Consider the following 144179-nt stretch of genomic DNA (forward strand, 5'->3'; position numbering starts at 1 on the left):
AAAATATACTTTGACACTTTTTGCAAAACCCTAACCGTAACCCAACTTATTGCATCCTAAAATGTGCAAATATTTTGCGCCGCGCACTACGTGCGCAGATGTTGCGAGCCTATGGGCTCGCCGCCTAGCGGCAGCAAGGCTGCCGTCTTTCATCGACAGCCGCAAGAATTTTTTGACACTTGTTACAAACCCCCAATACCAACCCTCTGTGAGTAAAGATCCTAAAAAAAAAAATTTTAATTTAAAAAAAAATTATACAAAAATTTTAAAAATTAAAAAAATATATTTTTTAAAAAATCAACAAAAATAAAAAAATATACTTTGACACTTTTTGCAAACCCCTAACCCTAACGCAAACCCCTGACCCTAACCCTAACGCAAACCCTAACACTTGTTACAAACCACAATACCAACCCTCTGTGAGTAAAGATACTAAAAAAAATGTTTAATTTAAAAAAAAATTATACAAAAATTATAAAAATAAAAAAAATATATATTTTTAAAAATCAACAAAAATAAAAAAATATACTTTGACACTTTTTGCAAACCCCTAACCCTAACCGTAACCCAACTTATTGCCTCCTAAAATGTGCAAATATTTTGCGGCGCGCACTACGTGCGCAGATGTTGCGAGCCTATGGGCTCACCGCCTAGCGGCAGCAAGGCGGCCCTCTTTCATCAACAGCCGCAAGAATTTTTGACACTTGTTACAAACCCCCAATGCCAACCCTCTGTGAGTAAAGATCCTAAAAAAAAAATTTTAATTAAAAAAAAAATTATACAAAAATATTAAAAATTTTAAAAATATATTTTTTTAAAAATCAACAAAAATAAAAAAATATATTTGACACTTTTTGCAAACCCCTAACCGTAACGCAAACCCATGACCCTAACCCTAACGCAAACCCTAACACTTGTTACAAACCCTAACACTTGTTACAAACCACAATACCAACCCTCTGTGAGTAAAGATCCTAAAAAAAAAATTTTAATTTTAAAAAAGTATACAAAAATTTCAAAAATTTAAAAAATATATTTTTTAAAAAATCAACAAAAATAAAAAAATATATTTGACACTTTTTGCAAACCCCTAACCCTAACGCAAACCCATGACCCTAACCCTTACGCAAACCCCAACCCTAACACTTGTTACAAACCCTAACACTTGTTACAAACCACAATACCAACCCTCTGTGAGTAAAGATCATAAAAAAAAATTTTAATTAAAAAAAAAATTATCCAAAAATTTTAAAAATTAAATAAATATATATTTTTAAAAATCAACAAAAATAAAAAAATATATTTGACACTTTTTGCAAACCCCTAACCCTAACGCAAACTCCTGACCCTAACCCTAACGCAAACCCTAACATTTGTTACAAACCCTAACACTTGTTACAAACCACAATACCAACCCTCTGTGAGTAAAGATCCCCCCAAAAAATTTTAATTTTAAAAAAAGTATACAAAAATTTTAAAAATTAAAAAAATATATTTTTTAAAAAATCAACAAAAATAAAAAAATATACTTTGACACTTTTTGCAAAACCCTAACCGTAACCCAACTTATTGCATCCTAAAATGTGCAAATATTTTGCGCCGCGCACTACGTGCGCAGATGTTGCGAGCCTATGGGCTCGCCGCCTAGCGGCAGCAAGGCTGCCGTCTTTCATCGACAGCCGCAAGAATTTTTTGACACTTGTTACAAACCCCCAATACCAACCCTCTGTGAGTAAAGATCCTAAAAAAAAAAATTTTAATTTAAAAAAAAATTATACAAAAATTTTAAAAATTAAAAAAATATATTTTTTAAAAAATCAACAAAAATAAAAAAATATACTTTGACACTTTTTGCAAACCCCTAACCCTAACGCAAACCCCTGACCCTAACCCTAACGCAAACCCTAACACTTGTTACAAACCACAATACCAACCCTCTGTGAGTAAAGATACTAAAAAAAATGTTTAATTTAAAAAAAAATTATACAAAAATTATAAAAATAAAAAAAATATATATTTTTAAAAATCAACAAAAATAAAAAAATATACTTTGACACTTTTTGCAAACCCCTAACCCTAACGCAAACCCATGACCCTAACCCTTACGCAAACCCCAACCCTAACACTTGTTACAAACCCTAACACTTGTTACAAACCACAATACCAACCCTCTGTGAGTAAAGATCCTAAAAAAAAATGTTTCATTTAAAAAAAAATATTACAAAAATTATAAAAATTAAAAAAATATATATTTTTAAAAATCAACAAAAATAAAAAAATATATTTGGCACTTTTTGCAAACCCCTGACCCTAACACAAACCCATGACCCTAACCCTTACGCAAATCCCAACCCTAACACTTGTTACAAACCACAATACCAACCCTCTGTGAGTAAAGATCCAAAAAAAATTTTTAAATTTAAAAACAAATTATACAAAAATTATAAAAATTAAAAAAATATATTTTTTTAAAAATCAACAAAAATAAAAATATACACTTTGACACTTTTTGCAAACCACTAACCCTAACGCAAACCCCTGACCCTAACCCTAACACAAACCCCAACCCTAACACTTGTTACAAACCCTAACACTTGTTACAAACCACAATACCAACCCTCTGTGAGTAAAGATCAAAAAAAAATTTTAAATTTAAAAAAAATTATACAAAAATTATAAAAATTAAAAAAATATATTTTTTTAAAAATCAACAAAAATGAAAATATACACTTTGACACTTTTTGCAAACCCCTAACCCTAACGCAAAACCATGACCCTAACCCTTACGCAAACCCCAACCCTAACACTTGTTACAAACCACAATACCAACCCTCTGTGAGTAAAGATCCTAAAAAAAAATCTTAAATTTTAAAAAAATTCTACAAAAATTTTAAAAATTAAAAAAATATATTTTTTAAAAAATCAACAAAAATATAAAGATATACTTTGACACTTTTTGCAAACCCCTAACCCTAACGCAAAGCCCTGACCCTAACCCTAACGCAAACCCCAACCCTAACACTTGTTACAAACCACAATACCAACCCGCTGTGAGTAAAGATACTAAAAAAAATGTTTAATTTAAAAAAAAATTATACAAAAATTACAAAAATTAAAAAAATATATATTTTTAAAAATCAACAAAAATAAAAAAATATACTTTGACACTTTTTCAAACCCCTAACCCTAACGCAAACCCATGACCCTAACCCTTACGCAAACCCCAACCCTAACACTTGTTACAAACCCTAAGACTTGTTACAAACAACAATACCAACCCTCTGTAAGTAAAGATCCTAAAAAAAAATGTTTAATTTAAAAAAAAATTATACAAAAATTATAAAAATTTAAAAAATATATATTTTTAAAAATCAACATAAATAAAAAAATATATTTGGCACTTTTTGCAAACCCCTAACCCTAACACAAACCCATGACCCTAACCCTTACGCAAATCCCAACCCTAACACTTGTTACAAACCCTAACACTTGCTACAAACCACAATACCAACCCTCTATGAGTAAAGTTCCAAAAAAAAAATTTTAATTTAAAAACAAATTATACATAAATTATAAAAATTTAAAAAATATATTTTTTTAAAAATCAACAAAAATAAAAATATACACTTTGACACTTTTTGCAAACCACTAACCCTAACGCAAACCCCTGGCCATAACCCTAACGCAAACCCCAACCCTAACACTTATTACAAACCACAATACCAACCCTCTGTGAGTAAAGATCCAAAAAAAATTTTTAAATTTAAAAACAAATTCTACAAAAATTATAAAAATTAAAAAAATATATATTTTTAAAAATCAACAAAAATAAAAATATACACTTTGACACTTTTTGCAAACCACTAACCCTAACGCAAACCCCTGACCCTAACCCTAACGCAAACCCCAACCCTAACACTTGTTACAAACCCTAACACTTGTTACAAACCACAATACCAACCCTCTGTGAGTAAAGATACTAAAAAAAATGTTTAATTTTAAAAAAAATTATACAAAAATTACAAAAATTAAAAAAATATATATTTTTAAAAATCAACAAAAATAAAAAAATATACTTTGACACTTTTTGCAAACCCCTAACCCTAACGCAAACCCCTGACCCTAACGCAAACCCTAACACTTGTTACAAACCCTAACACTTGTTACAAACCACAATACCAACCCTCTGTGAGTAAAGATCCTAAAAAAAATTTTAAATTTAAAAAAAGTTCTACAAAAATTTTAAAAATTAAAAAAATATATTTTTTTAAAAATCAACAAAAATATAAAAATATACTTTGACACTTTTTGCAAACCCCTAACCCTTACACAAACCCATGACCCTAACCCTTACGCAAACCCCAACCCTAACACTTGTTACAAACCCTAACACTTGTTACAAACCACAATACCAACCCTCTGTGAGTAAAGATACTAAAACAAATGTTTAATTTAAAAAAAAATTATACAAAAATTATAAAAATTTAAAAAAAATATATTTTTAAAAATCAACAAAAATAAAAAAATATACTTTGACACTTTTTGCAAACCGCTCACCCTAACGCAAACTCATGACCCTAACCCTTACGCAAACCCCAACCCTAACACTTGTTACAAACCCTAACACTTGTTACAAACCACAATACCAACCCTCTGTGAGTAAAGATCCTAAAAAAAAATGTTTAATTTAAAAAAAAACTATACAAAAATTATAAAAATTAAAAAAATATATATTTTTAAAAATCAACAAAAATAAAAAAATATATTTGGCACTTTTTGCAAACCCCTAACCCTAACACAAACCCATGACCCTAACCCTTACGCAAATCCCAACCCTAACACTTGTTACAAACCCTAACACTTGTTACAAACCACAATACCAACCCTCTGTGAGTAAAGATCCAAAAAAAAATTTTAAATTTAAAAACAAACTATACAAAAATTATAAAAATTAAAAATATATATATTTTTAAAAATCAACAAAAATAAAAAAATATATTTGGCACTTTTTGCAAACCCCTAACCCTAACACAAACCCATGACCCTAACCCTTACGTAAATCCCAACCCTAACACTTGTTACAAACCCTAACACTTGTTACAAACCACAATACCAACCCTCTGTGAGTAAAGATCCAAAAAAAAATTTTAAATTTAAAAACAAATTATACAAAAATTATAAAAATTAAAAAAAATTTTTTTTTAAAAATCAACAAAAATAAAAAAATATACTTTGACACTTTTTGCAAACACCTAACCCTAACCGTAACCCAACCTATTGCCTCCTAAAATGTGCAAATATTTTGCGGCGCGCACTGCGTGCGCAGATGTTGCGAGCCTATGGGCTCGCCGCCTAGCGGCAGCAATGCAGCCCTCTTTCATCAACAGCCGCAAGAATTTTTTGACACTTGTTACAAACCCCCAATACCAACCCTCTGTGAGTAAAGATCCTAAAAAAAAATCTTAAATTTAAAAAAAATTCTACAAAAATTTTAAAAATTAAAAAAATATATTTTTTTAAAAATCAACAAAAATAAAAATATACACTTTGACACTTTTTGCAAACCACTAACCCTAACGCAAACCCCTGACCCTAACCCTAACGCAAACCCCAACCCTAACACTTGTTACAAACCCTAACACTTGTTACAAACCACAATACCAACCCTCTGTGAGTAAAGATCCTAAAAAAAAATTTTAAATTTAAAAAAAAATGATACAAAAATTATAAAAATTTAAAAAATATATTTTTTAAAAAATCAGCGAAAATAAAAAAATATACTTTGACACTTTTTGCAAACCCCTAACCCTAACGCAAACCCCTGACATTAACCCTAACGCAAACCCTAACACTTGTTACAAACCCTAACACTTGTTACAAACCACAATACCAACCCTCTGTGAGTAAAGATCCTAAAAAAAAATTTTAAATTTAAAAACAATTCTACAAAAATTTTAAAAATTAAAAAAATATATTTTTTTAAAAATCAACAAAAATATAAAAATATACTTTGACACTTTTTGCAAACCCCTAACCCTTACACAAACCCATGACCCTAACCCTTACGCAAACCCCAACCCTAACACTTGTTACAAACCCTAACACTTGTTACAAACCACAATACCAACCCTCTGTGAGTAAAGATACGAAAACAAATGTTTAATTTAAAAAAAAATTATACAAAAATTATAAAAATTTAAAAAAAATATATTTTTAAAAATCAACAAAAATAAAAAAATATACTTTGATACTTTTTGCAAACCGCTCACCCTAACGCAAACCCATGACCCTAACCCTTACGCAAATCCCAACCCTAACACTTGTTACAAACCCTAACACTTGTTACAAACCACAATACCAACCCTCTGTGAGTAAAGATCCTAAAAAAAAATGTTTAATTTAAAAAAAAACTATACAAAAATTATAAAAATTTAAAAAATATATATTTTTAAAAATCAACAAAAATAAAAAAATATATTTGGCACTTTTTGCAAACCCCTAACCCTAACACAAACCCATGACCCTAACCCTTACGCAAATCCCAACCCTAACACTTGTTACAAACCCTAACACTTGTTACAAACCACAATACCAACCCTCTGTGAGTAAAGATCCAAAAAAAAATTTTAAATTTAAAAACAAATTATACAAAAATTATAAAAATTAAAAAAATATATTTTTTAAAAAATCAACAAAAATAAAAATATATACTTTGACACTTTTTGCAAACCCCTAACCCTTACACAAACCCATGACCCTAACCCTTACGCAAACCCCAACCCTAACACTTGTTACAAACCCTAACACTTGTTACAAACCACAATACCAACCCTCTGTGAGTAAAGATACTAAAAAAAATGTTTAATTTTAAAAAAAATTATACAAAAATTATAAAAATTAAAAAAATATATATTTTTAAAAATCAACAAAAATAAAAAAATATATTTGGCACTTTTTGCAAACCCCTAACCCTAACACAAACCCATGACCCTAACCCTTACGCAAATCCCAACCCTAACACTTGTTACAAACCCTAACACTTGTTACAAACCACAATACCAACCCTCTGTGAGTAAAGATCCAAAAAAAAATTTTAAATTTAAAAACAAACTATACAAAAATTATAAAAATTAAAAATATATATATTTTTAAAAATCAACAAAAATAAAAAAATATATTTGGCACTTTTTGCAAACCCCTAACCCTAACACAAACCCATGACCCTAACCCTTACGTAAATCCCAACCCTAACACTTGTTACAAACCCTAAGACTTGTTACAAACCACAATACCAACCCTCTGTAAGTAAAGATCCTAAAAAAAAATGTTTAATTTAAAAAAAAATTATACAAAAATTATAAAAATTTAAAAAATATATATTTTTAAAAATCAACAAAAATAAAAAAATATATTTGGCACTTTTTGCAAACCCCTAACCCTAACACAAACCCATGACCCTAACCCTTACGCAAATCCCAACCCTAACACTTGTTACAAACCCTAACACTTGCTACAAACCACAATACCAACCCTCTATGAGTAAAGTTCCAAAAAAAAAATTTTAATTTAAAAACAAATTATACATAAATTATAAAAATTTAAAAAATATATTTTTTAAAAAATCAACAAAAATAAAAATATACACTTTGACACTTTTTGCAAACCACTAACCCTAACGCAAACCCCTGGCCATAACCCTAACGCAAACCCCAACCCTAACACTTATTACAAACCACAATACCAACCCTCTGTGAGTAAAGATCCAAAAAAAATTTTTAAATTTAAAAACAAATTCTACAAAAATTATAAAAATTAAAAAAATATATATTTTTAAAAATCAACAAAAATAAAAATATACACTTTGACACTTTTTGCAAACCACTAACCCTAACGCAAACCCCTGACCCTAACCCTAACGCAAACCCCAACCCTAACACTTGTTACAAACCCTAACACTTGTTACAAACCACAATACCAACCCTCTGTGAGTAAAGATACTAAAAAAAATGTTTAATTTTAAAAAAAATTATACAAAAATTACAAAAATTAAAAAAATATATATTTTTAAAAATCAACAAAAATAAAAAAATATACTTTGACACTTTTTGCAAACCCCTAACCCTAACGCAAACCCATGACCCTAACCCTTACGCAAACCCCAACCCTAACACTTGTTACAAACCACAATACCAACCCTCTGTGAGTAAAGATCCTAAAAAAAAATGTTTAATTTAAAAAAAAATTATACAAAAATTATAAAAATTTAAAAAATATATATTTTTAAAAATCAACAAAAATAAATAAATATATTTGGCACTTTTTGCAAACCCCTAACCCTAACACAAACCCATGACCCTAACCCTTACGCAAATCCCAACCCTAACACTTGTTACAAACCCTAACACTTGCTACAAACCACAATACCAACCCTCTATGAGTAAAGTTCCAAAAAAAAAATTTAAATTTAAAAACAAATTATACATAAATTATAAAAATTAAAAAAATATATTTTTTTAAAAATCAACAAAAATAAAAATATACACTTTGACACTTTTTGCAAACCACTAACCCTAACGCAAACCCCTGGCCCTAACCCTAACGCAAACCACAACCCTAACACTTGTTACAAACCCTAACACTTGTTACAAACCACAATACCAACCCTCTGTGAGTAAAGATCCAAAAAAAAATTTTAATTTTAAAAAAAAATTATACAAAAATTATAAAAATTAAAAAAATATATTTTTTAAAAAATCAACAAAAATAAAAATATACACTTTGACACTTTTTGCAAACCACTAACCCTAACGCAAACCCCTGACACTAACCCTAACGCAAACCCCAACCCTAACACTTGTTACAACCCTAACACTTGTTACAAACCACAATACCAACCCTCTGTGAGTAAAGATCCTAAAAAAAAATTTAAATTAAAAAAAAAATTATACAAAAATTATAAAAATTTTTAAAATATATTTTTTAAAAAATCAACAAAAATAAAAAAATATACTTTGACACTTTTTGCAAACCCCTAACCCTAACGCAAACCCCTGACCCTAACGCAAACCCTAACACTTGTTACAAACCCTAACACTTGTTACAAACCACAATACCAACCCTCTGTGAGTAAAGATCCTAAAAAAAATTTTAAATTTAAAAAAAGTTCTACAAAAATTTTAAAAATTAAAAAAATATATTTTTTTAAAAATCAACAAAAATATAAAAATATACTTTGACACTTTTTGCAAACCCCTAACCCTTACACAAACCCATGACCCTAACCCTTACGCAAACCCCAACCCTAACACTTGTTACAAACCCTAACACTTGTTACAAACCACAATACCAACCCTCTGTGAGTAAAGATACTAAAACAAATGTTTAATTTAAAAAAAAATTATACAAAAATTATAAAAATTTAAAAAAAATATATTTTTAAAAATCAACAAAAATAAAAAAATATACTTTGACACTTTTTGCAAACCGCTCACCCTAACGCAAACTCATGACCCTAACCCTTACGCAAACCCCAACCCTAACACTTGTTACAAACCCTAACACTTGTTACAAACCACAATACCAACCCTCTGTGAGTAAAGATCCTAAAAAAAAATGTTTAATTTAAAAAAAAACTATACAAAAATTATAAAAATTAAAAAAATATATATTTTTAAAAATCAACAAAAATAAAAAAATATATTTGGCACTTTTTGCAAACCCCTAACCCTAACACAAACCCATGACCCTAACCCTTACGCAAATCCCAACCCTAACACTTGTTACAAACCCTAACACTTGTTACAAACCACAATACCAACCCTCTGTGAGTAAAGATCCAAAAAAAATTTTTAAATTTAAAAACAAATTATACAAAAATTATAAAAATTAAAAAAAAATATTTTTTTAAAAATCAACAAAAATAAAAAAATATACTTTGACACTTTTTGCAAACACCTAACCCTAACCGTAACCCAACCTATTGCCTCCTAAAATGTGCAAATATTTTGCGGCGCGCACTACGTGCGCAGATGTTGCGAGCCTATGGGCTCGCCGCCTAGCGGCAGCAATGCAGCCCTCTTTCATCAACAGCCGCAAGAATTTTTTGACACTTGTTACAAACCCCCAATACCAACCCTCTGTGAGTAAAGATCCTAAAAAAAAATCTTAAATTTAAAAAAAATTCTACAAAAATTTTAAAAATTAAAAAAATATATTTTTTTAAAAATCAACAAAAATAAAAATATACACTTTGACACTTTTTGCAAACCACTAACCCTAACGCAAACCCCTGACCCTAACCCTAACGCAAACCCCAACCCTAACACTTGTTACAAACCCTAACACTTGTTACAAACCACAATACCAACCCTCTGTGAGTAAAGATCCTAAAAAAAAATTTTAAATTTAAAAAAAAATGATACAAAAATTATAAAAATTTTAAAAATATATTTTTTAAAAAATCAGCGAAAATAAAAAAATATACTTTGACACTTTTTGCAAACCCCTAACCCTAACGCAAACCCCTGACATTAACCCTAACGCAAACCCTAACACTTGTTACAAACCCTAACACTTGTTACAAACCACAATACCAACCCTCTGTGAGTAAAGATCCTAAAAAAAAATTTTAAATTTAAAAAAAATTCTACAAAAATTTTAAAAATTAAAAAAATATATTTTTTTAAAAATCAACAAAAATATAAAAATATACTTTGACACTTTTTGCAAACCCCTAACCCTTACACAAACCCATGACCCTAACCCTTACGCAAACCCCAACCCTAACACTTGTTACAAACCCTAACACTTGTTACAAACCACAATACCAACCCTCTGTGAGTAAAGATACTAAAACAAATGTTTAATTTAAAAAAAAATTATACAAAAATTATAAAAATTTAAAAAATATATATTTTTAAAAATCAACAAAAATAAAAAAATATACTTTGATACTTTTTGCAAACCGCTCACCCTAACGCAAACCCATGACCCTAACCCTTACGCAAATCCCAACCCTAACACTTGTTACAAACCCTAACACTTGTTACAAACCACAATACCAACCCTCTGTGAGTAAAGATCCTAAAAAAAAATGTTTAATTTAAAAAAAAACTATACAAAAATTATAAAAATTAAAAAAATATATATTTTTAAAAATCAACAAAAATAAAAAAATATATTTGGCACTTTTTGCAAACCCCTAACCCTAACACAAACCCATGACCCTAACCCTTACGCAAATCCCAACCCTAACACTTGTTACAAACCCTAACACTTGTTACAAACCACAATACCAACCCTCTGTGAGTAAAGATCCAAAAAAAAATTTTAAATTTAAAAACAAACTATACAAAAATTATAAAAATTAAAAATATATATATTTTTAAAAATCAACAAAAATAAAAAAATATATTTGGCACTTTTTGCAAACCCCTAACCCTAACACAAACCCATGACCCTAACCCTTACGTAAATCCCAACCCTAACACTTGTTACAAACCCTAACACTTGTTACAAACCACAATACCAACCCTCTGTGAGTAAAGATCAAAAAAAAAATTTTAAATTTAAAAACAAATTATACAAAAATTATAAAAATTAAAAAAAAATATTTTTTTAAAAATCAACAAAAATAAAAAAATATACTTTGACACTTTTTGCAAACACCTAACCCTAACCGTAACCCAACCTATTGCCTCCTAAAATGTGCAAATATTTTGCGGCGCGCACTACGTGCGCAGATGTTGCGAGCCTATGGGCTCGCCGCCTAGCGGCAGCAATGCAGCCCTCTTTCATCAACAGCCGCAAGAATTTTTTGACACTTGTTACAAACCCCCAATACCAACCCTCTGTGAGTAAAGATCCTAAAAAAAAATCTTAAATTTAAAAAAAATTCTACAAAAATTTTAAAAATTAAAAAAATATATTTTTTTAAAAACCAACAAAAATAAAAATATACACGTTTTGCAAACCACTAACCCTAACGCAAACCCCTGACCCTAACCCTAACGCAAACCCCAACCCTAACACTTGTTACAAAGCCTAACACTTGTTACAAACCACAATACCAACCCTCTGCGAGTAAAGATCCTAATAAAAAAATTAAAATCTTAAAAGAATTTATACAAAAATATGAAAAATTAAAAAAATATTTTTTTTAATAAATCAACAAGCAAAAAAATATATACTTTGACACTTTTTGCAAACCCCTAACCCTAACGCAAACCCCTGACCCTAACCCTAACGCAAACCCTAACACTTGTTACAAACCCTAACACTTGTTACAAACCCCAATACCAACCCTCTGTGAGTAAAGATCCTAAAAAAAAATTTTTAATTTTAAAAAATGTATACAAAAATTTTAAAAATTAAAAAAATATATTTTTTAAAATATCAACAAAAATAAAAAAATATATTTGACACTTTTTGCAAACCCCTAACCCTTACACAAACCCATGACCCTAACCCTTACGCAAACCCCAACCCTAACACTTGTTACAAACCCTAACACTTGTTACAAACCACAATACCAACCCTCTGTGAGTAAAGATCCTAAAAAAAAATGTTTAATTTAAAAAAAAATTATACAAAAATTATAAAAATTAAAAATATATATATTTTTTAATATCAACAAAAATAAAAAAATATATTTGGCACTTTTGGCAAACCCCTAACCCTAACACAAACCCATGACCCTAACCCTTACGCAAATCCCAACCCTAACACTTGTTACAAACCCTAACACTTGTTACAAACCACAATACCAACCCTCTGTGAGTAAAGATCCAAAAAAAATTTTTAAATTTAAAAACAAATTATACAAAAATTATAAAAATTAAAAAAATATATTTTTTAAAAAATGAACAAAAATAAAAATATACACTTTGACACTTTTTGCAAACCCCTAACCCTAACGCAAACCCATGACCCTAACCCTTACGCAAACCCCAACCCTAACACTTGTTACAAACCCTAACACTTGTTACAAACCACAATACCAACCCTCTGTGAGTAAAGATACTAAAAAAAATGTTTAATTTAAAAAATAATTATACAAAAATTATAAAAATTTAAAAAATATATATTTTTAAAAATCAACAAAAATAAAAAAATATACTTTGACACTTTTTGCAAACCCCTAACCCTAACGCAAACCCATGACCCCAACCCTTACGCAAACCCCAACCCTAACACTTGTTACAAACCCTAACACTTGTTACGAACCACAATACCAACCCTCTGTGAGTAAAGATCCTAAAAAAAATGTTTAATTTAAAAAAAAATTATACAAAAATTATAAAAATTTAAAAAATATATATTTTTAAAAATCAACAAAAATAAAAAAATATATTTGGCACTTTTTGCAAACCCCTAACCCTAACACAAACCCATGACCCTAACCCTTACGCAAATCCCAACCCTAACACTTGTTACAAACCCTAACACTTGTTACAAACCACAATACCAACCCTCTGTGAGTAAAGATCCTAAAAAAAATGTTTAATTTAAAAAAAAATTATACAAAAATTATAAAAATTAAAAAAATATATATTTTTAAAAATCAACAAAAATAAAAAAATATATTTGGCACTTTTTGCAAACCCCTAACCCTAACACAAACCTATGACCCTAACCCTTACGCAAATCCCAACCCTAACACTTGTTACAAACCCTAACACTTGTTACAAACCACAATACCAACCCTCTATGAGTAAAGATCCAATAAAAAAATTTAAATTTATAAACAAATTATACAAAAATTATAAAAATTAAAAAAATATTTTTTTTTAAAAATCATCAAAAATAAAAATATACACTTTGACACTTTTTGCAAACCACTAACCCTAACGCAAACCCCTGACCCTAACCCTAACGCAAACCCCAACCCTAACACTTGTTACAAACCCTAACAATTGTTACAAACCACAATACCAACCCTCTGTGAGTAAAGATCCAAAAAAAAATTTTAAATTTAAAAAAAAATGATACAAAAATTATAAAAATTTAAAAAATATATTTTTTTAAAAATCAACAAAAATAAAAATATACACTTTGACACTTTTTGCAAACCACTAACCCTAACGCAAACACCTGACCCTAACCCTAACGCAAACCCCAACCCTAACACGTGTTACAAACCCTAACACTTGTTACAAACCACAATACCAACCCTCTGTGAGTAAAGATCCTAAAAAAATTTTTTAAATTTAAAAAAAAATTATACAAAAATTATAAAAATTTAAAAAATATATTTTTTAAAAAATCAACAAAAATAAAAAAATATACTTTGACACTTTTTGCAAACCCCTAACCCTAACACAAACCCATGACCCTAACCCTTACGCAAATCCCAACCCTAACACTTGTTACAAACCCTAACACTTGTTACAAACCACAATACCAACCGTCTGTGAGTAAAGATACTAAAAAAAATGTTTAATTTAAAAAAAAATTATACACAAATTATAAAAATTAAAAAAATATATATTTTTAAAAATCAACAAAAATAAAAAAATATACTTTGACACTTTTTGCAAACCCCTAACCCTAACGCAAACCCATGACCCTAACCCTTACGCAAACCCCAACCCTAACACTTGTTACAAACCCTAACACTTGTTACAAACCACAATACCAACCCTCTGTGAGTAAAAATCCTTAAAAAAATGTTTAATTTAAAAAAAGATTATACAAAAATTATAAAAATTTAAAAAATATATTTTTTAAAAAATCAACAAAAATAAAAAAATATACTTTGACACTTTTTGCAAACCCCTAACCCTAACACAAACCCATGACCCTAACCCTTACGCAAATCCCAACCCTAACACTTGTTACAAACCCTAACACTTGTTACAAACCACAATACCAACCCTCTGTGAGTAAAGATCCTAAAAAAAATGTTTAATTTAAAAAAAAATTATACAAAAATTATAAAAATTAAAAAAATATATATTTTTAAAAATCAACAAAAATAAAAAAATATATTTGGCACTTTTTGCAAACCCCTAACCCTAACACAAACCCATGACCCTAACCCTTACGCAAATCCCAACCCTAACACTTGTTACAAACCCTAACACTTGTTACAAACCACAATACCAACCCTCTATGAGTAAAGATCCAATAAAAAATTTTAAATTTAAAAACAAATTATACAAAAATTATAAAAATTAAAAAAATATTTTTTTTTAAAAATCATCAAAAATAAAAATATACACTTTGACACTTTTTGCAAACCACTAACCCTAACGCAAACCCCTAACCCTAACGCAAACCCCAACCCTAACACTTGTTACAAACCCTAACAATTGTTACAAACCACAATACCAACCCTCTGTGAGTAAAGATCCAAAAAAAAATTTTAAATTTAAAAAAAAATGATACAAAAATTATAAAAATTTAAAAAATATATTTTTTAAAAAATCAACAAAAATAAAAATATACACTTTGACACTTTTTGCAAACCACTAACCCTAACGCAAACAACTGACCCTAACCCTAACGCAAACCCCAACCCTAACACTTGTTACAAACCCTAACACTTGTTACAAACCACAATACCAACCCTCTGTGAGTAAAGATCCTAAAAAAAAAATTTTAATTTAAAAAAAATTATACAAAAATATTAAAAATTAAAAAAATATATTTTTTTAAAAATCAACAAAAATAAAAAAATATATTTGACACTTTTTGCAAACCCCTAACCCTAACCATAACCCAACTTATTGCCTCCTAAAATGTGCAAATATTTTGCAGCAAACACTACGTGCGCAGATGTTGCAAGCCTATCGGCTCACCGCCGAGCGGCAGCAAGGCGACCCTCTTTCATCAACTGCCGCAAGAACTTTTTGACACTTGTTACAAACCCCCAATACCAACCCTCTGTGAGTAAAGAACCTAAAAAAAAATGTAAATTAAAAAAAAATTATACAAAAATTTTTTAAAATTAAAAAAATGTTTTTTTAAAAAATCAACAAAAATAAAAAAATATATTTTGACACTTTTTGCAAACCCCTAACCCTAACGCAAACCCCTGACCCTAACCCTAACGCAAACCCCAACCCTAACACATGTTACAAACCCTAACACTTGTTACAAACCACAATACCAACCCTCTGTGAGTAAAGATCCTAAAAAAAAATTTTAAATTTAAAAAAAATTATACAAAAATTATAAAAATTTAAAAAATATATTTTTTTAAAAATCAACAAAAATAAAAAAATATACTTTGACACTTTTTGCTAACCCTAACGCAAACCCCTGATCCTAACCCTAACGCAAACCCTAACACTTGTTACAAACCCTAACACTTGTTACAAACCACAATACCAACCCTCTGTGAGTAAAGATCTTAAATTTTTTTTTTAATTTTACAAAAAGTATACAAAAATTTTAAAAATTAAAAAAATATATTTTTTAAAAAATCAACAAAAATTAAAAAATATATTTGACACTTTTTGCAAACCCCTAATCCTTACACAAACCCATGACCCTAACCCTTACGCAAACCCCAACCCTAACACTTGTTACAAACCCTAACACTTGTTACAAACCACAATACCAACCCTCTGTGAGTAAAGATCCTAAAAAAAAATCTTAAATTTAAAAAAAATTCGACAAAAATTTTAAAAATTAAAAAAATATATTTTTTTAAAAATCAACAAAAATATAAAAATATACTTTGACACTTTTTGCAAACCCCTCACCCTAACGCAAAGCCCTGACCCTAACCCTAATGCAAACCCCAACCCTAACACTTGTTACAAACCCTAACACTTGTTACAAACCACAATACCAACCCTCTGTGAGTAAAGATACTAAAAAAAATGTTTAATTTAAAAAAAAATTATACAAAAATTATAAAAATTTAAAAAATATATTTTTTTAAAAATCAACAAAAATAAAAAAATATACTTTGACACTTTTTGCAAACCCCTAACCCTAACGCAAACCCATGACCCCAACCCTTACGCAAACCCCAACCCTAACACTTGTTACAAACCCTAACACTTGTTACAAACCACAATACCAACCCTCTGTGAGTAAAGATCCTAAAAAAAATGTTTAATTTAAAAAAAAATTATACAAAAATTATAAAAATTAAAAAAATATATATTTTTAAAAATCAACAAAAATAAAAAAATATATTTGGCACTTTTTGCAAACCCCTAACCCTAACACAAACCCATGACCCTAAACCTTACGCAAATCCCAACCCTAACACTTGTTACAAACCCTAACACTTGTTACAAACCACAATACCAACCCTCTGTGAGTAAAGATCCAATAAAAAAATTTAAATTTAAAAACAAATTATACAAAAATTATAAAAATTAAAAAAATATTTTTTTTTAAAAATCATCAAAAATAAAAATATACACTTTGACACTTTTTGCAAACCACTAACCCTAACGCAAACCCCTGACCCTAACCCTAACGCAAACCCCAACCCTAACACTTGTTACAAACCCTAACAATTGTTACAAACCACAATACCAACCCTCTGTGAGTCAAGATCCAAAAAAAAATTTTAAATTTAAAAAAAAATGATACAAAAATTATAAAAATTAAAAAAATATATTTTTTAAAAAATCAACAAAAATAAAAATATACACTTTGACACTTTTTGCAAACCACTAACCCTAACGCAAACACCTGACCCTAACCCTAACGCAAACCCCAACCCTAACACTTGTTACAAACCCTAACACTTGTTACAAACCACAATACCAACCCTCTGTGAGTAAAGATCCTAAAAAAAAATTTTTAATTTAAAAAAAAATTATACAAAAATATTAAAAATTAAAAAAATATATTTTTTTAAAAATCAACAAAAATAAAAAAATATATTTGACACTTTTTGCAAACCCCTAACCCTAACCATAACCCAACTTATTGCCTCCTAAAATGTGCAAATATTTTGCAGCAAACACTACGTGCGCAGATGTTGCAAGCCTATCGGCTTGCCGCCGAGCGGCAGCAAGGCGACCCTCTTTCATCAACTGCCGCAAGAACTTTTTGACACTTGTTACAAACCCCCAATACCAACCCTCTGTGAGTAAGGATCCTAAAAAAAATGTTTAATTTAAAAAAAAATTATACAAAAATTATAAAAATTAAAAAAATATATATTTTTTAAAATCAACAAAAATAAAAAAATATACTTTGACACTTTTTGCAAACCCCTAACCCTAACGCAAACCCATGACCCTAACCCTTACACAAACCCCAACCCTAACACTTGTTACAAACCCTAACACTTGTTACAAACCACAATACCAACCCTTTGTGAGTGAGATCCTAAAAAAAGATGTTTAATTTTAAAAAAAATTATACAAAAATTATAAAAATTAAAAAAATATATATTTTTTAAAATCAACAAAAATAAAAAAATATATTTGGCACTTTTTGCAAACCCCTAACCCTAACACAAACCCATGAACCTAACCCTTACGCAAATCCCAACCCTAACACTTGTTACAAACCCTAACACTTGTTACAAACCACAATACCAACCCTCTATGAGTAAAGATCCAAAAAAAATTTTTAAATTTAAAAACAAATTATACAAAAATTATAAAAATTAAAAAAATATATTTTTAAAAAAATCAACAAAAATAAAAAATATACTTTGACACTTTTTGCAAACCCCTCACCCTAACCGTAACCCAACCTATTGCCTCCTAAAATGTGCAAATATTTTGCGGCGCGCACTACGTGCGCAGATGTTGCGAGCCTATGTGCTCGCCGCCTAGCGGCAGCAAGGCCGCCCTCTTTCATCAACAGCCGCAAGAATTTTTTGACACTTGTTACAAACCCTCAATACCAACCCTCTGTGAGTAAAGATCCTAAAAAAAAAAGTTTAATTTAAAAAAAAATGATGCAAAAATTATAAAAATTAAAAAAATATATATTTTTAAAAATCAACAAAAATAAAAAAATATACTTTGACACTTTTTGCAAACCCCTAACCCTAACGCAAACCCATGACCCTAACCCTTACGCAAACCCCAACCCTAACACTTGTTACAAACCCTAACACTTGTTACAAACCACAATACCAACCCTCTGTGAGTAAAGATCCTAAAAAAAAATGTTTAATTAAAAAAAAATTATACAAAAATTATAAAAATTAAAAAAATATATATTTTTAAAAATCAACAAAAATAAAAAAATATATTTGGCACTTTTTGCAAACCACTAACCCTAACACAAACACATGACCCGAACCCTTACGCAAATCCCAACCCTAACACTTGTTACAAACCCTAACACTTGTTACAAACCACAATACCAACCCTCTATGAGTAAAGATCCAATAAAAAATTTTAAATTTATAAACAAATTATACAAAAATTATAAAAATTAAAAAAATATTTTTTTTTAAAAATCATCAAAAATAAAAATATACACTTTGACACTTTTTGCAAACCACTAACCCTAACGCAAACCCCTGACCCTAACCCTAACGCAAACCCCAACCCTAACACTTGTTACAAACCCTAACACTTGTTACAAACCACAATACCAACCCTTTGTGAGTGAGATCCTAAAAAAAGATGTTTAATTTTAAAAAAAATTATACAAAAATTATAAAAATTAAAAAAATATATATTTTTTAAAATCAACAAAAATAAAAAAATATATTTGGCACTTTTTGCAAACCCCTAACCCTAACACAAACCCATGAACCTAACCCTTACGCAAATCCCAACCCTAACACTTGTTACAAACCCTAACACTTGTTACAAACCACAATACCAACCCTCTATGAGTAAAGATCCAAAAAAAATTTTTAAATTTAAAAACAAATTATACAAAAATTATAAAAATTAAAAAAATATATTTTTTAAAAAATCAACAAAAATAAAAAAATATATTTTGACGCTTTTTGCAAAACCCTAACGCAAACCCATGACCCTAACCCTTACACAAACCCCAAACCTAACACTTGTTACAAACCCTAACACTTGTTACAAACCACAATACCAACCCTCTGTGAGTAAGGATCCTAAAAAAAATGTTTAATTTAAAAAAAATTATACAAAAATTATAAAAGTTAAAAAAATATATATTTTTAAAAATCAACAAAAATAAAAAAATATACTTTGACACTTTTTGCAAACCCCTAACCCTAACGCAAACCCATGACCCTAACCCTTACGCAAACCCCAACCCTAACACTTGTTACAAACCCTAACACTTGTTACAAACCACAATACCAACCCTCTATGAGTAAAGATCCAATAAAAAATTTTAAATTTATAAACAAATTATACAAAAATTATAAAAATTAAAAAAATATTTTTTTTAAAAAATCATCAAAAATAAAAATATACACTTTGACACTTTTTGCAAACCACTAACCCTAACGCAAACCCCTGACCCTAACCCTAACGCAAACCCCAACCCTAACACTTGTTACAAACCCTAACAATTGTTACAAACCACAATACCAACCCTCTGTGAGTAAAGATCCAAAAAAAAATTTTAAATTAAAAAAAAAATGATACAAAAATTATAAAAATTAAAAAAATATATTTTTTTAAAAATCAACAAAAATAAAAATATACACTTTGACACTTTTTGCAAACCACTAACCCTAACGCAAACACCTGACCCTAACCCTAACGCAAACCCCAACCCTAACACTTGTTACAAACCCTAACACTTGTTACAAACCACAATACCAACCCTCTGTGAGTAAAGATCCGAAAAAAATTTTTTAAATTTAAAAACAAATTATACAAAAATTATAAAAATTAAAAAAATATATTTTTTAAAAAATCAACAAAAATAAAAAATATACTTTGACACTTTTTGCAAACCCCTAACCCTAACCGTAACCCAACCTATTGCCTCCTAAAATGTGCAAATATTTTGCGGCGCGCACTACGTGCGCAGATGTTGCGAGCCTATGGGCTCGCCGCCTAGCGGCAGCAAGGCCGCCCTCTTTCATCAACAGCCGCAAGAATTTTTTGACACTTGTTACAAACCCTCGATACCAACCCTCTGTGAGTAAAGATCCTAAAAAAAAAATTTTAATTTAAAAAGAAATTATACAAAAATATTAAAAATTAAAAAAATATATTTTTTAAAAAATCAACAAAAATAAAAAAATATATTTGACACTTTTTGCACACCCCTAACCCTTACACAAACCCATGACCCTAACCCTTACGCAAACCCCAACCCTAACACTTGTTACAAACCCTAACACTTGTTACAAACCACAATACCAACCCTCTGTGAGTAAAGATCCGAAAAAAAATGTTTAATTTAAAAAGAAATTAACAAATATTATAAAAATTAAAAAAATATATATTTTTAAAAATCAACAAAAATAAAAAAATATACTTTGACACTTTTTGCAAACCCCTAACCCTAACGCAAACCCATGACCCTAACCCTTACGCAAACCCCAACCTTAACACTTGTTACAAACCCTAACACTTGTTACAAACCACAATACCAACCCTCTGTGAGTAAAGATCCTAAAAAAAAATGTTTAATTTAAAAAAAAATTATACAAAAATTATAAAAATTAAAAAAATATATATTTTTAAAAATCAACAAAAATAAAAAAATATATTTGGCACTTTTTGCAAACCCCTAACACTAACACAAACCCATGACCCTAACCCTTTCGCAAATCCCAACCCTAACACTTGTTACAAACCCTAACACTTGTTACAAACCACAATACCAACCCTCTGTGAGTAAAGATCCAAAAAAAAATTTTAAATTTAAAAACAAATTATACAAAAATTATAAAAATTAAAAAAATATATTTTTTAAAAAATCAACAAAAATAAAAAAATATACTTTGACACTTTTTGCAAACCCCTAACCCTAACCGTAACCCAACCTATTGCCTCCTAAAATGTGCAAATATTTTGCGGCGCGCACTTCGTGCGCAGATGTTGCGAGCCTATGGGCTCGCCGCCTAGCGGCAGCAAGGCCGCCCTCTTTCATCAACAGCCGCAAGAATTTTTTGACACTTGTTACAAACCCCCAATACCAACCCTCTGTGAGTAAAGATCCTAAAAAAAAAATTTTAATTTAAAAAAAAATTATACAAAAATATTAAAAATTAAAAAAATATATTTTTTAAAAAATCAACAAAAATAAAAAAATATATTTGACATTTTTGCAAACCCCTAACCCTAACGCAAAGCCCTGACCCTAACCCTAACGCAAACCCCAACCCTAACACTTGTTACAAACCCTAACACTTGTTACATACCACAATACCAACCCTCTGTGAGTAAAGATCCTTAAAAAAATTTAAAATAAAAAAAAAATTGTACAAAAATGTTAAAAATTAAAAAAATATTTTTTTTAAAAAATCAACAAAAATAGAAAAATATACTTTGACACTTTTTGCAAACCCCTAACCCTAACCGTAACCCAACTTATTGCCTCCTAAAATGTGCAAATATTTTGCAGCAAACACTACGTGCGCAGATGTTGCAAGCCTATCGGCTCGCCGCCGAGCGGCAGCAAGGCGACCCTCTTTCATCAACTGCCGCAAGAACTTTTTGACACTTGTTACAAACCCCCAATACCAACCCTCTGTGAGTAAAGATCCTAAAAAAAAATTTTAAATTTAAAAAAAATTATACAAAAATTATAACAATTTAAAAAATATATTTTTTTAAAAATCAACAAAAATAAAAAAATATACTTTGACACTTTTTGCAAACCCCTAACCCTAACGCAAACCCCTGATCCTAACCCTAACGCAAACCCTAACACTTGTTACAAACCCTAACACTTGTTACAAACCACAATACCAACCCTCTGTGAGTAAAGATCCTAAAAAAAAAATTTTAATTTTAAAAAAAGTATACAAAAATTAAAAAAATTAAAAAAATATATTTTTTAAAAAATCAACAAAAATTAAAAAATATATTTGACACTTTTTGCAAACCCCTAATCCTTACACAAACCCATGACCCTAACCCTTACGCTAACCCCAACCCTAACACTTGTTACAAACCCTAACACTTGTTACAAACCACAATACCAACCCTCTGTGAGTAAAGATCCTAAAAAAAAATCTTAAATTTAAAAAAAATTCGACAAAAATTTTAAAAATTAAAAAAATATATTTTTTTAAAAATCAACAAAAATATAAAAATATACTTTGACACTTTTTGCAAACCCCTAACCCTAACGCAAAGCCCTGACCCTAACCCTAATGCAAACCCCAACCCTAACACTTGTTACAAACCCTAACACTTGTTACGAACCACAATACCAACCCTCTGTGAGTAAAGATACTAAAAAAAATGTTTAATTTAAAAAAAAATTATACAAAAATTATAAAAATTAAAAAAATATATATTTTTAAAAATCAACAAAAATAAAAAAATATATTTTGACACTTTTTGCAAAACCCTAACGCAAACCCATGACCCTAACCCTTACACAAACCCCAACCCTAACACTTGTTACAAACCCTAACACTTGTTACAAACCACAATACCAACCCTCTGTGAGTGAGATCCTAAAAAAAATGTTTAATTTAAAAAAAAATTATACAAAAATTATAAAAATTAAAAAAATATATTTTTTTAAAAATCAACAAAAATATAAAAATATACTTTGACACTTTTTGCAAACCCCTAACCCTAACGCAAAGCCCTGACCCTAACCCTAATGCAAACCCCAACCCTAACACTTGTTACAAACCCTAACACTTGTTACAAACCACAATACCAACCCTCTGTGAGTAAAGATCCTAAAAAAAAAATTTTAATTTTAAAAAAAGTATACAAAAATTTAAAAAATTAAAAAAATATATTTTTTAAAAAATCAACAAAAATTAAAAAATATATTTGACACTTTTTGCAAACCCCTAATCCTTACACAAACCCATGACCCTAACCCTTACGCTAACCCCAACCCTAACACTTGTTACAAACCCTAACACTTGTTACAAACCACAATACCAACCCTCTGTGAGTAAAGATCCTAAAAAAAATCTTAAATTTAAAAAAAATTCGACAAAAATTTTAAAAATTAAAAAAATATATTTTTTTAAAAATCAACAAAAATATAAAAATATACTTTGACACTTTTTGCAAACCCCTAACCCTAACGCAAAGCCCTGACCCTAACCCTAATGCAAACCCCAACCCTAACACTTGTTACAAACCCTAACACTTGTTACGAACCACAATACCAACCCTCTGTGAGTAAAGATACTAAAAAAAATGTTTAATTTAAAAAAAAATTATACAAAAATTATAAAAATTAAAAAAATATATATTTTTAAAAATCAACAAAAATAAAAAAATATATTTTGACACTTTTTGCAAAACCCTAACGCAAACCCATGACCCTAACCCTTACACAAACCCCAACCCTAACACTTGTTACAAACCCTAACACTTGTTACAAACCACAATACCAACCCTCTGTGAGTGAGATCCTAAAAAAAATGTTTAATTTAAAAAAAAATTATACAAAAATTATAAAAATTAAAAAAATATATATTTTTAAAAATCAACAAAAATAAAAAAATATATTTGGTACTTTTTGCAAACCCCTAACCCTAACACAAACCCATGAACCTAACCCTTAGGCAAATCCCAACCCTAACACTTGTTACAAACCCTAACACTTGTTACAAACCACAATACCAACCCTCTATGAGTAAAGATCCAAAAAAAAATTTTAAATTTAAAAACAAATTATACAAAAATTATAAAAATTAAAAAAATATATTTTTTAAAAAATCAACAAAAATAAAAATATACACTTTGACACTTTTTGCAAACCACTAACCCTAACGCAAACCCCTGACCCTAACCCTAACGCAAACCCCAACCCTAACACTTGTTACAAACCCTAACACTTGTTACAAACCACAATACCAACCCTCTGTGAGTAAAGATCCAAAATAAAATTTTAAATTTAAAAAGAAATTATACAATAATTATAAAAATTAAAAAAATATATTTTTTAAAAATCAACAAAAATAAAAAAATATATTTGGCACTTTTTGCAAACCCCTAACCCTAACACAAACCCATGACCCTAACCCTTACGCAAATCCCAACCCTAACACTTGTTACAAACCCTAACACTTGTTACAAACCACAATACCAACCCTCTGTGAGTAAAGATCCAAAAAAAAATTTTAAATTTAAAAACAAATTATACAAAAATTATAAAAATTTAAAAAATATATATTTTTAAAAATCAACAAAAATAAAAAAATATATTTGGCACTTTTTGCAAACCCCTAACCCTAACACAAACCCATGACACTAACCCTTACGCAAATCCCAACCCTAACACTTGTTACAAACCCTAACACTTGTTACAAACCACAATACCAACCCTCTGTGAGTAAAGATCCAAAAAAAAATTTTAAATTTAAAAACAAATTGTACAAAAATAATAAAATTTAAAAAAATATATTTTTTAAAAAATCATCAAAAATAAAAAAATATACTTTGACACTTTTTGCAAACCCCTAACCCTAACCGTAACCCAACCTATTGCCTCCTAAAATGTGCAAATATTTTGCGGCGCGCACTACGTGCGCAGATGTTGCGAGCCTATGGGCTCGCCGCCTAGCGGCAGCAAGGCCGCCCTCTTTCATCAACAGCCGCAAGAATTTTTTGACACTTGTTACAAACCCCCAATACCAACCCTCTGTGAGTAAAGATCCTAAAAAAAAATATTTTAATTTAAAAAAAAATTATACAAAAATATTAAAAATTAAGAAAATATATTTTTTAAAAAATCAACAAAAATAAAAAAATATATTTGACACTTTTTGCAAACCCCTAACCCTAACGCAAAGCCCTGACCCTAACCCTAACGCAAACCCCAACCCTAACACTTGTTACAAACCCTAACACTTGTTACATACCACAATACCAACCCTCTGTGAGTAAAGATCCTAAAAAAAATTTAAAATAAAAAAAAATTGTACAAAAATGTTAAAAATTAAAAAAATATTTTTTTTTAAAAATCAACAAAAATAAAAAAATATACTTTGACACTTTTTGCAAACCCCTAACCCTAACCGTAACCCAACTTATTGCCTCCTAAAATGTGCAAATATTTTGCAGCAAACACTACGTGCGCAGATGTTGCAAGCCTATCGGCTCGCCGCCGAGCGGCAGCAAGGCGACCCTCTTTCATCAACTGCCGCAAGAACTTTTTGACACTTGTTACAAACCCCCAATACCAACCCTCTGTGAGTAAAGAACCTAAAAAAAAAATGTAAATTAAAAAAAAAATTATACAAAAATTTTTTAAAATTAAAAAAATGTTTTTTTTAAAAATCAACAAAAATAAAAAAATATATTTGACACTTTTTGCAAACCCCTAACCCTTACACAAACCCATGACCCTAACCCTTACGCAAACCCCAACCCTAACACTTGTAACAAACCCTAACACTTGTTACAAACCACAATACCAACCCTCTGTGAGTAAAGATACTAAAAAAAATGTTCAATTTAAAAAAAAATTATACAAAAATTATAAAAATTAAAAAAATATATATTTTTAAAAATCAACAAAAATAAAAAAATATACTTTGACACTTTTTGCAAACCTCTAACCCTAACGCAATCCCATGACCCTAACCCTTGCGCAAACCCCAACCCTAACACTTGTTACAAACCCTAACACTTGTTACAAACCACAATACCAACCCTCTGTGAGTAAAGATCCTAAAAAAAAAATTTTAATTTTAAAAAAAGTATACAAAAATTTTAAAAATTAAAAAAATATATTTTTTAAAAAATGAACAAAAATAAAAAAATATATTTGACACTTTTTGCAAACCCCTAACCCTTACACAAACCCATGACCCTAACCCTTACGCAAACCCCAACCCTAACTCTTGTTACAAACCCTAACACTTGTTACAAACCACAATACCAACCCTCTGTGAGTAAAGATCCTAAAAAAAATGTTTAATTTAAAAAAAAATTATACAAAAATTATAAAAATTAAAAAAATATATATTTTTAAAAATCAACAAAAATAAAAAAATATACTTTGACACTTTTTGCAAACCCCTAACCCTAACACAAACCCATGACCCTAACCCTTACGCAAATCCCAACCCTAACACTTGTTACAAACCCTAACACTTGTTACAAACCACAATACCAACCCTCGGTGAGTAAAGATCCAAAAAAAAATTTTTAATTTAAAAACAAATTATACAAAAATTATAAAAATTAAAAAAATATATTTTTTAAAAAATCAACAAAAATGAAAAAATATACTTTGACACTTTTTGCAAACCCCTAACCCTAACCGTAACCCAACCTATTGCCTCCTAAAATGTGCAAATATTATGCGGCACGCACTACGTGCGCAGATGTTGCGAGCCTATGGGCTCGCCGCCTAGCGGCAGCCAGGCCGCCCTCTTTCATCAACAGCCGCAAGAATTTTTTGACACTTGTTACAAACCCCCAATACCAACCCTCTGTGAGTAAAGATCCTAAAAAAAAAATGTAAATTAAAAAAAAAATTATACAAAAATTTTTTAAAATTAAAAAAATGTTTTTTTAAAAAATCAACAAAAATAAAAAAATATATTTGACACTTTTTGCAAACCCCTAACCCTTACACAAACCCATGACCCTAACCCTTACGCAAACCCCAACCCTAACACTTGTAACAAACCCTAACACTTGTTACAAACCACAATACCAACCCTCTGTGAGTAAAGATACTAAAATAAATGTTCAATTTAAAAAAAAATTATACAAAAATTATAAAAATTAAAAAAATATATATTTTTAAAAATCAACAAAAATAAAAAAATATACTTTGACACTTTTTGCAAACCCCTAACACTAACGCAATCCCATGACCCTAATCCTTACGCAAACCCCAACCCTAACACTTGTTCCAACCCTAACACTTGTTACAAACCACAATACCAACCCTCTGTGAGTAAAGATCCTAAAAAAAAAATTTTAATTTTAAAAAAAGTATACAAAAATTTTAAAAATTAAAAAAATATATTTTTTTAAAAATGAACAAAAATAAAAAAATATACTTTGACACTTTTTGCAAACCCCTAACCCTAACACAAACCCATGACCCTAACCCTTACGCAAATCCCAACCCTAACACTTGTTACAAACCCTAACACTTGTTACAAACCACAATACCAACCCTCGGTGAGTAAAGATCCAAAAAAAATTTTTTAATTTAAAAACAAATTATACAAAAATTATAAAAATTAAAAAAATATATTTTTTAAAAAATCAACAAAAATGAAAAAATATACTTTGACACTTTTTGCAAACCCCTAACCCTAACCGTAACCCAACCTATTGCCTCCTAAAATGTGCAAATATTATGCGGCACGCACTACGTGCGCAGATGTTGCGAGCCTATGGGCTCGCCGCCTAGCGGCAGCCAGGCCGCCCTCTTTCATCAACAGCCGCAAGAATTTTTTGACACTTGTTACAAACCCCCAATACCAACCCTCTGTGAGTAAAGATCCTAAAAAAAAAATTTTAATTTAAAAAAAAATTATACAAAAATATTAAAAATTAAAAAAATATATTTTTTAAAAAATCAACAAAAATAAAAAAATATATTTGACACTTTTTGCAAACCCCTAACCCTAACGCAAAGCCCTGACCCTAACCCTAACGCAAACCCCAACCCTAACACTTGTTACAAACCCTAACACTTGTTACATACCACAATACCAACCCTCTGTGAGTAAAGATCCTTAAAAAAATTTAAAATAAAAAAAAAATTGTACAAAAATGTTAAAAATTAAAAAAATATTTTTTTTTAAAAATCAACAAAAATAGAAAAATATACTTTGACACTTTTTGCAAACCCCTAACCCTAACCGTAACCCAACTTATTGCCTCCTAAAATGTGCAAATATTTTGCAGCAAACACTACGTGCGCAGGTGTTGCAAGCCTATCGGCTCGCCGCCGAGCGGCAGCAAGGCGACCCTCTTTCATCAACTGCCGCAAGAACGTTTTGACACTTGTTACAAACCCCCAATACCAACCCTCTGTGAGTAAAGAACCTAAAAAAAAAATGTAAATTTAAAAAAAAATTATACAAAAAATTTTTAAAATTAAAAAAATGTTTATTTTAAAAATCAACAAAAATAAAAAAATATATTTTGACACTTTTTGCAAACCCCTAACCCTAACGCAAACCCCTGACCCTAACCCTAACGCAAACCCCAACCCTAACACATGTTACAAACCCTAACACTTGTTACAAACCACAATACCAACCCTCTGTGAGTAAGGATCCTAAAAAAAATGTTTAATTTAAAAAAAAATTATACAAAAATTATAAAAGTTAAAAAAATATATATTTTTTAAAATCAACAAAAATAAAAAAATATACTTTGACACTTTTTGCAAACCCCTAACCCTAACGCAAACCCATGACCCTAACCCTTACACAAACCCCAACCCTAACACTTGTTACAAACCCTAACACTTGTTACAAACAACAATACCAAGCCTCTGTGAGTGAGATCCTAAAAAAAAATGTTTAATTTAAAAAAAAATTATACAAAAATTATAAAAATTAAAAAAATATATATTTTTAAAAATCAACAAAAATAAAAAAATATATTTGGCACTTTTTGCAAACCCCTAACCCTAACACAAACCCATGAACCTAACCCTTACGCAAATCCCAACCCTAACACTTGTTACAAACCCTAACACTTGTTACAAACCACAATACCAACCCTCTATGAGTAAAGATCCAAAATAAAATTTTAAATTTAAAAAGAAATTATACAAAAATTATAAAAATTTAAAAAATATATTTTTTTAAAAATCAACAAAAATAAAAATATACACTTTGACACTTTTTGCAAACCACTAACTCTAACGCAAACCCCTGACCCTAACCCTAACGCAAACCCTAACACTTGTTACAAACCACAATACCAACCCTCTGTGAGTAAAGATCCAAAATAAAATTTTAAATTTAAAAAGAAATTATACAAAAATTATAAAAATTTAAAAAATATATTTTTTTAAAAATCAACAAAAATAAAAATATACACTTTGACACTTTTTGCAAACCACTAACTCTAACGCAAACCCCTGACCCTAACCCTAACGCAAACCCTAACACTTGTTACAAACCACAATACCAACCCTCTGTGAGTAAAGATCCTAAAAAAAAATCTTAAATTTAAAAAAAATTCTACAAAAATTTTAAAAATTAAAAAAATATATTTTTTTAAAAATCAACAAAAATATAAAAATATACTTTGACACTTTTTGCAAACCCCTAACCCTTACACAAACCCATGACCCTAACCCTTACGCAAACCCCAACCCTAACACTTGTTACAAACCCTAACACTTGTTACAAACCACAATACCAACCCTCTGTGAGTAAAGATCCTAAAAAAAAATCTTAAATTAAAAAAAAATTCGACAAAAATTTTAAAAATTAAAAAAATATATATTTTTAAAAATCAACAAAAATAAAAAAATATATTTGGCACTTTTTGCAAACCCCTAACCCTAACACAAACCCATGAACCTAACCCTTACGCAAATCCCAACCCTAACACTTGTTACAAACCCTAACACTTGTTACAAACCACAATACCAACCCTCTATGAGTAAAGATCCAAAAAAAAATTTTAAATTTAAAAAGAAATTATACAAAAATTATAAAAATTTAAAAAATATATTTTTTTAAAAATCAACAAAAATAAAAATATACACTTTGACACTTTTTGCAAACCACTAACTCTAACGCAAACCCCTGACCCTAACCCTAACGCAAACCCTAACACTTGTTACAAACCACAATACCAACCCTCTGTGAGTAAAGATCCTAAAAAAAAATCTTAAATTTAAAAAAAATTCTACAAAAATTTTAAAAATTAAAAAAATATATTTTTTTAAAAATCAACAAAAATATAAAAATATACTTTGACACTTTTTGCAAACCCCTAACCCTTACACAAACCCATGACCCTAACCCTTACGCAAACCCCAACCCTAACACTTGTTACAAACCCTAACACTTGTTACAAACCACAATACCAACCCTCTGTGAGTAAAGATCCTAAAAAAAAATCTTAAATTAAAAAAAAATTCGACAAAAATTTTAAAAATTAAAAAAATATATATTTTTAAAAATCAACAAAAATAAAAAAATATATTTGGCACTTTTTGCAAACCCCTAACCCTAACACAAACCCATGAACCTAACCCTTACGCAAATCCCAACCCTAACACTTGTTACAAACCCTAACACTTGTTACAAACCACAATACCAACCCTCTATGAGTAAAGATCCAAAAAAAATTTTTAAATTTAAAAACAAATTATACAAAAATTATAAAAATTAAAAAAATATATTTTTTTAAAAATCAACAAAAATAAAAATATACACTTTGACACTTTTTGCAAACCACTAACCCTAACGCAAACCCCTGACCGTAACCCTAACGCAAACCCCAACCCTAACACTTGTTACAAACCCTAACACTTGTTACAAACCACAATACCAACCCTCTGTGAGTAAAGATCCAAAATAAAATTTTAAATTTAAAAAGAAATTATACAAAAATTATAAAAATTTAAAAAATATATTTTTTAAAAAATCAACAAAAATAAAAATATACACTTTGACACTTTTTGCAAACCACTAACCCTAACGCAAACCCCTGACCCTAACCCTAACGCAAACCCTAACACTTGTTACAAACCACAATACCAACCCTCTGTGAGTAAAGATCCTAAAAAAAAATCTTAAATTTAAAAAAAATTCTACAAAAATTTTAAAAATTAAAAAAATATATTTTTTTAAAAATCAACAAAAATATAAAAATATACTTTGACACTTTTTGCAAACCCCTAATCCTTACACAAACCCATGACCCTAACCCTTACGCAAACCCCAACCCTAACACTTGTTACAAACCCTAACACTTGTTACAAACCACAATACCAACCCTCTGTGAGTAAAGATCCTAAAAAAAAATCTTAAATTTAAAAAAAATTCGACAAAAATTTTAAAAATTAAAAAAATCTTTTTTTTAAAAATCAACAAAAATATAAAAATATACTTTGACACTTTTTGCAAACCCCTAACCCTAACGCAAAGCCCTGACCCTAACCCTAATGCAAACCCCAACCCTAACACTTGTTACAAACCCTAACACTTGTTACAAACCAATATACCAACCCTCTGTGAGTAAAGATACTAAAAAAAATGTTTAATTTAAAAAAAAATTATACAAAAATTATAAAAATTAAAAAAATATATATTTTTAAAAATCAACAAAAATAAAAAAATATATTTTGACACTTTTTGCAAAACCCTAACGCAAACCCATGACCCTCACCCTTACACAAACCCCAACCCTAACACTTGTTACAAACCCTAACACTTGTTACAAACCACAATACCAACCCTCTGTGAGTAAGGATCCTAAAAAAAATGTTTAATTTAAAAAAAAATTATACAAAAATTATAAAAATTTAAAAAATATATATTTTTTAAAATCAACAAAAATAAAAAAATATACTTTGACACTTTTTGCAAACCCCTAACCCTAACGCAAACCCATGACCCTAACCCTTACACAAACCCCAACCCTAACACTTGTTACAAACCCTAACACTTGTTACAAACCACAATACCAACCCTCTGTGAGTGAGATCCTAAAAAAAAATGTTTAATTTTAAAAAAAATTATACAAAAATTATAAAAATTAAAAAAATATATATTTTTAAAAATCAACAAAAATAAAAAAATATATTTGGCACTTTTTGCAAACCCCTAACCCTAACACAAACCCATGACACTAACCCTTACGCAAATCCCAACCCTAACACTTGTTACAAACCCTAACACTTGTTACAAACCACAATACCAACCCTCTGTGAGTAAAGATCCAAAAAAAAATTTTAAATTTAAAAACAAATTATACAAAAATTATAAAAATTAAAAAAATATATTTTTTAAAAAATCAACAAAAATAAAAAAATATACTTTGACACATTTTGCAAACCCCTAACCCTAACCGTAACCCAACCTATTGCCTCCTAAAATGTGCAAATATTTTGCGGCGCGCACTACGTGCGCAGATGTTGCGAGCCTATGGGCTCGCCGCCTAGCGGCAGCAAGGCCACCCTCTTTCATCAACAGCCGCAAGAATTTTTTGACACTTGTTACAAACCCCCAATACCAACCCTCTGTGAGTAAAGATCCTAAAAAAAAATATTTTAATTTAAAAAAAAATTATACAAAAATATTAAAAGTTAAAAAAATATATTTTTTAAAAAATCAACAAAAATAAAAAAATATATTTGACACTTTTTGCAAACCCCTAACCCTAACGCAAAGCCCTGACCCTAACCCTAACGCAAACCCCAACCCTAACACTTGTTACAAACCCTAACACTTGTTACATACCACAATACCAACCCTCTGTGAGTAAAGATCCTAAAAAAAATTTAAAATAAAAAAAAATTGTACAAAAATGTTAAAAATTAAAAAAATATTTTTTTTTAAAAATCAACAAAAATAAAAAAATATACTTTGACACTTTTTGCAAACCCCTAACCCTAACCGTAACCCAACTTATTGCCTCCTAAAATGTGCAAATATTTTGCAGCAAACACTACGTGCGCAGATGTTGCAAGCCTATCGGCTCGCCGCCGAGCGGCAGCAAGGTGACCCTCTTTCATCAACTGCCGCAAGAACTTTTTGACACTTGTTACAAACCCCCAATACCAACCCTCTGTGAGTAAAGAACCTAAAAAAAAAATGTAAATTAAAAAAAAAATTATACAAAAATTTTTTAAAATTAAAAAAATGTTTTTTTTAAAAATCAACAAAAATAAAAAAATATATTTGACACTATTTGCAAACCCCTAACCCTTACACAAACCCATGACCCTAACCCTTACGCAAACCCCAACCCTAACACTTGTTACAAACCCTAACACTTGTTACAAACCACAATACCAACCCTCTGTGAGTAAAGATACTAAAAAAAATGTTCAATTTAAAAAAAAATTATACAAAAATTATAAAAATTAAAAAAATATATATTTTTAAAAATCAACAAAAATAAAAAAATATACTTTGACACTTTTTGCAAACCCCTAACCCTAACGCAATCCCATGACCCTAACCCTTACGCAAACCCCAACCCTAACACTTGTTACAAACCCTAACACTTGTTACAAACCACAATACCAACCCTCTGTGAGTAAAGATCCTAAAAAAAAAATTTTAATTTTAAAAAAAGTATACAAAAATTTTAAAAATTAAAAAAATATATTTTTTTAAAAATGAACAAAAATAAAAAAATATATTTGACACTTTTTGCAAACCCCTAACCCTTACACAAACCCATGACCCTAACCCTTACGCAAACCCCAACCCTAACACTTGTTACAAACCCTAACACTTGTTACAAACCACAATACCAACCCTCGGTGAGTAAAGATCCAAAAAAAAATTTTTAATTTAAAAACAAATTATACAAAAATTATAAAAATTAAAAAAATATATTTTTTAAAAAATCAACAAAAATGAAAAAATATACTTTGACACTTTTTGCAAACCCCTAACCCTAACCGTAACCCAACCTATTGCCTCCTAAAATGTGCAAATATTATGCGGCGCGCACTACGTGCGCAGATGTTGCGAGCCTATGGGCTCGCCGCCTAGCGGCAGCCAGGCCGCCCTCTTTCATCAACAGCCGCAAGAATTTTTTGACACTTGTTACAAACCCCCAATACCAACCCTCTGTGAGTAAAGATCCTCAAAAAAAAATCTTAAATTTAAAAAAAATTCTACAAAAATTTTAAAAATTAAAAAAATATATTTTTTTAAAAATCAACAAAAATATAAAAATATACTTTGACACTTTTTGCAAACCCCTAACCCTTACACAAACCCATGACCCTAACCCTTACGCAAACCCCAACCCTAACACTTGTTACAAACCCTAACACTTGTTACAAACCACAATACCAACCCTCTGTGAGTAAAGATCCTAAAAAAAAATCTTAAATTAAAAAAAAATTCGACAAAAATTTTAAAAATTAAAAAAATATATATTTTTAAAAATCAACAAAAATAAAAAAATATATTTGGCACTTTTTGCAAACCCCTAACCCTAACACAAACCCATGAACCTAACCCTTACGCAAATCCCAACCCTAACACTTGTTACAAACCCTAACACTTGTTACAAACCACAATACCAACCCTCTATGAGTAAAGATCCAAAAAAAATTTTTAAATTTAAAAAGAAATTATACAAAAATTATAAAAATTTAAAAAATATATTTTTTTAAAAATCAACAAAAATAAAAATATACACTTTGACACTTTTTGCAAACCACTAACTCTAACGCAAACCCCTGACCCTAACCCTAACGCAAACCCTAACACTTGTTACAAACCACAATACCAACCCTCTGTGAGTAAAGATCCTAAAAAAAAATCTTAAATTTAAAAAAAATTCTACAAAAATTTTAAAAATTAAAAAAATATATTTTTTTAAAAATCAACAAAAATATAAAAATATACTTTGACACTTTTTGCAAACCCCTAACCCTTACACAAACCCATGACCCTAACCCTTACGCAAACCCCAACCCTAACACTTGTTACAAACCCTAACACTTGTTACAAACCACAATACCAACCCTCTGTGAGTAAAGATCCTAAAAAAAAATCTTAAATTAAAAAAAAATTCGACAAAAATTTTAAAAATTAAAAAAATATATATTTTTAAAAATCAACAAAAATAAAAAAATATATTTGGCACTTTTTGCAAACCCCTAACCCTAACACAAACCCATGAACCTAACCCTTACGCAAATCCCAACCCTAACACTTGTTACAAACCCTAACACTTGTTACAAACCACAATACCAACCCTCTATGAGTAAAGATCCAAAAAAAATTTTTAAATTTAAAAACAAATTATACAAAAATTATAAAAATTAAAAAAATATATTTTTTAAAAAATCAACAAAAATAAAAATATACACTTTGACACTTTTTGCAAACCACTAACCCTAACGCAAACCCCTGACCCTAACCCTAACGCAAACCCCAACCCTAACACTTGTTACAAACCCTAACACTTGTTACAAACCACAATACCAACCCTCTGTGAGTAAAGATCCAAAATAAAATTTTAAATTTAAAAAGAAATTATACAAAAATTATAAAAATTTAAAAAATATATTTTTTTAAAAATCAACAAAAATAAAAATATACACTTTGACACTTTTTGCAAACCACTAACCCTAACGCAAACCCCTGACCCTAACCCTAACGCAAACCCTAACACTTGTTACAAACCACAATACCAACCCTCTGTGAGTAAAGATCCTAAAAAAAAATCTTAAATTTAAAAAAAATTCTACAAAAATTTTAAAAATTAAAAAAATATATTTTTTTAAAAATCAACAAAAATATAAAAATATACTTTGACACTTTTTGCAAACCCCTAACCCTTACACAAACCCATGACCCTAACCCTTACGCAAACCCCAACCCTAACACTTGTTACAAACCCTAACACTTGTTACAAACCACAATACCAACCCTCTGTGAGTAAAGATCCTAAAAAAAAATCTTAAATTTAAAAAAAATTCGACAAAAATTTTAAAAATTAAAAAAATCTTTTTTTTAAAAATCAACAAAAATATAAAAATATACTTTGACACTTTTTGCAAACCCCTAACCCTAACGCAAAGCCCTGACCCTAACCCTAATGCAAACCCCAACCCTAACACTTGTTACAAACCCTAACACTTGTTACAAACCAATATACCAACCCTCTGTGAGTAAAGATACTAAAAAAAATGTTTAATTTAAAAAAAAATTATACAAAAATTATAAAAATTAAAAAAATATATATTTTTAAAAATCAACAAAAATAAAAAAATATATTTTGACACTTTTTGCAAAACCCTAACGCAAACCCATGACCCTCACCCTTACACAAACCCCAACCCTAACACTTGTTACAAACCCTAACACTTGTTACAAACCACAATACCAACCCTCTGTGAGTAAGGATCCTAAAAAAAATGTTTAATTTAAAAAAAAATTATACAAAAATTATAAAAATTTAAAAAATATATATTTTTTAAAATCAACAAAAATAAAAAAATATACTTTGACACTTTTTGCAAACCCCTAACCCTAACGCAAACCCATGACCCTAACCCTTACACAAACCCCAACCCTAACACTTGTTACAAACCCTAACACTTGTTACAAACCACAATACCAACCCTCTGTGAGTGAGATCCTAAAAAAAAATGTTTAATTTTAAAAAAAATTATACAAAAATTATAAAAATTAAAAAAATATATATTTTTAAAAATCAACAAAAATAAAAAAATATATTTGGCACTTTTTGCAAACCCCTAACCCTAACACAAACCCATGACACTAACCCTTACGCAAATCCCAACCCTAACACTTGTTACAAACCCTAACACTTGTTACAAACCACAATACCAACCCTCTGTGAGTAAAGATCCAAAAAAAAATTTTAAATTTAAAAACAAATTATACAAAAATTATAAAAATTAAAAAAATATATTTTTTAAAAAATCAACAAAAATAAAAAAATATACTTTGACACATTTTGCAAACCCCTAACCCTAACCGTAACCCAACCTATTGCCTCCTAAAATGTGCAAATATTTTGCGGCGCGCACTACGTGCGCAGATGTTGCGAGCCTATGGGCTCGCCGCCTAGCGGCAGCAAGGCCACCCTCTTTCATCAACAGCCGCAAGAATTTTTTGACACTTGTTACAAACCCCCAATACCAACCCTCTGTGAGTAAAGATCCTAAAAAAAAATATTTTAATTTAAAAAAAAATTATACAAAAATATTAAAAATTAAAAAAATATATTTTTTAAAAAATCAACAAAAATAAAAAAATATATTTGACACTTTTTGCAAACCCCTAACCCTAACGCAAAGCCCTGACCCTAACCCTAACGCAAACCCCAACCCTAACACTTGTTACAAACCCTAACACTTGTTACATACCACAATACCAACCCTCTGTGAGTAAAGATCCTAAAAAAAATTTAAAATAAAAAAAAATTGTACAAAAATGTTAAAAATTAAAAAAATATTTTTTTTTAAAAATCAACAAAAATAAAAAAATATACTTTGACACTTTTTGCAAACCCCTAACCCTAACCGTAACCCAACTTATTGCCTCCTAAAATGTGCAAATATTTTGCAGCAAACACTACGTGCGCAGATGTTGCAAGCCTATCGGCTCGCCGCCGAGCGGCAGCAAGGTGACCCTCTTTCATCAACTGCCGCAAGAACTTTTTGACACTTGTTACAAACCCCCAATACCAACCCTCTGTGAGTAAAGAACCTAAAAAAAAAATGTAAATTAAAAAAAAAATTATACAAAAATTTTTTAAAATTAAAAAAATGTTTTTTTTAAAAATCAACAAAAATAAAAAAATATATTTGACACTATTTGCAAACCCCTAACCCTTACACAAACCCATGACCCTAACCCTTACGCAAACCCCAACCCTAACACTTGTTACAAACCCTAACACTTGTTACAAACCACAATACCAACCCTCTGTGAGTAAAGATACTAAAAAAAATGTTCAATTTAAAAAAAAATTATACAAAAATTATAAAAATTAAAAAAATATATATTTTTAAAAATCAACAAAAATAAAAAAATATACTTTGACACTTTTTGCAAACCCCTAACCCTAACGCAATCCCATGACCCTAACCCTTATGCAAACCCCAACCCTAACACTTGTTACAAACCCTAACACTTGTTACAAACCACAATACCAACCCTCTGTGAGTAAAGATCCTAAAAAAAAAATTTTAATTTTAAAAAAAGTATACAAAAATTTTAAAAATTAAAAAAATATATTTTTTTAAAAATGAACAAAAATAAAAAAATATATTTGACACTTTTTGCAAACCCCTAACCCTTACACAAACCCATGACCCTAACCCTTACGCAAACCCCAACCCTAACACTTGTTACAAACCCTAACACTTGTTACAAACCACAATACCAACCCTCGGTGAGTAAAGATCCAAAAAAAAAATTTTAATTTAAAAACAAATTATACAAAAATTATAAAAATTAAAAAAATATATTTTTTAAAAAATCAACAAAAATGAAAAAATATACTTTGACACTTTTTGCAAACCCCTAACCCTAACCGTAACCCAACCTATTGCCTCCTAAAATGTGCAAATATTATGCGGCGCGCACTACGTGCGCAGATGTTGCGAGCCTATGGGCTCGCCGCCTAGCGGCAGCCAGGCCGCCCTCTTTCATCAACAGCCGCAAGAATTTTTTGACACTTGTTACAAACCCCCAATACCAACCCTCTGTGAGTAAAGATCCTCAAAAAAAAATCTTAAATTTAAAAAAAATTATACAAAAATATTAAAAATTAAAAATATATATTTTTTAAAAAATCAACAAAAATAAAAAAATATATTTGACACTTTTTGCAAACCCCTAACCCTAACGCAAAGCCCTGACCCTAACCCTTACGCAAACCCCAACCCTAACACTTGTTACAAACACGAACACTTGTTACATACCACAATACCAACCCTCTGTGAGTAAAGATCCTAAAAAAAATTTAAAATAAAAAAAAAATTGTACAAAAATGTTAAAAATTTAAAAAATATTTTTTTTTAAAAATCAACAAAAATAAAAAAATATACTTTGACACTTTTTGCAAACCCCTAATCCTAACCGTAACCCAACTTATTGCCACCTAAAATGTGCAAATATTTTGCAGCAAACACTACGTGCGCAGATGTTGCAAGCCTATCGGCTCGCCGCCGAGCGGCAGCAAGGCGACCCTCTTTCATCAACAGCCGCAAGAACTTTTTGACACTTGTTACAAACCCCCAATACCAACCCTCTGTGAGTAAAGAACCTAAAAAAAAAATGTAAATTAAAAAAAAAATTATACAAAAATTTTTTAAAATTAAAAAAATGTTTTTTTAAAAAATCAACAAAAATAAAAAAATATATTTTGACACTTTTTGCAAACCCCTAACCCTAACGCAAACCCCTGACCCTAACCCTATCGCAAACCCCAACCCTAACACTTGTTACAAACCCTAACACTTGTTACAAACCACAATACCAACCCTCTGTGAGTAAAGATCCTAAAAAAAAATTTAAAATTTAAAAAAAAATTATACAAAAATTATAAAAATTTAAAATATATATTTTTTTAAAAATCAACAAAAATAAAAAAATATACTTTGACACTTTTTGCAAACCCCTAACCCTAACGCAAACCCCTAACCCTAACCCTAACGCAAACCCTAACACTTGTTACAAACCACAATATCAACCCTCTGTGAGTAAAGATCCTAAAAAAAAAATTTTTATTTTAAAAAACGTATACAAAAATTTTAAAAATTAAAAAAATATATTTTTTTAAAAATCAACAAAAATTAAAAAATATATTTGACACTTTTTGCAAACCCCTAATCCTTACACAAACCCATGACCCTAACCCTTACGCAAACCCCAACCCTAACACTTGTTACAAACCCTAACACTTGTTACAAACCACAATACCAACCCTCTGTGAGTAAAGATCCTAAAAAAAAATCTTAAATTTAAAATAAATTCGACAAAAATTTTAAAAATTAAAAAAATCTTTTTTTTAAAAATCAACAAAAATATAAAAATATACTTTGACACTTTTTGCAAACCCCTAACCCTAACGCAAAGCCCTGACCCTAACCCTAATGCAAACCCCAACCCTAACACTTGTTACAAACCCTAACACTTGTTACAAACCACAATACCAACCCTCTGTGAGTAAAGATACTAAAAAAAATGTTTAATTTTAAAAAAAATTATACTAAAATTATAAAAATTAAAAAAATATATATTTTTAAAAATCAACAAAAATAAAAAAATATATTTTGACGCTTTTTGCAAAACCCTAACGCAAACCCATGACCCTAACCCTTACACAAACCCCAACCCTAACACTTGTTACAAACCCTAACACTTGTTACAAACCACAATACCAACCCTCTGTGAGTAAGGATCCTAAAAAAAATGTTTAATTTAAAAAAAAATTATACAAAAATGATAAAAGTTAAAAAAATATATATTTTTTAAAATCAACAAAAATAAAAAAATATACTTTGACACTTTTTGCAAACCCCTAACCCTAACGCAAACCCATGACCCTAACCCTTACACAAACCCCAACCCTAACACTTGTTACAAACCCTAACACTTGTTACAAACAACAATACCAACCCTCTGTGAGTGAGATCCTAAAAAAAAATGTTTAATTTAAAAAAAAATTATACAAAAATTATAAAAATTAAAAAAATATATATTTTTTAAAATCAACAAAAATATAAAAATATATTTGGCACTTTTTGCAAACCCCTAACCCTAACACAAACCCATGAACCTAACCCTTACGCAAATCCCAACCCTAACACTTGTTACAAACCCTAACACTTGTTACAAACCACAATACCAACCCTCTATGAGTAAAGATCCAAAAAAAATTTTTAAATTTAAAAACAAATTATACAAAAATTATAAAAATTAAAAAAATATATTTTTTTAAAAATCAACAAAAATAAAAATATACACTTTGACACTTTTTGCAAACCACTAACCCTAACGCAAACCCCTGACCCTAACCCTAACGCAAACCCCAACCCTAACACTTGTTACAAACCCTAACACTTGTTACAAACCACAATACCAACCCTCTGTGAGTAAAGATCCAAAATAAAATTTTAAATTTAAAAAGAAATTATACAAAAATTATAAAAATTTAAAAAATATATTTTTTTAAAAATCAACAAAAATAAAAATATACACTTTGACACTTTTTGCAAACCACTAACTCTAACGCAAACCCCTGACCCTAACCCTAACGCAAACCCTAACACTTGTTACAAACCACAATACCAACCCTCTGTGAGTAAAGATCCTAAAAAAAAATCTTAAATTTAAAAAAAATTCTACAAAAATTTTAAAAATTAAAAAAATATATTTTTTTAAAAATCAACAAAAATATAAAAATATACTTTGACACTTTTTGCAAACCCCTAACCCTTACACAAACCCATGACCCTAACCCTTACGCAAACCCCAACCCTAACACTTGTTACAAACCCTAACACTTGTTACAAACCACAATACCAACCCTCTGTGAGTAAAGATACTAAAAAAAATGTTTAATTTAAAAAAAAATTATACAAAAATTATAAAAATTAAAAATATATATATTTTTAAAAATCAACAAAAATAAAAAAATATATTTTGACACTTTTTGCAAAACCCTAACGCAAACCCATGACCCTAACCCTTACACAAACCCCAACCCTAACACTTGTTACAAACCCTAACACTTGTTACAAACCACAATACCAACCCTCTGTGAGTAAGGATCCTAAAAAAAATGTTTAATTTAAAAAAAAATTATACAAAAATTATAAAAATTAAAAAAAAATATATTTTTTAAAATCAACAAAAATAAAAAAATATACTTTGACACTTTTTGCAAACCCCTAACCCTAACGCAAACCCATGACCCTAACCCTTACACAAACCCCAACCCTAACACTTGTTACAAACCCTAACACTTGTTACAAACCACAATACCAACCCTCTGTGAGTGAGATCCTAAAAAAAAATGTTTAATTTTAAAAAAAATTATACAAAAATTATAAAAATTTAAAAAATATATATTTTTAAAAATCAACAAAAATAAAAAAATATATTTGGCACTTTTTGCAAACCCCTAACCCTAACACAAACCCATGAACCTAACCCTTACGCAAATCCCAACCCTAACACTTGTTACAAACCCTAACACTTGTTACAAACCACAATACCAACCCTCTATGAGTAAAGATCCAAAAAAAAATTTTTAATTTAAAAACAAATTATACAAAAATTATAAAAATTAAAAAAATATATTTTTTAAAAAATCAACAAAAATAAAAATATACACTTTGACACTTTTTGCAAACCACTAACCCTAACGCAAACCCCTGACCCTAACCCTAACGCAAACCCTAACACTTGTTACAAACCACAATACCAACCCTCTGTGAGTAAAGATCCTAAAAAAAAATCTTAAATTTAAAAAAAATTCTACAAAAATTTTAAAAATTAAAAAAATATATATTTTTAAAAATCAACAAAAATATAAAAATATACTTTGACACTTTTTGCAAACCCCTAACCCTTACACAAACCCATGACCCTAACCCTTACGCAAACCCCAACCCTAACACTTGTTACAAACCCTAACACTTGTTACAAACCACAATACCAACCCTCTGTGAGTGAGATCCTAAAAAAAAATGTTTAATTTAAAAAAAAATTATACAAAAATTATAAAAATTAAAAAAATATATATTTTTAAAAATCAACAAAAATAAAAAAATATATTTGGCACTTTTTGCAAACCCCTAACCCTAACACAAACCCATGAACCTAACCCTTACGCAAATCCCAACCCTAACACTTGTTACAAACCCTAACACTTGTTACAAACCACAATACCAACCCTCTATGAGTAAAGATCCAAAAAAAATTTTTTAATTTAAAAACAAATTATACAAAAATTATAAAAATTAAAAAAATATATATTTTTTAAAAAATCAACAAAAATAAAAATATACACTTTGACACTTTTTGCAAACCACTAACCCTAACGCAAACCCCTGACCCTAACCCTAACGCAAACCCTAACACTTGTTACAAACCACAATACCAACCCTCTGTGAGTAAAGATCCTAAAAAAAAATCTTAAATTTAAAAAAAATTCTACAAAAATTTTAAAAATTAAAAAAATATATTTTTTAAAAAATCAACAAAAATATAAAAATATACTTTGACACTTTTTGCAAACCCCTAACCCTTACACAAACCCATGACCCTAACCCTTACGCAAACCCCAACCCTAACACTTGTTACAAACCCTAACACTTGTTACAAACCACAATACCAACCCTCTGTGAGTAAAGATCCTAAAAAAAAATCTTAAATTAAAAAAAAATTCGACAAAAATTTTAAAAATTAAAAAAATATATATTTTTAAAAATCAACAAAAATAAAAAAATATATTTGGCACTTTTTGCAAACCCCTAACCCTAACACAAACCCATGAACCTAACCCTTACGCAAATCCCAACCCTAACACTTGTTACAAACCCTAACACTTGTTACAAACCACAATACCAACCCTCTATGAGTAAAGATCCAAAAAAAATTTTTAAATTTAAAAACAAATTATACAAAAATTATAAAAATTAAAAAAATATATTTTTTTAAAAATCAACAAAAATAAAAATATACACTTTGACACTTTTTGCAAACCACTAACCCTAACGCAAACCCCTGACCCTAACCCTAACGCAAACCCCAACCCTAACACTTGTTACAAACCCTAACACTTGTTACAAACCACAATACCAACCCTCTGTGAGTAAAGATCCAAAATAAAATTTTAAATTTAAAAAGAAATTATACAAAAATTATAAAAATTTAAAAAATATATTTTTTAAAAAATCAACAAAAATAAAAATATACACTTTGACACTTTTTGCAAACCACTAACCCTAACGCAAACCCCTGACCCTAACCCTAACGCAAACCCTAACACTTGTTACAAACCACAATACCAACCCTCTGTGAGTAAAGATCCTAAAAAAAAATCTTAAATTTAAAAAAAATTCTACAAAAATTTTAAAAATTAAAAAAATATATTTTTTTAAAAATCAACAAAAATATAAAAATATACTTTGACACTTTGTGCAAACCCCTAACCCTTACACAAACCCATGACCCTAACCCTTACGCAAACCCCAACCCTAACACTTGTTACAAACCCTAACACTTGTTACAAACCACAATACCAACCCTCTGTGAGTAAAGATCCTAAAAAAAAATCTTAAATTTAAAAAAAATTCTACAAAAATTTTAAAAATTAAAAAAATATATTTTTTTAAAAATCAACAAAAATAAAAAAATATATTTGGCACTTTTTGCAAACCCCTAACCCTAACACAAACCCATGAACCTAACCCTTACGCAAATCCCAACCCTAACACTTGTTACAAACCACAATACCAACCCTCTATGAGTAAAGATCCAAAAAAAAATTTTTTAATTTAAAAACAAATTATACAAAAATTATAAAAATTAAAAAAATATATTTTTTTAAAAATCAACAAAAATAAAAATATACACTTTGACACTTTTTGCAAACCACTAACCCTAACGCAAACCCCTGACCCTAACCCTAACGCAAACCCCAACCCTAACACTTGTTACAAACCCTAACACTTGTTACAAACCACAATACCAACCCTCTGTGAGTAAAGATCCAAAATAAAATTTTAAATTTAAAAAGAAATTATACAAAAATTATAAAAATTTAAAAAATATATTTTTTTAAAAATCAACAAAAATAAAAATATACACTTTGACACTTTTTGCAAACCACTAACCCTAACGCAAACCCCTGACCCTAACCCTAACGCAAACCCTAACACTTGTTACAAACCACAATACCAACCCTCTGTGAGTAAAGATCCTAAAAAAAAATCTTAAATTTAAAAAAAATTCTACAAAAATTTTAAAAATTAAAAAAATATATTTTTTTAAAAATCAACAAAAATATAAAAATATACTTTGACACTTTTTGCAAACCCCTAACCCTTACACAAACCCATGACCCTAACCCTTACGCAAACCCCAACCCTAACGCTTGTTACAAACCCTAACACTTGTTACAAACCACAATACCAACCCTCTGTGAGTAAAGATCCTAAAAAAAAATCTTAAATTTAAAAAAAATTCGACAAAAATTTTAAAAATTAAAAAAATCTTTTTTTTAAAAATCAACAAAAATATAAAAATATACTTTGACACTTTTTGCAAACCCCTAACCCTAACGCAAAGCCCTGACCCTAACCCTAATGCAAACCCCAACCCTAACACTTGTTACAAACCCTAACACTTGTTACAAACCAATATACCAACCCTCTGTGAGTAAAGATACTAAAAAAAATGTTTAATTTAAAAAAAAATTATACAAAAATTATAAAAATTAAAAAAATATATATTTTTAAAAATCAACAAAAATAAAAAAATATATTTTGACACTTTTTGCAAAACCCTAACGCAAACCCATGACCCTAACCCTTACACAAACCCCAACCATAACACTTGTTACAAACCCTAACACTTGTTACAAACCACAATACCAACCCTCTGTGAGTAAGGATCCTAAAAAAAATGTTTAATTTAAAAAAAAATTATACAAAAATTATAAAAATTAAAAAAATATATATTTTTTAAAATCAACAAAAATAAAAAAATATACTTTGACACTTTTTGCAAACCCCTAACCCTAACACAAACCCATGACCCTAACCCTTACACAAACCCCAACCCTAACACTTGTTACAAACCCTAACACTTGTTACAAACCACAATACCAACCCTCTGTGAGTGAGATCCTAAAAAAAATGTTTAATTTAAAAAAAAATTATACAAAAATTATAAAAATTAAAAAAATATATATTTTTAAAAATCAACAAAAATAAAAAAATATATTTGGCACTTTTTGCAAACCCCTAACCCTAACACAAACCCATGAACCTAACCCTTACGCAAATCCCAACCCTAACACTTGTTACAAACCCTAACACTTGTTACAAACCACAATACCAACCCTCTATGAGTAAAGATCCAAAAAAAAATTTTTAATTTAAAAACAAATTATACAAAAATTATAAAAATTAAAAAAATATATTTTTTTAAAAATCAACAAAAATAAAAATATACACTTTGACACTTTTTGCAAACCACTAACCCTAACGCAAACCCCTGACCCTAACCCTAACGCAAACCCTAACACTTGTTACAAACCACAATACCAACCCTCTGTGAGTAAAGATCCTAAAAAAAAATCTTAAATTTAAAAAAAATTCTACAAAAATTTTAAAAATTAAAAAAATATATTTTTTTAAAAATCAACAAAAATATAAAAATATACTTTGACACTTTTTGCAAACCCCTAACCCTTACACAAACCCATGACCCTAACCCTTACGCAAACCCCAACCCTAACACTTGTTACGAACCCTAACACTTGTTACAAACCACAATACCAACCCTCTGTGAGTAAAGATCCTAAAAAAAAATTTTTAATTTTAAAAAAAGTATACAAAAATTTTAAAAATTAAAAAAATATATTTTTTAAAAAATGAACAAAAATAAAAAAATATATTTGACACATTTTGCAAACCCCTAACCCTTACACAAACCCATGACCCTAACCCTTACGCAAACCCCAACCCTAACACTTGTTACAAACCCTAACACTTGTTACAAACCACAATACCAACCCTCTGTGAGTAAAGATCCTAAAAAAAATGTTTAATTTAAAAAAAAATTATACAAAAATTATAAAAATTAAAAAAATATATATTTTTAAAAATCAACAAAAATAAAAAAATATACTTTGACACTTTTTGCAAACCCCTAACCCTAACACAAACCCATGACCCTAACCCTTACGCAAATCCCAACCCTAACACTTGTTACAAACCACAATACCAACCCTCGGTGAGTAAAGATCCAAAAAAAAATGTTTAATTTAAAAACAAATTATACAAAAATTATAAAAATTAAAAAAATATATTTTTTAAAAAATCAACAAAAATAAAAAAATATACTTTGACACTTTTTGCAAACCCCTAACCCTAACCGTAACCCAACCTATTGCCTCCTAAAATGTGCAAATATTTTGCGGCGCGCACTATGTGCGCAGATGTTGCGAGCCTATGGGCTCGCCGCCTAGCGGCAGCCAGGCCGCCCTCTTTCATCAACAGCCGCAAGAATTTTTTGACACTTGTTACAAACCCCCAATACCAACCCTCTGTGAGTAAAGATCCTAAAAAAAAAATCTTAAATTTAAAAAAAAATTATACAAAAATATTAAAAATTAAAAAAATATATTTTTTAAAAAATCAACAAAAATAAAAAAATATATTTGACACTTTTTTGCAAACCCCTAACCCTAACGCAAAGCCCTGACCCTAACCCTAACGCAAACCCCAACCCTAACACTTGTTACAAACCCGAACACTTGTTACATACCACAATACCAACCCTCTGTGAGTAAAGATCCTAAAAAAAATTTAAAATAAAAAAAAAATTGTACAAAAATGTTAAAAATTTAAAAAATATTTTTTTTTTAAAATCAACAAAAATAAAAAAATATACTTTGACACTTTTTGCAAACCCCTAACCCTAACCGTAACCCAACTTATTGCCTCCTAAAATGTGCAAATATTTTGCAGCAAACACTACGTGCGCAGATGTTGCAAGCCTATCGGCTCGCCGCCGAGCGGCAGCAAGGCGACCCTCTTTCATCAACTGCCGCAAGAACTTTTTGACACTTGTTACAAACCCCCAATACCAACCCTCTGTGAGTAAAGAAGCTAAAAAAAAAATGTAAATTAAAAAAAAATTATACAAAAATTTTTTAAAATTAAAAAAATATTTTTTTTTAAAAATCAACAAAAATAAAAAAATATACTTTGACACTTTTTGCAAACCCCTAACCCTAACCGTAACCCAACTTATTGCCACCTAAAATGTGCAAATATTTTGCAGCAAACACTACGTGCGCAGATGTTGCAAGCCTATCGGCTCGCCGCCGAGCGGCAGCAAGGCGACCCTCTTTCATCAACTGCCGCAAGAACTTTTTGACACTTGTTACAAACCCGCAATACCAACTCTCTTTGAGTAAAGAACCTAAAAAAAAAATGTAAATTAAAAAAAAAATTATACAAAAATTTTTTAAAATTAAAAAAATATTTTTTAAAAAAAATCAACAAAAATAAAAAAATATATTTTGACACTTTTTGCAAACCCCTAACCCTAACCGTAACCCAACTTATTGCCACCTAAAATGTGCAAATATTTTGCAGCAAACACTACGTGCGCAGATGTTGCAAGCCTATCGGCTCGCTGCCGAGCGGCAGCAAGGCGACCCTCTTTCATCAACTGCCGCAAGAACTTTTTGACACTTGTTACAAACCCCCAATACCAACCCTCTGTGAGTAAAGAACCTAAAAAAAAAATGTAAATTAAAAAAAAAATTATACAAAAATTTTTTAAAATTAAAAAAATGTTTTTTTTAAAATTCAACAAAAATAAAAAAATATATTTTGACACTTTTTGCAAACCCCTAACCCTAACGCAAACCCCTGACCCTAACCCTAACGCAAACCCCAACCCTAACACATGTTACAAACCCTAACACTTGTTACAAACCACAATACCAACCCTCTGTGAGTAAAGATCCTAAAAAAAATGTTTAATTTAAAAAAAAATTCTACAAAAATTTTAAAAATTAAAAAAATATATTTTTTTTAAAATCAACAAAAATATAAAAATATACTTTGACACTTTTTGCAAACCCCTAACCCTTACACAAACCCATGACCCTAACCCTTACGCAAACCCCAACCCTAACACTTGTTACAAACCCTAACACTTGTTACAAACCACAATACCAACCCTCTGTGAGTAAAGATACTAAAAAAAATGTTCAATTTAAAAAAAAATTATACAAAAATTATAAAAATTAAAAAAATATATATTTTTAAAAATCAACAAAAATAAAAAAATATACTTTGACACTTTTTGCAAACCCCTAACCCTAACGCAATCCCATGACCCTAACCCTTACGCAAACCCCAACCCTAACACTTGTTACAAACCCTAACACTTGTTACAAACCACAATACCAACCCTCTGTGAGTAAAGATTCTAAAAAAAAATTTTTAATTTTAAAAAAAGTATACTAAAATTTTAAAAATTAAAAAAATATATTTTTTAAAAAATGAACAAAAATAAAAAAATATATTTGACACTTTTTGCAAACCCCTAACCCTTACACAAACCCATGACCCTAACCCTTACGCAAACCCCAACCCTAACACTTGTTACAAACCCTAACACTTGTTACAAACCACAATACCAACCCTCTGTGAGTAAAGATCCTAAAAAAAAATTTTAAATTTAAAAAAAATTATACAAAAATTATAAAAATTTAAAAAATATATTTTTTTAAAAATCAACAAAAATAAAAAAATATACTTTGACACTTTTTGCAAACCCCTAACCCTAACGCAAACCCCTGACCCTAACCCTAACGCAAACCCTAACACTTGTTACAAACCCTAACACTTGTTACAAACCACAATACCAACCCTCTGTGAGTAAAGATCCTAAAAAAAAATTTTTAATTTTAAAAAAAGTATACAAAAATTTTAAAAATTAAAAAAATATATTTTTTAAAAAATCAACAAAAATAAAAAAATATATTTGACACTTTTTGCAAACCCCTAACCCTTACACAAACCCATGACCCTAACCCTTACACAAACCCCAACCCTAACACTTGTTACCAACCCTAACACTTGTTACAAACCCTAACACTTGTTACAAACCACAATACCAACCCTCTGTGAGTAAAGATCCAAAATAAAATTTTAAATTTAAAAAGAAATTATACAAAAATTATAAAAATTAAAAAAATATATTTTTTTTAAAAATCAACAAAAATAAAAATATACACTTTGACACTTTTTGCAAACCACTAACCCTAACGCAAACCCCTGACCCTAACCCTAACGCAAACCCTAACACTTGTTACAAACCACAATACCAACCCTCTGTGAGTAAAGATCCTAAAAAAAAATCTTAAATTTAAAAAAAATTCTACAAAAATTTTAAAAATTAAAAAAATATATTTTTTAAAAAATCAACAAAAATATAAAAATATACTTTGACACTTTTTGCAAACCCCTAACCCTTACACAAACCCATGACCCTAACCCTTACGCAAACCCCAACCCTAACACTTGTTACAAACCCTAACACTTGTTACAAACCACAATACCAACCCTCTGTGAGTAAAGATACTAAAAAAAATGTTCAATTTAAAAAAAAATTATACAAAAATTATAAAAATTAAAAAAATATATATTTTTAAAAATCAACAAAAATAAAAAAATATACTTTGACACTTTTTGCAAACCCCTAACCCTAACGCAATCCCATGACCCTAACCCTTACGGAAACCCCAACCCGAACACTTGTTACAAACCCTAACACTTGTTACAAACCACAATACCAACCCTCTGTGAGTAAAGATCCAAAATAAAATTTTAAATTTAAAAAGAAATTATACAAAAATTATAAAAATTAAAAAAATATATTTTTTAAAAAATCAACAAAAATAAAAATATATATTTGACACTTTTTGCAAACCCCTAACCCTTACACAAACCCATGACCCTAACCCTTACGCTAACCCCAACCCTAACACTTGTTACAAACCCTAACACTTGTTACAAACCACAATACCAACCCTCTGTGAGTAAACATACTAAAAAAAATGTTTAATTTAAAAACAAATTATACAAAAATTATAAAAATTAAAAAAATATATATTTTTAAAAATCAACAAAAATAAAAAAATATACTTTGACACTTTTTGCAAACCCCTAACCCTAACGCAATCCCATGACCCTAACCCTTACGCAAACCCCAACCCTAACACTTGTTACAAACCCTAACACTTGTTACAAACCACAATACCAACCCTCTGTGAGCGAGATCCTAAAAAAAGATGTTTAATTTTAAAAAAAATTATACAAAAATTATAAAAATTAAAAAAATATATATTTTTAAAAATCAACAAAAATAAAAAAATATACTTTGACACTTTTTGCAAACCCCTAACCCTAACCGTAACCCAAATTATTGCCTCCTAAAATGTGCAAATATTTTGCAGCAAACACTACGTGCGCAGATGTTGCAAGCCTATCGGCTCGCCGCCGAGCGGCAGCAAGGCGACCTTCTTTCATCAACTGCCGCAAGAACTTTTTGACACTTGTTACAAACCCCCAATACCAACCCCCTGTGAGTAAAGAACCTAAAAAAAAAATGTAAATTAAAAAAAAAATTAAACAAAAATTTTTTAAAATTAAAAAAATGTTTTTTTAAAAAATCAACAAAAATAAAAAAATATATTTTGACACTTTTTGCAAACCCCTAACCCTAACGCAAACCCCTGACCCTAACCCTAACGCAAACCCCAACCCTAACACATGTTACAAACCCTAACACTTGTTACAAACCACAATACCAACCCTCTGTGAGTATTATCCTAAAAAAAAATTTTAATTTGAAAAAAAGTATACAAAAATTTTAAAAATTAAAAAAATATATTATTTTAAAAATCAACAAAAATAAAAAAATATACTTTGACACTTTTTGCAAACCCCTAACCCTAACGCAATCCCATGACCCTAACCCTTACGCAAACCCCAACCCTAACACTTGTTACAAACCCTAACACTTGTTACATACCACAATACCAACCCTCTGTGAGTAAAGAACCTAAAAAAAATTTAAAATAAAAAAGAAATTGTACAAAAATGTTAAAAATTAAAAAAATATTTTTTTTTAAAAATCAACAAAAATAAAAAAATATACTTTGACACTTTTTGCAAACCCCTAACCCTAACGCAAACCCCTGACCCTAACCCTAACGCAAACCCTAACACTTGTTACAAACCCTAACACTTGTTACAAACCACAATACCAACCCTCTGTGAGTAAAGGTCCTAAAAAAAAATTTTTAATTTTAAAAAAAGTATACAAAAATTTTAAAAATTAAAAAAATATATTTTTTTAAAAATCAACAAAAATATAAAAATATACTTTGACACTTTTTGCAAACCCCTAACCCTAACGCAAAGCCCTGACCCTAACCCTAATGCAAACCCCAACCCTAACACTTCTTACAAACCCTAACACTTGTTACAAACCACAATACCAACCCTCTGTGAGTAAAGATACTAAAAAAATGTTTAATTTTAAAAAAAATTATACAAAAATTATAAAAATTAAAAATATATATATTTTTAAAAATCAACAAAAATAAAAAAATATACTTTGACACTTTTTGCAAACCCCTAACCCTAACGCAAACCAATGACCCTAACCCTTACACAAACCCCAACCCTAACACTTGTTACAAACCCTAACACTTGTTACAAACCACAATACCAACCCTCTGTGAGTAAAGATCCTAAAAAAAATGTTTAATTTAAAAAAAATTATACAAAAATTAAAAAAATTTAAAAAATATATATTTTTTAAAATCAACAAAAATAAAAAAATATACTTTGACACTTTTTGCAAACCCCTAACCCTAACGCAAACCCATGACCCTAACCCTTACACAAACCCCAACCCTAACACTTGTTACAAACCCTAACACTTGTTACAAACCACAATACCAACCCTCTGTGAGTAAAGATCCAAAATAAAATTTTAAATTAAAAAAAAAATTATAGAAAAATTATAAAAATTAAAAAAATATATTTTTTTAAAAATCAACAAAAATAAAAATATACACTTTGACACTTTTTGCAAACCACTAACCCTAACGCAAACCCCTGACCCTAACCCTAACGCAAACCCTAACACTTGTTACAAACCACAATACCAACCCTCTGTGAGTAAAGATCCTAAAAAAAAATCTTAAATTTAAAAAAAATTCTACAAAAATTTTAAAAATTAAAAAAATATATTTTTTAAAAAATCAACAAAAATATAAAAATATACTTTGACACTTTTTGCAAACCCCTAACCCTAACGCAAAACCCTGACCCTAACCCTAATGCAAACCCCAACCCTAACACTTGTTACAAACCCTAACACTTGTTACAAACCACAATACCAACCCTCTGTGAGTAAAGATACTAAAAAAAATGTTTAATTTAAAAAAAATTATACAAAAATTATAAAAATTATAAAAATATATATATTTAAAAATCAACAAAAATAAAAAAATATACTTTGACACTTTTTGCAAAACCCTAACGCAAACCCATGACCCTAACCCTTACACAAACGCCAACCCTAACACTTGTTACAAACCCTAACACTTGTTACAAACCACAATACCAACCCTCTTTGAGTAAGGATCCTAAAAAAAATGTTTAATTTAAAAAAAAATTATACAAAAATTATAAAAATTAAAAATATATATATTTTTTTAAATCAACAAAAATAAAAAAATATACTTTGACACTTTTTGCAAACCCCTAACCCTAACGCAAACCCATGACCCTAACCCTTACACAAACCCCAACCCTAACACTTGTTACAAACCCTAACACTTGTTACAAACCACAATACCAACCCTCTGTGAGTAAAGATCCTAAAAAAAAATCTTAAATTAAAAAAAAATTCGACAAAAATTTTAAAAATTAAAAAAATATATTTTTTTAAAAATCAACAAAAATATAAAAATATACTTTGACACTTTTTGCAAACCCCTTACCCTAACGCAAAGCCCTGACCCTAACCCTAATGCAAACCCCAACCCTAACACTTGTTACAAACCCTAACACTTGTTACAAACCACAATACCAACCCTCTGTGAGTAAAGATACTAAAAAAAATGTTTAATTTAAAAAAAATTATACAAAAATTATAAAAATTAAAAAAATATATATATTTAAAAATCAACAAAAATAAAAAAATATACTTTGACACTTTTTGCAAAACCCTAACGCAAACCCATGACCCTAACCCTTACACAAACCCCAACCCTAACACTTGTTACAAACCCTAACACTTGTTACAAACCACAATACCAACCCTCTTTGAGTAAGGATCCTAAAAAAAATGTTTAATTTAAAAAAAAATTATACAAAAATTATAAAAATTAAAAATATATATATTTTTTTAAATCAACAAAAATAAAAAAATATACTTTGACACTTTTTGCAAACCCCTAACCCTAACGCAAACCCATGACCCTAACCCTTACACAAACCCCAACCCTAACACTTGTTACAAACCCTAACACTTGTTACAAACCACAATACCAACCCTCTGTGAGTGAGATCCTAAAAAAAAATGTTTAATTTAAAAAAAAATTATACAAAAATTATAAAAATTAAAAAAATATATATTTTTAAAAATCAACAAAAATAAAAAAATATATTTGGCACTTTTTGCAAACCCCTAACACTAACACAAACCCATGAACCTAACCCTTACGCAAATCCCAACCCTAACACTTGTTACAAACCCTAACACTTGTTACAAACCACAATACCAACCCTCTATGAGTAAAGATCCAAAAAAAAATTTTAAATTTAAAAACAAATTATACAAAAATTATAAAAATTAAAAAAATATATTTTTTAAAAAATCAACAAAAATAAAAATATACACTTTGACACTTTTTGCAAACCACTAACCCTAACGCAAACCCCTGACCCTAACCCTAACGCAAACCCCAACCCTAACACTTGTTACAAACCCTAACACTTGTTACAAACCACAATACCAACCCTCTGTGAGTAAAGATCCAAAATAAAATTTTAAATTAAAAAAAAAATTATACAAAAATTATAAAAATTAAAAAAATATATTTTTTTAAAAATCAACAAAAATAAAAATATACACTTTGACACTTGTTGCAAACCACTAACCCTAACGCAAACCCCTGACCCTAACCCTAACGCAAACCCTAACTCTTGTTACAAACCACAATACCAACCCTCTGTGAGTAAAGATCCTAAAAAAAAATCTTAAATTTAAAAAAAATTCTACAAAAATTTTAAAAATTAAAAAAATATATTTTTTAAAAAATCAACAAAAATAAAAAAATATATTTGACACTTTTTGCAAACCCCTAACCCTTACACAAACCCATGACCCTAACCCTTACGCAAACCCCAACCCTAACACTTGTTACAAACCCTAACACTTGTTACAAACCACAATACCAACCCTCTGTGAGTAAAGATCCTAAAAAAATGTTTAATTTAAAAAAAAATTATACAAAAATTATAAAAATTAAAAAAATATATATTTTTAAAAATCAACAAAAATAAAAAAATATACTTTGACACTTTTTGCAAACCCCTAACCCTAACACAAACCCATGACCCTAACCCTTACGCAAATCCCAACCCTAACACTTGTTACAAACCCGAACACTTGTTACAAACCACAATACCAACCCTCTGTGAGTAAAGATCCAAAAAAAAATTTTAAATTTAAAAACAAATTATACAAAAATTATAAAAATTAAAAAAATATATTTTTTAAAAAATCAACAAACATAAAAAAATATACTTTGACACTTTTTGCAAACCCCTAACCCGAACCGTAACCCAACCTATTGCCTCCTAAAATGTGCAAATATTTTGCGGCGCGCACTACGTGCGCAGATGTTGCGAGCCTATGGGCTCGCCACCTAGCGGCAGCCAGGCCGCCCTCTTTCATCAACAGCCGCAAGAATTTTTTGACACTTGTTACAAACCCCCAATACCAACCCTCTGTGAGTAAAGATCCTAAAAAAAAATCTTAAATTTAAAAAAAAATTATACAAAAATATTAAAAATTAAAAAAATATATATTTTTAAAAATCAACAAAAATAAAAAAATATATTTGACACTTTTTGCAAACCCCTAACCCTAACGCAAAGCCCTGACCCTAACCCTAACGCAAACCCCAACCCTAACACTTGTTACAAACCCGAACACTTGTTACATACCACAATACCAACCCTCTGTGAGTAAAGATCCTAAAAAAAATTTAAAATAAAAAAGAAATTGTGCAAAAATGTTAAAAATTAAAAAAATATTTTTTTTTAAAAATCAACAAAAATAAAAAAATATACTTTGACACTTTTTGCAAACCCCTAACCCTAACCGTAACCCAACTTATTGCCTCCTAAAATGTGCAAATATTTTGCAGCAAACACTACGTGCGCAGATGTTGCAAGCCTATCGGCTCGCCGCCGAGCGGCAGCAAGGCGACCCTCTTTCATCAACTGCCGCAAGAACTTTTTGACACTTGTTACTAACCCCCAATACCAACCCTATGTGAGTAAAGAACCTAAAAAAAAAATGTAAATTAAAAAAAAAATTATACAAAAATTTTTTAAAATTAAAAAAATGTTTTTTTTAAAAATCAACAAAAATAAAAAAATATATTTTGACACTTTTTGCAAACCCCTAACCCTAACGCAAACCCCTGACCCTAACCCTAACGCAAACCCCAACCTAACACATGTTACAAACCCTAACACTTGTTACAAACCCTAACACTTGTTACAAACCACAATACCAACCCTCTGTGAGTAAAGATCCTAAAAAAAAATTTTAAATTTAAAAAAAAATTATACAAAAATTATAAAAATTTAAAAAATATATTTTTTTAAAAATCAACAAAAATAAAAAAATATACTTTGACACTTTTTGCAAACCCCTAACCCTTACACAAACCCATGACCCTAACCCTTACGCAAACCCCAACCCTAACACTTGTTACAAACCACAATACCAACCCTCTGTGAGTAAAGATACTAAAAAAATGTTTAATTTGAAAAAAAATTATACAAAAATTATAAAAATTAAAAAAATATATATTTTTAAAAATCAACAAAAATAAAAAAATATACTTTGACACTTTTTGCAAACCCCTAACCCGAACGCAAACCCATGACCCTAACCCATACACAAACCCCAACCCTAACACTTGTTACAAACCACAATACCAACCCTCTGTGAGTAAAGATCCAAAATACAATTTTATATTTAAAAAAAAATTATACAAAAAGTATACAAATTAAAAAAATATATTTTTTAAAAAATCAACAAAAATAAAAATATACACTTTGACACTTTTTGCAAACCACTAACCCTAACGCAAACCCCTGACCCTAACCCTAACGCAAACCCTAACACTTGTTACAAACCATAATACCAACCCTCTGTGAGTAAAGATCCTAAAAAAAAATCTTAAATTTAAAAAAAATTCTACAAAAATTTTAAAAATTAAAAAAATATATATTTTTAAAAATCAACAAAAATATAAAAATATACTTTGACACTTTTTGCAAACCCCTAACCCTAACGCAAAGCCCTGACCCTAACCCTAACGCAAACCCCAACCCTAACACTTGTTACAAACCCTAACACTTGTTACAAACCACAATACCAACCCTCTGTGAGTAAAGATACTAAAAAAATGTTTAATTTAAAAAAAAATTATACAAAAATTATAAAAATTAAAAAAATATATATTTTTAAAAATCAACAAAAATAAAAAAATATACTTTGACACTTTTTGCAAACCCCTAACCCTAACGCAAACCCATGACCCTAACCCTTACACAAACCCCAACCCTAACACTTGTTACAAACCCTAACACTTGTTACAAACCACAATACCAACCCTCTGTGAGTAAAGATCCTAAAAAAAATGTTTAATTTAAAAAAAAATTATACAAAAATTAAAAAAATTAAAAAAATATATATTTTTTAAAATCAACAAAAATAAAAAAATATACTTTGACACTTTTTGCAAACCCCTAACCCTAACGCAAACCCATGACCCTAACCCATACACAAACCCCAACCCTAACACTTGTTACAAACCACAATACCAACCCTCTGTGAGTAAAGATCCAAAATAAAATTTTATATTTAAAAAAAAATTATACAAAAAGTATACAAATTAAAAAAATATATATTTTTAAAAATCAACCAAAATAAAAATATACACTTTGACACTTTTTGCAAACCACTAACCCTAACGCAAACCCCTGACCCTAACCCTAACGCAAACCCCAACCCTAACACTTGTTACAAACCCTAACACTTGTTACAAACCACAATACCAACCCTCTGTGAGTAAAGATCCAAAATAAAATTTTAAATTTAAAAAAAAATTATACAAAAATTATAAAAATTAAAAAAATATATTTTTTAAAAAATCAACAAAAATAAAAATATACACTTTGACACTTTTTGCAAACCACTAACCCTAACGCAAACCCCTGACCCTAACCCTAACGCAAACCCTAACACTTGTTACAAACCACAATACCAACCCTCTGTGAGTAAAGATCCTAAAAAAAAATCTTAAATTTAAAAAAAATTCTACAAAAATTTTAAAAATTAAAAAAAATATATTTTTTTAAAAATCAACAAAAATATAAAAATATACTTTGACACTTTTTGCAAACCCCTAACCCTAACGCAAAGCCCTGACCCTAACCCTAACGCAAACCCCAACCCTAACACTTGTTACAAACCCTAACACTTGTTACAAACCACAATACCAACCCTCTGTGAGTATTATCCTAAAAAAAAAATTTTAATTTTAAAAAAAGTATACAAAAATTTTAAAAATTAAAAAAATATATTTTTTTAAAAATCAACAAAAATAAAAAAATATATTTGACACTTTTTGCAAACCCCTAACCCTTACACAAACCCATGACCCTAACCCTGACGCAAACCCCAACCCTAACACTTGTTACAAACCCTAACACTTGTTACAAACCACAATACCAACCCTCTGTGAGTAAAGATACTAAAAAAAATGTTTAATTTAAAAAAAAATTATACAAAAATTATAAAAATTAAAAAAAAATATATTTTTAAAAATCAACAAAAATTAAAAAATATATTTGACACTTTTTGCGAACCCCTAACCCTTACACAAACCCATGACCCTAACCCTTACGCAAACCCCAACCCTAACACTTGTTACAAACGCTCACACTTGTTACAAACCACAATACCAACCCTCTGTGAGTAAAGATCCTAAAAAAAATTTAAAATAAAAAAGAAATTGTACAAAAATGTTAAAAATTAAAAAAATATTTTTTTTTAAAAATCAACAAAAATAAAAAAATATACTTTGACACTTTTTGCAAACCCCTAACCCTAACCGTAACCCAACTTATTGCCTCCTAAAATGTGCAAATATTTTGCAGCAAACACTACGTGCGCAGATGTTGCAAGCCTATCGGCTCGCCGCCGAGCGGCAGCAAGGCGACCCTCTTTCATCAACTGCCGCAAGAACTTTTTGACACTTGTTACTAACCCCCAATACCAACCCTCTGTGAGTAAAGAACCTAAAAAAAAAATGTAAATTAAAAAAAAAATTATACAAAAATTTTTTAAAATTAAAAAAATGTTTTTTTTAAAAATCAACAAAAATAAAAAAATATATTTTGACACTTTTTGCAAACCCCTAACCCTAACGCAAACCCCTGACCCTAACCCTAACGCAAACCCCAACCTAACACATGTTACAAACCCTAACACTTGTTACAAACCCTAACACTTGTTACAAACCACAATACCAACCCTCTGTGAGTAAAGATCCGAAAAAAAAATTTTAAATTTAAAAAAAAATTATACAAAAATTATAAAAATTTAAAAAATATATTTTTTAAAAAATCAACAAAAATAAAAAAATATACTTTGACACTTTTTGCAAACCCCTAACCCTTACACAAACCCATGACCCTAACCCTTACGCAAACCCCAACCCTAACACTTGTTACAAACCCTAACACTTGTTACAAACCACAATACCAACCCTCTGTGAGTAAAGATACTAAAAAAATGTTTAATTTGAAAAAAAATTATACAAAAATTATAAAAATTAAAAAAATATATATTTTTAAAAATCAACAAAAATAAAAAAATATACTTTGACACTTTTTGCAAACCCCTAACCCGAACGCAAACCCATGACCCTAACCCATACACAAACCCCAACCCTAACACTTGTTACAAACCACAATAGCAACCCTCTGTGAGTAAAGATCCAAAATAAAATTTTATATTTAAAAAAAAATTATACAAAAAGTATACAAATTAAAAAAATATATTTTTTAAAAAATCAACAAAAATAAAAATATACACTTTGACACTTTTTGCAAACCACTAACCCTAACGCAAACCCCTGACCCTAACCCTAACGCAAACCCTAACACTTGTTACAAACCACAATACCAACCCTCTGTGAGTAAAGATCCTAAAAAAAAATCTTAAATTTAAAAAAAATTCTACAAAAATTTTAAAAATTAAAAAAATATATATTTTTAAAAATCAACAAAAATATAAAAATATACTTTGACACTTTTTGCAAACCCCTAACCCTAACGCAAAGCCCTGACCCTAACCCTAACGCAAACCCCAACCCTAACACTTGTTACAAACCCTAACACTTGTTACAAACCACAATACCAACCCTCTGTGAGTAAAGATACTAAAAAAATGTTTAATTTAAAAAAAAATTATACAAAAATTATAAAAATTAAAAAAAAATATATTTTTAAAAATCAACAAAAATAAAAAAATATACTTTGACACTTTTTGCAAACCCCTAACCCTAACGCAAACCCATGACCCTAACCCTTACACAAACCCCAACCCTAACACTTGTTACAAACCCTAACACTTGTTACAAACCACAATACCAACCCTCTGTGAGTAAAGATCCTAAAAAAAATGTTTAATTTAAAAAAAAATTATACAAAAATTAAAAAAATAAAAAAAAAATATATTTTTTAAAATCAACAAAAATAAAAAAATATACTTTGACACTTTTTGCAAACCCCTAACCCTAACGCAAACCCATGACCCGAACCCATACACAAACCCCAACCCTAACACTTGTTACAAACCACAATACCAACCCTCTGTGAGTAAAGATCCAAAATAAAATTTTATATTTAAAAAAAAATTATACAAAAAGTATACAAATTAAAAAAATATATTTTTTAAAAAATCAACCAAAATAAAAATATACACTTTGACACTTTTTGCAAACCACTAACCCTAACGCAAACCCCTGACCCTAACCCTAACGCAAACCCCAACCCTAACACTTGTTACAAACCCTAACACTTGTTACAAACCACAATACCAACCCTCTGTGAGTAAAGATCCAAAATAAAATTTTAAATTTAAAAAAAAATTATACAAAAATTATAAAAATTAAAAAAATATATTTTTTAAAAAATCAACAAAAATAAAAATATACACTTTGACACTTTTTGCAAACCACTAACCCTAACGCAAACCCCTGACCCTAACCCTAACGCAAACCCTAACACTTGTTACAAACCACAATACCAACCCTCTGTGAGTAAAGATCCTAAAAAAAAATCTTAAATTTAAAAAAATTCTACAAAAATTTTAAAAATTAAAAAAAATATATTTTTTTAAAAATCAACAAAAATATAAAAATATACTTTGACACTTTTTGCAAACCCCTAACCCTAACGCAAAGCCCTGACCCTAACCCTAACGCAAACCCCAACCCTAACACTTGTTACAAACCCTAACACTTGTTACAAACCACAATACCAACCCTCTGTGAGTATTATCCTAAAAAAAAAATTTTAATTTTAAAAAAAGTATACAAAAATTTTAAAAATTAAAAAAATATATTTTTTTAAAAATCAACAAAAATAAAAAAATATATTTGACACTTTTTGCAAACCCCTAACCCTTACACAAACCCATGACCCTAACCCTGACGCAAACCCCAACCCTAACACTTGTTACAAACCCTAACACTTGTTACAAACCGCAATACCAACCCTCTGTGAGTAAAGATACTAAAAAAAATGTTTAATTTAAAAAAAAATTATACAAAAATTATAAAAATTAAAAAAAAAATATATTTTTAAAAATCAACAAAAATAAAAAAATATACTTTGACACTTTTTGCAAACCCCTAACCCTAACTGTAACCCAACCTATTGCCTCCTAAAATGTGCAAATATTTTGCGGCGCGCACTACGTGCGCAGATGTTGCGAGCCTATGGGCTCGCCGCCTAGCGGCAGCAAGGCCGCCCTCTTTCATCAACAGCCGCAAGAATTTTTTGACACTTGTTACAAACCCCCAATACCAACCCTCTGTGAGTAAAGATCCTAAAAAAAATTTAAAATAAAAAAGAAATTGTACAAAAATGTTAAAAATTACAAAAATATTTTTTTAAAAAAATCAACAAAAATAAAAAAATATACTTTGACACTTTTTGCAAACCCCTAACCATAACCCAACTTATTGCCTCCTAAAATGTGAAAATATTTTGCAGCAAACACTATGTGCGCAGATGTTGCAAGCCTATCGGCTCGCCACCGAGCGGCAGCAAGGCGACCCTCTTTCATCAACTGCCGCAAGAACTTTTTGACACTTGATACAAACCCCCAATACCAACCCTCTGTGAGTAAAGAACCTAAAAAAAAAATGTAAATTAAAAAAAAAATTATACAAAAATTTTTTAAAATTAAAAAAATGTTTTTTAAAAAAATCAACAAAAATAAAAAAATATATTTTGACACTTTTTGCAAACCCCTAACCCTAACGCAAACCCCTGACCCTAACCCTAACGCAAACCCGAACCCTAACACATGTTACAAACCCTAACACTTGTTACAAACCACAATACCAACCCTCTGTGAGTAAAGATCCTAAAAAAAAATTTTAAATTTAAAAAAAAATTATACAAAAATTATAAAAATTTAAAAAATATATTTTTTTTAAAATGAACAAAAATAAAAAAATATACTTTGACACTTTTTGCAAACCCCTAACCCTAACGCAAACCCCTGACCCTAACCCTAACGCAAACCCTAACACTTGTTACAAACCCTAACACTTGTTACAAACCACAATACCAACCCTCTGTGAGTAAAGGTCCTAAAAAAAATTTTTTAATTTTAAAAAAAGTATACAAAAATTTTAAAAATTAAAAATATATATATTTTTAAAAATCAACAAAAATTAAAAAATATATTTGACACTTTTTGCGAACCCCTAACCCTTACACAAACCCATGACCCTAACCCTTACGCAAACCCCAACCCTAACACTTGTTACAAACGCTAACACTTGTTACAAACCACAATACCAACCCTCTGTGAGTAAAGATCCTAAAAAAAAATCTTAAATTTAAAAAAAATTCGACAAAAATTTTAAAAATTAAAAAAATATATTTTTTAAAAAATCAACAAAAATATAAAAATATACTTTGACACTTTTTGCAAACCCCTAACCCTAACGCAAAGCCCTGACCCTAACCCTAATGCAAACCCCAACCCTAACACTTGTTACAAACCCTAACACTTGTTACAAACCACAATACCAACCCTCTGTGAGTAAAGATACTAAAAAAAATGTTTAATTTAAAAAAAAATTATACAAAAATTATAAAAATTAAAAAAAAATATATTTTTAAAAATCAACAAAAATAAAAAAATATACTTTGACACTTTTTGCAAACCCCTAACCCTAACTGTAACCCAACCTATTGCCTCCTAAAATGTGCAAATATTTTGCGGCGCGCACTACGTGCGCAGATGTTGCGAGCCTATGGGCTCGCCGCCTAGCGGCAGCAAGGCCGCCCTCTTTCATCAACAGCCGCAAGAATTTTTTGACACTTGTTACAAACCCCCAATACCAACCCTCTGTGAGTAAAGATCCTAAAAAAAATTTAAAATAAAAAAGAAATTGTACAAAAATGTTAAAAATTACAAAAATATTTTTTTTAAAAAATCAACAAAAATAAAAAAATATACTTTGACACTTTTTGCAAACCCCTAACCATAACCCAACTTATTGCCTCCTAAAATGTGAAAATATTTTGCAGCAAACACTATGTGCGCAGATGTTGCAAGCCTATCGGCTCGCCACCGAGCGGCAGCAAGGCGACCCTCTTTCATCAACTGCCGCAAGAACTTTTTGACACTTGATACAAACCCCCAATACCAACCCTCTGTGAGTAAAGAACCTAAAAAAAAAATGTAAATTAAAAAAAAAATTATACAAAAATTTTTTAAAATTAAAAAAATGTTTTTTTAAAAAATCAACAAAAATAAAAAAATATATTTTGACACTTTTTGCAAACCCCTAACCCTAACGCAAACCCCTGACCCTAACCCTAACGCAAACCCGAACCCTAACACATGTTACAAACCCTAACACTTGTTACAAACCACAATACCAACCCTCTGTGAGTAAAGATCCTAAAAAAAAATTTTAAATTTAAAAAAAAATTATACAAAAATTATAAAAATTTAAAAAATATATTTTTTTTAAAATGAACAAAAATAAAAAAATATACTTTGACACTTTTTGCAAACCCCTAACCCTAACGCAAACCCCTGACCCTAACCCTAACGCAAACCCTAACACTTGTTACAAACCCTAACACTTGTTACAAACCACAATACCAACCCTCTGTGAGTAAAGGTCCTAAAAAAAATTTTTTAATTTTAAAAAAAGTATACAAAAATTTTAAAAATTAAAAATATATATATTTTTAAAAATCAACAAAAATTAAAAAATATATTTGACACTTTTTGCGAACCCCTAACCCTTACACAAACCCATGACCCTAACCCTTACGCAAACCCCAACCCTAACACTTGTTACAAACGCTAACACTTGTTACAAACCACAATACCAACCCTCTGTGAGTAAAGATCCTAAAAAAAAATCTTAAATTTAAAAAAAATTCGACAAAAATTTTAAAAATTAAAAAAATATATTTTTTAAAAAATCAACAAAAATATAAAAATATACTTTGACACTTTTTGCAAACCCCTAACCCTAACGCAAAGCCCTGACCCTAACCCTAATGCAAACCCCAACCCTAACACTTGTTACAAACCCTAACACTTGTTACAAACCACAATACCAACCCTCTGTGAGTAAAGATACTAAAAAAATGTTTAATTTAAAAAAAATTATACAAAAATTATAAAAATTAAAAAAATATATATTTTTAAAAATCAACAAAAATAAAAAAATAAACTTTGACACTTTTTGCAAACCCCTAACCCTAACGCAAACCCATGACCCTAACCCTTACACAAACCCCAACCCAAACACTTGTTACAAACCCTAACACTTGTTACAAACCACAATACCAACCCTCTGTGAGTAAAGATGCTAAAAAAAATGTTTAATTTAAAAAAAAATTATACAAAAATTAAAAAAATTAAAAAAATATATATTTTTTAAAATCAACAAAAATAAAAAAATATACTTTGACACTTTTTGCAAACCCCTAACCCTAACGCAAACCCATGACCCTAACCCATACACAAACCCCAACCCTAACACTTGTTACAAACCACAATACCAACCCTCTGTGAGTAAAGATCCAAAATAAAATTTTATATTTAAAAAAAAATTATACAAAAAGTATACAAATTAAAAAAATATATTTTTTTAAAAATCAACAAAAATAAAAATATACACTTTGACACTTTTTGCAAACCACTAACCCTAACGCAAACCCCTGACCCTAACCCTAACGCAAACCCTAACACTTGTTACAAACCACAATACCAACCCTCTGTGAGTAAAGATCCTAAAAAAAAATCTTAAATTTAAAAAAAATTCTACAAAAATTTTAAAAATTAAAAAAAATATATTTTTTTAAAAATCAACAAAAATATAAAAATATACTTTGACACTTTTTGCAAACCCCTAACCCTAACGCAAAGCCCTGACCCTAACCCTAACGCAAACCCCAACCCTAACACTTGTTACAAACCCTAACACTTGTTACAAACCACAATACCAACCCTCTGTGAGTATTATCCTAAAAAAAAAATTTTAATTTTAAAAAAAGTATACAAAAATTTTAAAAATTAAAAAAATATATTTTTTTAAAAATCAACAAAAATAAAAAAAATGTTTTGACACTTTTTGCAAACCCCTAACCCTTACACAAACCCATGACCCTAACCCTGACGCAAACCCCAACCCTAACACTTGTTACAAACCCTAACACTTGTTACAAACCACAATACCAACCCTCTGTGAGTAAAGATACTAAAAAAAATGTTTAATTTAAAAAAAAATTATACAAAAATTATAAAAATTAAAAAAATATATATTTTTAAAAATCAACAAAAATAAAAAAATATACTTTGACACTTTTTGCAAACCCCTAACCCTAACTGTAACCCAACCTATTGCCTCCTAAAATGTGCAAATATTTTGCGGCGCGCACTACGTGCGCAGATGTTGCGAGCCTATGGGCTCGCCGCCTAGCGGCAGCAAGGCCACCCTCTTTCATCAACAGCCGCAAGAATTTTTTGACACTTGTTACAAACCCCCAATACCAACCCTCTGTGAGTAAAGATCCTAAAAAAAATTTAAAATAAAAAAGAAATTGTACAAAAATGTTAAAAATTACAAAAATATTTTTTTTAAAAAATCAACAAAAATAAAAAAATATACTTTGACACTTTTTGCAAACCCCTAACCATAACCCAACTTATTGCCTCCTAAAATGTGAAAATATTTTGCAGCAAACACTACGTGCGCAGATGTTGCAAGCCTATCGGCTCGCCACCGAGCGGCAGCAAGGCGACCCTCTTTCATCAACTGCCGCAAGAACTTTTTGACACTTGTTACAAACCCCCAATACCAACCCTCTGTGAGTAAAGAACCTAAAAAAAAAATGTGAATTAAAAAAAAAATTATACAAAAATTTTTTAAAATTAAAAAAATGTTTTTTTAAAAAATCAACAAAAATAAAAAAATATATTTTGACACTTTTTGCAAACCCCTAACCCTAACGCAAACCCCTGACCCTAACCCTAACGCAAACCCGAACCCTAACACATGTTACAAACCCTAACACTTGTTACAAACCACAATACCAACCCTCTGTGAGTAAAGATCCTAAAAAAAAATTTTAAATTTAAAAAAAAATTATACAAAAATTATAAAAATTTAAAAAATATATATTTTTTAAAATGAACAAAAATAAAAAAATATACTTTGACACTTTTTGCAAACCCCTAACCCTAACGCAAACCCCTGACCCTAACCCTAACGCAAACCCGAACCCTAACACATGTTACAAACCCTAACACTTGTTACAAACCACAATACCAACCCTCTGTGAGTAAAGATCCTAAAAAAAAATTTTAAATTTAAAAAAAAATTATACAAAAATTATAAAAATTTAAAAAATATATATTTTTTAAAATGAACAAAAATAAAAAAATATACTTTGACACTTTTTGCAAACCCCTAACCCTAACGCAAACCCCTGACCCTAACCCTAACGCAAACCCTAACACTTGTTACAAACCCTAACACTTGTTACAAACCACAATACCAACCCTCTGTGAGTAAAGGTCCTAAAAAAAAATTTTTAATTTTAAAAAAAGTATACAAAAATTTTAAAAATTAAAAATATATATATTTTTAAAAATCAACAAAAATTAAAAAATATATTTGACACTTTTTGCGAACCCCTAACCCTTACACAAACCCATGACCCTAACCCTTACGCAAACCCCAACCCTAACACTTGTTACAAACGCTCACACTTGTTACAAACCACAATACCAACCCTCTGTGAGTAAAGATCCTAAAAAAAAATCTTAAATTTAAAAAAAATTCGACAAAAATTTTAAAAATTAAAAAAATATATTTTTTAAAAAATCAACAAAAATATAAAAATATACTTTGACACTTTTTGCAAACCCCTAACCCTAACGCAAAGCCCTGACCCTAACCCTAATGCAAACCCCAACCCTAACACTTGTTACAAACCCTAACACTTGTTACAAACCACAATACCAACCCTCTGTGAGTAAAGATCCTAAAAAAATGTTTAATTTAAAAAAAATTATGCAAAAATTATAAAAATTAAAAAAATATATATTTTTAAAAATCAACAAAAATAAAAAAATAAACTTTGACACTTTTTGCAAACCCCTAACCCTAACGCAAACCCATGACCCTAACCCTTACACAAACCCCAACCCAAACACTTGTTACAAACCCTAACACTTGTTACAAACCACAATACCAACCCTCTGTGAGTAAAGATGCTAAAAAAAATGTTTAATTTTAAAAAAAATTATACAAAAATTAAAAAAATAAAAAAAATATATATTTTTAAAAATCAACAAAAATAAAAAAATATACTTTGACACTTTTTGCAAACCCCTAACCCTAACGCAAACCCATGACCCTAACCCATACACAAACCCCAACCCTAACACTTGTTACAAACCACAATACCAACCCTCTGTGAGTAAAGATCCAAAATAAAATTTTATATTTAAAAAAAAATTATACAAAAAGTATACAAATTAAAAAAATATATTTTTTAAAAAATCAACAAAAATAAAAATATACACTTTGACACTTTTTGCAAACCACTAACCCTAACGCAAACCCCTGACCCTAACCCTAACGCAAACCCTAACACTTGTTACAAACCACAATACCAACCCTCTGTGAGTAAAGATCCTAAAAAAAAATCTTAAATTTAAAAAAAATTCTACAAAAATTTTAAAAATTAAAAAAATATATTTTTTAAAAAATCAACAAAAATATAAAAATATACTTTGACACTTTTTGCAAACCCCTAACCCTAACGCAAAGCCCTGACCCTAACCCTAACGCAAACCCCAACCCTAACACTTGTTACAAACCCGAACACTTGTTACAAACCACAATACCACCCTCTGTGAGTATTATCCTAAAAAAAAAATTTTAATTTTAAAAAAAGCATACAAAAATTATAAAAATTAAAAAAATATATTTTTTTAAAAATCAACAAAAATAAAAAAATATATTTGACACTTTTTGCAAACCCCTAACCCTTACACAAACCCATGACCCTAACCCTTACGCAAACCCCAACCCTAACACTTGTTACAAACCCTAAAACTTGTTACAAACCACAATACCAACCCTCTGTGAGTAAACATACTAAAAGAAATGTTTAATTTAAAAAAAAATTATACAAAAATTATAAAAATTAAAAAAATATATATTTTTAAAAATCAACAAAAATAAAAAAATATACTTTGACACTTTTTGCAAACCCCTAACCCTAACCGTAACCCAACTTATTGCCTCCTAAAATGTGCAAATATTTTGCAGCAAACACTACGTGCGCAGATGTTGCAAGCCTATCGGCTCGCCGCCGAGCGGCAGCAAGGCGACCCTCTTTCATCAACTGCCGCAAGAACTTTTTGACACTTGTTACAAACCCCCAATACCAACACTCTGTGAGTAAAGAACCTAAAAAAAAAATGTAAATTAAAAAAAAAATTATACAAAAATTTTTTAAAATTAAAAAAATGTTTTTTTATAAAATCAACAAAAATAAAAAAATATATTTTGACACTTTTTGCAAACCCCTAACCCTAACGCAAACCCCTGACCCTAACCCTAACGCAAACCCCAACCCTAACACATGTTACAAACCCTAACACTTGTTACAAACCACAATACCAACCCTCTGTGAGTAAAGATCCTAAAAAAAAATTTTAAATTTAAAAAAAAATTATACAAAAATTATAAAAATTAAAAAAATATATTTTTTTAAAAATCAACAAAAATAAAAATATACACTTTGACACTTTTTGCAAACCACTAACCCTAACGCAAACCCCTGACCCTAACCCTAACGCAAACCCTAACACTTGTTACAAACCACAATACCAACCCTCTGTGAGTAAAGATCCTAAAAAAAAATCTTAAATTTAAAAAAAATTCTACAAAAATTTTAAAAATTAAAAAAATATATATTTTTAAAAATCAACAAAAATATTAAAATATACTTTGACACTTTTTGCAAACCCCTAACCCTAACGCAAAGCCCTGACCCTAACCCTAACGCAAACCCCAACCCTAACACTTGTTACAAACCCTAACACTTGTTACAAACCACAATACCAACCCTCTGTGAGTAAAGATACTAAAAAAATGTTTAATTTAAAAAAAAATTATACAAAAATTATAAAAATTAAAAAAATATATTTTTTAAAAAATCAACAAAAATAAAAATATACACTTTGACACTTTTTGCAAACCACTAACCCTAACGCAAACCCCTGACCCTAACCCTAACGCAAACCCTAACACTTGTTACAAACCACAATACCAACCCTCTGTGAGTAAAGATCCTAAAAAAAAATCTTAAATTGAAAAAAAATTCTACAAAAATTTTAAAAATTAAAAAAATATATATTTTTAAAAATCAACAAAAATATTAAAATATACTTTGACACTTTTTGCAAACCCCTAACCCTAACGCAAAGCCCTGACCCTAACCCTAACGCAAACCCCAACCCTAACACTTGTTACAAACCCTAACACTTGTTACAAACCACAATACCAACCCTCTGTGAGTAAAGATACTAAAAAAATGTTTAATTTAAAAAAAAATTATACAAAAATTATAAAAATTAAAAAAATATATATTTTTAAAAATCAACAAAAATAAAAAAAGATATTTGACACTTTTTGCAAACCCCTAACCCTAACGCAAACCCATGACCCTAACCCTTACACAAACCCCAACCCTAACACTTGTTACAAACCCTAACACTTGTTACAAACCACAATACCAACCCTCTGTGAGTAAAGATCCTAAAAAAAATGTTTAATTTAAAAAAAAATTATACAAAAATAAAAAAAATAAAAAAAATATATATTTTTTAAAATCAACAAAAATAAAAAAATATACTTTGACACTTTTTGCAAACCCCTAACCCTAACGCAAACCCATGACCCTAACCCATACACAAACCCCAACCCTAACACTTGTTACAAACCACAATACCAACCCTCTGTGAGTAAAGATCCAAAATAAAATTTTATATTTAAAAAAAAATTATACAAAAAGTATACAAATTAAAAAAATATATTTTTTAAAAAATCAACAAAAATAAAAATATACACTTCGACACTTTTTGCAAACCACTAACCCTAACGCAAACCCCTGACCCTAACCCTAACGCAAACCCTAACACTTGTTACAAACCACAATACCAACCCTCTGTGAGTAAAGATCCAAAAAAAAATTTTAAATTTAAAAACAAATTATACAAAAATTATAAAAATTAAAAAAATATATTTTTTAAAAAATCAACAAAAATAAAAAAATATACTTTGACACTTTTTGCAAACCCCTAACCCTAACCGTAACCCAACCTATTGCCTCCTAAAATGTGCAAATATTTTGCGGCGCGCACTGCGTGCGCAGATGTTGCGAGCCTATGGGCTCGCCGCCTAGCGGCAGCAAGGCCACCCTCTTTCATCAACAGCCGCAAGAATTTTTTGACACTTGTTACAAACCCCCAATACCAACCCTCTGTGAGTAAAGATCCTAAAAAAAATTTAAAATAAAAAAGAAATTGTACAAAAATGTTAAAAATTACAAAAATATTTTTTTTAAAAAATCAACAAAAATAAAAAAATATACTTTGACACTTTTTGCAAACCCCTAACCCTAACCATAACCCAACTTATTGCCTCCTAAAATGTGAAAATATTTTGCAGCAAACACTACATGCGCAGATGTTGCAAGCCTATCGGCTCGCCACCGAGCGGCAGCAAGGCGACCCTCTTTCATCAACTGCCGCAAGAACTTTTTGACACTTGTTACAAACCCCCAATACCAACCCTCTGTGAGTAAAGAACCTAAAAAAAAAATGTAAATTAAAAAAAAATTATACAAAAATTTTTTAAAATTAAAAAAATGTTTTTTTAAATAATCAAAATAAAAAAATATATATATTTTGACACTTTTTGCAAACCCCTAACCCTAACGCAAACCCCTGACCCTAACCCTAACGCAAACCCCAACCCTAACACATGTTACAAACCCTAACACTTGTTACAAACCACAATACCAACCCTCTGTGAGTAAAGATCCTAAAAAAAAATTTTAAATTTAAAGAAAAATTCGACAAAAATTTTAAAAATTAAAAAAATATATTTTTTAAAAAATCAACAAAAATATAAAAATATACTTTGACACTTTTTGCAAACCCCTAACCCTAACGCAAAGCCCTGACCCTAACCCTAATGCAAACCCCAACCCTAACACTTGTTACAAACCCTAACACTTGTTACAAACCACAATACCAACCCTCTGTGAGTAAAGATACTAAAAAAATGTTTAATTTAAAAAAAAATTATACAAAAATTATAAAAATTAAAAAAATATATATTTTTAAAAATCAACAAAAATAAAAAAATAAACTTTGACACTTTTTGCAAACCCCTAACCCTAACGCAAACCCATGACCCTAACCCTTACACAAACCCCAACCCAAACACTTGTTACAAACCCTAACACTTGTTACAAACCACAATACCAACCCTCTGTGAGTAAAGATGCTAAAAAAAATGTTTAATTTAAAAAAAAATTATACAAAAATTAAAAAAATAAAAAAAATATATATTTTTTAAAATCAACAAAAATAAAAAAATATACTTTGACACTTTTTGCAAACTCCTAACCCTAACGCAAACCCATGACCCTAACCCATACACAAACCCCAACCCTAACACTTGTTACAAACCACAATACCAACCCTCTGTGAGTAAAGATCCAAAATAAAATTTTATATTTAAAAAAAAATTATACAAAAAGTATACAAATTAAAAAAAAATATTTTTTAAAAAATCAACAAAAATAAAAATATACACTTTGACACTTTTTGCAAACCACTAACCCTAACGCAAACCCCTGACCCTAACCCTAACGCAAACCCTAACACTTGTTACAAACCACAATACCAACCCTCTGTGAGTAAAGATACTAAAAAAATCTTAAATTTAAAAAAAATTCTACAAAAATTTTAAAAATTAAAAAAATATATTTTTTTAAAAATCAACAAAAATATAAAAATATACTTTGACACTTTTTGCAAACCCCTAACCCTAACGCAAAGCCCTGACCCTAACCCTAACGCAAACCCCAACACTAACACTTGTTACAAACCCTAACACTTGTTACAAACCACAATACCAACCCTGTGTGAGTATTATCCTAAAAAAAAAATTTTAATTTTAAAAAAAGTATACAAAAATTTTAAAAATTAAAAAAATATATTTTTTTAAAAATCAACAAAAATAAAAAAATATATTTGACACTTTTTGCAAACCCCTAACCCTTACACAAACCCATGACCCTAACCCTGACGCAAACCCCAACCCTAACACTTGTTACAAACCCTAACACTTGTTACAAACCACAATACCAACCCTCTGTGAGTCAAGATACTAAAAAAAATGTTTAATTTAAAAAAAAATTATACAAAAATTATAAAAATTAAAAAAATATATATTTTTAAAAATCAACAAAAATAAAAAAATATATTTGGCACTTTTTGCAAACCCCTAACCCTAACACAAACCCATGACCCTAACCCTTACGCAAATCCCAACCCTAACACTTGTTACAAACCCTAACACTTGTTACAAACCACAATACCAACCCTCTGTGAGTAAAGATACTAAAAAAATTTTAAATTTAAAAACAAATTATACAAAAATTATAAAAATTAAAAAAATATATTTTTTAAAAAATCAACGAAAATAAAAAAATATACTTTGACACTTTTTGCAAACCCCTAACCCTAACCGTAACCCAACCTATTGCCTCCTAAAATGTGCAAATATTTTGCGGCGCGCACTGCGTGCGCAGATGTTGCGAGCCTATGGGCTCGCCGCCTAGCGGCAGCAAGGCCACCCTCTTTCATCAACAGCCGCAAGAATTTTTTGACACTTGTTACAAACCCCCAATACCAACCCTCTGTGAGTAAAGATCCAAAATAAAATTTTATATTTAAAAAAAAATTATACAAAAAGTATACAAATTAAAAAAATATATTTTTTTAAAAATCAACAAAAATAAAAATATACACTTTGACACTTTTTGCAAACCACTAACCCTAACGCAAACCCCTGACCCTAACCCTAACGCAAACCCTAACACTTGTTACAAACCACAATACCAACCCTCTGTGAGTAAAGATCCTAAAAAAAAATCTTAAATTTAAAAAAAATTCTACAAAAATTTTAAAAATTAAAAAAAATATATTTTTTTAAAAATCAACAAAAATATAAAAATATACTTTGACACTTTTTGCAAACCCCTAACCCTAACGCAAAGCCCTGACCCTAACCCTAACGCAAACCCCAACCCTAACACTTGTTACAAACCCTAACACTTGTTACAAACCACAATACCAACCCTCTGTGAGTATTATCCTAAAAAAAAAATTTTAATTTTAAAAAAAGTATACAAAAATTTTAAAAATTAAAAAAATATATTTTTTTAAAAATCAACAAAAATAAAAAAAATGTTTTGACACTTTTTGCAAACCCCTAACCCTTACACAAACCCATGACCCTAACCCTGACGCAAACCCCAACCCTAACACTTGTTACAAACCCTAACACTTGTTACAAACCACAATACCAACCCTCTGTGAGTAAAGATACTAAAAAAAATGTTTAATTTAAAAAAAAATTATACAAAAATTATAAAAATTAAAAAAATATATATTTTTAAAAATCAACAAAAATAAAAAAATATACTTTGACACTTTTTGCAAACCCCTAACCCTAACTGTAACCCAACCTATTGCCTCCTAAAATGTGCAAATATTTTGCGGCGCGCACTACGTGCGCAGATGTTGCGAGCCTATGGGCTCGCCGCCTAGCGGCAGCAAGGCCGCCCTCTTTCATCAACAGCCGCAAGAATTTTTTGACACTTGTTACAAACCCCCAATACCAACCCTCTGTGAGTAAAGATCCTAAAAAAAATTTAAAATAAAAAAGAAATTGTACAAAAATGTTAAAAATTACAAAAATATTTTTTTTAAAAAATCAACAAAAATAAAAAAATATACTTTGACACTTTTTGCAAACCCCTAACCATAACCCAACTTATTGCCTCCTAAAATGTGAAAATATTTTGCAGCAAACACTATGTGCGCAGATGTTGCAAGCCTATCGGCTCGCCACCGAGCGGCAGCAAGGCGACCCTCTTTCATCAACTGCCGCAAGAACTTTTTGACACTTGATACAAACCCCCAATACCAACCCTCTGTGAGTAAAGAACCTAAAAAAAAAATGTAAATTAAAAAAAAAATTATACAAAAATTTTTTAAAATTAAAAAAATGTTTTTTTAAAAAATCAACAAAAATAAAAAAATATATTTTGACACTTTTTGCAAACCCCTAACCCTAACGCAAACCCCTGACCCTAACCCTAACGCAAACCCGAACCCTAACACATGTTACAAACCCTAACACTTGTTACAAACCACAATACCAACCCTCTGTGAGTAAAGATCCTAAAAAAAAATTTTAAATTTAAAAAAAAATTATACAAAAATTATAAAAATTTAAAAAATATATTTTTTTTAAAATGAACAAAAATAAAAAAATATACTTTGACACTTTTTGCAAACCCCTAACCCTAACGCAAACCCCTGACCCTAACCCTAACGCAAACCCTAACACTTGTTACAAACCCTAACACTTGTTACAAACCACAATACCAACCCTCTGTGAGTAAAGGTCCTAAAAAAAATTTTTTAATTTTAAAAAAAGTATACAAAAATTTTAAAAATTAAAAATATATATATTTTTAAAAATCAACAAAAATTAAAAAATATATTTGACACTTTTTGCGAACCCCTAACCCTTACACAAACCCATGACCCTAACCCTTACGCAAACCCCAACCCTAACACTTGTTACAAACGCTAACACTTGTTACAAACCACAATACCAACCCTCTGTGAGTAAAGATCCTAAAAAAAAATCTTAAATTTAAAAAAAATTCGACAAAAATTTTAAAAATTAAAAAAAAATATTTTTTAAAAAATCAACAAAAATATAAAAATATACTTTGACACTTTTTGCAAACCCCTAACCCTAACGCAAAGCCCTGACCCTAACCCTAATGCAAACCCCAACCCTAACACTTGTTACAAACCCTAACACTTGTTACAAACCACAATACCAACCCTCTGTGAGTAAAGATACTAAAAAAATGTTTAATTTAAAAAAAATTATACAAAAATTATAAAAATTAAAAAAATATATATTTTTAAAAATCAACAAAAATAAAAAAATAAACTTTGACACTTTTTGCAAACCCCTAACCCTAACGCAAACCCATGACCCTAACCCTTACACAAACCCCAACCCAAACACTTGTTACAAACCCTAACACTTGTTACAAACCACAATACCAACCCTCTGTGAGTAAAGATGCTAAAAAAAATGTTTAATTTAAAAAAAAATTATACAAAAATTAAAAAAATTAAAAAAATATATATTTTTTAAAATCAACAAAAATAAAAAAATATACTTTGACACTTTTTGCAAACCCCTAACCCTAACGCAAACCCATGACCCTAACCCATACACAAACCCCAACCCTAACACTTGTTACAAACCACAATACCAACCCTCTGTGAGTAAAGATCCAAAATAAAATTTTATATTTAAAAAAAAATTATACAAAAAGTATACAAATTAAAAAAATATATTTTTTAAAAAATCAACAAAAATAAAAATATACACTTTGACACTTTTTGCAAACCACTAACCCTAACGCAAACCCCTGACCCTAACCCTAACGCAAACCCTAACACTTGTTACAAACCACAATACCAACCCTCTGTGAGTAAAGATCCTAAAAAAAAATCTTAAATTTAAAAAAAATTCTACAAAAATTTTAAAAATTAAAAAAAATATATTTTTTTAAAAATCAACAAAAATATAAAAATATACTTTGACACTTTTTGCAAACCCCTAACCCTAACGCAAAGCCCTGACCCTAACCCTAACGCAAACCCCAACCCTAACACTTGTTACAAACCCTAACACTTGTTACAAACCACAATACCAACCCTCTGTGAGTATTATCCTAAAAAAAAAATTTTAATTTTAAAAAAAGTATACAAAAATTTTAAAAATTAAAAAAATATATTTTTTTAAAAATCAACAAAAATAAAAAAAATGTTTTGACACTTTTTGCAAACCCCTAACCCTTACACAAACCCATGACCCTAACCCTGACGCAAACCCCAACCCTAACACTTGTTACAAACCCTAACACTTGTTACAAACCACAATACCAACCCTCTGTGAGTAAAGATACTAAAAAAAATGTTTAATTTAAAAAAAAATTATACAAAAATTATAAAAATTAAAAAAATATATATTTTTAAAAATCAACAAAAATAAAAAAATATACTTTGACACTTTTTGCAAACCCCTAACCCTAACTGTAACCCAACCTATTGCCTCCTAAAATGTGCAAATATTTTGCGCCGCGCACTACGTGCGCAGATGTTGCGAGCCTATGGGCTCGCCGCCTAGCGGCAGCAAGGCCACCCTCTTTCATCAACAGCCGCAAGAATTTTTTGACACTTGTTACAAACCCCCAATACCAACCCTCTGTGAGTAAAGATCCTAAAAAAAATTTAAAATAAAAAAGAAATTGTACAAAAATGTTAAAAATTACAAAAATATTTTTTTTAAAAAATCAACAAAAATAAAAAAATATACTTTGACACTTTTTGCAAACCCCTAACCATAACCCAACTTATTGCCTCCTAAAATGTGAAAATATTTTGCAGCAAACACTACGTGCGCAGATGTTGCAAGCCTATCGGCTCGCCACCGAGCGGCAGCAAGGCGACCCTCTTTCATCAACTGCCGCAAGAACTTTTTGACACTTGTTACAAACCCCCAATACCAACCCTCTGTGAGTAAAGAACCTAAAAAAAAAATGTAAATTAAAAAAAAAATTATACAAAAATTTTTTAAAATTAAAAAAATGTTTTTTTAAAAAATCAACAAAAATAAAAAAATATATTTTGACACTTTTTGCAAACCCCTAACCCTAACGCAAACCCCTGACCCTAACCCTAACGCAAACCCGAACCCTAACACATGTTACAAACCCTAACACTTGTTACAAACCACAATACCAACCCTCTGTGAGTAAAGATCCTAAAAAAAAATTTTAAATTTAAAAAAAAATTATACAAAAATTATAAAAATTTAAAAAATATATATTTTTTAAAATGAACAAAAATAAAAAAATATACTTTGACACTTTTTGCAAACCCCTAACCCTAACGCAAACCCCTGACCCTAACCCTAACGCAAACCCGAACCCTAACACATGTTACAAACCCTAACACTTGTTACAAACCACAATACCAACCCTCTGTGAGTAAAGATCCTAAAAAAAAATTTTAAATTTAAAAAAAAATTATACAAAAATTATAAAAATTTAAAAAATATATATTTTTTAAAATGAACAAAAATAAAAAAATATACTTTGACACTTTTTGCAAACCCCTAACCCTAACGCAAACCCCTGACCCTAACCCTAACGCAAACCCTAACACTTGTTACAAACCCTAACACTTGTTACAAACCACAATACCAACCCTCTGTGAGTAAAGGTCCTAAAAAAAAATTTTTAATTTTAAAAAAAGTATACAAAAATTTTAAAAATTAAAAATATATATATTTTTAAAAATCAACAAAAATTAAAAAATATATTTGACACTTTTTGCGAACCCCTAACCCTTACACAAACCCATGACCCTAACCCTTACGCAAACCCCAACCCTAACACTTGTTACAAACGCTCACACTTGTTACAAACCACAATACCAACCCTCTGTGAGTAAAGATCCTAAAAAAAAATCTTAAATTTAAAAAAAATTCGACAAAAATTTTAAAAATTAAAAAAATATATTTTTTAAAAAATCAACAAAAATATAAAAATATACTTTGACACTTTTTGCAAACCCCTAACCCTAACGCAAAGCCCTGACCCTAACCCTAATGCAAACCCCAACCCTAACACTTGTTACAAACCCTAACACTTGTTACAAACCACAATACCAACCCTCTGTGAGTAAAGATACTAAAAAAATGTTTAATTTAAAAAAAATTATGCAAAAATTATAAAAATTAAAAAAATATATATTTTTAAAAATCAACAAAAATAAAAAAATAAACTTTGACACTTTTTGCAAACCCCTAACCCTAACGCAAACCCATGACCCTAACCCTTACACAAACCCCAACCCAAACACTTGTTACAAACCCTAACACTTGTTACAAACCACAATACCAACCCTCTGTGAGTAAAGATGCTAAAAAAAATGTTTAATTTTAAAAAAAATTATACAAAAATTAAAAAAATAAAAAAAATATATATTTTTAAAAATCAACAAAAATAAAAAAATATACTTTGACACTTTTTGCAAACCCCTAACCCTAACGCAAACCCATGACCCTAACCCATACACAAACCCCAACCCTAACACTTGTTACAAACCACAATACCAACCCTCTGTGAGTAAAGATCCAAAATAAAATTTTATATTTAAAAAAAAATTATACAAAAAGTATACAAATTAAAAAAATATATTTTTTAAAAAATCAACAAAAATAAAAATATACACTTTGACACTTTTTGCAAACCACTAACCCTAACGCAAACCCCTGACCCTAACCCTAACGCAAACCCTAACACTTGTTACAAACCACAATACCAACCCTCTGTGAGTAAAGATCCTAAAAAAAAATCTTAAATTTAAAAAAAATTCTACAAAAATTTTAAAAATTAAAAAAATATATTTTTTAAAAAATCAACAAAAATATAAAAATATACTTTGACACTTTTTGCAAACCCCTAACCCTAACGCAAAGCCCTGACCCTAACCCTAACGCAAACCCCAACCCTAACACTTGTTACAAACCCGAACACTTGTTACAAACCACAATACCACCCTCTGTGAGTATTATCCTAAAAAAAAAATTTTAATTTTAAAAAAAGCATACAAAAATTATAAAAATTAAAAAAATATATTTTTTTAAAAATCAACAAAAATAAAAAAATATATTTGACACTTTTTGCAAACCCCTAACCCTTACACAAACCCATGACCCTAACCCTTACGCAAACCCCAACCCTAACACTTGTTACAAACCCTAAAACTTGTTACAAACCACAATACCAACCCTCTGTGAGTAAACATACTAAAAGAAATGTTTAATTTAAAAAAAAATTATACAAAAATTATAAAAATTAAAAAAATATATATTTTTAAAAATCAACAAAAATAAAAAAATATACTTTGACACTTTTTGCAAACCCCTAACCCTAACCGTAACCCAACTTATTGCCTCCTAAAATGTGCAAATATTTTGCAGCAAACACTACGTGCGCAGATGTTGCAAGCCTATCGGCTCGCCGCCGAGCGGCAGCAAGGCGACCCTCTTTCATCAACTGCCGCAAGAACTTTTTGACACTTGTTACAAACCCCCAATACCAACACTCTGTGAGTAAAGAACCTAAAAAAAAAATGTAAATTAAAAAAAAAATTATACAAAAATTTTTTAAAATTAAAAAAATGTTTTTTTATAAAATCAACAAAAATAAAAAAATATATTTTGACACTTTTTGCAAACCCCTAACCCTAACGCAAACCCCTGACCCTAACCCTAACGCAAACCCCAACCCTAACACATGTTACAAACCCTAACACTTGTTACAAACCACAATACCAACCCTCTGTGAGTAAAGATCCTAAAAAAAAATTTTAAATTTAAAAAAAAATTATACAAAAATTATAAAAATTAAAAAAATATATTTTTTAAAAAATCAACAAAAATAAAAATATACACTTTGACACTTTTTGCAAACCACTAACCCTAACGCAAACCCCTGACCCTAACCCTAACGCAAACCCTAACACTTGTTACAAACCACAATACCAACCCTCTGTGAGTAAAGATCCTAAAAAAAAATCTTAAATTTAAAAAAAATTCTACAAAAATTTTAAAAATTAAAAAAATATATATTTTTAAAAATCAACAAAAATATTAAAATATACTTTGACACTTTTTGCAAACCCCTAACCCTAACGCAAAGCCCTGACCCTAACCCTAACGCAAACCCCAACCCTAACACTTGTTACAAACCCTAACACTTGTTACAAACCACAATACCAACCCTCTGTGAGTAAAGATACTAAAAAAATGTTTAATTTAAAAAAAAATTATACAAAAATTATAAAAATTAAAAAAATATATTTTTTAAAAAATCAACAAAAATAAAAATATACACTTTGACACTTTTTGCAAACCACTAACCCTAACGCAAACCCCTGACCCTAACCCTAACGCAAACCCTAACACTTGTTACAAACCACAATACCAACCCTCTGTGAGTAAAGATCCTAAAAAAAAATCTTAAATTTAAAAAAAATTCTACAAAAATTTTAAAAATTAAAAAAATATATATTTTTAAAAATCAACAAAAATATTAAAATATACTTTGACACTTTTTGCAAACCCCTAACCCTAACGCAAAGCCCTGACCCTAACCCTAACGCAAACCCCAACCCTAACACTTGTTACAAACCCTAACACTTGTTACAAACCACAATACCAACCCTCTGTGAGTAAAGATACTAAAAAAATGTTTAATTTAAAAAAAAATTATACAAAAATTATAAAAATTAAAAAAATATATATTTTTAAAAATCAACAAAAATAAAAAAAGATATTTGACACTTTTTGCAAACCCCTAACCCTAACGCAAACCCATGACCCTAACCCTTACACAAACCCCAACCCTAACACTTGTTACAAACCCTAACACTTGTTACAAACCACAATACCAACCCTCTGTGAGTAAAGATCCTAAAAAAAATGTTTAATTTAAAAAAAAATTATACAAAAATAAAAAAAATAAAAAAAATATATATTTTTTAAAATCAACAAAAATAAAAAAATATACTTTGACACTTTTTGCAAACCCCTAACCCTAACGCAAACCCATGACCCTAACCCATACACAAAACCCAACCCTAACACTTGTTACAAACCACAATACCAACCCTCTGTGAGTAAAGATCCAAAATAAAATTTTATATTTAAAAAAAAATTATACAAAAAGTATACAAATTAAAAAAATATATTTTTTAAAAAATCAACAAAAATAAAAATATACACTTCGACACTTTTTGCAAACCACTAACCCTAACGCAAACCCCTGACCCTAACCCTAACGCAAACCCTAACACTTGTTACAAACCACAATACCAACCCTCTGTGAGTAAAGATCCAAAAAAAAATTTTAAATTTAAAAACAAATTATACAAAAATTATAAAAATTAAAAAAATATATTTTTTAAAAAATCAACAAAAATAAAAAAATATACTTTGACACTTTTTGCAAACCCCTAACCCTAACCGTAACCCAACCTATTGCCTCCTAAAATGTGCAAATATTTTGCGGCGCGCACTGCGTGCGCAGATGTTGCGAGCCTATGGGCTCGCCGCCTAGCGGCAGCAAGGCCACCCTCTTTCATCAACAGCCGCAAGAATTTTTTGACACTTGTTACAAACCCCCAATACCAACCCTCTGTGAGTAAAGATCCTAAAAAAAATTTAAAATAAAAAAGAAATTGTACAAAAATGTTAAAAATTACAAAAATATTTTTTTTAAAAAATCAACAAAAATAAAAAAATATACTTTGACACTTTTTGCAAACCCCTAACCCTAACCATAACCCAACTTATTGCCTCCTAAAATGTGAAAATATTTTGCAGCAAACACTACATGCGCAGATGTTGCAAGCCTATCGGCTCGCCACCGAGCGGCAGCAAGGCGACCCTCTTTCATCAACTGCCGCAAGAACTTTTTGACACTTGTTACAAACCCCCAATACCAACCCTCTGTGAGTAAAGAACCTAAAAAAAAAATGTAAATTAAAAAAAAATTATACAAAAATTTTTTAAAATTAAAAAAATGTTTTTTTAAATAATCAAAATAAAAAAATATATATATTTTGACACTTTTTGCAAACCCCTAACCCTAACGCAAACCCCTGACCCTAACCCTAACGCAAACCCCAACCCTAACACATGTTACAAACCCTAACACTTGTTACAAACCACAATACCAACCCTCTGTGAGTAAAGATCCTAAAAAAAAATTTTAAATTTAAAGAAAAATTCGACAAAAATTTTAAAAATTAAAAAAATATATTTTTTAAAAAATCAACAAAAATATAAAAATATACTTTGACACTTTTTGCAAACCCCTAACCCTAACGCAAAGCCCTGACCCTAACCCTAATGCAAACCCCAACCCTAACACTTGTTACAAACCCTAACACTTGTTACAAACCACAATACCAACCCTCTGTGAGTAAAGATACTAAAAAAATGTTTAATTTAAAAAAAAATTATACAAAAATTATAAAAATTAAAAAAATATATATTTTTAAAAATCAACAAAAATAAAAAAATAAACTTTGACACTTTTTGCAAACCCCTAACCCTAACGCAAACCCATGACCCTAACCCTTACACAAACCCCAACCCAAACACTTGTTACAAACCCTAACACTTGTTACAAACCACAATACCAACCCTCTGTGAGTAAAGATGCTAAAAAAAATGTTTAATTTAAAAAAAAATTATACAAAAATTAAAAAAATAAAAAAAATATATATTTTTTAAAATCAACAAAAATAAAAAAATATACTTTGACACTTTTTGCAAACTCCTAACCCTAACGCAAACCCATGACCCTAACCCATACACAAACCCCAACCCTAACACTTGTTACAAACCACAATACCAACCCTCTGTGAGTAAAGATCCAAAATAAAATTTTATATTTAAAAAAAAATTATACAAAAAGTATACAAATTAAAAAAATATATTTTTTAAAAAATCAACAAAAATAAAAATATACACTTTGACACTTTTTGCAAACCACTAACCCTAACGCAAACCCCTGACCCTAACCCTAACGCAAACCCTAACACTTGTTACAAACCACAATACCAACCCTCTGTGAGTAAAGATACTAAAAAAATCTTAAATTTAAAAAAAATTCTACAAAAATTTTAAAAATTAAAAAAATATATTTTTTTAAAAATCAACAAAAATATAAAAATATACTTTGACACTTTTTGCAAACCCCTAACCCTAACGCAAAGCCCTGACCCTAACCCTAACGCAAACCCCAACACTAACACTTGTTACAAACCCTAACACTTGTTACAAACCACAATACCAACCCTGTGTGAGTATTATCCTAAAAAAAAAATTTTAATTTTAAAAAAAGTATACAAAAATTTTAAAAATTAAAAAAATATATTTTTTTAAAAATCAACAAAAATAAAAAAATATATTTGACACTTTTTGCAAACCCCTAACCCTTACACAAACCCATGACCCTAACCCTGACGCAAACCCCAACCCTAACACTTGTTACAAACCCTAACACTTGTTACAAACCACAATACCAACCCTCTGTGAGTCAAGATACTAAAAAAAATGTTTAATTTAAAAAAAAATTATACAAAAATTATAAAAATTAAAAAAATATATATTTTTAAAAATCAACAAAAATAAAAAAATATATTTGGCACTTTTTGCAAACCCCTAACCCTAACACAAACCCATGACCCTAACCCTTACGCAAATCCCAACCCTAACACTTGTTACAAACCCTAACACTTGTTACAAACCACAATACCAACCCTCTGTGAGTAAAGATACTAAAAAAATTTTAAATTTAAAAACAAATTATACAAAAATTATAAAAATTAAAAAAATATATTTTTTAAAAAATCAACGAAAATAAAAAAATATACTTTGACACTTTTTGCAAACCCCTAACCCTAACCGTAACCCAACCTATTGCCTCCTAAAATGTGCAAATATTTTGCGGCGCGCACTGCGTGCGCAGATGTTGCGAGCCTATGGGCTCGCCGCCTAGCGGCAGCAAGGCCACCCTCTTTCATCAACAGCCGCAAGAATTTTTTGACACTTGTTACAAACCCCCAATACCAACCCTCTGTGAGTAAAGATCCTAAAAAAAATTTAAAATAAAAAAGAAATTGTACAAAAATGTTAAAAATTACAAAAATATTTTTTTTTAAAAATCAACAAAAATAAAAATATATACTTTGACACTTTTTGCAAACCCCTAACCCTAACCATAACCCAACTTATTGCCTCCTAAAATGTGAAAATATTTTGCAGCAAACACTACGTGCGCAGATGTTGCAAGCCTATCGGCTCGCCACCGAGCGGCAGCAAGGCGACCCTCTTTCATCAACTGCCGCAAGAACTTTTTGACACTTGTTACAAACCCCCAATACCAACCCTCTGTGAGTAAAGAACCTAAAAAAAAAATGTAAATTAAAAAAAAAATTATACAAAAATTTTTTAAAATTAAAAAAATGTTTTTTTAAAAAATCAAAATAAATAAAAAAATATATTTTGACACTTTTTGCAAACCCCTAACCCTAACGCAAACCCCTGACCCTAACCCTAACGCAAACCCCAACCCTAACACATGTTACAAACCCTAACACTTGTTACAAACCACAATACCAACCCTCTGTGAGTAAAGATCCTAAAAAAAAATTTTAAATTTAAAGAATAATTATACAAAAATTATAAAAATTTTAAAAATATATTTTTTTAAAAATCAACAAAAATAAAAAAATATACTTTGACACTTTTTGCAAACCCCTAACCCTAACGCAAACCCCTGACCCTAACCCTAACGCAAACCCTAACACTTGTTACAAACCCTAACACTTGTTACAAACCACAATACCAACCCTCTGTGAGTAAAGGTCCTAAAAAAAAATTTTTAATTTAAAAAAAATTATACAAAAATTATAAAAATTAAAAAAAAATATATTTTTAAAAATCAACAAAAATAAAAAAATATACTTTGACACTTTTTGCAAACCCCTAACCCTAACGCAAACCCATGACCCTAACCCTTACACAAACCCCAACCCTAACACTTGTTACAAACCCTAACACTTGTTACAAACCACAATACCAACCCTCTGTGAGTAAAGATCCTAAAAAAAATGTTTAATTTTAAAAAAAATTATACAAAAATTAAAAAAATTAAAAAAAAATATATTTTTTAAAATCAACAAAAATAAAAAAATATACTTTGACACTTTTTGCAAACCCCTAACCCTAACGCAAACCCCTGACCCTAACCCTAACGCAAACCCTAACACTTGTTACAAACCACAATACCAACCCTCTGTGAGTAAAGATCCTAAAAAAAAATCTTAAATTAAAAAAAAATTCTACAAAAATTTTAAAAATTAAAAAAATATATTTTTTTAAAAATCAACAAAAATATAAAAATATACTTTGACACTTTTTGCAAACCCCTAACCCTAACGCAAAGCCCTGGCCCTAACCCTAACGCAAACCCCAACCCTAACACTTGTTACAAACCCTAACACTTGTTACAAACCACAATACCAACCCTCTGTGAGTATTATCCTAAAAAAAAATTTTTAATTTTAAAAAAAGTATACAAAAATTTTAAAAATTAAAAAAATATATTATTTTAAAAATCAACAAAAATAAAAAAAGATATTTGACACTTTTTGCAAACCCCTAACCCTTACACAAACCCATGACCCTAACCCTTACGCAAACCCCAACCCTAACACTTGTTACAAACCCTAACACTTGTTACAAACCACAATACCAACCCTCTGTGAGTAAAGATACTAAAAAAAATGTTTAATTTAAAAAAAAATTACACAAAAATTATAAAAATTAAAAAAATATATATTTTTAAAAATCAACGAAAATAAAAAAATATACTTTGACACTTTTTGCAAACCCCTAACCCTAACGCAATCCCATGACCCTAACCCTTACGCAAACCCCAACCCTAACACTTGTTACAAACCCTAACACTTGTTACAAACCACAATACCAACCCTCTGTGAGTAAAGATCCTAAAAAAAAAAGTTTAATTTAAAAAAAAATTATACAAAAATTTTAAAAATTAAAAAAATATATTTTTTTAAAAATCAACAAAAATAAAAAAAGATATTTGACACTTTTTGCAAACCCCTAACCCTTACACAAACCCATGACCCTAACCCTTACGCAAACCCCAACCCTAACACTTGTTACAAACCCTAACACTTGTTACAAACCACAATACCAACCCTCTGTGAGTAAAGATACTAAAAAAAATGTTTATTTTAAAAAAAAATTACACAAAAATTATAAAAATTAAAAAAATATATATTTTTAAAAATCAACAAAAATAAAAAAATATACTTTGACACTTTTTGCAAACCCCTAACCCTAACGCAATCCCATGACCCTAACCCTTACGCAAACCCCAACCCTAACACTTGTTACAAACCCTACCACTTGTTACAAACCACAATACCAACCCTCTGTGAGTAAAGATCCTAAAAAAAAAAGTTTAATTTAAAAAAAAATTATACAAAAATTATAAAAATTAAAAAAATATATATTTTTAAAAATCAACAAAAATAAAAAAATATATTTGGCACTTTTTGCAAACCCCTAACCCTAACACAAACCCATGACCCTAACCCTTACGCAAATCCCAACCCTAACACTTGTTACAAACCCTAACACTTGTTACAAACCACAATAGCAACCCTCTGTGAGTAAAGATCCAAAAAAAAATTTTAAATTTAAAAACAAATTATACAAAAATTATAAAAATTAAAAAAATATATTTTTTAAAAAATCAACAAAAATAAAAAAATATACTTTGACACTTTTTGCAAACCCCTAACCCTAACTGTAACCCAACCTATTGCCTCCTAAAATGTGCAAATATTTTGCGGCGCGCACTCCGTGCGCAGATGTTGCGAGCCTATGGGCTCGCCGCCTAGCAGCATCAAGGCCGCACTCTTTCATCAACAGCCGCAAGAATTTTTTGACACTTGTTACAAACCCCCAATACCAACCCTCTGTGAGTAAAGATCCTAAAAAAAATGTTTAATTTAAAAAAAAATTATACAAAAATATTAAAAATTAAAAAAATATATTTTTTAAAAAATCAACAAAAATAAAAAAATATATTTGACACTTTTTGCAAACCCCTAACCCTAACGCAAAGCCCTGACCCTAACCCTAACGCAAACCCCAACCCTAACACTTGTTACAAACCCTAACACTTGTTACAAACCACAATACCAACCCTCTGTGAGTAAAGATACTAAAAAAAATGTTTAATTTAAAAAAAAATTACACAAAAATTATAAAAATTAAAAAAATATATATTTTTAAAAATCAACGAAAATAAAAAAATATACTTTGACACTTTTTGCAAACCCCTAACCCTAACGCAATCCCATGACCCTAACCCTTACGCAAACCCCAACCCTAACACTTGTTACAAACCCTAACACTTGTTACAAACCACAATACCAACCCTCTGTGAGTAAAGATCCTAAAAAAAAAAGTTTAATTTAAAAAAAAATTATACAAAAATTTTAAAAATTAAAAAAATATATTTTTTTAAAAATCAACAAAAATAAAAAAAGATATTTGACACTTTTTGCAAACCCCTAACCCTTACACAAACCCATGACCCTAACCCTTACGCAAACCCCAACCCTAACACTTGTTACAAACCCTAACACTTGTTACAAACCACAATACCAACCCTCTGTGAGTAAAGATACTAAAAAAAATGTTTATTTTAAAAAAAAATTACACAAAAATTATAAAAATTAAAAAAATATATATTTTTAAAAATCAACAAAAATAAAAAAATATACTTTGACACTTTTTGCAAACCCCTAACCCTAACGCAATCCCATGACCCTAACCCTTACGCAAACCCCAACCCTAACACTTGTTACAAACCCTACCACTTGTTACAAACCACAATACCAACCCTCTGTGAGTAAAGATCCTAAAAAAAAAAGTTTAATTTAAAAAAAAATTATACAAAAATTATAAAAATTAAAAAAAAATATATTTTTAAAAATCAACAAAAATAAAAAAATATATTTGGCACTTTTTGCAAACCCCTAACCCTAACACAAACCCATGACCCTAACCCTTACGCAAATCCCAACCCTAACACTTGTTACAAACCCTAACACTTGTTACAAACCACAATAGCAACCCTCTGTGAGTAAAGATCCAAAAAAAAATTTTAAATTTAAAAACAAATTATACAAAAATTATAAAAATTAAAAAAATATATTTTTTAAAAAATCAACAAAAATAAAAAAATATACTTTGACACTTTTTGCAAACCCCTAACCCTAACTGTAACCCAACCTATTGCCTCCTAAAATGTGCAAATATTTTGCGGCGCGCACTCCGTGCGCAGATGTTGCGAGCCTATGGGCTCGCCGCCTAGCAGCATCAAGGCCGCACTCTTTCATCAACAGCCGCAAGAATTTTTTGACACTTGTTACAAACCCCCAATACCAACCCTCTGTGAGTAAAGATCCTAAAAAAAATGTTTAATTTAAAAAAAAATTATACAAAAATATTAAAAATTAAAAAAATATATTTTTTAAAAAATCAACAAAAATAAAAAAATATATTTGACACTTTTTGCAAACCCCTAACCCTAACGCAAAGCCCTGACCCTAACCCTAACGCAAACCCCAACCCTAACACTTGTTACAAACCCGAACACTTGTTACATACCACAATACCAACCCTCTGTGAGTAAAGATCCTAAAAAAAATTTAAAATAAAAAAGAAATTGTACAAAAATGTTAAAAATTAAAAAAATATTTTTTTTTAAAAATCAACAAAAATAAAAAAATATACTTTGACACTTTTTGCAAACCCCTAACCCTAACCGTAACCCAACTTATTGCCTCCTAAAATGTGCAAATATTTTGCAGCAAACACTACGTGCGCAGATGTTGCAAGCCTATCGGCTCGCCGCCGAGCGGCAGCAAGGCGACCCTCTTTCATCAACTGCCGCAAGAACTTTTTGACACTTGTTACTAACCCCCAATACCAACCCTCTGTGAGTAAAGAACCTAAAAAAAAATGTAAATTAAAAAAAAAATTATACAAAAATTTTTTAAAATTAAAAAAATGTTTTTTTAAAAAATCAACAAAAATAAAAAAATATATTTTGACACTTTTTGCAAACCCCTAACCCTAACGCAAACCCCTGACCCTAACCCTAACGCAAACCCCAACCCTAACACATGTTACAAACCCTAACACTTGTTACAAATCACAATACCAACCCTCTGTGAGTAAAGATCCTAAAAAAAAATTTTAAATTAAAAAAAAAATTATACAAAAATTATAAAAATTTAAAAAATATATTTTTTAAAAAATCAACAAAAATAAAAAAATATACTTTGACACTTTTTGCAAACCCCTAACCCTTACACAAACCCATGACCCTAACCCTTACGCAAACCCCAACCCTAACACTTGTTACAAACCCTAACACTTGTTACAAACCACAATACCAACCCTCTGTGAGTAAAGATCCTAAAACAAAATCTTAAATTTAAAAAAATTATACAAAAATTTTAAAAATTAAAAAAATATATTTTTTAAAAAATCAACAAAAATATAAAAATATACTTTGACACTTTTTGCAAACCCCTAACCCTAACGCAAAGCCCTGACCCTAACCCTAATGCAAACCCCAACCCTAACACTTGTTACAAACCCTAACACTTGTTACAAACCACAATACCAACCCTCTGTGAGTAAAGATACTAAAAAAAATGTTTAATTTAAAAAAAAATTATACAAAAATTATAAAAATTTAAAATATATATATTTTTAAAAATCAACAAAAATAAAAAAATATACTTTGACACTTTTTGCAAACCCCTAACCCTAACGCAAACCCATGACCCTAACCCTTACACAAACCCCAACCCTAACACTTGTTACAAACCCTAACACTTGTTACAAACCACAATACCAACCCTCTGTGAGTAAAGATCCTAAAAAAAATGTTTAATTTAAAAAAAAATTATACAAAAATTATAAAAATTAAAAATATATATATTTTTTAAAAGCAACAAAAATAAAAAAATATACTTTGACACTTTTTGCAAACCCCTAACCCTAACGCAAACCCATGACCCTAACCCTTACACAAACCCCAACCCTAACACTTGTTACAAACCCTAACACTTGTTACAAACCACAATACCAACCCTCTGTGAGTGAGATCCTAAAAAAAATGTTTAATTTAAAAAAAAATTATACAAAAATTATAAAAATTAAAAAAATATATATTTTTAAAAATCAACAAAAATAAAAAAATATATTTGGCACTTTTTGCAAACCCCTAACCCTAACACAAACCCATGAACCTAACCCTTACGCAAATCCCAACCCTAACACTTGTTACAAACCCTAACACTTGTTACAAACCACAATACCAACCCTCTGTGAGTAAAGATCCAAAATAAAATTTTAAATTTAAAAAAATATTATACAAAAATTATAAAAATTAAAAAAATATATTTTTTAAAAAATCAACAAAAATAAAAATATACACTTTGACACTTTTTGCAAACCACTAACCCTAACGCAAACCCCTGACCCTAACCCTAACGCAAACCCTAACACTTGTTACAAACCACAATACCAACCCTCTGTGAGTAAAGATCCTAAAAAAAAATCTTAAATTTAAAAGAAATTCGTCAAAAATTTTAAAAATTAAAAAAATATATTTTTTAAAAAATCAACAAAAATATAAAAATATACTTTAACACTTTTTGCAAACCCCTAACCCTAACGCAAAGCCCTGACCCTAACCCTAACGCAAACCCCAACCCTAACACTTGTTACAAACCCTAACACTTGTTACAAACCACAATACCAACCCTCTGTGAGTAAAGATACTAAAAAAAATGTTTAATTTAAAAAGAAATTATACAAAAATTATAAAAATTAAAAAAATATATATTTTTAAAAATCAACAAAAATAAAAAAATATACTTTGACACTTTTTGCAAACCCCTAACCCTAACGCAAACCCATGACCCTAACCCTTACACAAACCCCAACCCTAACACTTGTTACAAACCCTTACACTTGTTACAAACCACAATACCAACCCTCTGTGAGTAAAGATCCAAAAAAAAATTTTAAATTTAAAAACAAATTATACAAAAATTATAAAAATTTAAAAAATATCTTTTTAAAAAAATCAACCAAAATAAAAATATACACGTTGACACTTTTTGCAAACCACTAACCCTAACGCAAACCCCTGACCCTAACCCTAACGCAAACCCCAACCCTAACACTTGTTACAAACCCTAACACTTGTTACAAACCACAATACCAACCCTCTGTGAGTAAAGATCCAAAATAAAATTTTAAATTTAAAAAAAAATTATACAAAAATTATAAAAATTAAAAAAATATATTTTTTAAAAAATCAACAAAAATAAAAATATACACTTTGACACTTTTTGCAAACCACTAACCCTAACGCAAACCCCTGACCCTAACCCTAACACAAACCCTAACACTTGTTACAAACCACAATACCAACCCTCTGTGAGTAAAGATCCTAAAAAAAAATCTTAAATTTAAAAGAAATTCGACAAAAATTTTAAAAATTAAAAAAATATATTTTTTAAAAAATCAACAAAAATATAAAAATATACTTTGACACTTTTTGCAAACCCCTAACCCTAACGCAAAGCCCTGACCCTAACCCTAACGCAAACCCCAAACCTAACACTTGTTACAAACCCTAACACTTGTTACAAACCACAATACCAACCCTCTGTGAGTAAAGATACTAAAAAAAATGTTTAATTTAAAAAGAAATTATACAAAAATTATAAAAATTAAAAAAATATATATTTTTAAAAATCAACAAAAATAAAAAAATATACTTTGACACTTTTTGCAAACCCCTAACCCTAACGCAAACCCATGACCCTAACCCTTACACAAACCCCAACCCTAACACTTGTTACAAACCCTAACACTTGTTACAAACCACAATACCAACCCTCTGTGAGTAAAGATCCTAAAAAAAATGTTTAATTTTAAAAAAAATTATACAAAAATTATAAAAATTAAAAAAATATATATTTTTTAAAATCAACAAAAATAAAAAAATATACTTTGACACTTTTTGCAAACCCCTAACCCTAACGCAAACCCATGACCCTAACCCTTACACAAACCCCAACCCTAACACTTGTTACAAACCCTAACACTTGTTACAAACCACAATACCAACCCTCTGTGAGTGAGATCCTAAAAAAAAATGTTTAATTTAAAAAAAAATTATACAAAAATTATAAAAATTAAAAAAATATATATTTTTAAAAATCAACAAAAATAAAAAAATATATTTGGCTCTTTTTGCAAACCCCTAACCCTAACACAAACCCATGAACCTAACCCTTACGCAAATCCCAACCCTAACACTTGTTACAAACCCTAACACTTGTTACAAACCACAATACCAACCCTCTATGAGTAAAGATCCAAAAAAAATTTTTAAATTTAAAAACAAATTATACAAAAATTATAAAAATTTAAAAAATATCTTTTTTAAAAAATCAACCAAAATAAAAATATACACTTTGACACTTTTTGCAAACCACTAACCCTAACGCAAACCCCTGACCCTAACCCTAACGCAAACCCCAACCCTAACACTTGTTACAAACCCTAACACTTGTTACAAACCATAATACCAACCCTCTGTGAGTAAAGATCCAAAATAAAATTTTAAATTTAAAAAAAAATTATACAAAAATTATAAAAATTAAAAAAATATATTTTTAAAAAAATCAACAAAAATAAAAATATACACTTTGACACTTTTTGCAAACCACTAACCCTAACGCAAACCCCTGACCCTAACCCTAACGCAAACCCTAACACTTGTTACAAACCACAATACCAACCCTCTGTGAGTAAAGATCCTAAAAAAAAATCTTAAATTTAAAAAAAATTCTACAAAAATTTTAAAAATTAAAAAAATATATATTTTTAAAAATCAACAAAAATATAAAAATATACTTTGACACTTTTTGCAAACCCCTAACCCTAACGCAAAGCCCTGACCCTAACCCTAACGCAAACCCCAACCCTAACACTTGTTACAAACCCTAACACTTGTTACAAACCACAATACCAACCCTCTGTGAGTATTATCCTAAAAAAAAAATTTTAATTTAAAAAAAAGTATACAAAAATTTTAAAAATTAAAAAAATATATTTTTTTAAAAATCAACAAAAATAAAAAAATATATTTGACACTTTTTGCAAACCCCTAACCCTTACACAAACCCATGACCCTAACCCTTACGCAAACCCCAACCCTAACACTTGTTACAAACAAAACAAAGACAAAGAACAAAGAAATGTACAGCACAGGAACAGGCCCTTCGGCCCTCCAAGCCCGTGCCGACCATACTGCCCGACTAAACTACAATCTTCTACACTTCCTGGGTCCGTATCCTTCTATTCCCATCCTATTCATATATTTGTCAAGATGCCCCTTAAATGTCCCTATCGTCCCTGCCTCCACTACCTCCTCCGGTAGTGAGTTCCAGGCACCCACTACCCTCTGCGTAAAAAACTTGCCTCGTACATCTACTCTAAACTTTGCCCCTCTCACCTTAAACCTATGCCCCCTAGTAATTGACCCCTCTACCCTGGGGAAAAGCCTCTGACTATCCACTCTGTCTATGCCCCTCATAATTTTGTATACCTCTATCAGGTCGCCCCTCAACCTCCTTCGTTCCAGTGAGAACAAACCGAGTTTATTCAATCGCTCCTCATAGCTTATGCCCTCCATACCAGGCAACATTCTGGTAAATCTCTTCTGCACCCTCTCTAAAGCCTCCACATCCTTCTGGTAGTGTGGCGACCAGAATTGAACACTATACTCCAAGTGTGGCCTAACTAAGGTTCTATACAGCTGCAACATGACTTGCCAATTCTTATACTCAATGCCCCGGCCAATGAAGGCAAGCATGCCGTATGCCTTCTTGACTACCTTCTCCACCTGTGTAGCCCCTTTCAGTGATCTGTGGACCTGTACTCCTAGATCTCTTTGACTTTCAATACTCTTGAGGGTTCTACCATTCACTGTATATTCCCTACCTGCATTAGCCCTTCCAAAATGCATTACCTCACATTTGTCCAGGTTAAACTCCATCTGCCATCTCTCCGCCCAAGTCTCCAGACAATCTAAATCCTGCTGTATCCTCAGACAGTCCTCATCGCTATCCGCAATTCCACCAACCTTTGTGTCGTCTGCAAACTTACTAATCAGACCAGTTACATTTTCCTCCAAATCATTTATATATACTACAAAGAGCAAAGGTCCCAGCACTGATCCCTGTGGAACACCACTGGTCACAGCCCTCCAATTAGAAAAGCATCCCTCCATTGCTACCCTCTGCCTTCTATGGCCTAGCCAGTTCTGTATCCACCTTGCCAGTTCACCCCTGATCCCGTGTGACTTCACCTTTTGTACTAGTCTACCATGAGGGACCTTGTCAAAGGCCTTACTGAAGTCCATATAGACAACATCTACTGCCCTACCTGCATCAATCATCTTAGTGACCTCCTCGAAAAACTCGATCAAGTTAGTGAGACACGACCTCCCCTTCACAAAACCGTGCTGCCTCTCACTAATACGTCCATTTGCTTCCAAATGGGAGTAGATCCTGTCTCGAAGAATTCTCTCCAGTAATTTCCCTACCACTGAAGTAAGGCTCACCGGCCTGTAGTTCCCGGGATTATCCCTGCCACCCTTCTTAAACAGAGGAACAACATTGGCTATTCTCCAGTCCTCCGGGACATCCCCTGAAGACAGCGAGGATCCAAAGATTTCTGTCAAGGCCTCAGCAATTTCCTCTCCAGCCTCCTTCAGTATTCTGGGGTAGATCCCATCCGGCCCTGGGGACTTATCTACCTTAATATTTTTTAAGACACCCAACACCTCGTCTTTTTGGATCACAATGTGACCCAGGCTATCTACACCCCCTTCTCCAGACTCAACATCTACCAATTCCTTCTCTTTGGTGAATACTGATGCAAAGTATTCATTTAGTACCTCGCCCATTTCCTCTGGCTCCACACATAGATTCCCTTGCCTATCCTTCAGTGGGCCAACCCTTTCCCTGGCTACCCTCTTGCTTTTTATGTAAGTGTAAAAAGCCTTGGGATTTTCCTTAACCCTATTTGCCAATGACTTTTCATGACCCCTTCTAGCCCTCCTGACTCCCTGCTTAAGTTCCTTCCTACTTTCCTTATATGCCACACAGGCTTCGTCTGTTCCCAGCCTTTTAGCCCTGACAAATGCCTCCTTTTTCTTTTTGACGAGGCCTACAATATCACTCGTCATCCAAGGTTCCCGAAAATTGCCGTATTTGTCTTTCTTCCTCACAGGAACATGCCTGTCCTGTATTCCTATCAACTGACACTTGAAAGCCTCCCACATGTCAGATGTTGATTTGCCCTCAAACATCCGCCCCCAATCTATGCTCTTCAGTTCCCGCCTAATATTGTTATAATTAGCCTTCCCCCAATTTAGCACATTCATCCTCGGACCACTCTTATCCTTGTCCACCAGTACTTTAAAACTTACTGAATTGTGGTCACTGTTACCGAAATGCTCCCCTACTGAAACATCTACCACCTGGCCGGGCTCATTCCCCAATACCAGGTCCAGTACCGCCTCTTCCCTAGTTGGACTGTTTACATATTGTTTTAAGAAGCCCTCCTGGATGCTCCTTACAAACTCTGCCCCGTCTAAGCCCCTGGCACTAAGTGAGTCCCAGTCAATATTGGGGAAGTTGAAGTCTCCCATCACCACAACCCTGTTGTTTTTACTCTTTTCCAAAATCTACAAACCCTAACACTTGTTACAAACCACAATACCAACCCTCTGTGAGTAAAGGTCCTAAAAAAAAATGTTTAATTTAAAAAAAAATTATACAAAAATTATAAAAATTAAAAAAATATATATTTTTAAAAATCAACAAAAATAAAAAAATATACTTTGACACTTTTTGCAAACCCCTAACCCTAACGCAAACCCCTGACCCTAACCCTTACACAAACCCCAACCCTAACACTTGTTACAAACCCTAACACTTGTTACAAACCACAATACCAACCCTCTGTGAGTAAAGATCCTAAAAAAAATGTTTAATTTAAAAAAAAAATTATACAAAAATTAAAAAAATAAAAAAAAAATATATTTTTTAAAATCAACAAAAATAAAAAAATATACTTTGACACTTTTTGCAAACCCCTAACCCTAACGCAAACCCATGACCCTAACCCTTACACAAACCCCAACCCTAACACTTGTTACAAACCCTAACACTTGTTACAAACCACAATACCAACCCTCTGTGAGTAAAGATCCTAAAAAAAAATCTTAAATTTAAAAAAAATTCGACAAAAATTTTAAAAATTAAAAAAATATATTTTTTAAAAAATCAACAAAAATATAAAAATATACTTTGACACTTTTTGCAAACCCCTAACCCTAACGCAAACCCCTGACCCTAACCCTAACGCAAACCCTAACACTTGTTACAAACCCTAACACTTGTTACAAACCACAATACCAACCCTCTGTGAGTAAAGGTCCTAAAAAAAAATTTTTAATTTAAAAAAAAATTATACAAAAATTATAAAAATTAAAAAAATATATATTTTTAAAAATCAACAAAAATAAAAAAATATACTTTGACACTTTTTGCAAACCCCTAACCCTAACGCAAACCCATGACCCTAACCCTTACACAAACCCCAACCCTAACACTTGTTACAAACCCTAACACTTGTTACAAACCACAATACCAACCCTCTGTGAGTAAAGATCCAAAATAAAATTTTAAATTTAAAAAAAAATTATACAAAAATTATAAAAATTAAAAAAATATATTTTTTTAAAAATCAACAAAAATAAAAATATACACTTTGACACTTTTTGCAAACCCCTAACCCTAACGCAAAGCCCTGACCCTAACCCTAACGCAAACCCCAACCCTAACACTTGTTACAAACCCTAACACTTGTTACAAACCACAATACCAACCCTCTGTGAGTATTATCCTAAAAAAAAAATTTTAATTTTAAAAAAAGTATACAAAAATTTTAAAAATTAAAAAAATATATTTTTTAAAAAATCAACAAAAATAAAAAAATATATTTGACACTTTTTGCAAACCCCTAACCCTTACACAAACCCATGACCCTAACCCTTACGCAAACCCCAACCCTAACACTTGTTACAAACCCTAACACTTGTTACAAACCACAATACCAACCCTCTGTGAGTAAAGATCCTAAAAAAAAATCTTAAATTTAAAAAAAATTCGACAAAAATTTTAAAAATTAAAAAAATATATTTTTTTAAAAATCAACAAAAATATAAAAATATACTTTGACACTTTTTGCAAACCCCTAACCCTAACGCAAACCCCTGACCCTAACCCTAACGCAAACCCTAACACTTGTTACAAACCACAATACCAACCCTCTGTGAGTAAAGGTCCTAAAAAAAAATTTTTAATTTAAAAAAAAATTATACAAAAATTATAAAAATTAAAAAAATATATATTTTTAAAAATCAACAAAAATAAAAAAATATACTTTGACACTTTTTGCAAACCCCTAACCCTAACGCAAACCCATGACCCTAACCCTTACACAAACCCCAACCCTAACACTTGTTACAAACCCTAACACTTGTTACAAACCACAATACCAACCCTCTGTGAGTAAAGATCCTAAAAAAAATGTTTAATTTAAAAAAAAAATATACAAAAATTAAAAAAATTAAAAAAATATATATTTTTTAAAATCAACAAAAATAAAAAAATATACTTTGACACTTTTTGCAAACCTCTAACCCTAACGCAAACCCATGACCCTAACCCTTACACAAACCCCAACCCTAACACTTGTTACAAACCCTAACACTTGTTACAAACCACAATACCAACCCTCTGTGAGTAAAGATCCTAAAAAAAAATCTTAAATTTAAAAAAAATTCGACAAAAATTTTAAAAATTAAAAAAATATATTTTTTTAAAAATCAACAAAAATATAAAAATATACTTTGACACTTTTTGCAAACCCCTAACCCTAACGCAAACCCCTGACCCTAACCCTAACGCAAACCCTAACACTTGTTACAAACCCTAACACTTGTTACAAACCACAATACCAACCCTCTGTGAGTAAAGGTCCTAAAAAAAAATTTTTAATTTAAAAAAAAATTATACAAAAATTATAAAAATTAAAAAAATATATATTTTTAAAAATGAACAAAAATAAAAAAATATACTTTGACACTTTTTGCAAACCCCTAACCCTAACGCAAACCCATGACCCTAACCCTTACACAAACCCCAACCCTAACACTTGTTACAAACCCTAACACTTGTTACAAACCACAATACCAACCCTCTGTGAGTAAAGATCCTAAAAAAAATGTTTAATTTAAAAAAAAATTATACAAAAATTAAAAAAATTAAAAAAATATATATTTTTTAAAATCAACAAAAATTAAAAAATATACTTTGACACTTTTTGCAAACCCCTAACCCTAACGCAAACCCATGACCCTAACCCTTACACAAACCCCAACCCTAACACTTGTTACAAACCCTAACACTTGTTACAAACCACAATACCAACCCTCTGTGAGTAAAGATCCAAAATAAAATTTTAAAGTTAAAAAAAAATTATACAAAAATTATAAAAATTAAAAATATATATTTTTTTAAAAATCAACAAAAATAAAAATATACACTTTGACACTTTTTGCAAACCACTAACCCTAACGCAAACCCCTGACCCTAACCCTAACGCAAACCCTAACACTTGTTACAAACCACAATACCAACCCTCTGTGAGTAAAGATCCTAAAAAAAATCTTAAATTTAAAAAAAATTCTACAAAAATTTTAAAAATTAAAAAACAATATTTTTTTAAAAATCAACAAAAATATAAAAATATACTTTGATACTTTTTGCAAACCCCTAACCCTAACGCAAAGCCCTGACCCTAACTCTAACGCAAACCCCAACCCTAACACTTGTTACAAACCACAATACCAACCCTCTGTGAGTAAAGATCCTAAAAAAAATGTTTAATTTAAAAAAAAAATTATACAAAAATTAAAAAAATAAAAAATATATATATTTTTTAAAATCAACAAAAATAAAAAAATATACTTTGACACTTTTTGCAAACCCCTAACCCTAACGCAAACCCATGACCCTAACCCTTACACAAACCCCAACCCTAACACTTGTTACAAACCCTAACACTTGTTACAAACCACAATACCAACCCTCTGTGAGTAAAGATCCTAAAAAAAAATCTTAAATTTAAAAAAAATTCGACAAAAATTTTAAAAATTAAAAAAATATATTTTTTTAAAAATCAACAAAAATATAAAAATATACTTTGACACTTTTTGCAAACCCCTAACCCTAACGCAAACCCCTGACCCTAACCCTAACGCAAACCCTAACACTTGTTACAAACCCTAACACTTGTTACAAACCACAATACCAACCCTCTGTGAGTAAAGGTCCTAAAAAAAAATTTTTAATTTAAAAAAAAATTATACAAAAATTATAAAAATTAAAAAAATATATATTTTTAAAAATCAACAAAAATAAAAAAATATACTTTGACACTTTTTGCAAACCCCTAACCCTAACGCAAACCCATGACCCTAACCCTTACACAAACCCCAACCCTAACACTTGTTACAAACCCTAACACTTGTTACAAACCACAATACCAACCCTCTGTGAGTAAAGATCCAAAATAAAATTTTAAATTTAAAAAAAAATTATACAAAAATTATAAAAATTAAAAAAATATATTTTTTTAAAAATCAACAAAAATAAAAATATACACTTTGACACTTTTTGCAAACCCCTAACCCTAACGCAAAGCCCTGACCCTAACCCTAACGCAAACCCCAACCCTAACACTTGTTACAAACCCTAACACTTGTTACAAACCACAATACCAACCCTCTGTGAGTATTATCCTAAAAAAAAAATTTTAATTTTAAAAAAAGTATACAAAAATTTTAAAAATTAAAAAAATATATTTTTTAAAAAATCAACAAAAATAAAAAAATATATTTGACACTTTTTGCAAACCCCTAACCCTTACACAAACCCATGACCCTAACCCTTACGCAAACCCCAACCCTAACACTTGTTACAAACCCTAACACTTGTTACAAACCACAATACCAACCCTCTGTGAGTAAAGATCCTAAAAAAAAATCTTAAATTTAAAAAAAATTCGACAAAAATTTTAAAAATTAAAAAAATATATTTTTTTAAAAATCAACAAAAATATAAAAATATACTTTGACACTTTTTGCAAACCCCTAACCCTAACGCAAACCCCTGACCCTAACCCTAACGCAAACCCTAACACTTGTTACAAACCCTAACACTTGTTACAAACCACAATACCAACCCTCTGTGAGTAAAGGTCCTAAAAAAAAATTTTTAATTTAAAAAAAAATTATACAAAAATTATAAAAATTAAAAAAATATATATTTTTAAAAATCAACAAAAATAAAAAAATATACTTTGACACTTTTTGCAAACCCCTAACCCTAACGCAAACCCATGACCCTAACCCTTACACAAACCCCAACCCTAACACTTGTTACAAACCCTAACACTTGTTACAAACCACAATACCAACCCTCTGTGAGTAAAGATCCTAAAAAAAATGTTTAATTTAAAAAAAAATTATACAAAAATTAAAAAAATTAAAAAAATATATATTTTTTAAAATCAGCAAAAATAAAAAAATATACTTTGACACTTTTTGCAAACCTCTAACCCTAACGCAAACCCATGACCCTAACCCTTACACAAACCCCAACCCTAACACTTGTTACAAACCCTAACACTTGTTACAAACCACAATACCAACCCTCTGTGAGTAAAGATCCTAAAAAAAAATCTTAAATTTAAAAAAAATTCGACAAAAATTTTAAAAATTAAAAAAATATATTTTTTAAAAAATCAACAAAAATATAAAAATATACTTTGACACTTTTTGCAAACCCCTAACCCTAACGCAAACCCCTGACCCTAACCCTAACGCAAACCCTAACACTTGTTACAAACCCTAACACTTGTTACAAACCACAATACCAACCCTCTGTGAGTAAAGATCCAAAATAAAATTTTAAAGTTAAAAAAAAATTATACAAAAATTATAAAAATTAAAAAAATATATTTTTTTAAAAATCAACAAAAATAAAAATATACACTTTGACACTTTTTGCAAACCACTAACCCTAACGCAAACCCCTGACCCTAACCCTAACGCAAACCCTAACACTTGTTACAAACCACAATACCAACCCTCTGTGAGTAAAGATCCTAAAAAAAATCTTAAATTTAAAAAAAATTCTACAAAAATTTTAAAAATTAAAAAACAATATTTTTTTAAAAATCAACAAAAATATAAAAATATACTTTGATACTTTTTGCAAACCCCTAACCCTAACGCAAAGCCCTGACCCTAACTCTAACGCAAACCCCAACCCTAACACTTGTTACAAACCCTAACACTTGTTACAAACCACAATACCAACCCTCTGTGAGTATTATCCTAAAAAAAAAATTTTAATTTTAAAAAAAGTATACAAAAATTTTAAAAATTAAAAAAATTTATTATTTTAAAAATCAACAAAAATAAAAAAAGATATTTGACACTTTTTGCAAACCCCTAACCCTTACACAAACCCATGACCCTAACCCTTACGCAAACCCCAACCCTAACACTTGTTACAAACCCTAACACTTGTTACAAACCACAATACCAACCCTCTGTGAGTAAAGATACTAAAAAAAATGTTTAATTTAAAAAAAAATTACACAAAAATTATAAAAATTAAAAAAATATATATTTTTAAAAATCAACAAAAATAAAAAAATATACTTTGACACTTTTTGCAAACCCCTAACCCTAACGCAATCCCATGACCCTAACCCTTACGCAAACCCCAACCCTAACACTTGTTACAAACCCTAACACTTGTTACAAACCACAAAACCAACCCTCTGTGAGTAAAGATCCTAAAAAAAAAAGTTTAATTAAAAAAAAAATTATACAAAAATTATAAAAATTAAAAAAATATATATTTTTAAAAATCAACAAAAATAAAAAAATATATTTGGCACTTTTTGCAAACCCCTAACCCTAACACAAACCCATGACCCTAACCCTTACGCAAATCCCAACCCTAACACTTGTTACAAACCCTAACACTTGTTACAAACCACAATACCAACCCTCTGTGAGTAAAGATCCAAAAAAAAATTTTTAATTTAAAAACAAATTATACAAAAATTATAAAAATTAAAAAAATATATTTTTTAAAAAATCAACAAAAATAAAAAAATATACTTTGACACTTTTTGCAAACCCCTAACCCTAACTGTAACCCAACCTATTGCCCCCTAAAATGTGCAAATATTTTGCGGCGCGCACTGCGTGCGCAGATGTTGCGAGCCTATGGGCTCGCCGCCTAGAGGCAGCAAGGCCGCCCTCTTTCATTGACAGCCGCAAGAATTTTTTGACACTTGTTACAAACCCCCAATACCAACCCTCTGTGAGTAAAGATCCTAAAAAAAAAATTTTAATTAAAAAAAAAATTATACAAAAATATTAAAAATTAAAAAAATATATTTTTTAAAAAATCAACAAAAATAAAAAAATATATTTGACACTTTTTGCAAACCCCTAACCCTAACGCAAAGCCCTGACCCTAACCCTAACGCTAACCCCAACCCTAACACTTGTTACAAACCCGAAAACTTGTTACATACCACAATACCAACCCTCTGTGAGTAAAGATGCTAAAAAAAATTTAAAATAAAAAAGAACGAGATGAAGGAGGGTGAAAGAGAGCGAAAGCAGATGAAGAAGGGTGAAAGAGAGGGAAACGAGAAGAAGGGTTGTGAATGACGGCGAAACGAGACGAAGGAGGGTGAAAGAGAGCGACATGAGATGAAGGTGGGTGAAAGAGAGCGAAACGAGATGAAGGAGGGTGAAAGAGAGCGAAAGGAGATGAAGGAGGGTGAAAGAGAGCGAAACGAGACAAAGGAGGGTCAAAGAGGGCGAAACGAGACGAAGGAGGTTGAAAGAGTGCGAAACGAGATGAAGGAGGATCAGAGAGAGTGAAACGAGACGAAGGAGGGTCAAAGAGATCGAAACGAGATGAAGGAGGGTGAAAGAGAGCGAAACGAGACGAAGGAGCGTGAAAGAGAGCGAAACGAGATGAAGGAGGGTAAAAGAGAGCGAAACGGGACAAAAGAGGGTTTAAGAGAGCGAAACGAGACGATGGAGGGTGAAAGAGAGCGAAACGAGACGATGGAGGGGGAAAGAGAGCGAAACGAGATGATGGAGCGTGAAAGAGAGCGAAACGAGAGGAAGGAGGGTGAAAGAGAGTGAAACAAGACGAAGGAGGGTGAAAGAGAGCATAACGAGAGGAAGGAGGGTGAAAGAGATCGAAACGAGACGAAGGAGGGATAAAGAGAGCCAAACGAGACGAAGGAGGGTGAAAGAGAGCGAAACGAGACGAAGGAAGGTGAAAGAGAGCAAAAGGGGTCGAAGGAGGGTGAAAGAGAGCGGAACGAGACGAAGGAGGGTGAAAGAGATCGAAGCGAGACGAAGGAGGGTGAAAGAGACCGAAACGAGACAAAGGAGGGTGAAAGAGAGTGAAACAAGACGAAGGAGGGTGAAAGAGAGCGAAACGAGAGGAAGGAGGGTGAAAGAGATCGAAACGAGACGAAGGAGGGATAAAGAGAGCCAAACGAGACGAAGGAGGGTGAAAGAGAGCGAAACGAGACGAAGGAGGGTGAAAGAGACCGAAACGAGATGAAGGAGGGTGAAAGAGAGCGAAACGAGACGATGGAGGGTGAAAGAGAGGGAAACAAGAAGAAGGATTGTGAATGACGGCGAAACGAGATGAAGAAGGGTGAAAGAGTGCGAAACGAGACAAAGGTGGGTGAAAGAGAGCGAAATGAGACGAAGGAGGGCGTAAGAGAGCCAAACGAGACGAAGGAGGGTGAAAGAGAGCGAAACGAGGCGAAGGAGGGTGAAAGAGGGCGAAACGAGACGAAGGCGGGTGGAACAGTGCGAAACAAGACGAAGGAAGGTGAAACAGAACGACACGAGAAGAAGGAGGGTGAAAGAGTGCGAAACGAGACGAAGGAGGGTGAAAGAGAGCGAAACGAGACGAAGGAGGGTGAAAGAGAGCGAAACGTGACGAAGGAGGGTTAAAAAGAGCGAAACGAGACGAAGTAGGTTGAAAGAGAGCGATTCGAGACGAAGGAGGGTGAAAGAGAGCGAATCGAGACGAAGGAGGGTGAAGGAGGGCGAAATGAGACGAAGGAGGGTGGAAGAGAGCGAAATGAGACGAAGGAGAGTGAGAGATAGCGAAACGAGACGAAGGAGGGTGAAAGAGAGCGAAACAAGACGAAGGAGGGTGAAAGAGAGCGAATGAGATGAAGGAGGGTGAAAGAGAGCCAAACGAGACGAAGGAGGGTGAAAGAGAACGAAACGAGACGAAGGAGGGTGAAAGAGAGCGAAACGAGACGAAGGAGGGTGAAAGAGAGCGGAACGAGACGAAGGAGGGTCAAAGAGAGCGAAACGAGACGAAGGAGGGTGAAATAGGGTGAAACGAGACGGAGGAGGGTGAAAGAGAGCGGAACGAGATGAAGGAGGGTGAAAGAGAGCGAAAGCAGATGAAGAAGGGTGAAACACAGGGAAACGAGAAGAAGGGTTGTGAATGACGGCGAAACGAGACGAAGGAGGGTGAAAGAGAGCGGAACGAGATGAAGGAGGGTGAAAGAGAGCGAAAGCAGATGAAGAAGGGTGAAAGAGAGGGAAACGAGAAGAAGGGTTGTGAATGACGGCGAAACGAGACGAAGGAGGGTGAAAGAGAGCGACATGAGATGAAGGTGGGTGAAAGAGAGCGAAACGAGATGAAGGAGGGTGAAAGAGAGCGAAAGGAGATGAAGGAGGGTGAAAGAGAGCGAAACGAGACAAAGGAGGGTCAAAGAGGGCGAAACGAGACGAAGGAGGTTGAAAGAGTGCGAAACGAGATGAAGGAGGATCAGAGAGAGTGAAACGAGACGAAGGAGGGTCAAAGAGATCGAAACGAGATGAAGGAGGGTGAAAGAGAGCGAAACGAGACGAAGGAGCGTGAAAGAGAGCGAAACGAGATGAAGGAGGGTAAAAGAGAGCGAAACGGGACAAAAGAGGGTTTAAGAGAGCGAAACGAGACGATGGAGGGTGAAAGAGAGCGAAACGAGACGATGGAGGGGGAAAGAGAGCGAAACGAGATGATGGAGCGTGAAAGAGAGCGAAACGAGAGGAAGGAGGGTGAAAGAGAGTGAAACAAGACGAAGGAGGGTGAAAGAGAGCGAAACGAGAGGAAGGAGGGTGAAAGAGATCGAAACGAGACGAAGGAGGGATAAAGAGAGCCAAACGAGACGAAGGAGGGTGAAAGAGAGCGAAACGAGACGAAGGAAGGTGAAAGAGAGCAAAAGGTGTCGAAGGAGGGTGAAAGAGAGCGGAACGAGACGAAGGAGGGTGAAAGAGATCGAAGCGAGACGAAGGAGGGTGAAAGAGACCGAAACGAGACAAAGGAGGGTGAAAGAGAGTGAAACAAGACGAAGGAGGGTGAAAGAGAGCGAAACGAGAGGAAGGAGGGTGAAAGAGATCGAAACGAGACGAAGGAGGGATAAAGAGAGCCAAACGAGACGAAGGAGGGTGAAAGAGAGCGAAACGAGACGAAGGAAGGTGAAAGTGAGCGAAAGGTGTCGAAGGAGGGTGAAAGAGAGCGGAACGAGACGAAGGAGGGTGAAAGAGATCAAAGCGAGACGAAGGAGGGTGAAAGAGACCGAAACGAGATGAAGGAGGGTGAAAGAGAGCGAAACGAGACGATGGAGGGTGAAAGAGAGGGAAACAAGAAGAAGGATTGTGAATGACGGCGAAACGAGATGAAGAAGGGTGAAAGAGTGCGAAACGAGACAAAGGTGGGTGAAAGAGAGCGAAATGAGACGAAGGAGGGCGTAAGAGAGCCGAACGAGACGAAGGAGGGTGAAAGAGAGCGAAACGAGGCGAAGGAGGGTGAAAGAGGGCGAAACGAGACGAAGGCGGGTGGAACAGTGCGAAACAAGACGAAGGAAGGTGAAAGAGAACGACACGAGAAGAAGGAGGGTGAAAGAGAGCGAAACGAGACGAAGGAGGGTGAAAGAGAGCGAAACGAGACGAAGGAGGGTGAAAGAGAGCGAAACGTGACGAAGGAGGGTTAAAAAGAGCGAAACGAGACGAAGTAGGTTGAAAGAGAGCGATTCGAGACGAAGGAGGGTGAAAGAGAGCGAATCGAGACGAAGGAGGGTGAAGGAGGGCGAAATGAGACGAAGGAGGGTGGAAGAGAGCGAAATGAGACGAAGGAGAGTGAGAGATAGCGAAACGAGACGAAGGAGGGTGAAAGAGAGCGAAACAAGACGAAGGAGGGTGAAAGAGAGCGAATGAGATGAAGGAGGGTGAAAGAGAGCCAAACGAGACGAAGGAGGGTGAAAGAGAACGAAACGAGACGAAGGAGGGTGAAAGAGAGCGAAACGAGACGAAGGAGGGTGAAAGAGAGCGGAACGAGACGAAGGAGGGTCAAAGAGAGCGAAACGAGACGAAGGAGGGTGAAATAGGGTGAAACGAGACGGAGGAGGGTGAAAGAGAGCGGAACGAGATGAAGGAGGGTGAAAGAGAGCGAAAGCAGATGAAGAAGGGTGAAACACAGGGGAACGAGAAGAAGGGTTGTGAATGACGGCGAAACGAGACGAAGGAGGGTGAAAGAGAGCGACATGAGATGAAGGTGGGTGAAAGAGAGCGAAACGAGATGAAGGAGGGTGAAAGAGAGCGAAAGGAGATGAAGGAGGGTGAAAGAGAGCGAAACGAGACAATGGAGGGTCAAAGAGGGCGAAACGAGACGAAGGAGGTTGAAAGAGAGCGAAACGAGATGAAGGAGGATCAGAGAGAGTGAAGCGAGACGAAGGAGGGTCAAAGAGATCGAAACGAGATGAAGGAGGGTGAAAGAGAGCGAAACGAGACGAAGGAGCGTGAAAGAGAGCGAAACGAGATGAAGGAGGGTAAAAGAGAGCGAAACGGGACGAAAGAGGGTTTAAGAGAGCGAAACGAGACGATGGAGGGTGAAAGAGAGCGAAACGAGACGATGGAGGGGGAAAGAGAGCGAAACGAGATGATGGAGCGTGAAAGAGAGCGAAACGAGAGGAAGGAGGGTGAAAGAGAGTGAAACAAGACGAAGGAGGGTGAAAGATAGCGAAACGAGAGGAAGGAGGGTGAAAGAGATCGAAACGAGACGAAGGAGGGATAAAGAGACCCAAACGAGACGAAGGAGGGTGAAAGAGAGCGAAACGAGACGAAGGAAGGTGAAAGAGAGCAAAAGGTGTCGAAGGAGGGTGAAAGAGAGCGGAACGAGACGAAGGAGGGTGAAAGAGATCGAAGCGAGACGAAGGAGGGTGAAAGAGACCAAAACGAGACAAAGGAGGGTGAAAGAGAGTGAAACAAGACGAAGGAGGGTGAAAGAGAGCGAAACGAGAGGAAGGAGGGTGAAAGAGATCGAAACGAGACGAAGGAGGGATAAAGAGAGCCAAACGAGACGAAGGAGGGTGAAAGAGAGCGAAACGAGACGAAGGAAGGTGAAAGAGAGCGAAAGGTGTCGAAGGAGGGTGAAAGAGAGCGGAACGAGACGAAGGAGGGTGAAAGAGATCAAAGCGAGACGAAGGAGGGTGAAAGAGACCGAAACGAGATGAAGGAGGGTGAAAGAGAGCGAAACGAGACGATGGAGGGTGAAAGAGAGGGAAACAAGAAGAAGGATTGTGAATGACGGCGAAACGAGATGAAGAAGGGTGAAAGAGTGCGAAACGAGACAAAGGTGGGTGAAAGAGAGCGAAATGAGACGAAGGAGGGCGTAAGAGAGCCAAACGAGACAAAGGAGGGTGAAAGAGAGCGAAACGAGGCGAAGGAGGGTGAAAGAGGGCGAAACGAGACGAAGGCGGGTGGAACAGTGCGAAACAAGACGAAGGAAGGTGAAAGAGAACGACACGAGAAGAAGGAGGGTGAAAGAGAGTGAAACGAGACGAAGGAGGGTGAAAGAGAGCGAAACAAGACGAAGGAGGGTGAAAGAGAGCGAATGAGATGAAGGAGGGTGAAAGAGAGCCAAACGAGACGAAGGAGGGTGAAAGAGAACGAAACGAGACGAATGAGGGTGAAAGAGAGCGAAAGGAGTCGAAGGAGGGTGAAAGAGAGCGGAACGAGTCGAAGGAGGGTGAAAGAGATCGAAACGAGATGAAGGAGGGTGAAAGAGACCGAAACGAGACGAAGGAGGGTGAAAGAGAGCGAAACGAGATGAAGGAGGTTGATAGAGAATGAAAGGAGTAGAAGGAGGGTGAAAGAGATCGAAACGAGACAAAGGAGGGTGAAAGAGAGCGAAACGAGACGAAGGAAGGTGAAAGAGAGCGAAACGAGACGAAGGAGGGTGAAAGAGGGCGAAACAAGATGAAGGAGGGTGAAAGAGAGCGAAACGAGACGAAGGAAGGTGAAAGAGAGCGAAACGAGACGATGGAGGGTGAAAGAGAGGGAAACAAGAAGAAGGATTGTGAATGACGGCGAAACGAGATGAAGAAGGGTGAAAGAGTGCGAAACGAGACAAAGGTGGGTTAAAGAGAGCGAAATGAGACGAAGGAGGGCGTAAGAGAGCCAAACGAGACAAAGGAGGGTGAAAGAGAGCGAAACGAGGCGAAGGAGGGTGAAAGAGGGCGAAACGAGACGAAGGCGGGTGGAACAGTGCGAAACAAGACGAAGGAAGGTGAAAGAGAACGACACGAGAAGAAGGAGGGTGAAAGAGAGTGAAACGAGACGAAGGAGGGTGAAAGAGAGCGAAACAAGACGAAGGAGGGTGAAAGAGAGCGAATGAGATGAAGGAGGGTGAAAGAGAGCCAAACGAGACGAAGGAGGGTGAAAGAGAACGAAACGAGACGAATGAGGGTGAAAGAGAGCGAAAGGAGTCGAAGGAGGGTGAAAGAGAGCGGAACGAGTCGAAGGAGGGTGAAAGAGATCGAAACGAGATGAAGGAGGGTGAAAGAGACCGAAACGAGACGAAGGAGGGTGAAAGAGAGCGAAACGAGATGAAGGAGGTTGATAGAGAATGAAAGGAGTAGAAGGAGGGTGAAAGAGATCGAAACGAGACAAAGGAGGGTGAAAGAGAGCGAAACGAGACGAAGGAAGGTGAAAGAGAGCGAAACGAGACGAAGGAGGGTGAAAGAGGGCGAAACAAGATGAAGGAGGGTGAAAGAGAGCGAAACAAGACGAAGGAAGGTGAAAGAGAGCGAAACGAGACGAAGGAGGGTGAAAGAGGGTGAAACGAGACGAAGGAGGTTGAAAGAGAGCGATACGAGATGACGGATGGTGAAAGAGGGCGAAACGAGACGAAGGAGGGTGGAAGAGAGCGAAACGAGACGAAGTAGGATGAAAGAGCGAAACGAGACGAAGGAGGGTGAAAGAGAGCGAAACGTGACGAAGGAGGGTTAAAAAGAGCGAAACGAGACGAAGTAGGTTGAAAGAGAGCGACACGAGACGAAGGAGGGTGAAAGAGAGCGAATCGAGACGAAGGAGGGTGAAGGAGGGCGAAATGAGACGAAGGAGAGTGGAAGAGAGCGAAATGAGATGAAGGAGAGTGAGAGATAGCGAAACGAGACGAAGGAGGGTGAAAGAGAGCTAACCGAGACGAAGGAGGGTGAAAGAGAGCGAAACGAGTAGAAGGAGGGTGAAAGAGAACGAAACGAGACGAAGCAGGGTGAAAGAGAGCGAAACGAGACGATCGAGGGTGAAAGAGAGCCAAACGAGATGAAGGAGGGTGAAAGAGAGCGAAACAAGACAAAGGAGGGTGAAAGAGAGCGAAACGAGACGAAGGAAGGTGAATGAGAGCGAAACGAGACGAAGGAGGGTGAATGAGAGCGAAACGAGACGAAGGAGGGTGAAAGAGAGCTAACCAAGACGAAGGAGGGTGAAAGAGAGCGAAACGAGTAGAAGGAGGGTGAAAGAGAGCGATTCGAGACGAAGGAGGGTGAAAGAGAGCGAATCGAGACGAAGGAGGGTGAAGGAGGGCGAAATGAGACGAAGGAGGGTGGAAGAGAGCGAAATGAGACGAAGGAGAGTGAGAGATAGCGAAACGAGACGAAGGAGGGTGAAAGAGAGCGAAACAAGACGAAGGAGGGTGAAAGAGAGCGAATGAGATGAAGGAGGGTGAAAGAGAGCCAAACGAGACGAAGGAGGGTGAAAGAGAACGAAACGAGACGAAGGAGGGTGAAAGAGAGCGAAACGAGACGAAGGAGGGTGAAAGAGAGCGGAACGAGACGAAGGAGGGTCAAAGAGAGCGAAACGAGACGAAGGAGGGTGAAATAGGGTGAAACGAGACGGAGGAGGGTGAAAGAGAGCGGAACGAGATGAAGGAGGGTGAAAGAGAGCGAAAGCAGATGAAGAAGGGTGAAACACAGGGTAACGAGAAGAAGGGTTGTGAATGACGGCGAAACGAGACGAAGGAGGGTGAAAGAGAGCGACATGAGATGAAGGTGGGTGAAAGAGAGCGAAACGAGATGAAGGAGGGTGAAAGAGAGCGAAAGGAGATGAAGGAGGGTGAAAGAGAGCGAAATGAGACAAAGGAGGGACAAAGAGGGCGAAACGAGACGAAGGAGGTTGAAAGAGAGCGAAACGAGATGAAGGAGGGTGAAAGAGAGCGAATCGAGACGATGGAGGGTGAAGGAGGGCGAAATGAGACGAAGGAGGGTGGAAGAGAGCGAAATGAGACGAAGGAGAGTGAGAGATAGCGAAACGAGACGAAGGAGGGTGAAAGAGAGCGAAACAAGACGAAGGAGGGTGAAAGAGAGCGAATGAGATGAAGGAGGGTGAAAGAGAGCCAAACGAGACGAAGGAGGGTGAAAGAGAACGAAACGAGACGAAGGAGGGTGAAAGAGAGCGAAACGAGACGAAGGAGGGTGAAAGAGAGCGGAACGAGACGAAGGAGGGTCAAAGAGAGCGAAACGAGACGAAGGAGGGTGAAATAGGGTGAAACGAGACGGAGGAGGGTGAAAGAGAGCGGAACGAGATGAAGGAGGGTGAAAGAGAGCGAAAGCAGATGAAGAAGGGTGAAACACAGGGAAACGAGAAGAAGGGTTGTGAATGACGGCGAAACGAGACGAAGGAGGGTGAAAGAGAGCGACATGAGATGAAGGTGGGTGAAAGAGAGCGAAACGAGATGAAGGAGGGTGAAAGAGAGCGAAAGGCGATGAAGGAGGGTGAAAGAGAGCGAAACGAGACAAAGGAGGGTCAAAGAGGGCGAAACGAGACGAAGGAGGTTGAAAGAGAGCGAAACGAGATGAAGGAGGATCAGAGAGAGTGAAACGAGACGAAGGAGGGTCAAAGAGATCGAAACGAGATGAAGGAGGGTGAAAGAGAGCGAAACGAGACGAAGGAGCGTGAAAGAGAGCGAAACGAGATGAAGGAGGGTAAAAGAGAGCGAAACGGGACGAAAGAGGGTTTAAGAGAGCGAAACGAGACGATGGAGGGTGAAAGAGAGCGAAACGAGACGATGGAGGGGGAAAGAGAGCGAAACGAGATGATGGAGCGTGAAAGAGAGCGAAACGAGAGGAAGGAGGGTGAAAGAGAGTGAAACAAGACGAAGGAGGGTGAAAGATAGCGAAACGAGAGGAAGGAGGGTGAAAGAGATCGAAACGAGACGAAGGAGGGATAAAGAGAGCCAAACGAGACGAAGGAGGGTGAAAGAGAGCGAAACGAGACGAAGGAAGGTGAAAGAGAGCAAAAGGTGTCGAAGGAGGGTGAAAGAGAGCGGAACGAGACAAAGGAGGGTGAAAGAGATCGAAGCGAGACGAAGGAGGGTGAAAGAGACCAAAACGAGACAAAGGAGGGTGAAAGAGAGTGAAACAAGACGAAGGAGGGTGAAAGAGAGCGAAACGAGAGGAAGGAGGGTGAAAGAGATCGAAACGAGACGAAGGAGGGATAAAGAGAGCCAAACGAGACGAAGGAGGGTGAAAGAGAGCGAAACGAGACGAAGGAAGGTGAAAGAGAGCGAAAGGTGTCGAAGGAGGGTGAAAGAGAGCGGAACGAGACGAAGGAGGGTGAAAGAGATCAAAGCGAGACGAAGGAGGGTGAAAGAGACCGAAACGAGATGAAGGAGGGTGAAAGAGAGCGAAACGAGACGATGGAGGGTGAAAGAGAGGGAAACAAGAAGAAGGATTGTGAATGACGGCGAAACGAGATGAAGAAGGGTGAAAGAGTGCGAAACGAGACAAAGGTGGGTGAAAGAGAGCGAAATGAGACGAAGGAGGGCGTAAGAGAGCCAAACGAGACAAAGGAGGGTGAAAGAGAGTGAAACGAGGCGAAGGAGGGTGAAAGAGGGCGAAACGAGACGAAGGCGGGTGGAACAGTGCGAAACAAGACGAAGGAAGGTGAAAGAGAACGACACGAGAAGAAGGAGGGTGAAAGAGAGCGAAACGAGACGAAGGAGGGTGAAAGAGAGCGAAACAAGACGAAGGAGGGTGAAAGAGAGCGAATGAGATGAAGGAGGGTGAAAGAGAGCCAAACGAGACGAAGGAGGGTGAAAGCGAACGAAACGAGACGAATGAGGGTGAAAGAGAGCGAAAGGAGTCGAAGGAGGGTGAAAGAGAGCGGAACGAGTCGAAGGAGGGTGAAAGAGATCGAAACGAGATGAAGGAGGGTGAAAGAGACCGAAACGAGACGAAGGAGGGTGAAAGAGAGCGAAACGAGATGAAGGAGGTTGATAGAGAATGAAAGGAGTAGAAGGAGGGTGAAAGAGATCGAAACGAGACAAAGGAGGGTGAAAGAGAGCGAAACGAGACGAAGGAAGGTGAAAGAGAGCGAAACGAGACGAAGGAGGGTGAAAGAGGGCGAAACGAGATGAAGGAAGGTGAAAGAGAGCGAAACGAGACGAAGGAGGGTGAAAGAGGGCGAAACGAGACGAAGGAGGGTGAAAGAGAGCGATACGAGATGACGGAGGGTGAAAGAGGGCGAAACGAGACGAAGGAGGGTGGAAGAGAGCGAAACGAGACGAAGTAGGATGAAAGAGCGAAACGAGACGAAGGAGGGTGAAAGAGAGCGAAACGTGACGAAGGAGGGTTAAAAAGAGCGAAACGAGACGAAGTAGGTTGAAAGAGAGCGACACGAGACGAAGGAGGGTGAAAGAGAGCGAATCGAGACGAAAGAGGGTGAAGGAGGGCGAAATGAGACGAAGGAGAGTGGAAGAGAGCGAAATGAGATGAAGGAGAGTGAGAGATAGCGAAACGAGACGAAGGAGGGTGAAAGAGAGCTAACCGAGACGAAGGAGGGTGAAAGAGAGCGAAACGAGTAGAAGGAGGGTGAAAGAGAACGAAACGAGACGAAGCAGGGTGAAAGAGAGCGAAACGAGACGATCGAGGGTGAAAGAGAGCCAAACGAGATGAAGGAGGGTGAAAGAGAGCGAAACAAGACAAAGGAGGGTGAAAGAGAGCGAAACGAGACGAAGGAAGGTGAATGAGAGCGAAACGAGACGAAGGAGGGTGAAAGAGAGCGAAACGAGACGAAGGAGGGTGAAAGAGAGCTAACCAAGACGAAGGAGGGTGAAAGAGAGCGAAACGAGTAGGAGGGTGAAAGAGAGCGAAACGAGACGAATGAGTGTGAAAGAGAGCGAAACGAGACGAAGGAGTGTGAAAGAGAGCTATAGGAGACGAAGGAGGGTGAAAGAGAGCGAAACGAGACAAAGGAGGGTGAAAGAGAGCGAAACGAGACGAAGGAAGGTGAAAGAGAGCGAAACGAGACGAAGGAGGGTGAAAGAGGGTGAAACGAGACGAAGGAGGGTGAAAGAGAGCGATACGAGACGACGGAGGGTGAAAGAGGGCGAAACGAGACGAAGGAGGGTGGAAGAGAGCAAAAGGTGTCGAAGGAGGGTGAAAGAGAGCGGAACGAGACGAAGGAGGGTGAAAGAGAGCGAATGAGATGAAGGAGGGTGAAAGAGAGCCAAACGAGACGAAGGAGGGTGTAAGAGAACGAAACGAGACGAATGAGGGTGAAAGAGAGCGAAAGGAGTCGAAGGAGGGTGAAAGAGAGCGCAACGAGTCGAAGGAGGGTGAAAGAGGTCGAAACGAGATGAAGGAGGGTGAAAGAGACCGAAACGAGACGAAGGAGGGTGAAAGAGAGCGAAACGAGATGAAGGAGGTTGATAGAGAATGAAAGGAGTAGAAGGAGGGTGAAAGAGATCGAAACGAGACAAAGGAGGGTGAAAGAGAGCGAAACGAGACGAAGGAAGGTGAAAGAGAGCGAAACGAGACGAAGGAGGGTGAAAGAGGGCGAAACGAGATGAAGGAAGGTGAAAGAGAGCGAAACGAGACGAAGGAGGGTGAAAGAGGGCGAAACGAGACGAAGGAGGGTGAAAGAGAGCGATACGAGATGACGGAGGGTGAAAGAGGGCGAAACGAGACGAAGGAGGGTGGAAGAGAGCGAAACGAGACGAAGTAGGATGAAAGAGCGAAACGAGACGAAGGAGGGTGAAAGAGAGCGAAACGTGACGAAGGAGGGTTAAAAAGAGCGAAACGAGACGAAGTAGGTTGAAAGAGAGCGACACGAGACGAAGGAGGGTGAAAGAGAGCGAATCGAGACGAAAGAGGGTGAAGGAGGGCGAAATGAGACGAAGGAGAGTGGAAGAGAGCGAAATGAGATGAAGGAGAGTGAGAGATAGCGAAACGAGACGAAGGAGGGTGAAAGAGAGCTAACCGAGACGAAGGAGGGTGAAAGAGAGCGAAACGAGTAGAAGGAGGGTGAAAGAGAACGAAACGAGACGAAGCAGGGTGAAAGAGAGCGAAACGAGACGATCGAGGGTGAAAGAGAGCCAAACGTGATGAAGGAGGGTGAAAGAGAGCGAAACAAGACAAAGGAGGGTGAAAGAGAGCGAAACGAGACGAAGGAAGGTGAATGAGAGCGAAACGAGACGAAGGAGGGTGAAAGAGAGCGAAACGAGACGAAGGAGGGTGAAAGAGAGCTAACCAAGACGAAGGAGGGTGAAAGAGAGCGAAACGAGTAGAAGGAGGGTGAAAGAGAGCGAAACGAGACGAATGAGTGTGAAAGAGAGCGAAACGAGACGAAGGAGTGTGAAAGAGAGCTATAGGAGACGAAGGAGGGTGAAAGAGAGCGAAACGAGACAAAGGAGGGTGAAAGAGAGCGAAACGAGACGAAGGAAGGTGAAAGAGAGCGAAACGAGACGAAGGAGGGTGAAAGAGGGTGAAACGAGACGAAGGAGGGTGAAAGAGAGCGATACGAGACGACGGAGGGTGAAAGAGGGCGAAACGAGACGAAGGAGGGTGGAAGAGAGCAAAAGGTGTCGAAGGAGGGTGAAAGAGAGCGGAACGAGACGAAGGAGGGTGAAAGAGATCGAAGCGAGACGAAGGAGGGTGAAAGAGACCGAAACGAGACAAAGGAGGGTGAAAGAGAGTGAAACAAGACGAAGGAGGGTGAAAGAGAGCGAAACGAGAGGAAGGAGGGTGAAAGAGATCGAAACGAGACGAAGGAGGGATAAAGAGAGCCAAACGAGACGAAGGAGGGTGAAAGAGAGCGAAACGAGACGAAGGAAGGTGAAAGAGAGCGAAAGGTGTCGAAGGAGGGTGAAAGAGAGCGGAACGAGACGAAGGAGGGTGAAAGAGATCAAAGCGAGACGAAGGAGGGTGAAAGAGACCGAAACGAGATGAAGGAGGGTGAAAGAGAGCGAAACGAGACGATGGAGGGTGAAAGAGAGGGAAACAAGAAGAAGGATTGTGAATGACGGCGAAACGAGATGAAGAAGGGTGAAAGAGTGCGAAACGAGACAAAGGTGGGTGAAAGAGAGCGAAATGTGACGAAGGAGGGCGTAAGAGAGCCAAACGAGACGAAGGAGGGTGAAAGAGAGCGAAACGAGGCGAAGGAGGGTGAAAGAGGGCGAAACGAGACGAAGGCGGGTGGAACAGTGCGAAACAAGACGAAGGAAGGTGAAAGAGAACGACACGAGAAGAAGGAGGGTGAAAGAGAGCGAAACGAGACGAAGGAGGGTGAAAGAGAGCGAAACGAGACGAAGGAGGGTGAAAGAGAGCGAAACGTGACGAAGGAGGGTTAAAAAGAGCGAAACGAGACGAAGTAGGTTGAAAGAGAGCGATTCGAGACGAAGGAGGGTGAAAGAGAGCGAATCGAGACGAAGGAGGGTGAAGGAGGGCGAAATGAGACGAAGGAGGGTGGAAGAGAGCGAAATGAGACGAAGGAGAGTGAGAGATAGCGAAACGAGACGAAGGAGGGTGAAAGAGAGCGAAACAAGACGAAGGAGGGTGAAAGAGAGCGAATGAGATGAAGGAGGGTGAAAGAGAGCCAAACGAGACGAAGGAGGGTGAAAGAGAACGAAACGAGACGAAGGAGGGTGAAAGAGAGCGAAACGAGACGAAGGAGGGTGAAAGAGAGCGAAACGAGACGAAGGAGGGTCAAAGAGAGCGAAACGAGACGAAGGAGGGTGAAATAGGGTGAAACGAGACGGAGGAGGGTGAAAGAGAGCGGAACGAGATGAAGGAGGGTGAAAGAGAGCGAAAGCAGATGAAGAAGGGTGAAACACAGGGAAACGAGAAGAAGGGTTGTGAATGATGGCGAAACGAGACGAAGGAGGGTGAAAGAGAGCGACATGAGATGAAGGTGGGTGAAAGAGAGCGAAACGAGATGAAGGAGGGTGAAAGAGAGCGAAAGGAGATGAAGGAGGGTGAAAGAGAGCGAAACGAGACAAAGGAGGGTCAAAGAGGGCGAAACGAGACGAAGGAGGTTGAAAGAGAGCGAAACGAGATGAAGGAGGATCAGAGAGATTGAAACGAGACGAAGGAGGGTCAAAGAGATCGAAACGAGATGAAGGAGGGTGAAAGAGAGCGAAACGAGACGAAGGAGCGTGAAAGAGAGCGAAACGAGATGAAGGAGGGTAAAAGAGAGCGAAACGGGACGAAAGAGGGTTTAAGAGAGCGAAACGAGACGATGGAGGGTGAAAGAGAGCGAAACGAGACGATGGAGGGGGAAAGAGAGCGAAACGAGATGATGGAGCGTGAAAGAGAGCGAAACGAGAGGAAGGAGGGTGAAAGAGAGTGAAACAAGACGAAGGAGGATGAAAGAGAGCGAAACGAGAGGAAGGAGGGTGAAAGAGATCGAAACGAGACGAAGGAGGGATAAAGAGAGCCAAACGAGACGAAGGAGGGTGAAAGAGAGCGAAACGAGACGAAGGAAGGTGAAAGAGAGCAAAAGGTGTCGAAGGAGGGTGAAAGAGAGCGGAACGAGACGAAGGAGGGTGAAAGAGATCGAAGCGAGATGAAGGAGGGTGAAAGAGACCGAAACGAGACAAAGGAGGGTGAAAGAGAGTGAAACAAGACGAAGGAGGGTGAAAGAGAGCGAAACGAGAGGAAGGAGGGTGAAAGAGATCGAAACGAGACGAAGGAGGGATAAAGAGAGCCAAACGAGACGAAGGAGGGTGAAAGAGAGCGAAACGAGACGAAGGAAGGTGAAAGAGATCGAAAGGTGTCGAAGGAGGGTGAAAGAGAGCGGAACGAGACGAAGGAGGGTGAAAGAGATCAAAGCGAGACGAAGGAGGGTGAAAGAGACCGAAACGAGATGAAGGAGGGTGAAAGAGAGCGAAACGAGACGATGGAGGGTGAAAGAGAGGGAAACAAGAAGAAGGATTGTGAATGACGGCGAAACGAGATGAAGAAGGGTGAAAGAGTGCGAAACGAGACAAAGGTGGGTGAAAGAGAGCGAAATGAGACGAAGGAGGGCGTAAGAGAGCCAAACGAGACAAAGGAGGGTGAAAGAGAGCGAAACGAGGCGAAGGAGGGTGAAAGAGGGCGAAACGAGACGAAGGCGGGTGGAACAGTGCGAAACAAGACGAAGGAAGGTGAAAGAGAACGACACGAGAAGAAGGAGGGTGAAAGAGAGAGAAACGAGACGAAGGAGGGTGAAAGAGAGCGAAACAAGACGAAGGAGGGTGAAAGAGAGCGAATGAGATGAAGGAGGGTGAAAGAGAGCCAAACGAGACGAAGGAGGGTGACAGAGAACGAAACGAGACGAATGAGGGTGAAAGAGAGCGAAAGGAGTCGAAGGAGGGTGAAAGAGAGCGGAACGAGTCGAAGGAGGGTGAAAGAGATCGAAACGAGATGAAGGAGGGTGAAAGAGACCGAAACGAGACGAAGGAGGGTGAAAGAGAGCGAAACGAGATGAAGGAGGTTGATAGAGAATGAAAGGAGTAGAAGGAGGGTGAAAGAGATCGAAACGAGACAAAGGAGGGTGAAAGAGAGCGAAACGAGACGAAGGAAGGTGAAAGAGAGCGAAACGAGAGGAAGGAGGGTGAAAGAGGGCGAAACGAGATGAAGGAGGGTGAAAGAGAGCGAAACGAGACGAAGGAAGGTGAAAGAGAGCGAAACGAGACGAAGGAGGGTGAAAGAGGGCGAAACGAGACGAAGGAGGGTGAAAGAGAGCGATACGAGATGACGGAGGGTGAAAGAGGGCGAAACGAGACGAAGGAGGGTGGAAGAGAGCGAAACGAGACGAAGTAGGATGAAAGAGCGAAACGAGACGAAGGAGGGTGAAAGAGAGCGAAACGTGACGAAGGAGGGTTAAAAAGAGCGAAACGAGACGAAGTAGGTTGAAAGAGAGCGACACGAGACGAAGGAGGGTGAAAGAGAGCGAATCGAGACGAAGGAGGGTGAAGGAGGGCGAAATGAGACGAAGGAGAGTGGAAGAGAGCGAAATGAGATGAAGGAGAGTGAGAGATAGCGAAACGAGACGAAGGAGGGTGAAAGAGAGCTAACCGAGACGAAGGAGGGTGAAAGAGAGCGAAACGAGTAGAAGGAGGGTGAAAGAGAACGAAACGAGACGAAGCAGGGTGAAAGAGAGCGAAACGAGACGATCGAGGGTGAAAGAGAGCCAAACGAGATGAAGGAGGGTGAAAGAGAGCGAAACAAGACAAAGGAGGGTGAAAGAGAGCGATACGAGACGACGGAGGGTGAAAGAGGGCGAAACGAGACGAAGGAGGGTGGAAGAGAGCAAAAGGTGTCGAAGGAGGGTGAAAGAGAGCGGAACGAGACGAAGGAGGGTGAAAGAGATCGAAGCGAGACGAAGGAGGGTGAAAGAGACCGAAACGAGACAAAGGAGGGTGAAAGAGAGTGAAACAAGACGAAGGAGGGTGAAAGAGAGCGAAACGAGAGGAAGGAGGGTGAAAGAGATCGAAACGAGACGAAGGAGGGATAAAGAGAGCCAAACGAGACGAAGGAGGGTGAAAGAGAGCGAAACGAGACGAAGGAAGGTGAAAGAGAGCGAAAGGTGTCGAAGGAGGGTGAAAGAGAGCGGAACGAGACGAAGGAGGGTGAAAGAGATCAAAGCGAGACGAAGGAGGGTGAAAGAGACCGAAACGAGATGAAGGAGGGTGAAAGAGAGCGAAACGAGACGATGGAGGGTGAAAGAGAGGGAAACAAGAAGAAGGATTGTGAATGACGGCGAAACGAGATGAAGAAGGGTGAAAGAGTGCGAAACGAGACAAAGGTGGGTGAAAGAGAGCGAAATGTGACGAAGGAGGGCGTAAGAGAGCCAAACGAGACGAAGGAGGGTGAAAGAGAGCGAAACGAGGCGAAGGAGGGTGAAAGAGGGCGAAACGAGACGAAGGCGGGTGGAACAGTGCGAAACAAGACGAAGGAAGGTGAAAGAGAACGACACGAGAAGAAGGAGGGTGAAAGAGAGCGAAACGAGACGAAGGAGGGTGAAAGAGAGCGAAACGAGACGAAGGAGGGTGAAAGAGAGCGAAACGTGACGAAGGAGGGTTAAAAAGAGCGAAACGAGACGAAGTAGGTTGAAAGAGAGCGATTCGAGACGAAGGAGGGTGAAAGAGAGCGAATCGAGACGAAGGAGGGTGAAGGAGGGCGAAATGAGACGAAGGAGGGTGGAAGAGAGCGAAATGAGACGAAGGAGAGTGAGAGATAGCGAAACGAGACGAAGGAGGGTGAAAGAGAGCGAAACAAGACGAAGGAGGGTGAAAGAGAGCGAATGAGATGAAGGAGGGTGAAAGAGAGCCAAACGAGACGAAGGAGGGTGAAAGAGAACGAAACGAGACGAAGGAGGGTGAAAGAGAGCGAAACGAGACGAAGGAGGGTGAAAGAGAGCGAAACGAGACGAAGGAGGGTCAAAGAGAGCGAAACGAGACGAAGGAGGGTGAAATAGGGTGAAACGAGACGGAGGAGGGTGAAAGAGAGCGGAACGAGATGAAGGAGGGTGAAAGAGAGCGAAAGCAGGTGAAGAAGGGTGAAACACAGGGAAACGAGAAGAAGGGTTGTGAATGACGGCGAAACGAGACGAAGGAGGGTGAAAGAGAGCGACATGAGATGAAGGTGGGTGAAAGAGAGCGAAACGAGATGAAGGAGGGTGAAAGAGAGCGAAAGGAGATGAAGGAGGGTGAAAGAGAGCGAAACGAGACAAAGGAGGGTCAAAGAGGGCGAAACGAGACGAAGGAGGTTGAAAGAGAGCGAAACGAGATGAAGGAGGATCAGAGAGATTGAAACGAGACGAAGGAGGGTCAAAGAGATCGAAACGAGATGAAGGAGGGTGAAAGAGAGCGAAACGAGACGAAGGAGCGTGAAAGAGAGCGAAACGAGATGAAGGAGGGTAAAAGAGAGCGAAACGGGACGAAAGAGGGTTTAAGAGAGCGAAACGAGACGATGGAGGGTGAAAGAGAGCGAAACGAGACGATGGAGGGGGAAAGAGAGCGAAACGAGATGATGGAGCGTGAAAGAGAGCGAAACGAGAGGAAGGAGGGTGAAAGAGAGTGAAACAAGACGAAGGAGGATGAAAGAGAGCGAAACGAGAGGAAGGAGGGTGAAAGAGATCGAAACGAGACGAAGGAGGGATAAAGAGAGCCAAACGAGACGAAGGAGGGTGAAAGAGAGCGAAACGAGACGAAGGAAGGTGAAAGAGAGCAAAAGGTATCGAAGGAGGGTGAAAGAGAGCGGAACGAGACGAAGGAGGGTGAAAGAGATCGAAGCGAGATGAAGGAGGGTGAAAGAGACCGAAACGAGACAAAGGAGGGTGAAAGAGAGTGAAACAAGACGAAGGAGGGTGAAAGAGAGCGAAAGCAGGTGAAGAAGGGTGAAACACAGGGAAACGAGAAGAAGGGTTGTGAATGACGGCGAAACGAGACGAAGGAGGGTGAAAGAGAGCGACATGAGATGAAGGTGGGTGAAAGAGAGCGAAACGAGATGAAGGAGGGTGAAAGAGAGCGAAAGGAGATGAAGGAGGGTGAAAGAGAGCGAAACGAGACAAAGGAGGGTCAAAGAGGGCGAAACGAGACGAAGGAGGTTGAAAGAGAGCGAAACGAGATGAAGGAGGATCAGAGAGATTGAAACGAGACGAAGGAGGGTCAAAGAGATCGAAACGAGATGAAGGAGGGTGAAAGAGAGCGAAACGAGACGAAGGAGCGTGAAAGAGAGCGAAACGAGATGAAGGAGGGTAAAAGAGAGCGAAACGGGACGAAAGAGGGTTTAAGAGAGCGAAACGAGACGATGGAGGGTGAAAGAGAGCGAAACGAGAGGAAGGAGGGTGAAAGAGAGTGAAACAAGACGAAGGAGGATGAAAGAGAGCGAAACGAGAGGAAGGAGGGTGAAAGAGATCGAAACGAGACGAAGGAGGGATAAAGAGAGCCAAACGAGACGAAGGAGGGTGAAAGAGAGCGAAACGAGACGAAGGAAGGTGAAAGAGAGCAAAAGGTGTCGAAGGAGGGTGAAAGAGAGCGGAACGAGACGAAGGAGGGTGAAAGAGATCGAAGCGAGATGAAGGAGGGTGAAAGAGACCGAAACGAGACAAAGGAGGGTGAAAGAGAGTGAAACAAGACGAAGGAGGGTGAAAGAGAGCGAAACGAGAGGAAGGAGGGTGAAAGAGATCGAAACGAGACGAAGGAGGGATAAAGAGAGCCAAACGAGACGAAGGAGGGTGAAAGAGAGCGAAACGAGACGAAGGAAGGTGAAAGAGATCGAAAGGTGTCGAAGGAGGGTGAAAGAGAGCGGAACGAGACGAAGGAGGGTGAAAGAGATCAAAGCGAGACGAAGGAGGGTGAAAGAGACCGAAACGAGATGAAGGAGGGTGAAAGAGAGCGAAACGAGACGATGGAGGGTGAAAGAGAGGGAAACAAGAAGAAGGATTGTGAATGACGGCGAAACGAGATGAAGAAGGGTGAAAGAGTGCGAAACGAGACAAAGGTGGGTGAAAGAGAGCGAAATGAGACGAAGGAGGGCGTAAGAGAGCCAAACGAGACAAAGGAGGGTGAAAGAGAGCGAAACGAGGCGAAGGAGGGTGAAAGAGGGCGAAACGAGACGAAGGCGGGTGGAACAGTGCGAAACAAGACGAAGGAAGGTGAAAGAGAACGACACGAGAAGAAGGAGGGTGAAAGAGAGCGAAACGAGACGAAGGAGGGTGAAAGAGAGCGAAACAAGACGAAGGAGGGTGAAAGAGAGCGAATGAGATGAAGGAGGGTGAAAGAGAGCCAAACGAGACGAAGGAGGGTGACAGAGAACGAAACGAGACGAATGAGGGTGAAAGAGAGCGAAAGGAGTCGAAGGAGGGTGAAAGAGAGCGGAACGAGTCGAAGGAGGGTGAAAGAGATCGAAACGAGATGAAGGAGGGTGAAAGAGACCGAAACGAGACGAAGGAGGGTGAAAGAGAGCGAAACGAGATGAAGGAGGTTGATAGAGAATGAAAGGAGTAGAAGGAGGGTGAAAGAGATCGAAACGAGACAAAGGAGGGTGAAAGAGAGCGAAACGAGACGAAGGAAGGTGAAAGAGAGCGAAACGAGAGGAAGGAGGGTGAAAGAGGGCGAAACGAGATGAAGGAGGGTGAAAGAGAGCGAAACGAGACGAAGGAAGGTGAAAGTGTGCGAAACGAGACGAAGGAGGGTGAAAGAGGGCGAAACGAGACGAAGGAGGGTGAAAGAGAGCGATACGAGATGACGGAGGGTGAAAGAGGGCGAAACGAGACGAAGGAGGGTGGAAGAGAGCGAAACGAGACGAAGTAGGATGAAAGAGCGAAACGAGACGAAGGAGGGTGAAAGAGAGCGAAACGTGACGAAGGAGGGTTAAAAAGAGCGAAACGAGACGAAGTAGGTTGAAAGAGAGCGACACGAGACGAAGGAGGGTGAAAGAGAGCGAATCGAGACGAAGGAGGGTGAAGGAGGGCGAAATGAGACGAAGGAGAGTGGAAGAGAGCGAAATGAGATGAAGGAGAGTGAGAGATAGCGAAACGAGACGAAGGAGGGTGAAAGAGAGCTAACCGAGACGAAGGAGGGTGAAAGAGAGCGAAACGAGTAGAAGGAGGGTGAAAGAGAACGAAACGAGACGAAGCAGGGTGAAAGAGAGCGAAACGAGACGATCGAGGGTGAAAGAGAGCCAAACGAGATGAAGGAGGGTGAAAGAGAGCGAAACAAGACAAAGGAGGTTGAAAGAGAGCAAAACGAGACGAAGGAAGGTGAATGAGAGCGAAACGAGGCGAAGGAGGGTGAAAGAGAGCGAAACGAGACGAAGGAGGGTGAAAGAGAGCTAACCAAGACGAAGGAGGGTGAAAGAGAGCGAAACGAGTAGAAGGAGGGTGAAAGAGAGCGAAACGAGACGAATGAGTGTGAAAGAGAGCGAAACGAGACGAAGGAGTGTGAAAGAGAGCTATAGGAGACGAAGGAGGGTGAAAGAGAGCGAAACGAGACAAAGGAGGGTGAAAGAGAGCGAAACGAGACGAAGGAAGGTGAAAGAGAGCGAAACGAGACGAAGGAGGGTGAAAGAGGGTGAAACGAGACGAAGGAGGGTGAAAGAGAGCGATACGAGACGACGGAGGGTGAAAGAGGGCGAAACGAGACGAAGGAGGGTGGAAGAGAGCAAAACGAGACGAAGTAGGATGAACGAGCGAAACGAGACGAAGGAGGGTGAAAGAGAGCGAAACGTGACGAAGGAGGGTTAAAAAGAGCGAAACGAGACGAAGTAGGTTGAAAGAGAGCGATTCGAGACGAAGGAGGGTGAAAGAGAGCGAATCGAGACGAAGGAGGGTGAAGGAGGGCGAAATGATACGAAGGAGGGTGGAAGAGAGCAAAATGAGACGAAGGAGAGTGAGAGATAGCGAAACGAGACGAAGGAGGGTGAAAGAGAGCGAAACAAGACGAAGGAGGGTGAAAGAGAGCGAATGAGATGAAGGAGGGTGAAAGAGAGCCAAACGAGACGAAGGAGGGTGAAAGAGAACGAAACGAGACGAAGGAGGGTGAAAGAGAGCGAAACGAGACGAAGGAGGGTGAAAGAGAGCGGAACGAGACGAAGGAGGGTCAAAGAGAGCGAAACGAGACGGAGGAGGGTGAAACAGGGTGAAACGAGACGGAGGAGGGTGAAAGAGAGCGGAACGAGATGAAGGAGGGTGAAAGAGAGCGAAAGCAGATGAAGAAGGGTGAAAGAGAGGGAAACGAGAAGAAGGGTTGTGAATGACGGCGAAACGAGACGAAGGAGGGTGAAAGAGAGCGACATGAGATGAAGGTGGGTGAAAGAGAGCGAAACGAGATGAAGGAGGGTGAAAGAGAGCGAAAGGAGATGAAGGAGGGTGAAAGAGAGCGAAACGAGACAAAGGAGGGTCAAAGAGGGCGAAACGAGACGAAGGAGGTTGAAAGAGAGCGAAACGAGATGAAGGAGGTTCAGAGAGAGTGAAACGAGACGAAGGAGGGTCAAAGAGATCGAAACGAGATGAAGGAGGGTGAAAGAGAGCGAAACGAGACGAAGGAGGGATAAAGAGAGCCAAACGAGACGCAGGAGGGTGAAAGAGAGCGAAACGAGACGAAGGAAGGTGAAAGAGAGCAAAAGGTGTCGAAGGAGGGTGAAAGAGAGCGGAACGAGACGAAGGAGGGTGAAAGAGATCGAAGCGAGACGAAGGAGGGTGAAAGAGACCGAAACGAGACAAAGGAGGGTGAAAGAGAGTGAAACAAGACGAAGGAGGGTGAAAGAGAGCGAAACGAGAGGAAGGAGGGTGAAAGAGATCGAAACGAGATGAAGGAGGGATAAAGAGAGCCAAACGAGACGAAGGAGGGTGAAAGAGAGCGAAACGAGACGAAGGAAGGTGAAAGAGAGCGAAAGGTGTCGAAGGAGGGTGAAAGAGAGCGGAACGAGACGAAGGAGGGTGAAAGAGATCAAAGCGAGACGAAGGAGGGTGAAAGAGAGCGAAACGAGACAAAGGAGGGTGACAGAGAGTGAAACGAGATGAAGGAGGGTGAAAGAGAATGAAACGAGTGGAAGGAGGGTGAAAGAGAGCGAAACGAGATGAAGGAGGGTGAAAGAGAGCGAAACGAGATGACGGAGGGTCAAAGAGAGCTAAACGAGACGAAGGTGGGTGAAAGGGAGTGAAACGAGACGAAGGAGGGTGAAAAACAGCGAAACAAGACAAAGGAGTGTGAAAGAGGGCGAAACGAGACGAAGGAGGGTGGAAGAGAGCGAAACGAGACGAAGGAAGGTGAAAGAGATCGAAAGGTGTCGAAGGAGGGTGAAAGAGAGCGGAACGAGACGAAGGAGGGTGAAAGAGATCAAAGCGAGACGAAGGAGGGTGAAAGAGACCGAAACGAGATGAAGGAGGGTGAAAGAGAGCGAAACGAGACGATGGAGGGTGAAAGAGAGGGAAACAAGAAGAAGGATTGTGAATGACGGCGAAACGAGATGAAGAAGGGTGAAAGAGTGCGAAACGAGACAAAGGTGGGTGAAAGAGAGCGAAATGAGACGAAGGAGGGCGTAAGAGAGCCAAACGAGACAAAGGAGGGTGAAAGAGAGCGAAACGAGGCGAAGGAGGGTGAAAGAGGGCGAAACGAGACGAAGGCGGGTGGAACAGTGCGAAAGAAGACGAAGGAAGGTGAAAGAGAACGACACGAGAAGAAGGAGGGTGAAAGAGAGCGAAACGAGACGAAGGAGGGTGAAAGAGAGCGAAACAAGACGAAGGAGGGTGAAAGAGAGCGAATGAGATGAAGGAGGGTGAAAGAGAGCCAAACGAGACGAAGGAGGGTGACAGAGAACGAAACGAGACGAATGAGGGTGAAAGAGAGCGAAAGGAGTCGAAGGAGGGTGAAAGAGATCGAAACGAGATGAAGGAGGGTGAAAGAGACCGAAACGAGACGAAGGAGGGTGAAAGAGAGCGAAACGAGATGAAGGAGGTTGATAGAGAATGAAAGGAGTAGAAGGAGGGTGAAAGAGATCGAAACGAGACAAAGGAGGGTGAAAGAGAGCGAAACGAGACGAAGGAAGGTGAAAGAGAGCGAAACGAGAGGAAGGAGGGTGAAAGAGGGCGAAACGAGATGAAGGAGGGTGAAAGAGAGCGAAACGAGACGAAGGAAGGTGAAAGAGAGCGAAACGAGACGAAGGAGGGTGAAAGAGGGCGAAACGAGACGAAGGAGGGTGAAAGAGAGCGATACGAGATGACGGAGGGTGAAAGAGGGCGAAACGAGACGAAGGAGGGTGGAAGAGAGCGAAACGAGACGAAGTAGGATGAAAGAGCGAAACGAGACGAAGGAGGGTGAAAGAGAGCGAAACGTGACGAAGGAGGGTTAAAAAGAGCGAAACGAGACGAAGTAGGTTGAAAGAGAGCGACACGAGACGAAGGAGGGTGAAAGAGAGCGAATCGAGACGAAGGAGGGTGAAGGAGGGCGAAATGAGACGAAGGAGAGTGGAAGAGAGCGAAATGAGATGAAGGAGAGTGAGAGATAGCGAAACGAGACGAAGGAGGGTGAAAGAGAGCTAACCGAGACGAAGGAGGGTGAAAGAGAGCGAAACGAGTAGAAGGAGGGTGAAAGAGAACGAAACGAGACGAAGCAGGGTGAAAGAGAGCGAAACGAGACGATCGAGGGTGAAAGAGAGCCAAACGAGATGAAGGAGGGTGAAAGAGAGCGAAACAAGACAAAGGAGGGTGAAAGAGAGCGAAACGAGACGAAGGAAGGTGAATGAGAGCGAAACGAGACGAAGGAGGGTGAAAGAGAGCGAAACGAGACGAAGGAGGGTGAAAGAGAGCTAACCAAGACGAAGGAGGGTGAAAGAGAGCGAAACGAGTAGAAGGAGGGTGAAAGAGAGCGAAACGAGACGAATGAGTGTGAAAGAGAGCGAAACGAGACGAAGGAGTGTGAAAGAGAGCTATAGGAGACGAAGGAGGGTGAAAGAGAGCGAAACGAGACAAAGGAGGGTGAAAGAGAGCGAAACGAGACGAAGGAAGGTGAAAGAGAGCGAAACGAGACGAAGGAGGGTGAAAGAGGGTGAAACGAGACGAAGGAGGGTGAAAGAGAGCGATACGAGACGACGGAGGGTGAAAGAGGGCGAAACGAGACGAAGGAGGGTGGAAGAGAGCAAAACGAGACGAAGTAGGATGAAAGAGCGAAACGAGACGAAGGAGGGTGAAAGAGAGCGAAACGTGACGAAGGAGGGTTAAAAAGAGCGAAACGAGACGAAGTAGGTTGAAAGAGAGCGATTCGAGACGAAGGAGGGTGAAAGAGAGCGAATCGAGACGAAGGAGGGTGAAGGAGGGCGAAATGATACGAAGGAGGGTGGAAGAGAGCAAAATGAGACGAAGGAGAGTGAGAGATAGCGAAACGAGACGAAGGAGGGTGAAAGAGAGCGAAACAAGACGAAGGAGGGTGAAAGAGAGCGAATGAGATGAAGGAGGGTGAAAGAGAGCCAAACGAGACGAAGGAGGGTGAAAGAGAACGAAACGAGACGAAGGAGGGTGAAAGAGAGCGAAACGAGACGAAGGAGGGTGAAAGAGAGCGGAACGAGACGAAGGAGGGTCAAAGAGAGCGAAACGAGACGGAGGAGGGTGAAACAGGGTGAAACGAGACGGAGGAGGGTGAAAGAGAGCGGAACGAGATGAAGGAGGGTGAAAGAGAGCGAAAGCAGATGAAGAAGGGTGAAAGAGAGGGAAACGAGAAGAAGGGTTGTGAATGACGGCGAAACGAGACGAAGGAGGGTGAAAGAGAGCGACATGAGATGAAGGTGGGTGAAAGAGAGCGAAACGAGATGAAGGAGGGTGAAAGAGAGCGAAAGGAGATGAAGGAGGGTGAAAGAGAGCGAAACGAGACAAAGGAGGGTCAAAGAGGGCGAAACGAGACGAAGGAGGTTGAAAGAGAGCGAAACGAGATGAAGGAGGTTCTGAGAGAGTGAAACGAGACGAAGGAGGGTCAAAGAGATCGAAACGAGATGAAGGAGGGTGAAAGAGAGCGAAACGAGATGAAGGAGGGATAAAGAGAGCCAAACGAGACGCAGGAGGGTGAAAGAGAGCGAAACGAGACGAAGGAAGGTGAAAGAGAGCAAAAGGTGTCGAAGGAGGGTGAAAGAGAGCGGAACGAGACGAAGGAGGGTGAAAGAGATCGAAGCGAGACGAAGGAGGGTGAAAGAGACCGAAACGAGACAAAGGAGGGTGAAAGAGAGTGAAACAAGACGAAGGAGGGTGAAAGAGAGCGAAACGAGAGGAAGGAGGGTGAAAGAGATCGAAACGAGATGAAGGAGGGATAAAGAGAGCCAAACGAGACGAAGGAGGGTGAAAGAGAGCGAAACGAGACGAAGGAAGGTGAAAGAGAGCGAAAGGTGTCGAAGGAGGGTGAAAGAGAGCGGAACGAGACGAAGGAGGGTGAAAGAGATCAAAGCGAGACGAAGGAGGGTGAAAGAGAGCGAAACGAGACAAAGGAGGGTGACAGAGAGTGAAACGAGATGAAGGAGGGTGAAAGAGAATGAAACGAGTGGAAGGAGGGTGAAAGAGAGCGAAACGAGATGAAGGAGGGTGAAAGAGAGCGAAACGAGATGACGGAGGGTCAAAGAGAGCTAAACGAGACGAAGGTGGGTGAAAGGGAGTGAAACGAGACGAAGGAGGGTGAAAAACAGCGAAACAAGACAAAGGAGTGTGAAAGAGGGCGAAACGAGACGAAGGAGGGTGGAAGAGAGCGATACGAGATGAAGGAGGGTGAAAGAGAGCGAAACGAGATGTAGGAGGGTCAAAGAGGGCGAAACGAGACGAAGGAGGGTGAAAGAGAGCAAAACGAGATGAAGGAGGGTCGAAGAGAGCGAAACGAGACGAAGGAGGGTCAAAGAGAGCGAAACGAGACGAAGGAGGGTGAAATAGGGCGAAACGAGACAAAGGAGGGGGAAAGAGAGCGGAACGAGATGAAGGAGGGTGAACGAGACCAAAACGAGATGAAGGAGGGTGAAAGAGAGCGAAACGAGACGATGGAGGGTGAAAGAGAGGGAAACAAGAAGAAGGATTGTGAATGACGGCGAAACGAGATGAAAAAGGGTGAAAGAGTGCGAAACGAGACAAAGGTGGGTGAAAGAGAGCGAAATGAGACGAAGGAGGGCGTAAGAGAGCCAAACGAGACGAAGGAGGGTGAAAGAGAGCGAAACGAGATGACGGAGGGTGAAAGAGGGCGAAACGAGACGAAGGCGGGTGGAACAGTGCGAAACAAGACGAAGGAGGGTGAAAGAGGGCGAAACGAGACAAAGGAGGGTGAAAGAGAGCGAATCGAGATGAAGGAATGTGAAAGAGAGCGAAACGAGACGAAGGAGGGTGAAAGACAGCGAAACGAGTCGAAGGAGAGTGAAAGAGGGCGAAACGAGACGAAGGAGTGTGAACGAGAGCGAAACGAAACGAAGGAGGGGAAAAGAGGGCGAAACGAGACGAAGAAGGGTGGAAGAGAGCAAAACGAGACGAAGGAGGGTGAAAGAGAGCGAAATGAGACGAAGGAGGGTCAAAGAGAGCGAAACGAGACGAAAGAGGGTGAAAAAGAGCGAAACGAGACGAAGGAGGTTGAAAGAAAGCGAAACGAGACGAAGGAGGGTGAAAGAGAGCGAAACGAGACGAAGAAGGGTGAAAGAGGGCGATACGATACGAAGGAGGGTGGACGAGAGCGAAACGGGACGAAGGAGGGTGAAAGAGAGCGAAACGAGATGAAGGAGGGTGAAAGAGAGTGAAACGAGACGAAGGAGGGTGAAAGAGAGCTAAAGGAGACGAAGGAGGGTGAAAGAGAGCAAAACGAGACAAAGGAGGGTGAAATAGAGCGAAACGAGACGACGGGAGGTGAAAGAGAGCGAAACGAGACGATGGAGGGTGAAAGAGATCGAAATGAGACGAAGGAGTGCGAAAGAGAGCGAAACGAGATGAAGAAGGGTGAAAGAGGGCGAAACGAGACGAAGGAGTGTGAACGAGAGCGAAACGAGACGAAGGAGGGTGAAAGAGGGTGAAACGAGATGAAGGAGGGTGAAAGAGAGCTAAAGGAGACGAAGGAGGGTGGAAGAGAGCTAAACGAGACGAAGGAGGGTGAAGGAGAGCGAAACGAGATGAAGGAAGGTGAAAGAGAGCGAAACGAGATGAAGGAGGGTGAAAGATAGCGAAACGAGACGAAGTAGGGAGAAAGAGAGTGAAACGAGGCGAAGGAAGGTGAAAGAGAGCGAAACAAGACAAAGGAGGGTGAAAGAGAGCGAAACGAGACGTAGGAAGGTGAAAGAGAGCGAAACGATACAAAGGAGGGTGAAAGAGAGCGAAGCAGGATGAAGTAGGGTGAAAGAGAGCGAAACGAGACAAAGGAGGGTGAAAGAGAGCGAAACGAGATGAAGGAAGGTGAAAGAGAGCGAAACGAGACGAAGGAGGGTGAAAGAGAGCAAAATGAGACGAAGGAGGGTGAAAGAGGGCGAAACGAGACAAAGGAAGGTGAAAGAGAGCGAAACGAGATGAAGGAATGTGAAAGAGAGCGAAACGAGACGAAGGAGGGTGAAAGAGAGCGAAACGAGACGAAGGAGGGTGAAAGAGGGCGAAACGAGGCGAAAGAGTGTGAACGAGAGTGAAACGAGACGAAGGAGGGTGAAAGAGGGCGAAACGATACAAAGGAGGGTGAAAGAGAGCGAAGCAAGATGAAGTAGGGTGAAAGAGAGCAAAACGAGACAAAGGAGGGTGAAAGAGAGCGAAACGAGATGAAGGAAGGTGAAAGAGAGCGAAACGAGATGAAGGAGGGTGAAAGAGAGCGAAATGAGACGAAGCAGGGTGAAAGAGGGAGAAACGAGACAAAGGAAGGTGAAAGAGAGCGAAACAAGATGAAGGAATGTGAAAGAGAGCGAAACGAGACCAAGGAGGGTGAAAGAGAGCGAAACGAGACGAAGGAGGGTGGAAGAGGACGAAACGAGGCGAAGGAGTGTGAACGAGAGTGAAACGAGACGAAGGAGGGTGAAAGAGGGCGAAACGAGACGAAGAAGGGTGAAAGACAGCGAAACGAGTCGAAGGAGAGTGAAAGAGGGCTAAACGAGACGAAGGAGTGTGAACGAGAGCGAAACGAAACGAAGGAGGGGAAAAGAGGGCGAAACGAGACGAAGAAGGGTGGAAGAGAGCAAAACGAGATGAAGGAGGGTGAAAGAGAGCGAAATGAGACGAAGGAGGGTCAAAGAGAGCGAAACGAGACGAAAGAGGGTGAAAAAGAGCGAAACGAGACGAAGGAGGTTGAAAGAAAGCGAAACGAGACGAAGGAGGGTGAAAGAGAGCGAAACGAGACGAAGAAGGGTGAAAGAGGGCGATACGATACGAAGGAGGGTGGACGAGAGCGAAACGGGACGAAGGAGGGTGAAAGAGAGCGAAACGAGATGAAGGAGGGTGAAAGAGAGTGAAACGAGACGAAGGAGGGTGAAAGAGAGCTAAAGGAGACGAAGGAGGGTGAAAGAGAGCAAAACGAGACAAAGGAGGGTGAAATAGAGCGAAACGAGACGACGGGAGGTGAAAGAGAGCGAAACGAGACGATGGAGGGTGAAAGAGATCGAAATGAGACGAAGGAGTGCGAAAGAGAGCGAAACGAGATGAAGAAGGGTGAAAGAGGGCGAAACGAGACGAAGGAGTGTGAACGAGAGCGAAACGAGACGAAGGAGGGTGAAAGAGGGTGAAACGAGATGAAGGAGGGTGGAAGAGAGCTAAACGAGACGAAGGAGGGTGAAGGAGAGCGAAACGAGATGAAGGAAGGTGAAAGAGAGCGAAACGAGATGAAGGAGGGTGAAAGATAGCGAAACGAGACGAAGTAGGGAGAAAGAGAGTGAGACGAGGCGAAGGAAGGTGAAAGAGAGCGAAACAAGACATAGGAGGGTGAAAGAGAGCGAAACGAGACGTAGGAAGGTGAAAGAGAGCGAAACGATACAAAGGAGGGTGAAAGAGAGCGAAGCAGGATGAAGTAGGGTGAAAGAGAGCGAAACGAGACAAAGGAGGGTGAAAGAGAGCGAAACGAGATGAAGGAAGGTGAAAGAGAGCGAAACGAGACGAAGGAGGGTGAAAGAGAGCAAAATGAGACGAAGGAGGGTGAAAGAGGGCGAAACGAGACAAAGGAAGGTGAAAGAGAGCGAAACGAGATGAAGGAATGTGAAAGAGAGCGAAACGAGACGAAGGAGGGTGAAAGAGAGCGAAACGAGACGAAGGAGGGTGAAAGAGGGCGAAACGAGGCGAAAGAGTGTGAACGAGAGTGAAACGAGACGAAGGAGGGTGAAAGAGGGCGAAACGATACAAAGGAGGGTGAAAGAGAGCGAAGCAAGATGAAGTAGGGTGAAAGAGAGCAAAACGAGACAAAGGAGGGTGAAAGAGAGCGAAACGAGATGAAAGAAGGTGAAAGAGAGCGAAACGAGATGAAGGAGGGTGAAAGAGAGCGAAATGAGACGAAGCAGGGTGAAAGAGGGCGAAACGAGACAAAGGAAGGTGAAAGAGAGCGAAACAAGATGAAGGAATGTGAAAGAGAGCGAAACGAGACGAAGGAGGGTGAAAGAGAGCGAAACGAGACGAAGGAGGGTGAAAGAGGACGAAACGAGGCGAAGGAGTGTGAACGAGAGTGAAACGAGACGAAGAAGGGTGAAAGAGGGCGAAACGAGACGAAGAAGGGTGGAAGAGAGTGAAACGAGGCGAAGGAAGGTGAAAGAGAGCGAAACAAGACAAAGGAGGGTGAAAGAGAGCGAAACGAGACGTAGGAAGGTGAAAGAGAGCGAAACGATACAAAGGAGGGTGAAAGAGAGCGAAGCAGGATGAAGTAGGGTGAAAGAGAGCGAAACGAGACAAAGGAGGGTGAAAGAGAGCGAAACGAGATGAAGGAAGGTGAAAGAGAGCGAAACGAGACGAAGGAGGGTGAAAGAGAGCAAAATGAGACGAAGGAGGGAGAAAGAGGGCGAAACGAGACAAAGGAAGGTGAAAGAGAGCGAAACGAGATGAAGGAATGTGAAAGAGAGCGAAACGAGACGAAGGAGGGTGAAAGAGAGCGAAACGAGACGAAGGAGGGTGAAAGAGGGCGAAACGAGGCGAAAGAGTGTGAACGAGAGTGAAACGAGACGAAGGAGGGTGAAAGAGGGCGAAACGATACAAAGGAGGGTGAAAGAGAGCGAAGCAAGATGAAGTAGGGTGAAAGAGAGCGAAACGAGACAAAGGAGGGTGAAAGAGAGCGAAACGAGATGAAGGAAGGTGAAAGAGAGCGAAACGAGATGAAGGAGGGTGAAAGAGAGCGAAACGAGACGAAGCAGGGTGAAAGAGAGCGAAACGAGACGAAGGAGGGTGAAAGAGGACGAAACGAGGCGAAGGAGTGTGAACGAGAGTGAAACGAGACGAAGGAGGGTGAAAGAGGGCGAAACGAGACGAAGAAGGGTGGAAGAGAGCGAAACGAGACGAAGGAGGGTGAAAGAGAGCGAAATGAGACGAAGGAGGGTCAAAGAGAGCGAAACGAGACGAAAGAGGGTGAAAAAGAGTGAAACGAGACGAAGAAGGTTGAAAGAGAGCGAAACGAGACGAAGGAGGGTGAAAGAGAGCGAAACGAGACGACGGAGGGTGAAAGAGGGTAAACGATACAAAGGAGGGTGAAAGAGAGCGAAGCAAGATGAAGTAGGGTGAAAGAGAGCAAAACGAGACAAAGGAGGGTGAAAGAGAGCGAAACGAGATGAAGGAAGGTGAAAGAGAGCGAAACGAGACGAAGGAGGGTGAAAGAGAGCGAAATGAGATGAAGCAGGGTGAAAGAGGGCGAAACGAGACAAAGGAAGGTGAAAGAGAGCGAAACGAGATGAAGGAATGTGAAAGAGAGCGAAACGAGACGAAGGAGGGTGAAAGAGAGCGAAACGAGACGAAGGAGGGTGTAAGAGGGCGAAACGAGGCGAAGGAGTGTGAACGAGAGTGAAACGAGACGAAGGAGGGTGAAAGAGGGCGAAACTAGACGAAGAAGGGTGGAAGAGAGCGAAACGAGACGAAGGAGGGTGAAAGAGAGCGAAATGAGACGAAGGAGGGTCAAAGAGAGCGAAATGAGACGAAAGAGGGTGAAAAAGAGTGAAACGAGACGAAGGAGGTTGAAAGCGAGCGAAACGAGACGAAGGAGGGTGAAAGAGAGCGAAACGAGACGAAGTAGGGTGAAAGAGGGCGATACGATACGAAGGAGGGTGGACGAGAGCGAAACGAGACGAAGGAGGGTGAAAGAGGGCGAAACGAGACGAAGGAGGGTAAAAGAGAGCGAAACGAGAGGAAGAAGGATCAAAGAGAGCGAAACGAGACGAAGGAGGGTCAAAGAGAGCGAAACGAGATGAAGGAGGGTGAAAGAGAGGGAAACGAGACGAAGGAGGGTAAAAGAGAGCGAAACGAGACGTACGAGGGCAAAAGAGAGCGAAACGAGATGATGGATGGTGAAAGAGAGCGAAACGAGACGTACGAGGGCAAAAGAGAGCGAAACGAGATGATGGATGGTGAAAGAGAGCGAAACGAGACGAAGGAGGGTGGAAGAGAGCGAAATGAGACGAAGGAGGGTGTAAGTGAGCCAAACGAGATGAAGGAAGGTGAAAGAGAGCGAAACGAGATGAAGGAGGGTCGAAGAGAGCGAGACGAGACGAAGGAGGGTCAAAGAGAGCGAAACGAGACGAAGGAGGGTGAAATAGGGCGAAACGAGACAAAGGAGGAGGAAAGAGAGCGGAACGAGATGAAGGAGGGTGAAAGAGACCGAAACGAGATGAAGGAGGGTGAAAGAGAGCGAAACAAGACAAAGGAGTGTGAAAGAGGGCGAAACGAGACGAAGGAGGGTGGAAGAGAGCGATACGAGATGAAGGAGGGTGAAAGAGAGCGAAACGAGATGTAGGAGGGTCAAAGAGAGCGAAACGAGACGAAGGAGGGTGAAAGAGAGCGAAACGAGATGAAGGAGGGTCGAAGAGAGCGAAACGAGACGAAGGAGGGTCAAAGAGAGCGAAACGAGACGAAGGAGGGTGAAATAGGGCGAAACGAGACAAAGGAGGGGGTAAGAGAGCGGAACGAGATGAAGGAGGGTGAAAGAGGGCGAAACGAGGCAAAGGAGTGTGAAAGAGAGCGAAGCAAGATGAAGTAGGGTGAAAGAGAGCAAAACGAGACAAAGGAGGGTGAAAGAGAGCGAAACGAGATGAAGGAAGGTGAAAGAGAGCGAAACGAGACGAAGGAGGGTGAAAGAGAGCGAAATGAGACGAAGGAGGGTGAAAGAGGGCGAAACGAGACAAAGGAAGGTGAAAGAGAGCGAAACGAGATGAAGGAATGTGAAAGAGAGCGAAACGAGACGAAGGAGGGTGAAAGAGAGCGAAACGAGATGAAGGAGGGTGAAAGAGGGCGATACGAGGCGAAGGAGTCTGAACGAGAGTGAAACGAGACGAAGGAGGGTGAAAGAGGGCGAAACGAGACGAAGAAGGGTGGAAGAGAGCGAAACGAGACGAAGGAGGGTGAAAGAGAGCGAAATGAGACGAAGGAGGGTCAAAGAGAGCGAAACGAGACGAAAGAGGGAGAAAAAGAGCGAAACGAGACGAAGGAGTTTGAAAGAGAGCGAAACGAGACGAAGGAGGGTGAAAGAGAGCGAAACGAGACGAAGGAGGGTGAAAGAGGGCGACACAATACGAAAGAGGGTGGACGAGAGCGAAACGAGACGAAGGAGGGTGAAAGAGGTCGAAACGAGACGAAGGAGGGTAAAAGAGAGCGAAACGAGAGGAAGAAGGATCAAAGAGAGCGAAACGAGACGAAGGAGAGTCAAAGGGAGCGAAACGAGATGAAGGAGGGTGAAAGAGAGGGAAACGAGACGAAGGAGCGTCAAAGAGAGCGAAACGAGATGAAGGAGGGTAAAAGAGAGCGAAGGGAGACGTACGAGGGCAAAAAAGAGCGAAACGAGATGATGGATGGTGAAAGAGAGCGTAACGAGACGTACGAGGGCAAAAGAGAGCGAAACGAGATGATAGATGGTGAAAGAGAGCGAAACGAGACGAAGGAGGGTGGAAGAGAGCGAAATGAGACGAAGGAGGGTGTAAGTGAGCCAAACGAGATGAAGGAGGGTGAAAGAGAGCGAAACGAGATGAAGGAGGGTCGACGAGAGCGAAACGAGACGAAGGAGGGTCAAAGAGAGCGAAACGAGACGAAGGAGGGTGAAATAGGGCGAAACGAGACAAAGGAGGGGGAAAGAGAGCGGAACGAGATGAAGGAGGGTGAAAGAGACCGAAACGAGATGAAGGAGGGTGAAAGAGAGCGAAACAAGACAAAGGAGTGTGAAAGAGGGCGAAACGAGAGGAAGGAGGGTGGAAGAGAGCGATACGAGATGAAGGAGGGTGAAAGAGAGCGAAACGAGATGTAGGAGGGTCAAAGAGGGCGAAACGAGACGAAGGAGGGTGAAAGAGAGCGAAACGAGATGAAGGAGGGTCGAAGAGAGCGAAACGAGACGAAGGAGGGTCAAAGAGAGCGAAACGAGACGAAGGAGGGTGAAATAGGGCCAAACGAGACAAAGGAGGGGGAAAGAGAGTGGAACGAGATGAAGGAGGGTGAAAGAGACCGAAACGAGATGAAGGAGGGTGAAAGAGAGCGAAACGAGACGATGGAGGGTGAAAGAGAGGGAAACAAGTAGAAGGATTGTGAATGACGGCGAAACGAGATGAAGAAGGATGAAAGAGTGCGAAACGAGACAAAGGTGGGTGAAAGAGAGCGAAATGAGACGAAGGAGGGCGTAAGAGAGCCAAACGAGACGAAGGAGGGTGAAAGAGAGCGAAACGAGACGAAGAAGGGTGAAAGAGGGCGAAACGAGACGAAGGCGGGTGGAACAGTACGAAACAAGACGAAGGAGGGTGAAAGAGAGCGACACGAGAAGAAGGAGGGTGAAAGAGAGCGAAACGAGACGAAGGAGTGTGAAAGAGAGCGAAACAAGACGAAGGAGGGTGAAAGAGAGCGAATGAGATGAAGGAGGGTGAAAGAGACCGAAACGAGATGAAGGAGGGTGAAAGAGAGCGAAACAAGACAAAGGAGTGTGAAAGAGGGCGAAACGAGACGAAGGAGGGTGGAAGAGAGCGATACGAGATGAAGGAGGGTGAAAGAGAGCGAAACGAGATGTAGGAGGGTCAAAGAGGGCGAAACGAGACTAAGGAGGGTGAAAGAGAGCGAAATGAGATGAAGGAGGGTCGAAGAGAGCGAAACGAGACGAAGGAGGGGGAAAGAGAGCGGAACGAGATGAAGGAGGGTGAAAGAGGGCGAAACGAGGCAAAGGAGTGTGAACGAGAGTGAAACGAGACGAAGGAGGGTGAAAGAGGGCGAAACGATACAAAGGAGGGTGAAAGAGAGCGAAGCAAGATGAAGTAGGGTGAAAGAGAGCAAAACGAGACAAAGGAGGGTGAAAGAGAGCGAAACGAGATGAAGGAAGGTGAAAGTGAGCGAAACGAGACGAATGAGGGTGAAAGAGAGCGAAATGAGACGAAGGAGGGTGAAAGAGGGCGAAACGAGACAAAGGAAGGTGAAAGAGAGCGAAACGAGATGAAGGAATGTGAAAGAGAGCGAAACGAGACGAAGGAGGGTGAAAGAGAGCGAAACGAGATGAAGGAGGGTGAAAGAGGGCGAAACGAGGCGAAAGAGTGTGAACGAGAGTGAAACGAGACGAAGGAGGGTGAAAGAGGGCGAAACGATACAAAGGAGGGTGAAAGAGAGCGAAGCAAGATGAAGTAGGGTGAAAGAGAGCAAAACGAGACAAAGGAGGGTGAAAGAGAGCGAAACGCGATGAAGGAAGGTGAAAGAGAGCGAAACGAGATGAAGGAGGGTGAAAGAGAGCGAAATGAGACGAAGCAGGGTGAAAGAGGGCGAAACGAGACAAAGGAAGGTGAAAGAGAGCGAAACAAGATGAAGGAATGTGAAAGAGAGCGAAACGAGACGAAGGAGGGTGAAAGAGAGCGAAACGAGACGAAGGAGGGTGAAAGAGGACGAAACGAGGCGAAGGAGTGTGAACGAGAGTGAAACGAGACGAAGGAGGGTGAAAGAGGGCGAAACGAGACGAAGAAGGGTGGAAGAGAGCGAAACGAGACGAAGGAGGGTGAAAGAGAGCGAAATGAGACGAAGGAGGGTCAAAGAGAGCGAAACGAGACGAAAGAGGGTGAAAAAGAGTGAAACGAGACGAAGGAGGTTGAAAGAGAGCGAAACGAGACGAAGGAGGGTGAAAGAGAGCGAAACGAGACGAAGGAGGGTGAAAGAGGGCGAAACGATACAAAGGAGGGTGAAAGAGAGCGAAGCAAGATGAAGTAGGGTGAAAGAGAGCAAAACGAGACAAAGGAGGGTGAAAGAGAGCGAAACGAGATGAAGGAAGGTGAAAGAGAGCGAAACGAGACGAAGGAGGGTGAAAGAGAGCGAAATGAGATGAAGCAGGGTGAAAGAGGGCGAAACGAGACAAAGGAAGGTGAAAGAGAGCGAAACGAGATGAAGGAATGTGAAAGAGAGCGAAACGAGACGAAGGAGGGTGAAAGAGAGCGAAACGAGACGAAGGAGGGTGAAAGAGGGCGAAACGAGGCGAAGGAGTGTGAACGAGAGTGAAACGAGACGAAGGAGGGTGAAAGAGGGCGAAACTAGACGAAGAAGGGTGGAAGAGAGCGAAACGAGACGAAGGAGGGTGAAAGAGAGCGAAATGAGACGAAGGAGGGTCAAAGAGAGCGAAATGAGACGAAAGAGGGTGAAAAAGAGTGAAACGAGACGAAGGAGGTTGAAAGAGAGCGAAACGAGACGAAGGAGGGTGAAAGAGAGCGAAACGAGACGAAGTAGGGTGAAAGAGGGCGATACGATACGAAGGAGGGTGGACGAGAGCGAAACGAGACGAAGGAGGGTGAAAGAGGGCGAAACGAGACGAAGGAGGGTAAAAGAGAGCGAAACGAGAGGAAGAAGGATCAAAGAGAGCGAAACGAGACGAAGGAGGGTCAAAGAGAGCGAAACGAGATGAAGGAGGGTGAAAGAGAGGGAAACGAGACGAAGGAGGGTAAAAGAGAGAGAAACGAGACGTACGAGGGCAAAAGAGAGCGAAACGAGATGATGGATGGTGAAAGAGAGCGAAACGAGACGTACGAGGGCAAAAGAGAGCGAAACGAGATGATGGATGGTGAAAGAGAGCGAAACGAGACGAAGGAGGGTGGAAGAGAGCGAAATGAGACGAAGGAGGGTGTAAGTGAGCCAAACGAGATGAAGGAAGGTGAAAGAGAGCGAAACGAGATGAAGGAGGGTCGAAGAGAGCGAGACGAGACGAAGGAGGGTCAAAGAGAGCGAAACGAGACGAAGGAGGGTGAAATAGGGCGAAACGAGACAAAGGAGGAGGAAAGAGAGCGGAACGAGATGAAGGAGGGTGAAAGAGACCGAAACGAGATGAAGGAGGGTGAAAGAGAGCGAAACAAGACAAAGGAGTGTGAAAGAGGGCGAAACGAGACGAAGGAGGGTGGAAGAGAGCGATACGAGATGAAGGAGGGTGAAAGAGAGCGAAACGAGATGTAGGAGGGTCAAAGAGAGCGAAACGAGACGAAGGAGGGGGAAAGAGAGCGAAACGAGATGAAGGAGGGTCGAAGAGAGCGAAACGAGACGAAGGAGGGTCAAAGAGAGCGAAGCAAGATGAAGTAGGGTGAAAGAGAGCAAAACGAGACGAAAGAGGGTGAAAAAGAGCGAAACGAGACGAAGGAGTTTGAAAGAGAGCGAAACGAGACGAAGGAGGGTGAAAGAGAGCGAAACGAGACGAAGGAGGGTGAAAGAGGGCGACACAATACGAAAGAGGGTGGACGAGAGCGAAACGAGACGAAGGAGGGTGAAAGAGGGCGAAACGAGACGAAGGAGGGTAAAAGAGAGCGAAACGAGAGGAAGAAGGATCAAAGAGAGCGAAACGAGACGAAGGAGGGTCAAAGGGAGCGAAACGAGATGAAGGAGGGTGAAAGAGGGCGAAACGAGGCAAAGGAGTGTGAAAGAGAGCGAAGCAAGATGAAGTAGGGTGAAAGAGAGCAAAACGAGACAAAGGAGGGTGAAAGAGAGCGAAACGAGATGAAGGAAGGTGAAAGAGAGCGAAACGAGACGAAGGAGGGTGAAAGAGAGCGAAATGAGACGAAGGAGGGTGAAAGAGGGCGAAACAAGACAAAGGAAGGTGAAAGAGAGCGAAACGAGATGAAGGAATGTGAAAGAGAGCGAAACGAGACGAAGGAGGGTGAAAGAGAGCGAAACGAGATGAAGGAGGGTGAAAGAGGGCGATACGAGGCGAAGGAGTCTGAACGAGAGTGAAACGAGACGAAGGAGGGTGAAAGAGGGCGAAACGAGACGAAGAAGGGTGGAAGAGAGCGAAACGAGACGAAGGAGGGTGAAAGAGAGCGAAATGAGACGAAGGAGGGTCAAAGAGAGCGAAACGAGACGAAAGAGGGTGAAAAAGAGCGAAACGAGACGAAGGAGTTTGAAAGAGAGCGAAACGAGACGAAGGAGGGTGAAAGAGAGCGAAACGAGACGAAGGAGGGTGAAAGAGGGCGACACAATACGAAAGAGGGTGGACGAGAGCGAAACGAGACGAAGGAGGGTGAAAGAGGGCGAAACGAGACGAAGGAGGGTAAAAGAGAGCGAAACGAGAGGAAGAAGGATCAAAGAGAGCGAAACGAGACGAAGGAGGGTCAAAGGGAGCGAAACGAGATGAAGGAGGGAGAAAGAGAGGGAAACGAGACGAAGGAGCGTGAAAGAGAGCGAAACGAGATGAAGGAGGGTAAAAGAGAGCGAAGGGAGACGTACGAGGGCAAAAAAGAGCGAAACGAGATGATGGATGGTGAAAGAGAGCGTAACGAGACGTACGAGGGCAAAAGAGAGCGAAACGAGATGATAGATGGTGAAAGAGAGCGAAACGAGACGAAGGAGGGTGGAAGAGAGCGAAATGAGACGAAGGAGGGTGTAAGTGAGCCAAACGAGATGAAGGAGGGTGAAAGAGAGCGAAACGAGATGAAGGAGGGTCGACGAGAGCGAAACGAGACGAAGGAGGGTCAAAGAGAGCGAAACGAGACGAAGGAGGGTGAAATAGGGCGAAACGAGACAAAGGAGGGGGAAAGAGAGCGGAACGAGATGAAGGAGGGTGAAAGAGACCGAAACGAGATGAAGGAGGGTGAAAGAGAGCGAAACAAGACAAAGGAGTGTGAAAGAGGGCGAAACGAGAGGAAGGAGGGTGGAAGAGAGCGATACGAGATGAAGGAGGGTGAAAGAGAGCGAAACGAGATGTAGGAGGGTCAAAGAGGGCGAAACGAGACGAAGGAGGGTGAAAGAGAGCGAAACGAGATGAAGGAGGGTCGAAGAGAGCGAACCGAGACGAAGGAGGGTCAAAGAGAGCGAAACGAGACGAAGGAGGGTGAAATAGGGCCAAACGAGACAAAGGAGGGGGAAAGAGAGTGGAACGAGATGAAGGAGGGTGAAAGAGACCGAAACGAGATGAAGGAGGGTGAAAGAGAGCGAAACGAGACGATGGAGGGTGAAAGAGAGGGAAACAAGTAGAAGGATTGTGAATGACGGCGAAACGAGATGAAGAAGGATGAAAGAGTGCGAAACGAGACAAAGGTGGGTGAAAGAGAGCGAAATGAGACGAAGGAGGGCGTAAGAGAGCCAAACGAGACGAAGGAGGGTGAAAGAGAGCGAAACGAGACGAAGAAGGGTGAAAGAGGGCGAAACGAGACGAAGGCGGGTGGAACAGTACGAAACAAGACGAAGGAGGGTGAAAGAGAGCGACACGAGAAGAAGGAGGGTGAAAGAGAGCGAAACGAGACGAAGGAGTGTGAAAGAGAGCGAAACAAGACGAAGGAGGGTGAAAGAGAGCGAATGAGATGAAGGAGGGTGAAAGAGACCGAAACGAGATGAAGGAGGGTGAAAGAGAGCGAAACAAGACAAAGGAGTGTGAAAGAGGGCGAAACGAGACGAAGGAGGGTGGAAGAGAGCGATACGAGATGAAGGAGGGTGAAAGAGAGCGAAACGAGATGTAGGAGGGTCAAAGAGGGCGAAACGAGACGAAGGAGGGTGAAAGAGAGCGAAATGAGATGAAGGAGGGTCGAAGAGAGCGAAAC

The sequence above is a fragment of the Scyliorhinus torazame genome, chromosome 15 (genome assembly GCF_047496885.1).
Source record: "Scyliorhinus torazame isolate Kashiwa2021f chromosome 15, sScyTor2.1, whole genome shotgun sequence".
Lineage (NCBI taxonomy): Eukaryota > Metazoa > Chordata > Chondrichthyes > Carcharhiniformes > Scyliorhinidae > Scyliorhinus > Scyliorhinus torazame.